Genomic DNA, 144,179 nt, shown 5'->3' on the forward strand with positions numbered 1-144,179 from the left:
TATTTATTATGTGTACTGTTATATTAGTGTTTTAATAAAGCACCTGATGTAAGCCAAAGACACAACAGTGGCGACGAGGATGGGATCCTCTTGCGTAAGGAGGATCCCTAGAAGAACCCGCGGTCGCCATCGCGATCGAGAGCGTCGGTTGGAGCCGGCGCCATCGCGATGGTACGGGTCCCCGCGACAGTGGGACTCCGTTCGACAAGGACCGCTGCCGCCGCCGCCGTTAAGACCATGGCCCCGGCTGTCGTTCCGCGATGGGGACAGAAGGGACAGCCGCACACACACACTCGGCGATGTTTGATTCGCCGGGCTGCAGGCCAAGGGAGCGCCGGCAATAGAAAGGTCGAAGCCTGATTGCCGGGCCATCTGCGGTGACGCTAGGTGTCGTCGGGCTGCAGCCCAAGGAGCGCCGGCAGTGTAAGAGGCGAATTGTCTTTCTGCCTAGCTGCCGGGCCATCATTGGTGACGCGAGAGGTCACTGAGTTGCTGCCGCTGTGTTCGACGGATAGGGGGCGAGATGCCATGCCCCGCTGCAGCCGTCGTGTTGGACGGAGAGGAGGGCGAGGTTCCATGCCGCCCCGCTGCAGCCGTTGTAGACCAGTGAGAGGGGGCGAGGTTTCATGCCGCCCCGTTGCAGCAGTAGTGTCAACGGAGAGGGGGCGAGGTCCCATGCCGCCCCGCTGCTGCCGTTGTGTTTGACGGAGAGGAGGGCGAGGTTCCATGCCGCCCCGCTGCAGCCGTCGTAGACCAGTGAGAGGGGGCGAGGTTTCATGCCGCCCCGCTACTGCTGTTGCGTTCAACGGAGAGGGGGCGAGGTTCCATGCCGCCCCGCTGCTGCCGTTATGTTCGACGGAGAGGGGGCGAGGTCCAATGCCGCCCCGCTGCTGCTGTAGTGTCAACGAAGAGGGGGGGCGAGGTCCCATGCCGCCCCGCTGCTGCCGTTGTTTTCGTCGGAGAGGGGAAGGTCGTATTCCGTCCCCAGTTGCAGCACCGACGTGTTGTTCCCGACGCTAAAGGCGAAATGTGTGCCGTCCTTGCTGCAGAAATTGTACTAACGCTACAGGATGTCATAACGGGCTGCTGGGAAATGCTCTTCAGCGGGATGGGGCTTGCAGGACAAACCGGTCGCCGCCGGAGAGATCGCCAGCAGCAGCGTATCAGCGTGCGGAACGAGTTGTTGGGTAATGCTCTCCTGCCGGATGAGGCTAGCGGGACATTACGGTCGCCGCCGTAATCGCCGTTCCTGCAACGTCGTAGCAGCGTTGCGGTAGCCGGGTAGCGGGGTCGCAGCTTAGGAGCAGCATTTGCGCAAAAATGCCCCAGGACAAGGATCTATGGCCGGAGGGTGTCACCACACCGATATTCCCGCAATGGAATATGCGCGTGTCGGTTCGACCCCCTCCGGATAAGTAAAAGGGGGAGATGTTGTGGGCAGCCGTGCCGACCCCTGGACTTGCCGTGGTAGTTGTGCTACCACGGGTCAATGTCCAGGGGACGACAGTGTGTCACGCACACTGTCGTACGCACACTAAGCGCGGGCCGCTTAGTGTGTGTTGTGCGCTCGGACAAGCAGGTGTTGCGAGCAGCCGGTCGAGCAGGGCTCCCGGCAGGGCACGGTACGGCTGGCGCGCGGCCGAGTATTTTATTGTGTATTGTGCTTGTCAGTATTATTTATTATGTGTACTGTTATATTAGTGTTATAATAAAGTACCTGATGTAAGCCACAGACACAACACAAAACTTAGCCATCCTTGAATGGTAGATATAAACGTCCTTAAATGCTTGACAGATGTATCTCATGATTCTCATTCTCTCATGAGCGTCGAACGGATTTCGTCGTTCGAAGCCAGTACTCGCCCCGCAAGAGTTGGTTGCACACAATGTCACCAGGCATGTAATGGTCGCACCAACTGTTTGATGCTCGCCTCTGATCTTCGCAGTAGAGCTCGTGACGCTGAGATGATTTTGTTTCAGCCAGAATTTGTCATGACTATGTCAGTGAAATTTTGCAAAATTGATCACAGCAAAAAAAAAGTCGTGATATAGCGAATGACCAAGCGATGGTCGCAAACATGTCATGAGCATGTATTAGTCACACCAATCGTTCTGAGTATCACCTCTGATTATCACAATTGAGAACGTGACGCTGATATGGATTTTATTTCAGTCAGATTTTTTTATGACATTGATAGTGACATTTTACAGCACTGGCGAGGGGTATGAGGCGGAGCAAAGTGGGTAGAAAGGAGGTGTCGTCATGTAGAACAATTGGGCATCGAGGCTTTAGAAAAAAGCACAAAACCAGGATCGACGGCAGTTGTCAAATGCGACGAATGGTGCTGGTAATTTGATAGGATAAATGAATTGGTTTTGTTTAATAAACATTTGTTTAGCAATAAAAAAATGTATTTTGCATCCACACTCCATAAATCGGCATTTTACACGTTATAATGCAGCTGCTGCCTGTAAACAAATATCGACGGCTGTTGTCAAACTGAATCAAAATGGAAACATGCCAAACGCTAAGAAGACACCTCCTCTATATTCCACCTTGAGGCGGATCTAGGGACGGGTAGCTCGACGAGCTGCTTGACAAATTTGCCGTCAATTGAGAAATTGATAAATTGACAATTTTAGAAAAAGAAGGCATGTGAAAATTCTCCGAACGCCATGATTTCTTCCGTCGCTTTGCACAGCGGGTTTGAGGCTAGAATAATCTATACTGAAAATTGCAGGCTACCCTACCAGCCAAAATCGAAATAAAAAGACAACGGTTCCCAATGTCTATTAATTGACAGCTCATGTCTCGTCCAATTGTTGTCTTTCTAGTGTCTAAAAAGATTTATTAGACTTTTTATATAATAGTCGTCTAAAAAGTGTCTAATAAGCCTTATAAGACTTATTGTCATAAACCTGTCTCATAATTGTCTAATAGTTGTTATTAGATGATATATCCCAACAAGTGTCCAAATTCAGCCTTTAAGCAATTTTGTTAGAAGGATTGCCCATCTACATGGATGAAATTGTCTAACTTGATGAAGAGTAACATTTAAGAAAGAAGCGGAATATTACGCCAAGTATTCAAAGACTCTGCTAAACACACAGCAACACATGAATATGTGGACGTTTAATTGTTCGGCCGCATTTCCGTCGCGCTCCGTGATTTTTCAGTAATTTTCTTGTGTTTTCTGCGTCGCATCGCATTGTTGCCTATTCTACGGACTATTAAACTGTTCAACATCATCGTTTCGTCTTGGCGAATTGTTTAGTTGCATCACAACTGTGGTTTTCTGCTGTTTTTTCCTGCTCGGCTTAGCAGTGTTGTGCTGTGTTTACGCGTGATTTCGCGATGGCGGCTATTTGCTTCTCGTGTGCTTCAAACTGCATCCACGCCTCACAATCGGAACTCTGATCCTCGACCAGCTACTGGTAGAAAGCGGAGGCGCATAATCGAAGATTCGGCATCTCCTGGTGTAAACAGAATTGTAAACAGTCGCGGTAACATCCTTTGTGCCGCGTCATCGCCAAACGCATACACCAACACCACGATTGCCATCCAGCCGGCACCTACACAACCGCATGAACTGGTGGGAACCGATCCGTTATCATCACCGCTTCAAGCTGCACCTCGTGAGCCATCCACAGATAGGATCTGGATCCGCCTATCCCGCTTATCAACGGCCGTCACTGTGGAACAAGTGGTCGCATCTGTAAAGCGTCGCTTAGCCACCGATGACGTTATAGCGTATTGTCTGCTGAGAAGAGGGGTTAGTGTGGACAGCATGAATTGGCTTCCATTCAAAGTGAGGGTCCCGGCTATCCTTCGAGATGCGGCACTCACACCATCCACCTGGCCCGTCGGTATCGGTGTACGTGAGTTTTTTCAATCCCGTCAACACGACCACCAAACATCATCTCCTATAGCCACCCACCGCTTTACAACACGCACACCAGCTACTAGTACTGATCACCGCTACACCACACGCACACCAGCTACTAGTACTGATCACCGCTACACCACACGCACACCAACAACGACTCACCGTTTAGCCGCACGCACGTCTACTCCACCTGGTCCTGAAACAACATCATCACAACAGTGTCACCCCCCGGTGAATGGTACCTTGGAAGCACCCAACTCAACACTTGTTTCTGGACCGCCCCAAAACCACCGTGCTTCATCTCCGCACCTACACCAGTCTACAATCGATCGCTTTTTTTCTCAACTAGACGAAGTTCCGCTCCCACGCAACAAACACGCCAAGCCTCATGCTCTGACAACGCAGCTCAATTGACTTACCGTATACCCGCTTTATCCAACCGCCACAATGACAACGCTACCGCTGAGTATTTAAGCTGCTATTATCAAAACGTTAGAGGTTTGCGTACTAAAACAAAAGAATTTCACTTAGCTGTATCGGAGGCTGACTTCGATCTCATCGCCCTCACGGAAACTTGGTTTGTTGACAACATTCCATCTGCTCTTCTCTTCAACAACAACTTTTCTGTTTACCGCTGTGATCGCTCTCTCAGCGGCTCTAGCTCTCGCGGTGGTGGTGTTTTGCTAGCCGTTTCTAACGCATACGAGTCGATAGAATTACCTTCCCGTGATCGTTCTCTCGAGTATATTTGTGTGCGCGTCGCCTGCAATAACGCACATCTGTACGTCATGGTAGTATACATTCCACCGCAGCTTAGCTCCGAGATATCGACTCTTCGCTCTCTACATGATTGTATCAGCAGCTTCACTCTCACACTGAAGCCTTCGGATCTGCTGTTTGTTATTGGCGATTTCAATCAGCCTAGCATAAGCTGGTCCACAGCTGATCCTTCGTCCTCGCCAGCATACTCATCAATCACGCACTATGAACCAACTGCGCGCTCACTGGCCAACAACACCTTTGTGGATGGATTTAAATTTAACGGATTAGTGCAACTTAATCACATCAATAATTCGCACGGACGCATGCTTGACCTGCTCTACGCTAACAATGCTGCAGCTAAATTGTGTTCGCCTGTCTTTCCAAGTGTTGTTCCGCTTGTACCTCTTGACTCCTACCATCCGGCGTTTGACTTCAATATACGTATTAACTCGTCGACCCGACGCAAATCGACGACTCGACAAAACTCGACGACAACCGCATTTTATCGTTATAACTTTGCTAAAGCTGACTATGTGAAACTGAACGACATGATATCAATGTTTAACAATAGCTTTCATTGTTCCAATTTTATTTCACTTGACGAAGCAGTATGTTCATTCTCGTCCTTTATGCTGCAAGCCTTTGTTGTATGCGTCCCAGTTCAGCGTCCTAAACCTAACCCCCCCTGGGCGGACCGCACACTCAAACGACTCAAACGTGTAAAAAGAGCTGCTTATCGTCACTACCAAACGCGCCGCTGCCAAAGATCTCGCTCGATCTACTTTGACACGCACTCTTTATACTGCAGCTATAACAGGTTTCGATATGGCAGATATTTGAGTAAAATTCAACGTAACCTCTGCAGGTGGCCTGACTCGTTTTGGCGCTTCTACAACAGCAAAACAAAATCCACGCATACACCGAAATCCATTACATACAAAGGAGCAACAAGTGCCAACACTAATGAAATGTGCAATCTCTTCGCGGATCGCTTCGCAGATTGCTTTTCACCGGCCATGAATGATACCGATACCATTGATGCAGCTCTCGTCAACACTCCGGCTGGCGCAATTAACATGAGCACTCCTTTCATCGACAGTGAGATCGTATTATCAGCCCTAACGCAACTAAAGCCTTCTTTAGTTTCTACAGCCTAAAGCCGCAACTAAAGGTTGAATTTGTAACCTATTGCACTAGTCAAATTGATGCCGGAGCTCAAGTCGATGCAATTTATACAGATCTGAAAGCAGCATTCGACTCTCTTCCGCACGCAATTCTTCTCGCTAAACTCGATAAGCTAGGATTTCCCAGCTCGCTCGTACAGTGGCTTAAGTCTTACCTAATTAATCGCACATACATCGTGAAAATTGATAAGCACATGTCCAAAGAAATAGTCAGCAGCTCGTGTGTGCCACAAGGAAGCAATATTGGCCCGCTTCTCTTCATCTTGTTCATCAACGATGTTACCCTCGCTCTACCTCCCGACAGTATCAGTCTGTTTGCCGACGATGCAAAAATTTTTGCGCCTATTCACAACACAGGTGATTGTGCTGCAAGACTGCATCGAAATTTTCTGTTCGTGGTGCAAGCGTAATGGATTGACTATCTGCATCGAGAAATGCTACTGTGTGTCTTTTAGTCGATGCAGGAGCCCAGTCACTGGTACCTACTTCATAGATGGCACTGCAATTAATCGACAAAATCATGCCAAAGACCTGGGCGTTCTGCTTGACTCTAGTTTGAACTTCAAACAGCATATTGATGACGTTGTAGCTATTGGAAATCAATTACTTGGCGTGGTTATCCGGACAACTAATGAATTCCGCAACCCCATGTGCATCAAAGCTGTCTACAACTGTATCGTTCGTTTGGTTCTGGAATATTCGTGCGTAGTCTGGAGCCCAAGCACCGCTTCTTCAATTGCTCGACTTGAGGCGATTCAACGTAAACTCACGCGATATGCCCTACGCCTACTTCCCTGGCAGGATCGCAATAATCTTCCTCCGTATGCTGCGCGGTGCCGTCTTCTAGGCCTTGAACCTCTTTCGGTCAGAAGATGCAATGCACAGTGTTCTTTCATCGCTGGATTGCTAAATGGCTCTATCGACTCATCGCCTTTGTTGCATCGAGTCGATATCTATGCACCATCCCGAACACTTAGGTCTAGAGAAACTCTACGGCTCGCTCAACCCCGTTCCAGCGCTGGTCGGTCTGACCCTATGTTCCGCATGTCGGCTGTCTTCAACACTGTCTCGGATTGCTTCGACTTCGACATCTCAACTCAGTGCTTCAAGGAACATCTCCGGCTTTTGCCATGGCCGCAGTGAATTGCGCTGCAAATCATGTTTTGTTATGTTTTTTTTTAATGAACTGTTACATCTTAATTAGGCCATAGGGCCCGTTGAAGATTAATAAATAAATAATAATAATAATAATATTGTTTAAGAAAACAATATCAGTTCTGATTATTATTGGCATATTCAATGAGCATTCACAACACAAACCATTTGTATGTATAAAAACATTTGTATCACAATTATCACAATCACAAACCTGAAGCATTTTATCTGTTTTTAGCGTTCCAGTGGGAATAATTCTCTTTATCCCTCACTACAGATGTACGAGTTTTCATCATCACATCATCTGTTAGGAAAAAGCAGTGCTATAGATGAGTCCAACCCGGACGTATAAACGAAGTGAAGTGAAATGACAGCTAAGGAAAGTGACAGTTGAATTGACAGGGAAACGGTAGCACGCGCTTCAAGCAGTGGCGAGAGAAGCGAGCAGCAGGTGACACCGTTTTAAAGTTGAATCGGGTTTTGTGATTGCTATTTTATTTGGATTTATTTGTATTTGTCTTTAGGAGAATAAATAGTTAAAACTAAAACTTTCGCCTTGTGGCTGTTCGCTCACGCACTCAAAACTGCGTTTACATTAAAAAGCCTTTAAAACGGTTCCAAAGGTGAAATGGGCCCAAAAAGGAACGATCACTGCCAGGCTTGCGGTGATCAGCGGGATGATCCGGATTTTGTTGCATGTGACGAGTGCAATTTATGGTGGCATTTTTCGTGCGCCGGATTGACGGAACCCGCGGAAGCTGTGGAACAGCGGAAATGGTTGTGCGTGGCTTGCCAAGCTAAGGAACGGTCCGGCTTGACTCAGAGGACGCCGGTCAAGCACGCAGAACAAATAGAAGCTGCTAATGCTAACCTCAATCTGGAGGAGGTTACGCAAAACGTGGCTGAGAAACATAACCTCAAACTGGTTGAGGTTATGCAACAAGCGGCAGAAACACCCATGCCTTCTTCAAGTGGGACAAGCTACAACGCGGTGAGCAAACCTAACCTCACTCCTGCTAAGGTATCCGACAGTGTGGCTAATCGGATAACCATTATGAAGCGGCGGCAGAAGGCGGAGAGGAAACGGATGGAGCTCGAGTTGCAGCTGAAGTTTGTGAAGGAGGAGGAGGACTTGTTGTCCGAGGAGTTGGGTGTGAATGCGATTTTGGGAGCATCGACTGTGAAACCGTCCCGGCCGAATGGAGAATCGATGCGAGGTTCGCAGCGGGATGAGCGTTGTCCCGCCCCGCAACTGGAAAGTGTTCATCGAAACGTGCCTACCGAATTATCCGAGTTTTCAGGGGACCCGGCGGAATGGCCCGTGTTCATTGCGCACTACGACTACACAACGGAGAAATGTGGTTTTTCCAACTGGGAAAACATGATACGGCATCATAAGACGCTCAAAGGTCCTGCGCTAGAAGTTGTGCGAAGCCGTCTAGTGCTACCGGAGGTGGTGACACAAGTGATTGCGACGCTGCGATCGCGCTATGGTCGGCCGGAATATCGCATTTCAGCGCTGATTGAGAAAGTGCGTCGGATGCCTGCACCTTGCAGGGAGAAGCCCGATACTGTTGTGGCGTTCGGCGAGGCAGTGCGTAGCATGGTAGATCACATGCGGGCTGCTGGTCTACGGGCACACTTGACCAACCCGTTGCTGCTGTAAGAGATCGTGGAAAGGTTGCCGACGAGCGAGCAGTACAGTACACCGCACGTGGAAAACCAGGGAGCGACCACATCGGGAACAAGAGCCATCCAGGTAGGACAATCTTGTTTTGTGTGTAGCAAACGGGGACACCTTGTGAGCAAATGCTTCGCGTTTGGAGCAATGGCGCCCGCCATGCAATTGACAGCGATTTGCGAGGGCCCGCGAAGGCTCGCACGCCATACAAGTTCACCGCCCCAGAGCCCTCGCATGAAAGAGCTTGCGAGCCTAGGCAGTTTTTTCGCCCCTAGTTTTAGCAGTTATAATTATAGCACCTCTAGAGTAGGTATAACAGTGCAATTTGTAGCATACTAAACACCTGGATTTTTACAAAATTATTTGAAAAAATCCACAAAAATTGAAATAGTGATCTTTTCGCCAAATAACACCACAAAAAAATAATTTATGAATAAAAAATTAATATTATTTAAAATATCATAAGATCTCGAGCAGATGATACTACTCACAACCCTCGCAATGTTTGACGGGCGGTGAAGGACCGCTGGCGGAAGGCCCGTGCACTTTCTTTATGTTTTAGCTGTCTGGAGCGGCACAACTGGCGGACGTGCCAAAACAGAGCGGTTTGCAGCATTGGTGGGTGCACGCGCCGACATCATGCGTTGCTACACGGCGCTGAGGAGTCTCGCGAGTTCGGCAGCGAGCAGAATAATATAGAAAGCCGTGAAGGAGGAATCGATGGTGGTGTCATTGCGGAGAGTAACCATCACCAATACGTGTCATCATCATCGAAGGCGATGTTTCGAATAGTACCTGTTACCGTGTATGGACCGGCTGCTACGGTGACGACGTTTGCGTTTTTGGATGAAGGTTCGTCCATGACGCTGGTGGATGACGATTTGGCGGAACAATTAGGCGTTGAGGGCAAGGTGGAGCCACTTTGCATCCGTTGGACAGGCAACACTACAAGGGTCGAGGCTGGATCCAGACGTGTAAACCTGAAGGTGGGACCTGTTGGTTCTACAAAGCGGAACCCAAGCTGCTTATTGGGTTAGACAATTTGCGGTTGGCGGTCCCTCTCAGGAGGGAGGCGTTGCTGATCCAATCGCAGTAAAGACATGCCTTGGATGGTGTATCTACGGAAAACTGGCGAATCTGGAGTGTGAACGGTTGTTGCATATTTGTGAGTGCATCGACCAAGGCAACATTCACGAGACAATTCGGGATTATTTTGACATGCAGTTGATCGGTGTTGCACACGACGTCGAACAGGATTCAGATGAGCAGCGTGCGAAACAGATTCTGGACGCTACCACGGGACGAATCGAGAAGCGATTCGAATCGGGATTACTGTGTAGGAAAGATGACATCGAGCTACCTCCTAGCATCGACATGGCGCGTCGTAGGTTCAATTGTTTGGAGAGGAGGATGGAGCGAGATGGACATCTTAAGGAACAAGTACATCGACAAGTTCGAGATTTGTTGAGCAAGCAGTATGTTCACAAGGCTACAGTGCGTGAGCTGGAGGAGGCTGACCAGCGACGCGTATGGTACCTACCAATAGGGGTGGTTACCAACCCAAATAAACCTGGAAATGTTCGGCTGATTTGGGACGCAGCAGCTAAGGCGCATGGAACATCGTTGAACGACATGCTGCTGAAGGAACCAGACGAGTTGAGCTCGTTACTTGGCGTACTCTTCCGATTTCGTCTGTACGCAGTGGCGGCGTGTGCAGACGTGAAGGAGATGTTTTTGCAGATTATGATACGAAAGGATGACAAACACGCGCAGCGTTTCTTGTGGCGTTACGAACCAACGGACGAGTTGGAAACCTACATCGTGAATGTCGTATCGTTCGGGTCTGCGTGTTCTCCCGCAACAGCGCAGTATGTCTAGAACCGAAACGCACGAGAGCACATGGAACAATTCCCACGAGCGGTGGAGGGAATTATCGAAAGCACTTACGTAGATGACTTTCTGGACAGCTTCGAGACGGAAGAAGAAGCATGTCAGATATCCCATGACGTAAGGGAGATTTTTAGGAACGGCGGATTCGAGTTGAGGAATTGGACCTCAAACAGTATGGAATTGATGAGATGTCTAGGCGAAGCAAATGGCGACATCAAATGTGTATCATCCATGGGAGATGAGGCGGAACGAGTATTAGGAATGCGATGGAACCCTGCATCTGACGAGCTCGGATTTTGCACTAGGGCGTGCACGGCGGTATCTGACCTCTTGATTGCAGAGAGGATTCCATCGAAAAGAGAGGTATTGCGGTGTGCGATCCTGATACAAGATCTTTGGCGAACTGGCACGCAGTGGGACGAAGAGATTAACGACACGCAGTTGAAACATTGGCGTAGATGGATTGATCTGCTTCCGGCAATAGCAGACCTACGCATTCCGCGCAGTTACTTTGCGGTAGCAACGAAGAAGATGTACTAGAATGGCGAATGGCATTTGTTTGTCGATGCAAGTCAGCACGCTTATGCATGCGTCTTATATCTGAAGATATTTGACGATGCTGGAGAACCTTAGCGTACACTCATCGGTGGGAAAGCTAAGGTGGCGCCACTGAAGCCACTTATTATTCCGAAGCTTGAGCTTCAGGCTTGCGTGTTGGGAGCGAGATTTTTACGCTACACGCAGGAGCATCATCCGATTAATGTGAGACGACGAGTGCTTTGGTCGGACAACACAGTTGCGTTGTCGTGGATAAGGTCGGATCCAAGAAACTACAAACCCTTCGTGGCTCATAGGGTGGTCGAAATACTGGAGAGCACATCGGCTGACGAGTGGAGATGGGTGCCTACTGACCACAACCCGGCAGACGAGGCCACGAAGTGGAAGGGAAAGCCCAATTTCGACTTTGGTGGCAACTGGTTTCAAGGGCCAGAGTTCTTACTCCATGGGGAGGATGATTGGCCATCACAGAGGATCAATAGCGACAACCCGTCAGAAGAAATACGGCAGGTAAATCTTCACGTGGAGGACTCTAACACCGGACTATTACCTATCCGGTATGAACGTTTCAGCTGATTGGAGAGGCTACAAAGGATGATTGGTTGGATTGTCAGTATGTGGGCAATCTGAGACGAAAGTATCGTGGCGAACCTATTTTAGGAGGAGTTCTACGACAAGAAGAACTCTATGAAGCGGATAACATTCTGTGGAAGCAGACACAAATCGAGTACTATCCGGAAGAAGTTCGCATTCTGAGTTTGGACGATAACGATGGAAAACCTGGAGGAAAAACGGTATCGAAGCAAAGGCGTATTGCGAATGCGAGGGAGGATAGGTGCAGCGGCGGATGTTCCTTATTCTGCTAAGTATCCCGTTATACTGCCGAGGGATTCCCGACTGGCTGAGTTGATGGTAGAGCGGTATCATCGATTGTATCGTCATGCGAACAACGAAACAGTGACGAATGAGTTGCAGCAGCCAGTGTTACCTACGAACTATAGGGATAGCTTGAAGGGAAATTGGAAGTTAGCGCAGCATATGCTCGACGGAATATGGAGACGGTGGATTAAGGAATATTTACCGGTGATCTCGCGGCAGAGTAAGTGGTTTGAAAACGTGCGGGAGATTAGGGAAGGAGATTTGGTACTGGTAGTGGATGGAATAATCCGGAACCAGTGGAAGAAAGGATTAGTTGAGCGAATTATGGCACGACCTGATGGTCATATAAGGCAAGCGTGGGTACGCACCAATACAGCAGCAGTTAGGAGGCCAGTAGCTAAGCTAGCACTGCTCGAGATAGCAACTTTGTGTGACCAAATGTGGTTGATCACGGGCGGGGGAATGTTAGGAAAAGGCAGTGCTATAGATGAGTCCAACCCGGACGTATAAACGAAGTGAAGTGAAATGACAGCTAAGGAAAGTGACAGTTGAAATGACAGGGAAACGGTAGCACGCGCTTCAAGCAGTGGCGAGAGAAGCGAGCAGCAGGTGACACCGTTTAAAAGTTGAATCGGGTTTTGTGATTGCTATTTTATTTGGATTTATTTGTATTTGTCTTCAGGAGAATAAATAGTTAAAAGTTAAAATTAAAAAAAAACTTTCGCCTTGTGGCTGTTCGCTCTCGCACTCAAAACTGTGTTTACATCATCTATTAACAATTTTTGCTGGTAGGGTGGATTTCTGTGCGGTTTTGTATGGAGTGTTTAAATGATTTCAGCCTCCAACTGTCAAACTCCCCAATAATAATAAAAATAATTACTGAATAGCTTCCAATAAAAAAACTGAAGCATATCAAGGCTGGTATCACTGAATCCGTTCGTAGCGGGAACGTACGGCGCTCACATGAAATTCTAGGGATGGCAACACATTTCTTTAGCCCAGTTCTACAACGCCGCGGTAAAAACTCTAGCAACGCGGTAAAAACTCTAGACGCTAGACGCTAGTCGCTAGACCATCGTTAGGATCGCTAGTACGTTAGGAAAATGAGTGTCGGGACGTACTCCGCCGCTACGAACGGATACAATAATCGGGGCGACTATGGGCTTCGAACGACGAGATCCGTTCGCCGCGGTTGTCAGAAGGCGCTCACTTGGCGCTCAGTTTTAAAATAACGTACCATTGAGAGACCGTAAGAGGCGCGCGAAAGAATGAGTTCTACCTGCAGGGGTCGAACGTTCCCGTTTGTATGGGGAGAAATCCGCGAGGTTTTGCGCAGCGGATTTGGAACGAATGTTGTTTTCAATGTAACGTTTTGCTTCAAATTTTGCTTTAAATGATTGAAGTGAATTGAACTTAGAGGTACGTAACATTTTGAAAATGTTTTGTGATCTATTTCCAATAAAAAAAGTTTTCATCAGTTTTGAAAATTTATATAAAAAACATAAAATATATCGGAATAAAAATATACATACAATTATCTATAATAAAAAGTTATATAAATATATAATTACGTTATGCACGTCAAGCCTGACATATAAACGTGTCACAACGATACGGGATCAACAGACGTCAGCATCTAAGACGGTTAACAAGACGTTAGAAGGTTACGTGCGACCTTGCAACTCTAGAAAGGTCCTCTTTTGATATCTGGTGCTCGATAAATAAAGTCCTTAAATTTCAACTTGTAATTGGCGAAGCCGTTCGGAACAGTTCAGCGAAGTGGTTACATGGTTTGGTGATAAAAGTGGTAGTGGCCGATTAATAAAAGTCACAAAAGGAACCCGCCTCCGGCATCCCCGGCATTTAGGTATTTCCGTCGTGTGTGTTGTGGTTCCCCCTGCCTCGCCTGTTTCAGTACCACGCGTATCCTGGCATACGCTTCCCTGTACGACAGATTTGACGAAAGAATTGTCATTAACCTTCTTGACGCTGCAAGACAATACAATGGAAAAGATTGTTCAGCAGCTGGTTTCAATGCAAACTACCTTGCAAAATCTTTCTGATCGTCAAAATGCGATCGAAAAAGTGCTCAGCCAAAACCACGTGGAAGAAACAAAAGGCCCATTGTCTTCTGTTGACACGTCACACACCAATCGAGCAAATGATTTTGTTTTTCATTCCTGACCCAATCAAAGAGCTACCATCCTACGATGGTAATAAGAAACAACTTTTAGGATGGATATCGAAAGTTGAAACCACTTTGAACATTTTTAGACCAATAGTAACCGGCGAAATATTTAATCTCTATGAAGTGTCCGTTAGCAGCAAATTAATAGGAAAGGCCAACGACGTTTTGTGCCAAGAAGGTAACCCTCATAAATTTGAAGCAATAAAGGAAATTTTGTTGAGTGCTTTCGGTGATAGGCAGGAAATTTCAACGTATAAATGCCAATTGTGGCAGTTGAAACTAACTACAACGATGTCGATCCACAAATATTTCAATATTCACAAAGAAATAGTGGAAAAAATAAAAAATATTGCAAAGCAAAACCCACTTTACCAAAATAATTGGGAAGCTATAAATTGCTTCATCATGGAAGATGCTTTGGCCGCTTTCATAGCAGGGCTTAGCCAAGATTATTACGGCCACGTACAAGCCGCAAGCCTAAAAGACGTTGAGGATGTCTACAGATTTGTGTGCAAACTGCAAACAAAAAAAGACTACACTACAAATCGTGATATAAGCCAAAAACCAAACAGCTACACAAAAAGATTAGATCAGTGACACAACGAACACTCATACATAGGTAGCCAAACGAGGAATAGTAAATACCACCAAGCAGAAACGTCCGAACCCATGGATGCTTCCACTACTAGAAGCAAATTAACCCTTAATAACTCAATCAATAATCAAGAAGTGCTCGATACCGAAAATAGCGAAAATTTTTGTTTCACTTCGGGGCCGAAGTTTCCGGATTAGAAAAAAATAAACACAATTTTCTACCCTTTTTGAGAATTAAGGATAATTGTCGAAACAATATTCTAAATATACTAATAGATTCAGGGGCTAATAAAAACCTTTTGCGACCTGGAATATTGCAACAAATCCAGAAATGCGATAATACTTGTATAAAAAACATGTATGGCAATATAAGAGTGATGTCGAAAGGCAAATCAAAACTGTTAGGTCCACACTTGCCACAAATTGAACTTTATGAAGCCAATTTTCATAAATTTTTCGATGGCCTTATTGGCACTGAAACATTTTCATCGCTTGAATCAATTTTGAATTATAAGGATGAAACAATAACAATAGCAAATCAGACAATAAAGTTTCATAAATATCCTATAAAACACGGATCAAAAGAGTTTAACATCTTGAATGCATCAAAAATCGAAACTATTTCATCTATTAAAGATCTACTTAGAATTGATCATTTGAGCATACAAGAAACAGAAATGCTAATAAGCACTATAATGAAATATGCAAGAATAATTCCTAGGGACAACGAAAAGCAATCCGCTGCAACAGAAGTGAAACACAAAATAAACACGAAATGTGACAGGCCTATATACACAAAAACATACAGATACCCGATTGCGCACAAAAAAATAGTAAAAGATCAAATCGAAGAAATGTTGCAACATGGTATAATTATTCATTCAAAATCCCCATGGAATGCCCCCATATGGGTAGTCCCAAAAAAGAAAGACGCATCTGGAAAAGAAAGTTTTCGAATAGTTATCGACTACAGGAAACTTAACGAAGTCACTGTCGAAGATAGGTACCCTATCCCGCAAATCGAGGATATTTTAGAAAATTTGGATAGAGCCGAATACTTTTCCACATTGGACTTGAAGAGCGGTTTCCACCAAATTGAGATGGATTCCGAATCGAGGGAAAAAACTGCATTCAGTACCGAGTCCGGACATTATGAGTTCTTACGCATGCCGTTTGGACTCAAAAATGCTCCTTCGACATTTCAAAGAGCAATGAATTCTATCTTATCGGATTTAATTGGTCAAAAATGTTACGTCTATCTCGATGACGTTATTGTTTTTGGTATCGACATAAAAAAACCATATCTCTAACCTTAACGAGGTAGTTGAACGATTAGAAAAGGCAAATTTAAAAGTTCAAATTAATAAATACGAGTTTCTAAAACGCGAATGTGAGTTCCTTGGTCACATCGTAACGAAAGATGGCATTAAACCAAATCCTGACAAAATAAAGGAAATATTAAATTGGACTTTGCCGATCAACGAAAAACAAATAAAACAATACTTAGGATTATTAGGGTACTATAGAAAATTTATTAAAGATTTCGCTAGGATAACTAGGCCTATGACAAAGTATTTAAAACAAAATGTTTCACTAAACACAACAGATCCCGAATACATAGAGGCGTTCGAAAAATCTAAAACTATCCTTACAATGGATCCTATACTTGTGTACCCGGATTTCCAAAAACCATTCACGCTAACTACAGATGCATCTAACTACGCTTTAGGTGCAGTCCTATCCCAAACTTTAAACTCAAGAGATCATCATATCGCGTTTGCCTCTCGAACCTTGAACCATGCAGAAATAAATTATTCAGCTACAGAAAAAGAGGCTCTTGCCATCATATGGGCGGTTGAAAAGTTTAGGCCATACCTATTTGGTCATAAATTTACGCTAGTAACCGATCACAAACCTCTTATTTTCATAAAAAATAGCATAAAAAACTCGAAAATTATTCGATGGAGGCTAACATTAGAAAACTATGACTATGACGTCCAATACAGGAAAAACTAATGTTGTTGCCGATGCTCTAAGCAGAAAAATAGAAGCTAATAACAACGAGATCTGTTCAAATGAAGACTCAGTAGTAAATAATGCATCCGATACCAGCACAGTTCATTCAGCTGAAAGTTCGCAAGACTTTTTCGTACACTTCACAGAACGTCCCATAAATTACTATAGAAACCAAATTATTTTCCGGGAAGCGCAAAACGAAGAAATTATTAGAGAAACCCCTTTTCACAATCATAGTATAACTATTATTGCTAAAGAATCATTTAGTACTGCCGAAATCTTGGCATTTCTAGAAGAGTATCACAACGTAAAACAGAGCGCAATCCATGCTAAAGAAACCCTATTTCAAACTATACAAAATGCATGTAGGACATGTTCGTTCGATACACCCTCCCATATCGTAATTACGCCCACTATAGTTGAAGACGTAACGATAGATGAAAAGCAATATACACTCATCAGACAAGAACACGAACGTGCACATAGAGGAATACAAGAAATAGGAAACCAACTCAAAAGAGCATATTACTTCCCAAATATGAACACTAAAATACGGAAATTTATAAACGCATGTAAAATTTGCGCCAAATATAAATACGATAGGAAGCCTTACAACATCAAAATTTCTCCAAGACCTATTACACAAAAGCCGTTCGAACGCGTTCATATGGATATCTTCGGAATGGATAAGCATTATTTCTTATCACTAGTTTGTTCGTTCTCTAAACACCTTCAACTGGTGAAAATAGATTCTAGGAATACAATCGACATCCAATCAGGTCTCACTCATTACATCTCTACATTCGAAATCCTTAAAAAAATTGTGTGTGATCATGAATGTTCCTTTAGGAGCCTGCAACTACGAGGGTTTTTGAATAACTTAGGTATCGAACTTGAATTTGCATCGAGTTCAGAATCAAATGGACAAGTGGAAAAGACTCACAGTACAGTGATGGAAATATTTAATACCAACAAACACAAGTTCCTCCAGCTCACTACACAAGAAATCATGAAAATAACAGTATCACTTTACAATAACAGTATCCACTCCGCCACAAAATTTACACCTAACGAAATAATCTTCAACAAATCCGACAATACCAATCCGAGAACTATCCAAGAACAATCTAGTAAAATTTACGATAAAGTAATAGATAGCCTAAACAATAGCAAAATAAAAATGCAAAAGTATAATGATACAAAGGAAAGTCCCCCGAAAATCGAAATTGGCGAAGAAATTCTCGTAAAAAAGGGGGAACGAAAAAAACTAGACCCTAGATTCCAAGAAACAAGTTGCATGCAGGAAAATGAACGAACTATAACGATAGGAAAGGGCGTGAAGAGAAATAAAAATAAACTAAAGCGAGCTAGCTAAACAAACTATTTCCATTTAGCTCAAATCGCAAACTTAGATAGAAAAGATTAAATTTAGTGAATTTCATACGAAGGGCGTTAATAGGGTAGATATTAAGGTTATAGGTTAAGTAGTAGGGTCTGCGGATATTATAATTAGATAGGTGCGGACTTTAATCGATTACCCAAAAGTAACCTACTTCATAGCAGACGCGGCTCTCCTCATGTGAGAACTAAGTAACCTCGCGACTCATGAAGTGACGAACGAGGGCGTTCGTCTTTTTTGCCCCGGAGGAATTACGTTATGCACGTCAAGCCTGACGTATAAACGTGTCACAACGATACGGGATCAACAGACGTCAGCATCTAAGACGGTTAACAAGACGTTAGAAGGTTACGTGCGACCTTGCAACTCTAGAAAGGTCCTCTTTTGATATCTGGTGCTCGATAAATAATATATATATATATATATATATATATATATATATATATATATATATATATATATATATATATATATATATATATATATGTATACACATATATATCATATAAAATTATATTATATATTTTTATATTATTTATATTATTCACAAAAAGTGTTCAAAGCACACTAACTGTGTAATAACACAGTAACACAGTAAGTGTAAGTACAGTGTGCGTACACACACACATATATATATATATATATATATATATATATATATATATATATATATATATATATATATATATATATATATATATATATATATATATATATATATATATATATATATATATATATATATATATTATTTATCGAGCACCAGATATCAAAAGAGGACCTTTCTAGAGTTGCAAGGTCGCACGTAACCTTCTAACGTCTTGTTAACCGTCTTAGATGCTGACGTCTGTTGATCCCGTATCGTTGTGACACGTTTATACGTCAGGCTTGACGTGCATAACGTAATTCCTCCGGGGCAAAAAAGACGAACGCCCTCGTTCGTCACTTCATGAGTCGCAGAGAGGTTACTTAGTTCTCACATGAGGAGAGCCGCGTCTGCTATGAAGTAGGTTACTTTTGGGTAATCGATTAAAGTCCGCACCTATCTAATTATAATATCCGCAGACCCTACTACTTAACCTATAACCTTAATATCTACCCTATTAACGCCCTTCGTATGAAATTCACTAAATTTAATCTTTTCTATCTAAGTTTGCGATTTGAGCTAAATGGAAATAGTTTGTTTAGCTAGCTCGCTTTAGTTTATTTTTATTTCTCTTCACGCCCTTTCCTATCGTTATAGTTCGTTCATTTTCCTGCATGCAACTTGTTTCTTGGAATCTAGGGTCTAGTTTTTTTCGTTCCCCCTTTTTTACGAGAATTTCTTCGCCAATTTCGATTTTCGGGGGACTTTCCTTTGTATCATTATACTTTTGCATTTTTATTTTGCTATTGTTTAGGCTATCTATTACTTTATCGTAAATTTTACTAGATTGTTCTTGGATAGTTCTCGGATTGGTATTGTCGGATTTGTTGAAGATTATTTCGTTAGGTGTAAATTTTGTGGCGGAGTGGATACTGTTATTGTAAAGTGATACTGTTATTTTCATGATTTCTTGTGTAGTGAGCTGGGGGAACTTGTGTTTGTTGGTATTAAATATTTCCATCACTGTACTGTGAGTCTTTTCCACTTGTCCATTTGATTCTGAACTCGATGCAAATTCAAGTTCGATACCTAAGTTATCCAAAAACCCTCGTAGTTGCAGGCTCCTAAAGGAACATTCATGATCACACACAATTTTTTTAAGGATTTCGAATGTAGAGATGTAATGAGTGAGACCTGATTGGATGTCGATTGTATTCCTAGAATCTATTTTCACCAGTTGAAGGTGTTTAGAGAACGAACAAACTAGTGATAAGAAATAATGCTTATCCATTCCGAAGATATCCATATGAACGCGTTCGAACGGCTTTTGTGTAATAGGTCTTGGAGAAATTTTGATGTTGTAAGGCTTCCTATCGTATTTATATTTGGCGCAAATTTTACATGCGTTTATAAATTTCCGTATTTTAGTGTTCATATTTGGGAAGTAATATGCTCTTTTGAGTTGGTTTCCTATTTCTTGTATTCCTCTATGTGCACGTTCGTGTTTGTTGGAAATTGAATTAAATTGAATTGTAGTTAGTTTAGAAAATTGGAATAATTGAAAGTGCAAGTTGCTAATTTCGCAGATAATTTAAAGAAATACTTTCTTTGGTGGCCGGAATGTTGGAAATTGAATTAAATTGAATTGTAGTTAGTTTAGAAAATTGGAATAATTGAAATTGCAAGTTTTCATGAATTGTGTCAAATGGTGAAATGTTTCAATTGAATTAGATCAGTTACGGATTAGGATGAAATGAACTATGAATGAACTATGTAAATAAAAATGACAAGTGAATAAACAGTAGCAAATTGATTGGCGCAAAGGACACAACGGCTTATCCATTCTTTTCGGTTTTCGGTAATCCGTATATCACAACCAGCTTTTTTTAGTGATAATTTATCACATTTAATGGTCCTTCGAACCGGATTGTGATTACGGATTTTCTATTCATCGCTCTGCATCAAGAGCTCGGGAATTCGCTCTGCATCAAGAGCAGCAAGTGAGCTGATTCATCGTCGTTTACCGCCATCGCAAATCGCCCTGCATCAGGGGCAACGGCCAACGATCGATCGCCATCGCATTTTCAAAGTTCGCGCCACGTAAATTTGTTTCGGTTCGGTTTCTCGTAACGTGAGTGTGAGTGGAAATGGATAAGAAGATAAAAGCCTTCCAACTAAAGAAAAGGATCGCAGTGGAAAACATCAGTGCCCTCGAACGGTTCCGTGAAAGCTTTTCCGGCGATGACGCCAAGCAAATCCCGGAGGCGTCAGCAGACTTGGACAGGCATAAGGACGAGTTTTTCATCGCGATAGCCAAGCTTGAAGAGCTCGACGACAGTAATGAGGCCATCGAATTGTGCATCAAAGAAAGAATCGAGATAGAAGGACGGTGCAGGAAGCTTAAATCTTTCTTTCGGGAAAATTTACGCAAGGAAGAAGTGTCGCTAAACGAAACGACAGGTTTGGCTTCGTCAACGTTCGCATTTGGTCGGCCAAACACCCCACACTTACGCCTTCCAAAGATCGAGCTGCCAACCTTCGATGGGGATCATACGAAATGGCTTTCGTTCCGCGATCGCTTCATAGCGATGATCGACGCTTCATCCGAGCTTCCATCGATAGCAAAGCTCGAATACTTGCTATCATCATTGAAGGGAGAAGCGGCGCTTCCTTTCGAACACACTGCATTAACAGACGATAACTATTCAGTTACGTGGGCACAGCTTCTAAAACGCTATGATAATTCTCGGTTACTCGTGCGGGAATATTATCGCAAGTTGCATTATCTTCCCGCTGTACATGTAGAGTGTGTGGACAAGCTGACAAACCTAGTGGACGAATTTTCGCGATATGTGAACGGTTTTGTGAAGCTGAAGGAGCCAGTGGATTCATGGGACACGCCACTCTCAAACATGCTTCTTATGAAGCTCGACCGTGCGACACTTTTGGCGTGGGAAAAACATTCAGTGCATTTCAAAAGGGACAAATATAGTGATGTGATACAATTTGTGGAAGACCGTATACAAATCCTTAAATCTACAAACAATTTCGCGAGTGAATCTGGTGAACGTTCGAGTAAGGTGGCCGGCTCCAATCGTCCTCCACAAGCACGTAGATCGATCGCAAATGTAGCATCTTCGCGGTCGACACCAACGGTTACATCAAGTTCCAAGTGTCTCCTGCAGTGTGCTGATAGCCATCTTCTACGTAGCTGTCCGGTGTTCAATGGCAAGGATGTGCATCAACGTCGTGAGTTTGTTTCCTCAAAGCATCTGTGCTGGAATTGTCTGGGTGATTCTCATCAGGTGAAGGCATGCAAATCGGACTATACATGTCGTATATGTCATCAGCGTCATCATACACTATTGCATGCACCCGTTCATACGCCTAGCTCAACGGTCGCGATGGCTATTCAAAACAATGATGGTATGGTGTTTTTGGAAACGGCTCTGCTATACATCGTTGACGGATACGGAAAGAGACATGAAGCAAGAGCACTTCTCGACTCGGGTTCTATGTCGAACTTTGTCTCTAACACGCTTGCTCGGAAGCTTCTCGGGACGACTCGCAACAAGGTCAACGTGTCCGTCGCAGGTATCGGAAATGCGTCACAGCTGATGAAAGGTTCGATCGTTGCAACCGTCGAATCGAGGATCAACACTCATGCATCTCAGCTGGAGTTGCTCATCTTAGACTCTCCCTTTATGCACATACCAACGACTCCAATTGATGCATCATCATGGGAAATGCCGAGCTTGCCGCTTGCTGACCCTTCGTTCTATGTACCTGGCAAGATCGACATCATCATCGGTGGAGATACATACTGGGAGCTTCATTCCGGTAAAAAACGTTCCCTCGGCGAAGGGAAACCATGGCTTGTGGAGACTGCTTTCGGCTGGGTTGTCGCAGGAAATGCATCGTTTGGTGGTTCTCATGGTTCGCAGCTATGCCACTTATCTACCAACGTCACGCCTTCACTGGAATCGATAATGGAACGCTTTTGGAAGATCGAAACAGTCGCTGAGGATCTGATACTATCAGCGGAAGAGAATGCCTGCGAGAAGCATTTCGTAGCCACTACAACCAGAGATGCATCTGGCAGGTATGTTGTATCTTTGCCACAAAGCTCTAATCCTTGTGTCGTTTTAGGATCGTCAAAGTCAATTGCTGATCGTCGACTCTTAGCTGTTGAGCGACGTTTAAAGGCTGATCCTAAAATGAAGGAAGAATACATTAAATTTATGAAAGAGTATGAGCGTCTGGGTCATATGAAACGGCTTACCGAACCGGTCGACGATTTATGCGAGCACTACTACCTGCCACATCATGCGGTGACAAAGGAGACGAGCACAACTACTAAGGTGCGAGTTGTATTTGATGCATCTTGCAAAACCTCGTCAGGGTACTCATTGAACGATAAGCTATTGGTGGGACCGGTAATCCAAGACGACCTCTTCTCAATCATCGTTCGTTTTCGATCACGTGCAATTGCGCTATCTGCCGACGTGGAAAAGATGTACCGCCAGATTCTCCACGATGAGCGAGACCATCAGTACCTCCGTATACGTTACAGGGAAGATCCGTCAGAACCAATCCAAACCTTCCAATTACTAACAGTAACATACGGCACCGCATCCGCACCATTCTTGGCAACGAGGACATTGAAGCAAATAGCTCATGATCACCATACTCAGTACCCACTGGCAGTAAATGCAGTACTTCGTGATTTTTATGTGGATGATCTATTATCGGGAACAGAGGAAATCTCAGATGCAATCGAAAGCACTCCAGGGCGTCCCATCAGATGATTTGGCAGTTCTACCAACACAAGAGTTGCATGATCCTCAAGTTGTGTCAACACTGGGACTTGTTTGGGAACCAGCAGTAGATATGTTTCAGTTTCGGATTGATCTGCCACCCACTGCAACCGTCTTAACAAAGAGGCTGACATTATCGTACATTGCCAAAATCTTCGATCCGCTTGGATGCTTCGCAAAACGCATATGGTGCGTGTTGCTACGTCAGAGCAGAAGCTCATTCAGGGGTCTCGGTGCAACTTATGGCTGCTAAATCAAAGGTTGTGTCGTTGACAAACACCAACTCAATCGCTAGGCTTGAGCTCTGTGCAGCGAAATTAGCAACGCAACTATTCCGGAAGATCAGCCAATCACTCCCCGGTACATATGATGCATTTGGTTGGACAGATTCAATGACCGTGTTATACTGGTTGCAATCTTCACCACGACGCTGGAAGCCCTTTGTGTCGAACAGAGTGGCGCAAATTCAAGCTGAAACGGGAATTAAATGCTGGTATCATGTTCCTGGCGTGGACAATCCAGCAGACGATGTATCGCGTGGTCTTCTTCCGGACAAATTGGAATCATGTCATCGGTGGTGGCATGGGCCACGTTGGCTTAGTGGCATGGAAGACGACTGGCCAAAAAGAGAACCTGCAAGAGAAGAAGGTGAATTAACGGAAGAGGAACGAGTAGTAAAATTACCAGTTGCTGCAGTAGCCACCGTCAACAACTTTAACAGCAGATTATTTTCACGGTTTTCTACTTACCTAAAACTTCGTCGAACTGCTGCATACTGTTTACGGTTCATTCAATGTTTGACGGCAAAGAAATCATCGGAAAGGCTTACAACGAATGGCACAATTCAGGATCTCATTGCTTCAGTTCCGCCACTTACAAGCTATGATTTAGATCATTCCGAGTTATGGTTGTGTCACTTAGCCCAGCAGGATTCGTTTGCAGAGGATCGACACCATATCGCAAATGGTAAGGAGCTATCACGTAGCTCGAAGCTAAAATGGTTATCGCCATTTATCGACCAAGCAGGAATCATGCGTGTTGGGGGTCGACTTAGCAATGCAAATTTACCCGATTCAACCAAGCACCCAATCATACTGTCTTCGAAGCATCAGCTGTCCACGCTATTGGCAGAGGCATACCATCAGAAGTACTTGCACTCCGGACCAGAACATTTACTATCCATCCTTCGTCAGCGGTTTTGGATAATCGGTGGACGCAATCTTACGAAGGCTGTTTATCATCGGTGCCACAGATGCTTCAAGGCCAAACCCACGCTGGTGAAACAAGCCGTAGCCGATCTTCCTGTTTCAAGGGTTTCACCAACAAGGCCGTTTTCGGTTACTGGCATCGACTACTGTGGACCGGTTTACCTAAAATCACCTGTACGTAATCGAAGTCCGACGAAAGCATACATCGCTATTTTCGTGTGCTTTGCAACTAGAGCTGTCCACATCGAATTAGTGAGTGACCTCACTACAACAGCTTTTCTGGCAGCATTACGGCGTTTCGTGGCTCGCAGAGGGAAGGTTGCTGAGCTGCATTCTGATAACGCTACCACCTTCAAGGGAGCTGCACACGAGCTACATCGCCTCTATGAAATGTTCAAGTGCAGCGAACAGGAGCGTAGCGAGGTGTTTAACTGGTGCAGCAACAACGAAATCAAGTGGAAATTCATTCCACCTAGGGCACCCCACTTCGGTGGTTTGTGGGAGGCGGCAGTACGGTCAGCGAAACAACATCTCATCCGCACGCTAGGTAGCACGAGCCTTACTCAGGAAGGAATGGTCACATTGTTAGCTGAGGTTGAACTGTGCATGAATTCTCGACCTTTAGTTCCACTATCGAGTGATCCTTCAGATACGGAACCGCTAACCCCAGGACATTTTTTAGTTGGGTCAAACATGTTGTCACTACCGCGAGTTGATAGAAGCCAGGTTCCAGCGAATAGGTTGAAGGAGTTCGACTTAGTGCAAAAACATTTACAATCCATTTGGTCGCGTTGGTATCCGGAATACCTACAACAGCTTCAGGCCCGCGCAAAACATTCCATGGCTCAACCGGTACAGCTAAAAGAGGGACAACTGGTAATAATCAAGGAAGATAATGTGCCACCTACCTTATGGCCTATGGGAAGGATCACAAAGTTACACCCAGGAAAGGAAGGTATCGTTAGAGTTGTAACACTATACACAGCAGCAGGAAAACAGATTGTTCGAGCCACAGCTAGAATTGCGATACTTCCTAATCTCGATTCGTGCAACGAATGAAATGATAGGCGAAATAACACGAGGATACAAATGTAAACAATCACACCGCACATACACACGACACTATTCACTCAGTGACAGATCAACACATGCACAACATTTACTGATCAGGAGAATTTAGGCAGAACTACTTCCTTTTTCTTATTGCTTTACAATCTAATTTCGCAGATAATTTAAAGAAATACTTTCTTTGGTGGCCGGAATGTTGGAAATTGAATTAAATTGAATTGTAGTTAGTTTAGAAAATTGGAATAATTGAAATTGCAAGTTTTCATGAATTGTGTCAAATGGTGAAATGTTTCAATTGAATTAGATCAGTTACGGATTAGGATGAAATGAACTATGAATGAACTATGTAAATAAAAATGACAAGTGAATAAACAGTAGCAAATTGATTGGCGCAAAGGACACAACGGCTTATCCATTCTTTTCGGTTTTCGGTAATCCGTATATCACAACCAGCTTTTTTTAGTGATAATTTATCACAGTGTTCTTGTTTGATGAGTGTATATTGCTTTTCATCTATCGTTACGTCTTCAACTATAGTGGGCGTAATTACGAAATGGGAGGGTGTATCGAACGAACATGTCCTACATGCATTTTGTATAGTTTGAAATAGGGTTTCTTTAGCATGGATTGCGCTCTGTTTTACGTTGTGATACTCTTCTAGAAATGCCAAGATTTCGGCAGTACTAAATGATTCTTTAGCAATAATAGTTATACTATGATTGTGAAAAGGGGTTTCTCTAATAATTTCTTCGTTTTGCGCTTCCCGGAAAATAATTTGGTTTCTATAGTAATTTATGGGACGTTCTGTGAAGTGTACGAAAAAGTCTTGCGAACTTTCAGCTGAATGAACTGTGCTGGTATCGGATGCATTATTTACTACTGAGTCTTCATTTGAACAGATCTCGTTGTTATTAGCTTCTATTTTTCTGCTTAGAGCATCGGCAACAACATTAGTTTTTCCTGTATTGGACGTCATAGTCATAGTTTTCTAATGTTAGCCTCCATCGAATAATTTTCGAGTTTTTTATGCTATTTTTTATGAAAATAAGAGGTTTGTGATCGGTTACTAGCGTAAATTTATGACCAAATAGGTATGGCCTAAACTTTTCAACCGCCCATATGATGGCAAGAGCCTCTTTTTCTGTAGCTGAATAATTTATTTCTGCATGGTTCAAGGTTCGAGAGGCAAACGCGATATGATGATCTCTTGAGTTTAAAGTTTGGGATAGGACTGCACCTAAAGCGTAGTTAGATGCATCTGTAGTTAGCGTGAATGGTTTTTGGAAATCCGGGTACACAAGTATAGGATCCATTGTAAGGATAGTTTTAGATTTTTCGAACGCCTCTATGTATTCGGGATCTGTTGTGTTTAGTGAAACATTTTGTTTTAAATACTTGTCATAGGCCTAGTTATCCTAGCGAATATATATATATATATATGTATATATATATATATATATATATATATATATATATATATATATATATATATATATATATATATATATATATATATATATATATATATATATATATATATATATATATATATATATATATATATATATATATATATATATATATATATATATATATATATATATATATATATATATATATATATATATATATATATACATAGATATTTGAATATTTATGTTAAGGTCAAATTTAATTTTGTTACACTGCTTTTAAAATTTAAAATTTGTTACACTGCTGAAAACTTTATAGAAAAATATCGCCAAACATTTTCACCATGTACATAACGTTTATAACTCTTGAAAATAAAATCAATCAGTTTTTTTATACTTTTTTATAAAGTAAATCCAATCCTGTCGTCGCTCCTTAATTTGAAATAACTTAAATTCAAATTTAAAGAAAGTGAGTAAAGCTACCTTATAATTCATAACAAATCATCCAATAATGATGTAACGAATGAAATCCAATACCAACGGCCAAAAAAATCAAAATTCAAAACTTAACCATCCTTGAATCGTAGATATAAACGTCTTTAAATGCTTGACAGTTGTATCTCATGATTCTCATTCTCTCATGAGCGTCGAACGGATTTCGTCGTTCGAAGCCGGTACTCGCCCCGAATACCAGCCTGAGTGTTGGATGCATTACAAAGCGGGGCACTCAAGTACGCTCTCCGCGAGAGCGATCTCTCGTCGACTGATGAGCACGAGTGCCCACCGTCCCGGTACCGATGGAGATCGATCTCTCGAGAGGTCGAGAAAGAGATAGATTAGGAAAAGGGGCATTCAAGTCCACGACACGTTCGGAACAACAGCTCGCTATACTCCCGCGTATCAATGGAAGGTCGCAAATACACGACGCGCGTTTCCGCGGGCGCGTATAACAGTTCCGCAGATATCCAGCATCTCTGCGTTTCCGCGGCGCGGAAACGCGCGTCGTGTATTAGCAGCCTAATACTCGTAATAGGAATAAATAATATAATATAATAAATATAACCCAAAACTAATAAAATTTGTTGTGTTGAGAGATGATCCTTACTTTTACCATATTTTCTAAACAAAACGAAATTTACACTTTCAGCCATTCTTAAGATTGTAAAAACCCATTGTAGCATATCTGCTATGCAGAACGTATTATAATACACACTATCAGCTATAGACACATTATAATACACTTCGGAAAGCCATATCACAGCACTGTAACACATTCATATAACACTTAGCAAATCAAATCATACCATAACAACACCCCGGAAGAGTTATTGCCACACCGTTCATATAAAAACAAGTGAGACACACTTATTGAAAACACCTGAAACGCGCCTAATAAGCAAATCAAGGGTTACTGCAGTAAAGTAGACAAACAGAGAACGCATAGCAACTTATCGCTAAAACGTAGTATAGGCACACACCGAAGAACAACTCACACCAATTCAATTTTAAATTGTTACCAATAACAATAACATTTAATTAGGACAAAAACACATTCCATAACCAAGTGTATGAACCCCATAACATCTTATGAGTATAAATAATGGACCATAATAATGGTATTATGGACCGTCCCCCCTCGTAGCAAGGACTATCCGGCTACGTGGTAATGAATTAAATCTCGAAAGCCTGTATAGGCCGGCATGTCCGCGTAGGACGTAACGCCAAATAGAAGAAGAGTACGAATAAACCAATTCAGATTCGTTCGGACTGTCAAGATAGGACTATGCCCATCCAACATCTATCGACTTTTTATTTAAAGAGTTCAGTTATGTCCCCTTCCCAAGGTAATGCTTATAAACTCCAACGTTTCCAGTAAGGGATCGCCTGGACGATCGAGTGGCGATAAATCCGCTTCGAACAAAGTGTTGTGCTATCTCGATACATATAAGCGAAGACACTGACCTACCGCGATAATCGACGTCCAGTTGTGACGTGTACGTACATACTACACACTGAACCCTGAATTTCTGAAAAGTTTGGAGACCTTTTAATTAGTTTATCAAAAATTAATATATTTCTCAACGTTATTTTCTTTGCTTGTTTCCACAGGCATCGAGTAGCAAAATAAAACAAAACATTTATACTTCGTGCCTACATAAATCGTCTAACTGACTTTTTTTCATTTTCTCGCTTTCTGGGAGAATGGTGTATTTATGGAAGTTTTTAAATCTCTCCAATTTCGAACGGGATCTTACAAATTTATCCTTTGCTTTATATATTTTTAATTTTTAAGATGGATATTAAGAGGTGTACATCACTATTATTCCATTAGCATGTATAGTCAATCATGCACTTTAAAAACAGCTTGTTGTTGTTTAATAGTCTTCCAGGTCGAAACAATCATTATCCAATTCATCCAGCTGCATGCTTTGAAAGTCTACCTTATAACGAAGTATTCCTGTAAAAAAATAACAAGCAAATTACACCTTATCAATAAACAATTGACCTTTTAATCTTGTTTGGAAAGAATATAAAAAATATAAATCTAAACAATTAAACTCAATACTTTTTTAACACTCACTATTGGTATACAATAAAAATATAAAATAAAATTATAAAATTTGAACATAAACCTGTAAATATTTGTACATCATGCAAATGCAAAATTCAAATCATACTGGAAGCAACATAAATGATGTTTGTGCACGGCTGCCTGCTTTTCAAACAATAATATCTCAAAATGTAGTTTGGTGTTATCAGCACGTTAATGAGCTATGTTCATTGTCATTTTCTAGTAGTTCTAGTCATTTTGTAATAGGTTAGCACACAACTCACCAGAGGACAGGTTTGACTAACCAGTATAGTAAGCGGCAAAGGTTTAAGTTACCTAAACAACTTAACACAGGCGAAGGAGACCCAAGAGGTTCAAAAATATAAAAACAATAACAACTTCTTCGTGCAGGGTTTAGAAAATTACAATTTTAAATAAGACATTGCAAAACCATTATAGTCACTCAACATAACTATTCGTAACTCCCAATAATAATTATTCCTCGTCCCCTTGCTTTTCCTTATAAGTATCGAATCTATGTTCCAATCAATCCCCCAAAACATTACTCACTCCCTTTAATATACGCAGATGACATATAATCCCAAGTTCCTCAGACCCTTCCCCATACGAAACAAGACTCAAGCTACAAAAAGAAATTGTCAAATTTAACCAATGGTGCAGATCAATTGGCTTTTAAGTGGATCCAGATAAATGCAAAATTTTACACACCTGCAAACATACCCACTTCAAACCACACAAAAAGAGCACTATAGAAAAACAAATAATTCCAAACGTAAACAAATCCAAAGTGCAAGGAGAAATTATTAGTACCAAGCTAACATTCAATGCACATCATTTCAACTTTCTCAGAGCTTCTACTAAATCCCACATAAGTCTTGTTTAAAGGTTAGGCTTCCGAAAATATAAAACATCTCGTACGATCATGCTTCGCTTGATCAAATGCTGGCTGTCACCATAACTGCTGTACAACAGTCAGTAATATTTAACAAAAGAATTGCTCCCATCTACCATTCAGCTGCATACGCTACAGGTTCGTTTATAACTAGCGCTATCAATTTTCTGCTGTGCGAAAGCGGTCAACTTCCATTCACATACATCATAAGTAGAATCAGCTTACCACTGTCTCGAAAAGGGGTTTGATGGTAAATCCTTTCTTGAAGGAGCATACTCAGAATACAATAACATTACAAATCTCCAATTGCCTAATATTTTAAAAATTCCTCGGTTATCAGACCGAACATGCAACCAAAACTCTCCAAAAAAAGACTAGACCATTCAAAAACTCTCGAGAGCAATCCCTACACAAGCATATCAACTCGAAATAGACCATATAAATCTAAACTACTCTAATTAATACAAAATAATCACAGACGGTTCCATTAATTCCAAGCATGCTAGTTGTGGGATATACTCCAATAATACAAAATGCGCTATAAAACTGTGATCATGGAGTTTTAGTTTTAATGGAGTTACCTCCATTTTCTCAGCTGATGCCATTGCAATAAACACAATAGCCGAAGAGGACTGTATTGAATACAAATCAAACATATTTTTTACTGATAGTGCAAGCATTCTGGCAGCGTTGGAACATGGACGTACAAAAGACCCACATATTATTTCAATAGAAGAAATCTGCAATAGGTCCAATATTACATTATGCTGGATTCCAAGCAATATACAAATCTCAGGAAACGTATGAGCTGACAAACTTGGGTCAAGTAGCACTTTTCACTAAGTGGTGCTGTGGTACCACGCACAATCTACTGTGCTGGGCGTGCGTGGTACCACACTTAATGCGTGGTCGCACAGTAGCTGTATTCCCGCACAGTTTTTGTGCGCGCACACAGCTACTGTGCGACCGCACAGTTACTGTGTTATCGCACAGTTACTGTGTTACCGCACAGTTACTGTGTTACCGCACAGTTACTGTGTTACCGCACACTGTACTTACACTTACTGTGTTACTGTGTTATCACACAGTTAGTGTGCTTTGAACACTTTTTGTGCTCCGCACACTTTTTGTGCTACGCACAGTTATTGTGCTCCGCACAGCTATTGAGCGCGCACAGATACACCGCGCTCTCGCATCAATCGAACCAGAAATTATACGAACGTCACACGAGGCGTAAACTGGATTTAAGCCATACAACTCTATAATCTGTTGACGGGAAGTTTATACTCTACCATACAAATCAAGCGTGAACTTTTTGAGTTTACGCTTCGTGTCCCGTTGGTATAACCCGCAAATCAGAGTCGAACAAACGTGAGGATTTCCCGTCAAACATCCCCGACAAACAAAACAAACATCGTCTCGAACCGATCAAATTCCAAACAAATGTGGTGTCTTGTTCGATCGGTGTCAGAGCGCGGTGTAATTGTGCGCAAACAATAACTGCGGAGCATCAAAATTGTGCGCAGTGTGACATCACAATTTTATAAAATGTACAATTGTGCTCGCACATTGTACTGGTCTGTGTCTGCGTGGTGGCACAGTGTTACTTGACCTATCACTACTTGCAAACTATGGTAGAACCTCGAACTTATACATATATAAAAATATACATATAAAATCCAGTCGAGATAAAATAACAAAATGCAAAAACGATCTTGGCAAAAACATGGTAAAAAGAATTATCTAACAAATTACATTCCATCAACTTAACGATCAAGCCATGGCCAGATCTTTATAACAATAAATATCAACAAGTACTATCAAGACAGGGTATTGATCATACCAAACTAACTCACTGTCAAATAATATGATAAGAATCCCCATCACTCTGCAAATACTTCGGAACACACATCTCAGTCCAACAAATACTAACAGAGTGCAACGGATACAAAAAGTTAAGGGAATCCTGTAATGTGAACATTAATATTGATGAAACTCTATCCGAGAACCACAAATAATTTAAAAAAATAATAACCCTTTAAAAAAATAACCTAATTTAACAATTATAAAAAAACAAAGGTACAGCATGATCAAGTTGTAGTTTTAGTAGGTTAGCACACAACTCACCAGAGGACAGGTTTGACTAACCAGTATAGTAAGCGGCAAAGGTTTAAGTTACCTAAACAACTTAACACAGGCGAAGGAGACCCAAGAGGTTCAAAAATATAAAAACAATAACAACTTCTTCATACAGGGTTTAGAAAATTACAATTTTAAACCATCTTGAAAGAATCAGAAAATTCGACCAGGAGGGAGTTTATTTTGCATTTAACCCATGTGGAAATCAGTACAACTTGCTCTAAGAACTTTAAAATTTAAAAACTGCCTATTTCTACATCCTCGTTGCTCGAGGACTACCTATACTTGAAGCACTCGGTAAAATGTAAAAAATCGTTAGTGAAAAAGTATAAAGTTGTTATAGTGGTTTGCAAGAATATAGGGAAATTTGTCAAGCTCTCAGGAGCATGGTTCAGAACAGCTGCGGATTTTTGCAACCAGCTATTATCAAGCGCTCGGTTATAGCGCTGCAAAAATATAGCTTATATTTTTTGAAAAGATCTACGAGAAAACATCATGAAAGTCGAGCGATGACGACACTTGTTTTTGAATGCTTATTAAGAAATAGTAATTATTTAATATTAAAGGTTCTCATAAAAAGTTTCAAAATGATACCGAAGCAGTTTTCTAAAAAAAAAAAAAACATTATTTTAGGTTGTATAGAGATGGGTACCACACAAAAATATGATGAACTAAATGAATCCTACCGCGGAATCACAATCAAACATGAAAAATCAATAATAGTAACTGAAATATTTTAAGATCGCTAGAATTGAACAGCAACAAAATATGCAGCACACATTGAACAATGACTTAAACACCCCTGAATCATCAATTATCCATCCTGGCCATTTCTTTCTTCCCTAGTTAGTAAAACTTGGTCGAAAGGCGAAATTTGGTGCAAGTGTGCCACCTTAAGAATTTCTTGTTATAACTCATTAGAACTTGTTTATCAAAAGTCGATATAATCTCTTAGTCATTTTACATTGGTTTCCAAATCGCTTTCGAAACATTTTTTGTACTCAGCAAATTTTGCTTCAATAATATATACCAAAGTTTGCTTCAATAATATTTTTACTGAAAGCTGTTCAGTAATAAATAGTTTTGCTGAATTTGAGTATTAACATTAATATTAATGTCATGTTTTACTGATTTTCGGTCTATCAATTTACTGAGAGCATTTTCGGTAATGCAATTTTTTGCATTACCATGACGCTAGCTACCTTCTAGAAAATTTAAATGTATACGCCCCTGAAAGAGCCCTTCGGGCACTTGACACATAACGTGTTAAAAACTCACGGCTTTTGGTATATATAATTGAAGAAAAATTTGCAGAGTACAAAGAACTGTTCATGTAAAAACTGTTAAAATTACTACAACAATTTATTTTGATTTGTGTCTAAGAAGGCTTGTTGTTCCGCAGATAGATATTTCTTGCTAGATTTTTTCAAAAATAAGCCAGGTTCATCATAATTGTATTTGAAATATTATGTCGATTAATTCATTGCCAATAAATCTACAATCTACTTGCAGATCGCATATGTACCATTATTGAAGTCATCCAAGTGAAAGCTATAAGTGTTGTAGAGTACAAGATAGGTTGCCGGCCACTGGGAACGAAGTGATGAGTGCCGCTCGGGTGGAGGGCATAGCATCGTGGGTGCAAGGAAGAGAGCGTTCGGGGCTCTCTCCTACGAACCGTGACGGAGTACGGACGTTGCTGGTATTTGCGAAGATATAGTAATTGTAATTGTACGGATAGGAAAAAATAAACAGTAAAAGTACAACGATACAACATTGGCGACGAGAGTTAGAAGAACCTGTGCAAACGTCGAAAGTGAAAACGCACAATGAATACCAGTGGTGCAGGGAACCAGCATACGAACAATGGTGAGGGGGAGAGGCCACCGCACAGCGGCCATCGCGGTGACACGGGAAGCGTCGATCCAACGGATTCTGGCCCCGGCTGGATTCACGAGCTGTTTCGTCAACAGCACAAGATGATGCTGGAGCAGCAACAAGCATTTATGAAGCAGCAGGAAAAGCTGATAGGCGAGATTTGGCAGACAGCGCAGCTTAAGCAGACCGTGAATGGGTCAGAGCAGCTTAGCGATGTGCTGGAGGGCCAGGTGAAAGATTTTCACTTTGATCCGGAGAGTACGACGTTCGCCGGATGGTTCTCGCGTTATGAGGATCTGTTCGAGAGGGACGCCAGTAAGCTGGAGGATGACGCGAAGGTGCGGCTGCTGCTGAGGAAGCTAGGGCAATCAGAGCATGAGCGGTACACCAGCTACGTACTGCCACGTAAGCCGAAAGACTTCAAATTTGCGGAAACTGTAAGTACGCTGAAATCGCTGTTTGGTTCTCGTGACTCAGAGGTCAGCAAGCGGTTTAAGTGCTTGCAGTTGCAGAAAAGTGGCTTGGAAGATACGTGACGTTCGGTTGCCGCGTAAATAAGAGTGTCGTTGAAGCAGAGCTTGCGGGGCTGACAGAGGAGCAGTTTAAATGTTTTTTGTTTGTGTGCGGGCTGAAGGACGACAGAGACGCCGATGTAAGGTTGCGGTTGCTCAGCAGAATAGAGGACAACGAAGTTACCACACTAACGCAGTTAGTCGAAATGTGCCAAAAGATGGTGACATTGAAAAAGGACGCCGTGATGATAGAGAGCGAGAAACAAATAAACGTCGTGACTGACGGGAAGTATAATCGAAACGGTCCAAAGTGGCAAATGAACCGCGGTAACGGAGCAACGCAACGTGATATGCAACCGGCTAAGTCCACTACAAAATGTTGGCTTTGTGGTGAGGGGCACTATGCTCAAAAGTGCACGTATAGAAATTACAAGTGCAGGCAGTGTCAAAAATATGGTCATAACGAAGGGCACTGTGGGGCAGCGGCACGTTTTATCGCATCGAAAACCCACAGCAAAGTGAGAACAGTCCTCGTGAACATGGTCAACAGTAAGGGCAAAGGTCACGTGAACGTGATATTGAATGGTGAGCCAATAAAAATGATGGTGGACACGGGCGCTGATATTTCGATTATATCAATCGAGCAATGGAGGACCATAGGACAGCCTCCATTGTGCCCGCCATCCGTGAAGGCAAAAACGGCTTCGGGTAGCCAACTGAAAATCCTAGGAGAATTTTGTGCTCATGTGGCTTTGAAGCAGCAAGTTAAACGATGTACGATGAGAGTCACTGAGGAGCCGCTGATGTTACTAGGTGCTGACTTTGAAGGATTATTTAGGGATTTTGAAGGATTATTTTCCCACGAGTTGGGGCACTGCATGAAAGCAAAAGTGAGGATGGAGCTGAAAAATGATGCAGCCCCCGTATTTCGTCCAAAGCGTCCTGTTTCATATGCGATGCGCCCCGCTGTAGACGAGGAGCTAGACCGGCTGGAAAAAGAAGGTATAATAACCCGTGTTAATTTTTCAGCTTGGGCTGCGCCTATAGTAGTAGTGCGCAAGGCGAGTGGAAGCATTCGTATATGTGGCGACTACTCAACGGGGTTGAATGATGCACTCCAGCCTCACCAGTATCCGATCCCGCTGCCGGAGGATATATTTTCAACTTTGGCAAATTCGGCCATGTTTAGCCAGATAGACCTCACCGATGCGTTCCTACAGGTTGAAGTGGAACAAGTGTGCAGAGAGCTGCTAACGGTTAACACACACAGAGGGTTATATGCTTATAACCGACATCCGCCTGGGGTGAAGGTCGCACCAGGAGCCTTCCAGCAGTTAATGGAGACCATGCTAGCTGGGTTAAAGGATGTGGCGGTGTACCTAGATGACATCGTGATTGGCGGAACGGATGAACACACCCACATGGAAAACCTTCGCGCGGTGCTCGCGAAGTTGCAGGAATATGGGTTCAAAATAAGGCCTGAAAAGTGTAACTTTTTCCAAAAGCAAATTAAATATCTTGGTCATATTTTAGATCGTGATGGACAACGCCCGGATCCTGCCACGATTGAAGCGATTGTGAAGATGCCTTCCCCGAAGAATCCTGCTGAAGTACGCTCATTCCTAGGAGCGATAAACTATTATGGGAAGTTTGTGCCGCAAATGAGGAATCTTCGTTACCCGCTTGATGAGCTATTAAAAAAAGATGGGCAATGGTATTGGAGTCCAGAATGTCAGATTGCGTTTGACACGTTTAAGCGGTTGTTAAGCTCAGACCTCCTTCTGACTTATTATGACCCAAAGAAACCGATAATAGTGGCAGCTGATGCGTCGTCAGTGAGAGTAGGAGCCACTATTACACACAGAATGCCAGATGGCACGATAAAAATAGTTCAGCATGCATCACGCGCTCTTACTAAAACTGAAACAAACTATAGTCAGCCAGATCGTGAAGGATTAGCAATAATTTATGCGGTGACTAAGTTTCATCGAATGATCTTTGGGCGACGTTTCACGCTCCAAACGGATCATGCACCCTTGCTGCGTATTTTTGGCTCGCGCACTGGAATACCAGTGTATACCGCGAATAGATTGCAACGCTGGGCGTTGACGCTGCTGCTGTATGATTTCAGCATTAAATACGTATCTACGGAGAAATTTGGTAATGCTGACCTGTTGTCGCGCTTGATTGCAAATCATGAGAAAACGGATGCAGAATATGTTATTGCTAGCATCGAAACAGAGAGGGATTTGCAAGCCATGATTGGCTGCGTAACGCAAATAATGCCATTGATATTAGAAGAAGTACTGAACGAAACCAACTAAGACCCGGTATTAAGAAATGTTAGAGATTATGTGGTCAAAGGATGGCCTAGTAAGAAAGTAGAGAACCAAGAGTTGCGAAATTTCCAAAGCAGGAGTGAATCCCTGTGCATCGTAAACGGATGTTTACTTTTTGGTGAGCGGTTGGTAATACCAGGGCCACAGAGAGAAAGATGTTTACAACAACTACATTACGGCCATCCTGGTATGGATAAGACGAAAGCGCTGGCAAGTAGCTAAGTATATTGGCCCGGAATAGATCGAGAGATAGAGTGAAAAGTTAGAAGGTGCCATCGGTGTGCAGTGGTTGCAAGGTCACCAGCGCATAGCACACCCATCTCGTGGCCAGAATCGACTGCTCCGTGGCCGCGAATACATGTTGATTATGCTGGCCCTATCGATGGAATGTATTATTTGCTAGTCATCAATTCTTATTCTCAAAGGCCGGAGATAGTGGCAACAGCAACGATTTCAGCAAGAGCAACAATTAGGATTTTACGTGAAATTTTTAGCCGTTTTGGAATGCCTAATGTTTAGTCATAGTCATAGTTTTCTAATGTTAGCCTCCATCGAATAATTTTCGAGTTTTTTATGCTATTTTTTATGAAAATAAGAGGTTTGTGATCGGTTACTAGCGTAAATTTATGACCAAATAGGTATGGCCTAAACTTTTCAACCGCCCATATGATGGCAAGAGCCTCTTTTTCTGTAGCTGAATAATTTATTTCTGCATGGTTCAAGGTTCGAGAGGCAAACGCGATATGATGATCTCTTGAGTTTAAAGTTTGGGATAGGACTGCACCTAAAGCGTAGTTAGATGCATCTGTAGTTAGCGTGAATGGTTTTTGGAAATCCGGGTACACAAGTATAGGATCCATTGTAAGGATAGTTTTAGATTTTTCGAACGCCTCTATGTATTCGGGATCTGTTGTGTTTAGTGAAACATTTTGTTTTAAATACTTGTCATAGGCCTAGTTATCCTAGCGAATATATATATATATATATATATGTATATATATATATATATATATATATATATATATATATATATATATATATATATATATATATATATATATATATATATATATATATATATATATATATATATATATATATATATATATATATATATATATATATATATATATATATATATATATATATATATATATATATATATATATATATATATATATATATATATATATATATACATAGATATTTGAATATTTATGTTAAGGTCAAATTTAATTTTGTTACACTGCTTTTAAAATTTAAAATTTGTTACACTGCTGAAAACTTTATAGAAAAATATCGCCAAACATTTTCACCATGTAAATAACGTTTATAACTCTTGAAAATAAAATCAATCAGTATTTTTATACTTTTTTATAAAGTAAATCCAATCCTGTCGTCGCTCCTTAATTTGAAATAACTTAAATTCAAATTTAAAGAAAGTGAGTAAAGCTACCTTATAATTCATAACAAATCATCCAATAATGATGTAACGAATGAAATCCAATACCAACGGCCAAAAAAATCAAAATTCAAAACTTAACCATCCTTGAATCGTAGATATAAACGTCTTTAAATGCTTGACAGTTGTATCTCATGATTCTCATTCTCTCATGAGCGTCGAACGGATTTCGTCGTTCGAAGCCGGTACTCGCCCCGAATACCAGCCTGAGTGTTGGATGCATTACAAAGCGGGGCACTCAAGTACGCTCTCCGCGAGAGCGATCTCTCGTCGACTGATGAGCACGAGTGCCCACCGTCCCGGTACCGATGGAGATCGATCTCTCGAGAGGTCGAGAAAGAGATAGATTAGGAAAAGGGGCATTCAAGTCCACGACACGTTCGGAACAACAGCTCGCTATACTCCCGCGCATCAATGGAAGGTCGCAAATACACGACGCGCGTTTCCGCGGGCGCGTATAACAGTTCCGCAGATATCCAGCATCTCTGCGTTTCCGCGGCGCGGAAACGCGCGTCGTGTATTAGCAGCCTAATACTCGTAATAGGAATAAATAATATAATATAATAAATATAACCCAAAACTAATAAAATTTGTTGTGTTGAGAGATGATCCTTACTTTTACCATATTTTCTAAACAAAACGAAATTTACACTTTCAGCCATTCTTAAGATTGTAAAAACCCATTGTAGCATATCTGCTATGCAGAACGTATTATAATACACACTATCAGCTATAGACACATTATAATACACTTCGGAAAGCCATATCACAGCACTGTAACACATTCATATAACACTTAGCAAATCAAATCATACCATAACAACACCCCGGAAGAGTTATTGCCACACCGTTCATATAAAAACAAGTGAGACACACTTATTGAAAACACCTGAAACGCGCCTAATAAGCAAATCAAGGGTTACTGCAGTAAAGTAGACAAACAGAGAACGCATAGCAACTTATCGCTAAAACGTAGTATAGGCACACACCGAAGAACAACTCACACCAATTCAATTTTAAATTGTTACCAATAACAATAACATTTAATTAGGACAAAAACACATTCCATAACCAAGTGTATGAACCCCATAACATCTTATGAGTATAAATAATGGACCATAATAATGGTATTATGGACCGTCCCCCCTCGTAGCAAGGACTATCCGGCTACGTGGTAATGAATTAAATCTCGAAAGCCTGTATAGGCCGGCATGTCCGCGTAGGACGTAACGCCAAATAGAAGAAGAGTACGAATAAACCAATTCAGATTCGTTCGGACTGTCAAGATAGGACTATGCCCATCCAACATCTATCGACTTTTTATTTAAAGAGTTCAGTTATGTCCCCTTCCCAAGGTAATGCTTATAAACTCCAACGTTTCCAGTAAGGGATCGCCTGGACGATCGAGTGGCGATAAATCCGCTTCGAACAAAGTGTTGTGCTATCTCGATACATATAAGCGAAGACACTGACCTACCGCGATAATCGACGTCCAGTTGTGACGTGTACGTACATACTACACACTGAACCCTGAATTTCTGAAAAGTTTGGAGACCTTTTAATTAGTTTATCAAAAATTAATATATTTCTCAACGTTATTTTCTTTGCTTGTTTCCACAGGCATCGAGTAGCAAAATAAAACAAAACATTTATACTTCGTGCCTACATAAATCGTCTAACTGACTTTTTTTCATTTTCTCGCTTTCTGGGAGAATGGTGTATTTATGGAAGTTTTTAAATCTCTCCAATTTCGAACGGGATCTTACAAATTTATCCTTTGCTTTATATATTTTTAATTTTTAAGATGGATATTAAGAGGTGTACATCACTATTATTCCATTAGCATGTATAGTCAATCATGCACTTTAAAAACAGCTTGTTGTTGTTTAATAGTCTTCCAGGTCGAAACAATCATTATCCAATTCATCCAGCTGCATGCTTTGAAAGTCTACCTTATAACGAAGTATTCCTGTAAAAAAATAACAAGCAAATTACACCTTATCAATAAACAATTGACCTTTTAATCTTGTTTGGAAAGAATATAAAAAATATAAATCTAAACAATTAAACTCAATACTTTTTTAACACTCACTATTGGTATACAATAAAAATATAAAATAAAATTATAAAATTTGAACATAAACCTGTAAATATTTGTACATCATGCAAATGCAAAATTCAAATCATACTGGAAGCAACATAAATGATGTTTGTGCACGGCTGCCTGCTTTTCAAACAATAATATCTCAAAATGTAGTTTGGTGTTATCAGCACGTTAATGAGCTATGTTCATTGTCATTTTCTAGTAGTTCTAGTCATTTTGTAATAGGTTAGCACACAACTCACCAGAGGACAGGTTTGACTAACCAGTATAGTAAGCGGCAAAGGTTTAAGTTACCTAAACAACTTAACACAGGCGAAGGAGACCCAAGAGGTTCAAAAATATAAAAACAATAACAACTTCTTCGTGCAGGGTTTAGAAAATTACAATTTTAAATAAGACATTGCAAAACCATTATAGTCACTCAACATAACTATTCGTAACTCCCAATAATAATTATTCCTCGTCCCCTTGCTTTTCCTTATAAGTATCGAATCTATGTTCCAATCAATCCCCCAAAACATTACTCACTCCCTTTAATATACGCAGATGACATATAATCCCAAGTTCCTCAGACCCTTCCCCATACGAAACAAGACTCAAGCTACAAAAAGAAATTGTCAAATTTAACCAATGGTGCAGATCAATTGGCTTTTAAGTGGATCCAGATAAATGCAAAATTTTACACACCTGCAAACATACCCACTTCAAACCACACAAAAAGAGCACTATAGAAAAACAAATAATTCCAAACGTAAACAAATCCAAAGTGCAAGGAGAAATTATTAGTACCAAGCTAACATTCAATGCACATCATTTCAACTTTCTCAGAGCTTCTACTAAATCCCACATAAGTCTTGTTTAAAGGTTAGGCTTCCGAAAATATAAAACATCTCGTACGATCATGCTTCGCTTGATCAAATGCTGGCTGTCACCATAACTGCTGTACAACAGTCAGTAATATTTAACAAAAGAATTGCTCCCATCTACCATTCAGCTGCATACGCTACAGGTTCGTTTATAACTAGCGCTATCAATTTTCTACTGTGCGAAAGCGGTCAACTTCCATTCACATACATCATAAGTAGAATCAGCTTACCACTGTCTCGAAAAGGGGTTTGATGGTAAATCCTTTCTTGAAGGAGCATACTCAGAATACAATAACATTACAAATCTCCAATTGCCTAATATTTTAAAAATTCCTCGGTTATCAGACCGAACATGCAACCAAAACTCTCCAAAAAAAGACTAGACCATTCAAAAACTCTCGAGAGCAATCCCTACACAAGCATATCAACTCGAAATAGACCATATAAATCTAAACTACTCTAATTAATACAAAATAATCACAGACGGTTCCATTAATTCCAAGCATGCTAGTTGTGGGATATACTCCAATAATACAAAATGCGCTATAAAACTGTGATCATGGAGTTTTAGTTTTAATGGAGTTACCTCCATTTTCTCAGCTGATGCCATTGCAATAAACACAATAGCCGAAGAGGACTGTATTGAATACAAATCAAACATATTTTTTACTGATAGTGCAAGCATTCTGGCAGCGTTGGAACATGGACGTACAAAAGACCCACATATTATTTCAATAGAAGAAATCTGCAATAGGTCCAATATTACATTATGCTGGATTCCAAGCAATATACAAATCTCAGGAAACGTATGAGCTGACAAACTTGGGTCAAGTAGCACTTTTCACTAAGTGGTGCTGTGGTACCACGCACAATCTACTGTGCTGGGCGTGCGTGGTACCACACTTAATGCGTGGTCGCACAGTAGCTGTATTCCCGCACAGTTTTTGTGCGCGCACACAGCTACTGTGCGACCGCACAGTTACTGTGTTATCGCACAGTTACTGTGTTACCGCACAGTTACTGTGTTACCGCACAGTTACTGTGTTACCGCACACTGTACTTACACTTACTGTGTTACTGTGTTATCACACAGTTAGTGTGCTTTGAACACTTTTTGTGCTCCGCACACTTTTTGTGCTACGCACAGTTATTGTGCTCCGCACAGCTATTGAGCGCGCACAGATACACCGCGCTCTCGCATCAATCGAACCAGAAATTATACGAACGTCACACGAGGCGTAAACTGGATTTAAGCCATACAACTCTATAATCTGTTGACGGGAAGTTTATACTCTACCATACAAATCAAGCGTGAACTTTTTGAGTTTACGCTTCGTGTCCCGTTGGTATAACCCGCAAATCAGAGTCGAACAAACGTGAGGATTTCCCGTCAAACATCCCCGACAAACAAAACAAACATCGTCTCGAACCGATCAAATTCCAAACAAATGTGGTGTCTTGTTCGATCGGTGTCAGAGCGCGGTGTAATTGTGCGCAAACAATAACTGCGGAGCATCAAAATTGTGCGCAGTGTGACATCACAATTTTATAAAATGTACAATTGTGCTCGCACATTGTACTGGTCTGTGTCTGCGTGGTGGCACAGTGTTACTTGACCTATCACTACTTGCAAACTATGGTAGAACCTCGAACTTATACATATATAAAAATATACATATAAAATCCAGTCGAGATAAAATAACAAAATGCAAAAACGATCTTGGCAAAAACATGGTAAAAAGAATTATCTAACAAATTACATTCCATCAACTTAACGATCAAGCCATGGCCAGATCTTTATAACAATAAATATCAACAAGTACTATCAAGACAGGGTATTGATCATACCAAACTAACTCACTGTCAAATAATATGATAAGAATCCCCATCACTCTGCAAATACTTCGGAACACACATCTCAGTCCAACAAATACTAACAGAGTGCAACGGATACAAAAAGTTAAGGGAATCCTGTAATGTGAACATTAATATTGATGAAACTCTATCCGAGAACCACAAATAATTTAAAAAAATAATAACCCTTTAAAAAAATAACCTAATTTAACAATTATAAAAAAACAAAGGTACAGCATGATCAAGTTGTAGTTTTAGTAGGTTAGCACACAACTCACCAGAGGACAGGTTTGACTAACCAGTATAGTAAGCGGCAAAGGTTTAAGTTACCTAAACAACTTAACACAGGCGAAGGAGACCCAAGAGGTTCAAAAATATAAAAACAATAACAACTTCTTCATACAGGGTTTAGAAAATTACAATTTTAAACCATCTTGAAAGAATCAGAAAATTCGACCAGGAGGGAGTTTATTTTGCATTTAACCCATGTGGAAATCAGTACAACTTGCTCTAAGAACTTTAAAATTTAAAAACTGCCTATTTCTACATCCTCGTTGCTCGAGGACTACCTATACTTGAAGCACTCGGTAAAATGTAAAAAATCGTTAGTGAAAAAGTATAAAGTTGTTATAGTGGTTTGCAAGAATATAGGGAAATTTGTCAAGCTCTCAGGAGCATGGTTCAGAACAGCTGCGGATTTTTGCAACCAGCTATTATCAAGCGCTCGGTTATAGCGCTGCAAAAATATAGCTTATATTTTTTGAAAAGATCTACGAGAAAACATCATGAAAGTCGAGCGATGACGACACTTGTTTTTGAATGCTTATTAAGAAATAGTAATTATTTAATATTAAAGGTTCTCATAAAAAGTTTCAAAATGATACCGAAGCAGTTTTCTAAAAAAAAAAAAAACATTATTTTAGGTTGTATAGAGATGGGTACCACACAAAAATATGATGAACTAAATGAATCCTACCGCGGAATCACAATCAAACATGAAAAATCAATAATAGTAACTGAAATATTTTAAGATCGCTAGAATTGAACAGCAACAAAATATGCAGCACACATTGAACAATGACTTAAACACCCCTGAATCATCAATTATCCATCCTGGCCATTTCTTTCTTCCCTAGTTAGTAAAACTTGGTCGAAAGGCGAAATTTGGTGCAAGTGTGCCACCTTAAGAATTTCTTGTTATAACTCATTAGAACTTGTTTATCAAAAGTCGATATAATCTCTTAGTCATTTTACATTGGTTTCCAAATCGCTTTCGAAACATTTTTTGTACTCAGCAAATTTTGCTTCAATAATATATACCAAAGTTTGCTTCAATAATATTTTTACTGAAAGCTGTTCAGTAATAAATAGTTTTGCTGAATTTGAGTATTAACATTAATATTAATGTCATGTTTTACTGATTTTCGGTCTATCAATTTACTGAGAGCATTTTCGGTAATGCAATTTTTTGCATTACCATGACGCTAGCTACCTTCTAGAAAATTTAAATGTATACGCCCCTGAAAGAGCCCTTCGGGCACTTGACACATAACGTGTTAAAAACTCACGGCTTTTGGTATATATAATTGAAGAAAAATTTGCAGAGTACAAAGAACTGTTCATGTAAAAACTGTTAAAATTACTACAACAATTTATTTTGATTTGTGTCTAAGAAGGCTTGTTGTTCCGCAGATAGATATTTCTTGCTAGATTTTTTCAAAAATAAGCCAGGTTCATCATAATTGTATTTGAAATATTATGTCGATTAATTCATTGCCAATAAATCTACAATCTACTTGCAGATCGCATATGTACCATTATTGAAGTCATCCAAGTGAAAGCTATAAGTGTTGTAGAGTACAAGATAGGTTGCCGGCCACTGGGAACGAAGTGATGAGTGCCGCTCGGGTGGAGGGCATAGCATCGTGGGTGCAAGGAAGAGAGCGTTCGGGGCTCTCTCCTACGAACCGTGACGGAGTACGGACGTTGCTGGTATTTGCGAAGATATAGTAATTGTAATTGTACGGATAGGAAAAAATAAACAGTAAAAGTACAACGATACAACATTGGCGACGAGAGTTAGAAGAACCTGTGCAAACGTCGAAAGTGAAAACGCACAATGAATACCAGTGGTGCAGGGAACCAGCATACGAACAATGGTGAGGGGGAGAGGCCACCGCACAGCGGCCATCGCGGTGACACGGGAAGCGTCGATCCAACGGATTCTGGCCCCGGCTGGATTCACGAGCTGTTTCGTCAACAGCACAAGATGATGCTGGAGCAGCAACAAGCATTTATGAAGCAGCAGGAAAAGCTGATAGGCGAGATTTGGCAGACAGCGCAGCTTAAGCAGACCGTGAATGGGTCAGAGCAGCTTAGCGATGTGCTGGAGGGCCAGGTGAAAGATTTTCACTTTGATCCGGAGAGTACGACGTTCGCCGGATGGTTCTCGCGTTATGAGGATCTGTTCGAGAGGGACGCCAGTAAGCTGGAGGATGACGCGAAGGTGCGGCTGCTGCTGAGGAAGCTAGGGCAATCAGAGCATGAGCGGTACACCAGCTACGTACTGCCACGTAAGCCGAAAGACTTCAAATTTGCGGAAACTGTAAGTACGCTGAAATCGCTGTTTGGTTCTCGTGACTCAGAGGTCAGCAAGCGGTTTAAGTGCTTGCAGTTGCAGAAAAGTGGCTTGGAAGATACGTGACGTTCGGTTGCCGCGTAAATAAGAGTGTCGTTGAAGCAGAGCTTGCGGGGCTGACAGAGGAGCAGTTTAAATGTTTTTTGTTTGTGTGCGGGCTGAAGGACGACAGAGACGCCGATGTAAGGTTGCGGTTGCTCAGCAGAATAGAGGACAACGAAGTTACCACACTAACGCAGTTAGTCGAAATGTGCCAAAAGATGGTGACATTGAAAAAGGACGCCGTGATGATAGAGAGCGAGAAACAAATAAACGTCGTGACTGACGGGAAGTATAATCGAAACGGTCCAAAGTGGCAAATGAACCGCGGTAACGGAGCAACGCAACGTGATATGCAACCGGCTAAGTCCACTACAAAATGTTGGCTTTGTGGTGAGGGGCACTATGCTCAAAAGTGCACGTATAGAAATTACAAGTGCAGGCAGTGTCAAAAATATGGTCATAACGAAGGGCACTGTGGGGCAGCGGCACGTTTTATCGCATCGAAAACCCACAGCAAAGTGAGAACAGTCCTCGTGAACATGGTCAACAGTAAGGGCAAAGGTCACGTGAACGTGATATTGAATGGTGAGCCAATAAAAATGATGGTGGACACGGGCGCTGATATTTCGATTATATCAATCGAGCAATGGAGGACCATAGGACAGCCTCCATTGTGCCCGCCATCCGTGAAGGCAAAAACGGCTTCGGGTAGCCAACTGAAAATCCTAGGAGAATTTTGTGCTCATGTGGCTTTGAAGCAGCAAGTTAAACGATGTACGATGAGAGTCACTGAGGAGCCGCTGATGTTACTAGGTGCTGACTTTGAAGGATTATTTAGGGATTTTGAAGGATTATTTTCCCACGAGTTGGGGCACTGCATGAAAGCAAAAGTGAGGATGGAGCTGAAAAATGATGCAGCCCCCGTATTTCGTCCAAAGCGTCCTGTTTCATATGCGATGCGCCCCGCTGTAGACGAGGAGCTAGACCGGCTGGAAAAAGAAGGTATAATAACCCGTGTTAATTTTTCAGCTTGGGCTGCGCCTATAGTAGTAGTGCGCAAGGCGAGTGGAAGCATTCGTATATGTGGCGACTACTCAACGGGGTTGAATGATGCACTCCAGCCTCACCAGTATCCGATCCCGCTGCCGGAGGATATATTTTCAACTTTGGCAAATTCGGCCATGTTTAGCCAGATAGACCTCACCGATGCGTTCCTACAGGTTGAAGTGGAACAAGTGTGCAGAGAGCTGCTAACGGTTAACACACACAGAGGGTTATATGCTTATAACCGACATCCGCCTGGGGTGAAGGTCGCACCAGGAGCCTTCCAGCAGTTAATGGAGACCATGCTAGCTGGGTTAAAGGATGTGGCGGTGTACCTAGATGACATCGTGATTGGCGGAACGGATGAACACACCCACATGGAAAACCTTCGCGCGGTGCTCGCGAAGTTGCAGGAATATGGGTTCAAAATAAGGCCTGAAAAGTGTAACTTTTTCCAAAAGCAAATTAAATATCTTGGTCATATTTTAGATCGTGATGGACAACGCCCGGATCCTGCCACGATTGAAGCGATTGTGAAGATGCCTTCCCCGAAGAATCCTGCTGAAGTACGCTCATTCCTAGGAGCGATAAACTATTATGGGAAGTTTGTGCCGCAAATGAGGAATCTTCGTTACCCGCTTGATGAGCTATTAAAAAAAGATGGGCAATGGTATTGGAGTCCAGAATGTCAGATTGCGTTTGACACGTTTAAGCGGTTGTTAAGCTCAGACCTCCTTCTGACTTATTATGACCCAAAGAAACCGATAATAGTGGCAGCTGATGCGTCGTCAGTGAGAGTAGGAGCCACTATTACACACAGAATGCCAGATGGCACGATAAAAATAGTTCAGCATGCATCACGCGCTCTTACTAAAACTGAAACAAACTATAGTCAGCCAGATCGTGAAGGATTAGCAATAATTTATGCGGTGACTAAGTTTCATCGAATGATCTTTGGGCGACGTTTCACGCTCCAAACGGATCATGCACCCTTGCTGCGTATTTTTGGCTCGCGCACTGGAATACCAGTGTATACCGCGAATAGATTGCAACGCTGGGCGTTGACGCTGCTGCTGTATGATTTCAGCATTAAATACGTATCTACGGAGAAATTTGGTAATGCTGACCTGTTGTCGCGCTTGATTGCAAATCATGAGAAAACGGATGCAGAATATGTTATTGCTAGCATCGAAACAGAGAGGGATTTGCAAGCCATGATTGGCTGCGTAACGCAAATAATGCCATTGATATTAGAAGAAGTACTGAACGAAACCAACTAAGACCCGGTATTAAGAAATGTTAGAGATTATGTGGTCAAAGGATGGCCTAGTAAGAAAGTAGAGAACCAAGAGTTGCGAAATTTCCAAAGCAGGAGTGAATCCCTGTGCATCGTAAACGGATGTTTACTTTTTGGTGAGCGGTTGGTAATACCAGGGCCACAGAGAGAAAGATGTTTACAACAACTACATTACGGCCATCCTGGTATGGATAAGACGAAAGCGCTGGCAAGTAGCTAAGTATATTGGCCCGGAATAGATCGAGAGATAGAGTGAAAAGTTAGAAGGTGCCATCGGTGTGCAGTGGTTGCTAGTCATCAATTCTTATTCTCAAAGGCCGGAGATAGTGGCAACAGCAACGATTTCAGCAAGAGCAACAATTAGGATTTTACGTGAAATTTTTAGCCGTTTTGGAATGCCTAATGTTTTAGTAAGCGACAACGGGTCGCAGTTTGTAAGCACGGAGTTTGAGCTATTTTGTACATTAAACGGCATTGAGCATTTGCGGACAGCCCCCTTCCATCCGCAATCCAACGGGCAAGCGGAAAGATTTGTGGATACATTTAAACGGGCACTTAAGAAAATGGAGGGGGTAGGTGGTACAGTGCAAGAAGCAATAGATATTTTCTTAATGACGCATACCGCATAAGCTTTTGGAACGGAATCAATCGCCAGCAGAAGTGATGATAGGGCGTAAAATGCGTACATGCATGGAGCTTTTGCGACCGTCTATGGATTTGGGCACAGACGTTAAACATAGAATACGATTAAGAAAATATGAATGTAATGATCTCGTTTACGCAAAACAGTATTTTAGAAACAAATGGAAATGGGTATCCGGAACAGTCAGGAAGCGTTTAGACTCGGTTATGTACGAGATTGTTACCACAGAAATTAGACATTTACGATCCCACATTAATCAGTTGCGTTCTCGAGTGAGTGATAAACAATCAAGTCCGTTTAACGTTGATGAGTCACGTTCGTACCGTATGTTAGACGTGTTGTTGGATGCTTGGGGTATGAACTCGAATCAATCGGGAGCTAGCAGGCAGGGAAACGCTGAAATGAACACGGATATAGCTAGGGCACAATATACGGAATCGCCATCGTTGGCTATATCGTCATCACCCCCATCATCCTCATCGTCTTCACCGCTACTGTAGTCGTCAGCGGTGCAATCCGAGAGTCCCTCGTCATCGTCCTCAGAAGAGCTAAGATCGGCAACATCTACGGGGTTCGCTACAGCAGATAGCGGTTCATCAACGCCGTTACGGCCTCTACGACGTTCTACGAGGATTCGTAAACCGCCTCAGTGGATTGAGCAATACCGCCGGTACTAAATAGGGGGAGATGTTGTAGAGTACAAGATAGGTTGCCGGCCCCTGGGAACGAAGTGATGAGTACCGCTCGGGTGGAGGGCATAGCATCGTGGGTGCAAGGAAGAGAGCGTTCGGGGAATTATTACGACACTTCTCCTCCTAGCAATAGTTTTTTATAAAGCGATTACTTAGTACTGTAGGTGACCACGAACTGAGATGTAAACAAACTCCAGCTAGCGTACAATATTCGCTGACGATTTGATGAATTTATTGTTTTCAGTGGCTTTGACTTGAACGAATAAATTACTCTTTTTTCATTTATGTTCATCTAAATACAGGGATTTCGAGGATTATGTAGACATGTTCAGCGAGTTGTAGTTTTGTTCAGGCATATAATACACTCTTTCAGCAAGACGTAAAATTGTTCGGAAGTACAGTCAGAATTCAATAGTTGAACGCTTTTTAGTTGGCATGCTGTTTAGTTGAACGCTCGATAGTTGGATGACAGTTCAATTAAAAACCATGAGTTTTATGGGAAAACCGAATTTTGAAAATTTCACAAAAATCTCATGGCTTGCCGAGAAAAAATCATAAATTTTTGCTATGGAAAAACGTGCCAACTAAAAAGCACATATTCAATAGTAGGCATCGAATCGAAATTCAACCAGAGAGTTCAGACTGTATGCGTTGACATGTTCGGTTATACTGTAGATCTGTCACTTTCGTAACCCATGGACGAAGCTTGGATCATTCTCATCAGTAGGTGAAGTAACGGTTTTCGAAAAAATATGCTGGTTTCAACTAATTTATGCATTAAAAAGCTTGGGGAATGATTATTTGCTACTTTTAGGACATTTAAAAATAAAAAGTTAAACGCTGCGGCACAGTAAAACGGCACGAATAAATTACTCTTTTTTCATTTATGTTCATCTAAATACAGGGATTTCGAAGATTATGTAGACATGTTCAGCGAGTTGTAGTTTTGTTCAGGCATATAATACACTCTTTCAGCAAGACGTAAAATTGTTCGGAAGTACAGTCAGAATTCAATAGTTGAACGCTTTTTAGTTGGCATGCTGTTTAGTTGGACGCTCGATAGTTGGATGACAGTTCAATTAAAAACCATGAGTTTTATGGGAAAACCGAATTTTGAAAATTTCACAAAAATCTCATGGCTTGCCGAGAAAAAATCATAAATTTTTGCTATGGAAAAACGTGCCAACTAAAAAGCACATATTCAATAGTAGGCATCGAATCGAAATTCAACCAGAGAGTTCAGACTGTATGCGTTGACATGTTCGGTTATACTGTAGATCTGTCACTTTCGTAACCCATGGACGAAGCTTGGATCATTCTCATCAGTAGGTGAAGTAACGGTTTTCGAAAAAATATGCTGGTTTCAACTAATTTATGCATTAAAAAGCTTGGGGAATGATTATTTGCTACTTTTAGGACATTTAAAAATAAAAAGTTAAACGCTGCGGCACACGGTGTAAACAAAACAATTGACAACACTACAGTATTGCCGAACAAGTCAACGAATACTTCCTAACAATACTTTATCTGAACAAAACTACAACTCGCTGAACATATCGATATACTCCTCGAAAATCTTGTAATAGCAATTTGCGAGATAGTAAAGCAATAGCAAACGTGGTCAAATAAATATTGTGAGAAAAATGGACATTTGTGATGACTCCGGATGTTTCATGATTTGACGTTTGTGTTTTTAACTAAGAAACACTTCAGTGAGCGAACCTCCGTTTAAAAGCACTCCAGTTAGAGATCATCTACTGCAGTGCTCTCCAACCTTTTTAAGATCGCGGACCACTTGGCTTTGAAAATAGATTTGCCGCGGCCCATATATTTTAAAGACATACATTTTGTATGCTTAGTTGAAAGTTTTTGATCAAAAATGTGTTTGAATCTTATTCTAGAGATGCCTGATGAAAATGTAACATTGATTGTGGGGAAAAAATTGCATGATATGTATAGTAATAAAAATTTCTATTTAAAAAATCTGTTACATCAACATCTGTTAACGCCATGGACCACAAGTGGTCCGCGGAACACAGGTTGGAGACCACTGTTCTACTAGATCAAAGCTCTTATTGGCCTGAGCGATAATTAGAATCAAAGAAATGATCCATGTTTATCGCTCATGATCTTGCTTTCACATCCGCACCGAAAAGCGTACCAGAAACACAAATGAGTTTACTCATTATGCGACATTTTGCTGGTTATGAGTGGTATTTGTTTATCATTTAGATTTCCTGGTTATGCGAAAAACTCGTTATGAGGAGTAGTAGTAAACTACCTTCGAGAACTAGGAGACCTCATTGCCAGAACCTTTGAAGGCATTTCAAACTTGAAAGCATTGTGGATGATGTGGGCTAAGAACAGTGCATCAAAATGTCGTGAACATCATGCGATGGTGACTACCGAAAACAAAGACCATCACGCTTTTTGGTGATAATCATTACTGATAATCATTAAAAGCGCTTCATGATATGCCGAAAATGACATTTGAGTGCTTGGGCCAAGCCTGATACTCTGACTGACAAAGCTGAGCTGAATGAAATTATCAACAAAACTCATGTGATCCGACGCTATCAAACAGCTTAGCTTATGTGATCGGACGGGTGATATTTTTTCAACGAATTTTTGGTCAATCACTAGGTCGTGATATTTTGTCTGGCGGTGATGATCGCGATGGTCATGACACTCTTGCGAGTAGTCCCATGCAACGAAATCAGAATGCCCTGGCTTTGTCTGCTTCGTTGGGCAGAAGAAGAAAGCATGTTGATTGTCTTAATTGGAATAGTCCGAAGAGGTCTGGAATTGCCGGGGCAGTCTGGAGTCTTCCCGAGTCGTCCGGGTTTGTTTGGAGTTAGCTGGTATCAGAATCGGAATTACAAGCTTTTTGCAGAATTCGTTGATCCCGACTCACTTATCAAACTTTATCCCGATTGGTCTACCCGTTCTCGAGATATGCAAATATAAAATTCCTTAACGCCATCCAAATTTATATTTTTGTCTCCGCTCTGGTCCGGACACTACCGGCCGAGATAGTACACCGAGTTTTACTATTTTTAGTTTTTTTACTAAAATATACCTAATTTTCGTATTATTCGATCGATTTGCTGATACGCCCCTTCATTAGAAAATAATTTTCTCTACGCTCGCTGTAAAACGTTGATATAAGATTATCAAAGTCAATATAAAAAAATACGAAACATATTATTCTTTACTCTATTGAATCTATTACCTTGTCATGATTGTGTCAGAGATATTTTGCAGAACTTCTTCTTCTTCTTTGGCACAACAACCGCTGTCGGTCAAGGCCTGCCAGTACCCACTAGTGAAGTGAGCTTGGCTTTCAATGACTTATTGTTACCATAACAGGATAGTCAGTCCTACGTATGGGGGCACGGTCTATACGGGGCTTGAACCCATGACGGGCATGTTGTTAAGTCGTACGAGTTGACGACTGTACCACCAGACCGGGTTTGCAGAACTACTCACAGTAAAAAAAAAAAGTCATAACTAAGCGACTGACTGAGCGTTGGTTGTTAAAATGTCCCCAAGCATGTATTGGTCACATCAACTGTTTGAGTGTCACCTCTGATCATCACAATTCAGTATGTGATGCTGATATGGATTTTGTTTCAGCTAGATTTTTTTTTACTACTGACAGTGACATTTTGCAGCACTGGCTAAGAATAACCCTGTATCAACGAGTAGGAATCCTCTTTCACGAATTAGCTAGCTGTTTATTTTGCGCTCAAGGTGTTGGTTGACTTTTCGGCAAATCCTTGCTTATCATGACAAGGTGGTCTAAAGGAAGTTTAGCTACTTCAGGCCGAATATTTTCACCTGAGGAAAATCAGCTGTTGCTATGTCAAAAACAAGTGGAATACAGATGGAAGAACATAAGCTTCGTCATATTTTGAATGGTATGTATTAAGTCATGTTTTGCATCGAATTGCATTTAAACAAAATCAGCTTTCTCATTCCGCTCATTCACACTTTGACTGCCACTCACTATCACGTTTAGTATCATATACAAAGCTGGAGTTGAATTAAATCCTAGAGATTAATTATGTTTCGTTCATCGTGCTAATGTAAATTTTTAGAACGCAAGTTTATCGATTTCGATTCTGGGGTGTTTGACACAGAAGGAATCATAACGAAATATAATGTATAGGTTATTATCTCATTTCCGCAAAATCCACGTAAATGAATAGTAGAACCGCGCGAAATCGGCACCAAACGAAAATTCCGCGCGAAAATCAAAATCCGCGCTACCTGAGCTTATATTATATAGATTAGGATATTGCTATCCAAATGTAAAAAAATATTGAAATTTACTACAGTAAGAAACAAATTAGATAGAGAATGTGAAGCAAAACGAGTAGCAAAAAACAACATAATAATACTTTTTTTGTAAAAAAAATACCATATACCATAATCACCATAACGCATGCGCTAAAAACTGTATGATTAAAAAAAAACAGCAATTGCAATCCATTCACATTGTAATGATCACAATGATTCACATGATTAATACACTACAAGCTAATAAATGAAAAAATAAAATATGTTTTGAGATTTAAAAAAACTACCTTAGCTCAAATGGCAGTAATATAATATTTTTGATATTGAACCATCAATTATGAGTTAAACCGCGTAGCAAGAACTGAATGGCACAAATGTATAGACATATTACTAAGCTTTAAAGCCAATATAAGGCATCGATCACCAAATTGATCGATACGTTAAAAAAATATAAGATAAATAAATAAAGGACATCCTTTTGTAATTCTTCGTAGTGCAATTATGATGAGCATATAGTGTATGCTTGTAATAAATAGACTATGAATGATAAACAAATTAATAATCATCCAAATCAACATCATCCAATGGTTCATCTGCTTGTAAGGATTGGAAATCCACTTTATAACGGAGAATTCCTGAGTAAAATCGATAAAAATAGTGAAACGAACAAACATAAATTTTGAGTATAAATCCATAATTATACGAAACCCGAGTGAAAGCGTTGGAAAAGGGAAGAGAAGATTATGTAGCAATAAGTTAGCAATAATATATGTATACATATATGTGTATATGTGTATATATATATATATATGTATATATATATATATATATATATATATATATATATATATATATATATATATATATATATATATATATATATATATATATATATATATATATATATATATATATATATATATATATATATATATATATATATATATATATAAGTATGTGCATTTTCTTTTAAAGAAACACGTTATTACGTACCTCCTATTCCTCCGAAACCACGTACAAATTGACTACCTTCTTGTGATTTATCCGTAATAATTTCCAACGTAGCCCCAAAACATTTATAGTTGTTCGCTAACCATTCAAGCAGAGGTTGCGATTCGACTAATTCCATCTCAACGCCACTCTAAAACCAAAATAAACATTAATTAAATAACATGTATTTATATTTCAATGTAGTAAAGACATGTTGTAACCTCTTTATCAGTGAAATGAGATTTGTCCTTTTCTTGCTCGGGTGTTAAGTGTAATACTGTCGTAGACGTTGCGCTAGCATGATTCTTTAAAACGTAACGCTGAATATCCAGATTTTCCCAGCATATAAGTGTTTCTACAGATCCTAACTCCAGGGCCTTAAGAGTATCTTCCACACCAAAGCAGTATTTACCAGTATCCTACGACGATTGTCGACGACAATGCATTACTAGACATCAAAATTGTGTTAAAGATTTAATCTTACCTGAGATATTTCATCAAAATATCTACCAATAAGTTTTTTTTCTTGAATAAATTTAACATTTTGTAAAGACTCAGCTGCTAGCTCAATTGCCTGATTAAAACCATTCTCTCCTCCATAAGACACATCAACAAGTTTTATAACTTTTGATTGCAATCTCTGCAAAGAATAATAAAAAAAAACTTTGGTTTCACACAAAAAGGAAAAAAAATTGATATACTTACTGGATCGAACATATCAGACTGGCTAAGCTCAGTTTTAAAGTCTGCACTACCGGCCAAAATCAATCCGGCAATGTTGGGTTTATCATTGGTAATGAACAGTTGTGTTGCAACCTCAGCTACTTTTCGTACGTAATTGTGACGTTTTTCCATTCGCAATCTTGCAAAACGCAACGCCGACTGTCCACCACGCCCATGCTTTTTCGGTAGGTCGACTGTAAATTTATGAAGCACCTCACGAGTGTTTCCCTGCAATAATGAATCCGGTGTTTCTTTCAATTGCTCAAATGCTAATTTACTTATTAACAACATTTATAAAAACGATTTACCTGCAGCGTGCCAAACAGAGCTCCATTACCATCCATAACAATAAAGCCGAACTTATTGTCATCGGCCAGAAGTGCAGTTAGTGCTTCAGTGTGAAATTTGTTGTCACATAAATAAAGGGAGGTATTGATTGGTTTGAACGGTTCAAAATCGATGTTAACCTTTTTTTCCTTTCCCTCTTCAGTCACGATTGTACCACAGTAAATGACTAATCCATTTGGAGGCACTTTGGTGTATAGTTTTAATCTGTGTTGAACAGACGTAATTGCGCCGAGAACAGATAGACGGTTTACACGGGATTTAATATTTGATGCGGTTCCAAACTCATCGGCAAGCATCTTGCTTACGCGACTGATTTGATCCTTAGGAGGTATGATTAAAGAAATCATACTCGTTCCATTACTGCAATAACAAAAGGACCGCTTGTTACGAAACAGGCCAAATAATAGCTTCGATTGTTAGATTTTCCTTACCCTCTGGCCATTTCCAAGCTTTTAATGAGCTTTTTGATCTTCCAAATCTCCACATTGCGATCGGCCGATGTTTCATCGAAAGACATGTTGCTGGATGTCTTTTGTACAGCTAAACCTGTTCGAGACTATTTGTAGAAATTTTGTTCACACTAAATGATTTACGACTTATGAATAAATATGATCACGATATGTTGGAGCTTCTAATGTTACGATGCAGATCTTATTGCAGATCTCTAATCAAAATCTTTAAATACCACAAGTTTCTGGGAATTGTTTCTAGGGTTGTCTAAGGAACTGAACTTTTATTTAGAGGCTTTTAATTTTGCTTTGAAAAAGATAAAACACAAACGAAATAAAAATCTTTATGCTCGCCGTATAAGAAAACGTCATTCGTGGCACAAATGACGTAAAATTAAATTTGAAATTTCTTCACACAGTCTTGCTGTATTCTTTAATTCCATCCTTGCTTGATTGTACTTTTCCCATTTTCTGGCAGCTACTGTCATGTCGTTTTAACATACATTACCAACGTATTGGTGAACTGTCAAATCTGCTTAACTACAATTAATCTCACTGGCACCATGCATGTTTAACTTGCTCGCATGTTCACCATAATTGATGAATGATAAAAAAAAAAATCAATCTTAACAAGACACACACTCACTGCACTTGATCATTGTAACTAATCAATAATAGTTTCAATAACATATGGTCTACAGTTGGAAGTTGTAAGCTCTGACTGCCAATGTGGAAGCGTAAACTAAATAGCAGTGCAATGCTCTTAACATCTTGTTTCTCTCTAATAGGGTTGATTTTCTAGATCTAGTATGTATTATCATATCCGTTTACGACTATTTGTGATTGCCACATGGACAAAGATGTCTTCATATAAGAGGAAGGAACAGCAAAGGAAATGAACAAAAGAAACAATTCGCACAACCACTGATAACAGTGTGTAATATACGATTCACTTACGAAGAGGATTTGCTACAAAATTATCGCGAAGGACACGAAGGAGGAAATCGCGTGCTAAATATTGATAATTTAGTTGTAGACGACGATACAGGTTACTTTCACATGTGGTTGGCGAAGAAACTCGTGTGTTCTGCCTATAGGAGTGTGTTTGAGGAACGGGGCAAACCTAGGTGCTTGAAGCAGATTAGGTGGTGGAATACCAAAATACATAAAGCAAATACGGTGGTCAAAAACACCTTTGAGAGGACCAAGGTGTATGAATATGACAAGATGAAAGCGGTGCTCTGGCACCAATCGAACACGTCATCCAACTCGAACGAACCAAAGTGCTATATAGAGGAGGTGTTTTCTTATACAAATTTTAGTGCTAAACAAATGTTTATTAAAGAAAACAATTCATTTATCATATCCAAATACCAGCAACATTCGTCGCATATTACACAACTGCCGTCGATCCTGGTTTTGTACTTTTTTTCTAATGCCTCGATGCCCAATTGTTCTACATGACGACACCTCTTTGCTAACCACTTTGCCGTGCATCTCGGGGACCGCCTGTATTGCGGATTCCTGTGGAAAAAAGTTAACACTACTGGTTCGAGGGTTGAAAAATATCGCCACTGAGTTTTGCATACAAGTGTTGGTTAGCCCTGTCACTAGCAACCAAAAAAAAACATCATATTCCAGGCAACCGGGCTACCCCGGTAGCCAGCGACTTTGGAGGCTTATAACTTTTGAATGCGTGATCCAATATTGATGCAATATTCTGTTGAAAAATAAACAAACTAATGCAGTTTCTATAACTGTGCATAGATTGGTTCAACTCAGTACCGATATTTAGTTATAGTTTTTCAAAGTTGAAAGGATTTTTTTTGAAAATATTTACAAAATGTCAAAAGTTTTGTTTTCAGTACTTTACAAAATTTTCACAGCAAAATGGCTCCAAAAGTTTTGAGAACTGTATGTTACACGTATTGTATAAATTTTTCAGAACTTTTCTATGAGCGATCAAAAAGATTAAGGAATTTTGATTTGAATAAAAACCGTTACAACACACCGCCCAAATAGCCAGCTCGTACTTTATAGCTGATTTAGGGCTGTTTAACGAAAAATCGTTCCGATGTCGTACTTTGTGGCTGATTAAGAGATAGACGGTACTTTGCGGAACTATGGAGCTTTTTAACAGGCACATGGTACTCTTTGGAACTTTGCGGCTGATTAGCACTATGCGTAGGGTTCATGATGGAACTTGAAGGCTTGTTAAGAAAGGGTACTGAACTTGGTGGAACTTTATAGCTTTTTAATGCATGACATCGGTTCAAGGTGGCTCTTGTCAAAGTGTCAAAGACGGACGCCGGCAATAATCTCATTGCTGCTGCACAAGTTAGATTCGTTACTTGAAGAATGAATATTGAGTGAAGCGATTGTGAATTATCAGTAGATTGTGTAAAAATTTGTGTAATTTATCAATACAAAAGATTTAAAAATATACATATGTGTTTAAACCAAACAAATTTTGTTTTTTATTTCATCGATGACGCTTGCTTGAAAATAAAACACAAAGAAAAATAATCCCTGGCATCGTGGCATAAGGAAGCTGCTTAGGCGCTGTTTGAAAGACCCACATAGAACTTTGATGCTGTTTATCTACTGCAAAAGGCGAATTAGAACAGCGATCTTTAGCGTGCCAAAATGAGCTGCTTAAGCAATTCTGGCTATTTGGGCGGACATAATAATTTTATAAAATGCACATCTGCGACCGATGCAAAACTTGATAAAATGGATTCTATTGGTAAGTTATGTTGATTATACATTGTAAAGACACTGAACTAAAACTATGTGTGTGAAGTTTGTTTGATGTTGGGGTTTTTCTACCAGCAAGAGTTATAATGTAACGGTTTTTATTCAAATCAAAACTCCTTTATCTTTTTTATGGCTTTTTGCAGTTACAGAAACTGCATTAGTTTGTTTAATTTTCATCATAATATTGCATCAATATTGGATTACGCATTCAAAAGTTATAAGCTACCAAAGTTGCTGGCTACCCGGGTAGCCCGGTAGTGCCTGGAATAGGGGTATTGAAAATTTTAATTCTTAAAAACAGTTTAATTACTCTAAAAAAATCTACGAAAAATTCCAGAGCGTTTCTACATACACCGAGAATGTAGCTGAGAAAGTAACTGACAGCATGCTTTGACAGCGACTGACAGCATTTTCGGTTAGAGAATTCTCCTCAGCATGCAAAGAACGATGGAGCTGAGAAAAATTGAATTGGCAGTTTGTAGCGATCGATCAATTATAGTTTGCATTTTTGCCGTCTTATAATTGTAGAAATATTATTAAAAAGTAAAAGAAACTTTTTTGATTTCATTTTAGCGATTAAAATGGATTTTTTCAACATCATTGGAGAAACGTTACATCCCTTAAAATATTCCCAAGCAGCATTTTTACTACAGTTTTGTCATCCAGGCGACCGACCAGTGTACATTATTTGAATAAAAAATATTTTAAATTGAGATGAAAAAAAAGTTAATTGCTGTAAGATGAACCGATTTCAAGGAGATTTAATTTTTAAATAACAATTAAATAACAGGTTTAATATTTTTCATTGTTGCATTATGATTAATGAAAAAAAGTCTGAAAGAAGGAAGCTCATGAACACCCCAAAAGCTTTCAATCGGAGTAACATTTTCGATGATTAGAAAATATAAAATATTAAAATATTTTTAATTAAATTATATATATGAAATATAACTATTACCTTTTCAATCTATGTTTCTGGCCATTTTGAATAAAAATTACTTTAGATGCAAGGGCTCTTTTTAAAATGAGGTTAATGAAGTTAATAAATACTTGTAAGTATTTCATTAAACTACGTTATCAATAACTGGGTAAATAAAAAAATAATCATTTTTTTATTATTTACATCTTTTATTTTTAAGATTGTTAAAATTATAATTCTTGAAGTTGTGACAACTTTTCTAATTATCAACAAAGCTTTTCTAACTATCATATAAAAGTAAACAATAATAAGACATGATTATCTCTTAATTTGCTCATCCAAGGCGGTTAAAACAAACGTTCAAAAATGTGCTTGGGTTTGTGATTAACAGGCGTTACGCGTAACGCTAGCGTAACGTAGAGGGCTGAGCATTACTTTTACCGAATTATGGTAACGGGATTAGAAACAGACAACACTTGAAAACTACAATATCAACAAAGAACTAGATGAGGATTAACTGAACTATGTAATTAATTATAGCATGTACAAATGAACTCAAACAGACAAGTGAATAAACATTAGCAAAGTGAAAGTTCAACCGTCTACACGTTATTTTCTTATTCCCAAAATATCACAAGTTTTCCTCCAATTTCACACCCGGTGTAATTTTCTACATGCAGCTTTCCTGAAAATTTGAGGTTATAATTAAAACAGAAGATATGATCAATTTACCATCCAGAAATGCAAACTCCCATACAAAATGTATGACCTACCCGGGTAGGTGGTCATAAAGATGAGGGTGTACTTTTGGTCTTAGGCTGGAAATAGACGAATCGAGATCGTCGTGGTACCGCGAAAATCGCGTATGACTTGAGCTGTCAATTCTGTTATAAAATCTGACAGATAGGCGAGATAATTGCGGTTCGTGTATGGAACCATCCGAGGTCTGGTGACGATTGAATGTGCCAAAAAGAAATAATGTTTATCAATTTTCGAATCAAGTTGGTTATTTCACATAGTTTATGCAAAATAAAATACAAAACTCTTTTCCCTACACGTTTTTTCAAACGAATTCACCAGAAAAAGTGAAAACAATCGGTTCGCGCTACCGCGAAAATCTCAGGAATACCGAAGTTGGGTATCTCTGCGAAACAGAAGGCGCGATCGGAGGCGCGGAAGATTTGACAGCCCAACTGTTCTACAACTGTTATAAACAAGGCGCGAATTTCGCGGTACCGCGACGATCTCGGTTCGTCTATTTCTAGCCTTAGAAACGAAGGTTAAATGGTTGCGTTCTCATCAGTGCTCCTGCCGAAATCTGCCAATATAATCTGGCCACACTGGCCCGCAGGGCAAAAGCTCGCTCGAAAGGTCAATAACCGTCGCAAAACGTCAAAAACGACCGTCGCCAGCGCCTCGAAATCGTTGCGAGTTTCGCTCGCTGGCGACGTCGGTTTGCAGTACTTGTGACGTCGGTTTTGACGTTTTGCGATGGTTTTGCGACGGTGGCCGCCAAAAAGCTCGCCTGACTCAGGGATAATGTATTTTGAAGGTTGATTTTTATCGCTTTTGCTGGGCGACATTGTGGGGGACATTGTCACTCTCTGCATACAAATTTCATTACTCCGCACCCAAGGATAATGTATTTAGAAGGTTGATTTTTATCGCTTTTGCTGGGCGACATTGTGGGGGACATCTGTCACTCTCTGCATACAAATTTCATTATCCCGCACCAGCCCTTCACGATTTTTATACTGGAGCCCAAGGTGGATTTAAAAATATCAGGTGGTGGACTCTAGTGCATTTTGACAATTCGTCACTTGACGTAAGGTCCCCAGGATTCAAACTTTGTTTACATTTATTAAATTTGTTCAAATAATTTATCTACCCCATTTTTTCGATTAAATTTTCTTCAAAAATATATTTTGGACTTTGCGAGTTCTTATTAAACATTAAAACATGGATTAAAGTGTGTTATTTTGTGTTATTCCGTGAATTTATTTTATAATTAATTGTGTTTTCGACATTTTTTATGATAAAAACTAAGAAATCATTATTTTTTTTCAATTTTCACATTGATTCCTTATTATCTACGAGCCGCATGGACAATTTACGTGAGATTAGAACTTATACTCACATGATTTTAAATTTCGTGCATAAACAAATCATCAAATCTTTTGTTAATATATCTAATTTTTTCGATAAAATCAATAGACACACAAAAATACACATAATAACAAAGAAATCTGTTCTATTTCCCATGTAACCAAGATACCGAAAACGCCACCAATTTCTTGTACTAAAAATCCAGTTCCATCAAACAAAGCTAAAAAACTATCAGTTTGGTGGGTTAAGCCACACGGCCACAGAAGCAGCCACTTCAATGTTGTTGAAGTTAGTTTTTTATGCACGGGCAATTTATTTGCTCAACATGTTTCACCTGTAATAAAATGTTATTTAATTGTGCAAAGGAAGCATTTAAACGTGTGTGTTTAAGTTGGTTTGTTGTAAAACATTCATGTGTAATATGTGTATATGTGTGTTTGTTTACTTGCGATCGAACTCTTCCATTTCGCTGGTCAGTCCATAGTTTATAGACTAATAATATTGCGGAAGTTTAAGTGCAGTGATGTAAGTGAATGAATGTAATCAATCGAAGAGTTAAAATCCTGTTCAGCATATTGACCTTAGCCAACCCTTGAAGCATTTTTGGAAAAGGTGGGTTAAGGGTGGGCAAGATAAATACATCGGATCGGAACTGGCAGCTCCGATTGTTCTAAAATTTGGTGGGTTAACGACTGAATCGACCACCACAAACCCACGTGGGTTTGAAGTGGTTTTACAGTGGGTTAAGGACAATTTGGTTATTTGGGTTGCTAAGCTTTGTGTGCGGAAACCAATGGTTAACGGTTCTAAAATGACGTAAAGTCCCTCAACTATGGCGACCCCCCAAAGGCCCTAATCCACCACCTGATATTTTTAATCCACCTTGTATCGGACGATGCCATAAATCCGTTAATGCCAACTGTCAAATCTCATACAAAATCGGCCCGCTGTGATCCGACACGGCCCGGCCCGACGCAAATCTCTTGTCTGCGGTCTTACGTTTTATGGCATCGTCCGATGCCGTCCGGTACGTGTAGCTTGGCCGTACCGAACGACATCGGACGATGCCATAACGGCCAAGCTACCCCAACTGACATTTTAAAGCACGAATAATCGGGAATTCGAGCAAATTCCCTTAAACTGGAGCCTTAAACTTCCCTTAAACTGCACTAGTTTAAGGGAATTTAGAAAAAGTACTTTAAAATCAACTGTGATGCGGCTTTTTCGTTACTTTCTTCTAGATTCGCTCGGAAATGATGTCCGAGCCAGTTGATGACCAACTGTCCTATCGTTATAGTTGGTCATGTACCCATTATATATTTTAAAAATACCCATTTTTTATACAATAACTGTAATATGTTTGATGATTGTTACGGTCGCCATGTGGTATGTTCTGAGATAGTCACGGTATGTTCGATTTTGGGACGGTTGTCATGTAGTAACTTTGAACTCGCGTTGGTCAGGGTGGCCTTCGTCATCGTTTGCCGAATTAAGTAGAACTGAGGTGGATACTGCTTCGAAGCGGACGTTCGACACTTGATCGTCCAGGCGATCATAGAAACCTTTAGGAGGTTTCCCTTACTGGAAACGTTGGAGTTTAGAGGCCTTACCTTGGGCAGGGGGACATATCTAAACTCTTTAAATGAGAACTCGATAGATGTAGGATGGGCATAGTCCTATCCTGACAGTCCGAACGAATCTGACTTGCCATGATCGGAGTTGGTTTTATTTATACTCAAATGAAGTTAAGGGTTTCTCACATTTGGTTCCGGGTTGTATGTTGGAAAGTTATTGTTTTCACTAAGCTAGTTACGTTTGTCTTTTGTTGACAAGAACGATGGTTCTTGTCACTAAGTTCTTGTTTTGGGTTTAATGCTTCTACTGTTCCTGCTTTGGGTTATAATGCATAAACTGTTCCTGCTTATGTTGTACGTTTCGGTTGGTTCTGTTAAGTGTGTCACAATTGTTTTTATATGAACGGTGTGGCCTGAGCTCTTCCGGGTGTGTATGGTATGATCTGATTTACTGAATGTGTTATAATGAATGTGTTACAATGATGTGACTTGGCTTTCCAAAGTGTGTTACTATGTGTCTATGGCTGATAGTGTGTATTACAATATGTTCTGTATAGCAGATATGCTACACCTCCCCCCTTTAATAGAATAACGTAAATAATGAAATTGTTTGAAGTTATTCTTTTCATTTAATTATACTGATTTTTTTTGCTATCCTTTTTTTTTGGTTTAGTAATAAAATCATTTCTTATCTCTTAAGGTGGGTAATATTTTATGTAAATAGATCTATTGTTTAGAGATAAAGAATTGGGAATATTTAATTTTCCTATAAAATATTTAGATTTTCCTATAATTTGTTTGTTAGGTTCACATCTAGAGTTTTCTGCTTTTATAGATATTATGACTTTTAGCATGGAGATAACATTATGAAATTTTACTAGGAGCTCTTTTAGATACTTTTCGTAAGCAATAGTTCTTCTTGGTTCTTTTACGTTTACATCACATAATGTGGAATAATTTATTTTTCTAGCCTTTTTATCTTGGCAATATAATTCATTGTTTGATTCATTCATATAATTCTTCTTTGATTTGATGCTACGTTTTCTTCTCTTTAGATGTTTTAGCTCGGTTGTATGATTTTTATTACAAGAAATCTCATCATTTATTTCTATTTTGTCTAGCAGTAATAAACTATCTGTCACTTGTGCTTCAACAATATTTTTCTCATTGTCATTACTTGTTGTAATCATTTGTATATGTTGTTTGTTTTCATGTTTATAATCATGTTTAGTATCATTTTCATATTCTTTTGTTAAGTTATTATTTTCTTTAATTATTCTTTCAGAGTCGTCTCTTGACTTATTCATATCATTAATTGTTTCATCATTCAATGCATTTCTTCTTGTTGATTTATCTTCAAGTTTTCTGTTTAAATAGTTCGTTTTGCTTTTAATATTTTTATAATCTTTTTGAGTTCGATCGTTCATTTGAATAGTATCTGTATAGTCTTCGTAATTTTGATTATTGAATTGTGTATGATTGTTTTGTTCTGTTCTTACATAACAGCATTGGATTTTATTGGAATTGTTCTGACTACTGTTTTTATAGTTGTATTCGCGATTATTGTATCCTTGGTTAATTTGACTCATACTACTACAATCGCTTAACTGATGGTGGCGTTTATAGAAACTGAAATTGTTATTATTTCTATAACTGAATTTGTTGGATGGTGTTTTAGTTGTTATTGATTGATTAAAATTTGGGTAAATTTGATAATTAACTTGGGTATCTTTGTGTTGAAAATCTCTATTGTTGTTTATTTTGTTGTTCTGTCCATATCTTACGGGTGGGAACCTGGGTCGGTTTTGTGTCTGAAATCTATTATTATTTTGGAATTTGTTGAAATTATTCCTTCCTTGGTAGTTGTTTCCATACTCTCTATTGTTCCTGTTAGCGTTTGCATATAGGATCTTTATACGATCATTATTTCCCTTTTTCATTCTGTCTTCTAGCTCCAACTCTACTGCTCGCTCTATTGCTTCATGCAAGGTTTCGAATTTACTCGATCTCATTATAATTTTGGTCTCGAAATTTTTGAGTCCATAACTCAATGCACTGATTCCTGATTTAGTTGCCTTTTTTCTTGCTACTTCTGGCGCTATCTCTTCTGCAATGTATGCTTCTTCTAGTTGTTGCGTTAATTTTTCAATAACGCTTCCAAAATCTTCTATCCTTCCAATCTGTTTAGTATTGTCCATTTTCAATACTAAGATCTCTGGTGTTACCTTTATGCTGCACCTGTCTTGTAATTTGCTAATTATATCTTTGATTGAGGTTGGGTTTTCCCCTACGACAATTCGCGCTTTTCCTGTAAGACGTCGTAGTACCAGTTCTATTATTGTTTCTTTATTTTCCGGATTTACTATTTTCTTTAGTACGTTTAAATTTGACACCATACTTTTCAAATCCTTCTCATTACCATCATACTTTGATATGAGAGAAGTGGTGATTTTAATTAATTCCATAATGTCAGCCATTTTGTCTGGTTTAGTTTCTATTGTTAGTCAAATTGCCTGAAGAGGCAGAGCCTACATTTGTTCAGCTGTTTCACCTGATCATAATTTATGTCTGATTCTTCTATTTTCTCTAACAATTTTTGCATCGTTCAATTTGTTATTGTTAGTATTGTCACAGTATATAGACAATTTAAGTAAATTCCTAGCCTGTTTTTGCTTCTTTATGCAGTCTGATCAGTAAAATTTCGTATTTACGGTACCTTTTTTTAAATACATAGCATGTATCTTTGTTGTTGCTGCTCATGATGCCTCGTTACCGTTACCGGTGCTTGGTGTTTAATCGATGCTTGGTGTTTACTCGATGTCTGATAAGAATTTCTACGATGTCATCAGTCGTCACTCGACGTCTTGTCGAGGTTGGGACCCTATGTCCATTCGCGCATGCCAATCCATATTGGGCAGTGAACTCGCCTTGTCTTCTCGTCTTCCACGTTGGAAACGGTTGTTCCATTCAATCACACTGGTTACATCTCGTGGACTGTATTCTCGCCATTCATTCTATCACCTTTCCGATGAACATCACTTCTACATAGGTATTGCTTATGGTTTCACTGCACTGCTTCTCATTACTCATGACATCATTATTTCCGTTTACTTTAGTTTTGGGGTCGATGCGATGTTCCTCACTTCAAGGTAACTCTAGTTTGCAAACTGATCGCTTAAGGGTTTATTCATAATGTTATTGCATTTTTGCACGTTGAGGATGGTTGTCACAACCCTTTTTTTTGCATAATTGCTTTATATCACACTTTTTTCGCCCTTTAAACGGTTCATCACTTATATTTTCGATGAGTTGTCATTTTGTACACCACACTGTATTTGCTTTTGGTCGCTCATTCATAGCGATTGTTTTTTTTATATGGGTCACTTGTGCCAGTTGCGTTGTTCAATGCAAATTTGCACATTTGACACTTTTTTCCGTCGTATACCGGTTATGGTCAAAAATGCACTTTTTTTTACACTATTTGATGCGTTAGCACGACACTGCTGTACGTTACCGTTGTACGTATCACAAATAATTTGTTTATACTTCTGCCCGTCGATTGCAGATTAAGGTCACGGTCGCCATGTAATATGTTTGATGATTGTTACGGTCGCCATGTGGTATGTTCTGAGATAGTCACGGTATGTTCGATTTTGGGACGGTTGCCATGTAGTAACTTTGAACTCGCGTTGGTCAGGGTGGCCTTCGTCATCGTTTGCCGAATTAAGTAGAACTGAGGTGGATACTGCTTCGAAGCGGACGTTCGACACTTGATCGTCCAGGCGATCATAGAAACCTTTAGGAGGTTTCCCTTACTGGAAACGTTGGAGTTTAGAGGCCTTACCTTGGGCAGGGGGACATATCTAAACTCTTTAAATGAGAACTCGATAGATGTAGGATGGGCATAGTCCTATCCTGACAGTCCGAACGAATCTGACTTGCCATGATCGGAGTTGGTTTTATTTATACTCAACTTAACTTAAACTGGACTAGTTTAAGGGAATTTAGAAAAAGTACTTTAAAATCAACTGTGATGCGGCTTTTTCTTTACTTTCTTCTAGATTCGCTCGGAAATGATGTTTCCTATCGTTATAGTTGGTCATGTACCCATTGTATACTTTAAAAATACCCCTTTTTTATAGAATAACGTCAGACAAAATTAGTTTTTGTTTTCCATAAAAAAACCATAGCTATGAAGAAAAATGAGCTCGACGGCATCGCCCATTGATAGAGAAACGTCTAATTTACCAACACACCAAGTCTTGGCGCTTGCAATATACTTGATCACACACAAATTCACAATTTTAAGCGTATCGAGTACTAATCGAGCAGATATGGGAAAACAATTTCGAGCAAATGTCACTTGGGTTGGGACACGTACCGGCCAAGCTACACGTACCGGACGACATCGGACGATGCCATAAAACGTAAGACCGCAGACAAGAGATTTGCGTCGGGCCGGGCCGTGTCGGATCACAGCGGGCCGATTTTGTATGGGATTTGACAGTTGGCATTAACGAATTTATGGCATCGTCCGATGTCGTCCGGTTCGTGTAGTTTGGCCGTGACGCCAAGTGTCAAATCTCATATATATATAAGAAATATATATATATATATATATATATATATATATATATATATATATATATAAGAAATATATATATATATATATATATATATATATATATATATATATATATATATATATATATATATATATATATATATATATATATATATATATATATATATATATATATATATATATATATATATATATATATATATATATATATATATATATATATATATATATATATATATATATATATATATATATATATATATATATATATATATATATATATATATATATATATATATATATATATATATATATATATATATATATATATATATATAAGAATGCATGAGTCGTTTGCCGTCTGCTAAACGAAGTCTTTCTATATTCCGTTTAGGTAGAGAACTTGAGTCGTTTAGAAGCCGTTTAGTGGTCGTTTAGTATATATATAGTAATAATCGTCGTTTATATATATATAGTAATTCATCAAAGTACTGACCCCACCGCGAGAGGACCTCTGGCTGGTTACTGATCAGATCTCCATCCTTGTTGCGACAGCAGGTAACCTTAGGTACAACGTTGTATCGGTGACCTGCTATCGCTAGGTAAAACTTTCGTGTCGGTCCGTACGCCTCTCTGGTTTGCTCGAGTTCCCGCATGTTTTGCTCTTCCAAAGCATGCTTCTTGGAGCGGTGAACTCGTTTCTCTTCGCGTCTGAGCCGTGAGTATTCCTCTGTGCATGCCCGCGTTCTATGCCGTTGCTGCATTGCTCGGTATGCAGTATTCTAACGTTCGGTCACTTGTCTGCATTCATCATCAACATAACTAAATACAATTAAAAAAAGAATAAAACAAGGAATTCAAAAATAACTTCAATTAAAGTAAAGATCAAAAACGAAAAGAATGTACAGATAGTTTGTATTATGTGATAACATTTAATAGAATAAAACAAAATTAGATGTGGTGCTGACTGACATAAGGCTCTTTTGATGCAGAAAAAAATTCAATAGGCAAATTTTGTTAGAGTCTTGTTAATAAGAAATCTTGTTGATAACTTAAAAGAAAGTAATGTAATGCGAACGAAAATCGGGCAATAATTTCTACTGTTAAAAATAATTACATAAAATCGTTAGTCATGCATTTATACAAACAAACGGGATTTGTTTGCAAACCAAATGCTAATACATCACGACTGAATTGTGATTCAATCGAAATTCACATGATGATAGATAGATTAGAAGACTTGATTATAAACTATGGATCTAGCTATTGGAGATTGAAAAATAATCAATTTGTTGATTTCATTAATCGTTATTGTGTTTATCCAACAAGATGTAGTATTTTAAGAATGCAGTTGCTGTGGAGGTTTGTGGTAATGATAGAGTATTTCAAAAATATTAGAGGGAATCATTGCTCTTCCTATGCTTATGATACAATACCAAAATTGATAACAGGATACAAGTTCAAAAAACATTGGCCCGAAGGGTTTACACGCTATAATAGCAATCCAGATAGATTGTCCAGATCTCCAGATCGACCAATTCCAAATTCAACCCATTCTAAATGGAGCTAGGCTAATTGCTATGATAGCTGCTAGGATGAAAGGACGTCCAATTTGACAGCAAACTGACCGATTTTGGTACCTGATTTAGAGCAAATTAGCGATAAGTTCGGTTAAGGTCTTGAAGTAGGGTCGAATAAGGTCAACGCAAACAGCTGATATAAATTAGGCTCCATCGAGGATAGTAGCGAAAGCAATTAGAAGAAGACAGGCATATTATTGGTCAAATGGGCAAAATTATCTACGCGAGCGAAGGTTAAAGTAATCGAAATGAAGTCACTAACACATTGATACACACGGACAACACAGAGTAACAGGCTGATTACGAAAATTATTAAAATGGGATAGGAAATTAATTTTTAAATGCTTAACAATAAAAAAAAAGAGATCATAATGACTACTTAAGGTAGTTGCAATCTTACATCGCAAAAAAAGGGAAATGAAAATTCATTACGGACAAAATGAAACATAAGGTTAAAAAAAGAAAGAAGAAAATTTAAGAGCATATACAATAACATGTTTGATATTTTTGCCACACCTTACCGTACGTGTAGATAGCAAAAGTTGGTGCAGGAAAAATCATTCCTCCATGGATTAAAAAGTAACTGACAAACATTTTGGAAGAGTCCTAGGTCAGTAGATTATACGTGAGATAAAAAAAAATTCAAGTTTGTACAACCAGCCCGTAAGACCAGCTAAGATGATATCTGAAAGATAATGTCCATAATAATGTAATGAAAGATTATGTAATGTTTATTGATCATGGTTGTGAGACTGACAAAAGCTAATATGCATCGGAATGAATTAGGAAAATAGGGAAGAGCAAAGTTAACAAGAAGTATAGATACAAAAGATAGTTCGAAGAAGCGACGTATTGTAGGAATTGTGATAAATAGAAGAAGTAAATAAGACAAGAATCGAACATTACTGTAAATATGTAGAATATATGTTATTTATGTCAAATAGGCTTTGGAATGTTGAAATAAGTAAGCGTTGGAGTGGGAATCTACTTTGCAAAAAAAAAAAAGTCTGACATGAGTCATCGATGAGGAGAGTTATAAATGTAGATGTGTTTGAAGTGTTAAGAATGAAGTCAAGCAAAGAAAGCGAGAAGGAAGATGACAGGGAATTTATAGGAGCAATGCAGAAGCAAGTGACACCGAGTAGAATTGAACCAACGAAGGATGTTGAAGCGGTTGAGCGCAGATCTCAAAGAAAAATCAGCTGTAGTTACAGTTACATATATATATATAGTTATGTACACATGCGCTACGCGCTATGATACAGGTGCTGAGTAAGAAAACGGTCGCAAGCGAGCCATCGATGTTACTGCACGCGCGGAGTCAGGTTCCAACGGGAACTCCACTGGAAGCAGGTTCCCACGACCAGGTATGGTGTCGTATGTTCAGACGGACCGAGGCAACATGATCATCATAAACGTGGACGACAACGTGACCGGCAAACCTGGCAGCACCGAAAACACCAGCCTAGCTAAATACCACTGAATCCAGAAGTTAGCTTTAGTCTTAGTTTAGCAGTTCGCAAATAAAGATCCCCAGTAATATTTTTTTTAAACTTACTCCGGGCTATCGTAAACATAATTGGCGCAGTCGGCTAGGCCCAATTCACGTTCAGTGACAAGTGTTCAAGTACAGTGCAGTGAAATAACGGAAATAAATCTGTGTATCGCCCGGACTTTGCTCCATCGCCCGATCCGTGGTTGACTCGTGACGATCGCGTGAATTTCATTATTTCATAAAGTGTAAGAACAAGTGCACAAACGGTTGGTTTCAACTATTTAGAATTGGAAGAGAACATTCGAACAAAAGCTAGCGGCAAGACTCCCCAGCCAGCGTTACTGGGTAAACTAATCAACGCAGGACAATCGCTGACCCAACCCGTGGACAACGAGTGACCAAAGAAGAAAAGGAAGGACAATCGCTGACCCAATCCGTGGACAACGAGCGACCAAGGAAGAAAAGGAAGGACAATCGCTGACCCAACCCGTGGACAACGAGCGACTGAAGAAAAAAAAGGAAGGACAAAGCAAAGGACAGGTAACGGAAAACCCTAATTTCCCGACACGTGGATAAAAAAGGTGAGTTACATCCTAAAGCATAAGTTCCCCCACTCTTATAATAAAAAGGCGGTAGGCAACAAACAATTTTTATCATTGAATGCCAAAATGTACCCCTTTCCCAAAAGTTCGTTCTTTGAAATTCACTAGGGACAAGAAAATACCAGTGAAAATGGAACAAAATATACACGCATTGATTGAATCTATGCGCTTGTTAGAGGAACGCGTTAACACACTCCAAGCGGAAAATGATAGTTTACAACGCTTCCAACAACAACAACAGCCAACGACCTCGAGTCGCAGTGCTGACTATTTTCGTATCCCGGATCCAATTAGGGTCATTCCCGGATTCGACGGAAACAAAAAACAGTTAATCGGTTGGTTAACAACAGTTAAAAAAACACTAGACCTCTTCAAAAACAATGTGGCACCAGAAATATTCAGTGTCTACGAACAGACCGTAATTAATAAGATAGAGGGCAAAGCACGTGACACTATTTGTGTGAACGGAAACCCTACTACTTTTGATGAAGTCGCAGATATTTTGCAGAACGTTTATGGCGATCGAAACAACATCGCAACGTATCAAACACAACTGTGGAACCTAAAACAAAACGAATCTTTGAGCCTTCACTATAGAAAAACAAAAGAAATTTTGATCAATATGAAATCAGTAGCAAGACAGAATACGGTATACGCTTCACATTGGGAGGCAATTAACCTGTTTTTAGAACAAGAATGCCTCGCTGCGTTCATAAATGGTCTGAGCAAAACATATTTTGGATATGCTCAAACCGCACAACCAGAAGACTTGGAATCAGCTTACGCCTTTCTATGCAGATTCCAAAACGCCGAAAGAACTAAATCAAACACCAATAATGGGTTCGAAAAACATCCTAGTGTCGACAAAAATGTAAAAAGGGATAATAAATTTTCACAACCTAAACACCTTGAAAATAGACCATTCAATAACATGAAACCATCTTCAGATCGTACAAAAATTGTTCCCATGGACGTCGATCAATCCTTACGGTCCAATATGAGAAACAAAATTTTCTCGCATACAGCCGAAGAAGATGACGGAAAAACAATATCAGAAGAATCCGATTCAGACGAAGAAACCGATAATGAAGAAGATGTAAATTTTCAAATTACTGCAAACTTAAGCCCGCCGAGTTAAACGCAATTAACGGACTACCCTTTTACACAACAAAATTAAATGGCTCAAACATCAAACTTTTAGTAGACAGCGGAGCGAACAAAAACTTTCTAAATCCAGAATTAGTTCCACTAACTCAAAGAGTGAAATGCAAAACAATCACCATAAAAAATAAAAATGGTAAGTTCAAATTACAAGAATGCACATTCATAACCATTCTAGATAAAAAATTAAAATTTTACCTTTTCAAATGTCATAATTATTTTGACGGAATACTCGGATACGAATCACTCTCCGATATGGAAACACTAATTGATACAAAAAATCATAAACTTATTCTACCCGATCGTACAATCGACTTAGAAATAAGAACATTAGAACCCCCTTCAATTACATTAAATGCTAATAATTCTCAAATTATAAAGCTTCCTGTTTCTCAAACAAAAGGAAACATTTTTCTTCCAAAAGACATTCAAATAAAAGATGCAATAATTCCTTCAGGCGTTTATAAAGCAAAACAAGGATATGCTAAAGTTCTTGCCAGGAATTACGGCGACACATTAACATTTCATTGGACTAAACCAGCAAAAACATATGAATTGCACAAAATGATCGAAATAAATCACATGAGCACACACCCATATAATGATCATCCGCAAAATTACATAGCAAATCTCGAAAATTTAATTCGCACCGATCATTCAAACAAAGAAGAAAAACATAAACTTTTCGAAATTCTTAAACAAAATCTAGGCATCATCCATCAAGAAAAAGAAAAACTTTCATGCACCACCGCTATTAGACATCGAATAAAAACTAAAGACGATATACCCATTCACACAAAGACTTATAGATACCCCAATATTCATATAGCAGAAGTGAATAGGCAAATCGAAGAAATGATTGCTGACGGTATTATCCAACATTACATAGCAAATCTCGATAATTTAATTCGCACCGATCATTCAAACAAAGAAGAAAAATATAAACTTTTCGAAATTCTTAAACAAAATCTAGGCATCATCCATCAAGAAAAAGAAAAACTTTCATGCACCACCGCTATTAGACATCGAATAAAAACTAAAGACGATATACCCATTCACACAAAAACTTATAGATACCCCAATATTCATATAGCAGAAGTGAATAGGCAAATCGAAGAAATGATTGCTGACGGTATTATCCAACATTCTATATCCCCATGGACATCCCCAATCTGGATAGTCCCTAAAAATCAGATGCAAGTGGAAAGGAGAAATGGCGCATCGTGGTTGACTATAGAAAATTGAATGAAAAAACGATACCCTATTCCCAATATAGAAGAAATTTTGGACAAGTTAGGTAGAAGCATGTACTTCACTACACTTGATTTAAAATCCGGCTTTCATCAAATTGAAGTTGATAAAAAGGATAGACCAAAAACAGCTTTAAGCACAGAAAAAGGACACTTCGAGTTTATACGAATGCCCTTTGGCTTGAAAAACGCACCTGCTACTTTTCAACGAGCCATGGATAATATTTTAGGTGACCTTGTAGGAAGAAACTGTCTTGTATATCTAGATGATATTATTATTTTTGATAAATCACTCCAACAACATTTGGACAATTTGAATAAAGTGTTGAAAAAGTTTATTGAATCAAATTTAAAGGTTCAATTAGACAAATGTGAATTTTTAAGAAAAGAGTGTGAATTCTTAGGACACATCGTAACTCAAGATGGCACCAAACCCAATCCAAACAAAATAGAAAAAATATTGCATTGGCCCATACCAAAAACAACAACCCACATTAAAGGCTTCTTAGGAATCCTTGGTTATTACAGAAAATTCATAAAAGATTTTTCAAAACTGACCAAACCCCTCACAAAATGTCTTAAGAAAGGTTCTAAAATAACACATAATGATGAATTTATAAATTGTTTCAACGATTGTAAACAAATGCTCACTACTGATCCAATTTTAAAATATCCTGATTTTAGCAGAAAATTCATTTTAGAAACAGACGCAAGTGATTTCGCCCTTGGCGCTGTACTTTCACAAAAATTCGAAGATAGTAAGGAACACCCAATCGCTTACGCTTCTAGAACGCTTAACGAAACAGAGTGCAACTATTCAGCTACCGAAAAAGAGCTACTCGCCATTGTTTGGGCAACCAAGCATTTCCTACCGTACATTTTCGGAACAGTTTTTGAAATAAGAACTGACCACAAACCTCTTGTTTGGCTAAGACAGAAAAATGATTTAAATAGAAGACTTCTTCATTGGAAACTGGCCTTGGAAGAATTCGAATTTGAAATTAAGTATAAAAAAGGTACTCTTAATGGAAATGCAAATGCACTATCCCGCATAACGGAAAACACTGCTTTAACATCCGAATTAAATGCAAATACTGCCTCTAACAATACTGACACTATGACGCAACACTCAGCAGATACTAATGATGACGAATTCATCCCAGCAACTGAAAAACCACTAAATGAATTTAGAAATCAAATAATACTAGAAGAAAATAATAATGATTCTCGAGAAGCAATTACACTTTTCGGAAATTATCATAGAATAACAATAAAAACACCCCTTTTTGGACCAGCTATGTTGATCAACATAATCAAAGAATATGCATCTCCCAAATGTGTTACTGGCATTTGTTGCAGCGAAAAAATCTTACAAAACTTACAAATTATCTACAAAAACTATTTCTCTCGCGCAAAATCGATCAAACTATTTTGGACAAAAACAATTTTAGAAGATGTAACTGATGAAATTGACCAAGATTTGATTATTGAACGACAACATAATGCAAACCATAGAGGAATTATTGAGACCAAACTACATATTGCTAGAAAATATTATTTTCCAAACATGAAAACTAAAATTACTAAATTTATTAACATTTGCAAAATATGTCAAAAAGCTAAATATGAAAGACGCCCATATAAACAAAAATATCAAATTACTGCCACTCCTAAAAAACTTTTAGAAATCGTTCATATGGACATCTTTATAATTAGTGATAAACATTTTCTAACCCTTTGCGATAAGTTCTCAAGACTAACCATGGCGATTCCTTTACAATCAAGAAACGCTATACATATACTAAAAGCACTAACTCAATTCTTCGCTAACGTTGGAAGACCTTGTTTGCTTGTGATGGACCAAGAATGTTCGTTTAAATCCACCACAATCAAACAATTTCTTGAAGAAAATAATATAGAATCTCATTATACAAGTGTTGGTCAATCCTCTTCAAATGGAACAATTGAAATTGTCCATAGAACAATAAGAGAATTGCACAACATAATCTCACTACGAGATTCTACAAAAAATTTATCAACTACTTCAAAAATTAATTTGGCAGTCTCAATTTACAATGATTCTATACACTCTCAAGCAAACATATCCCCTAAAGTACTATTTTCGGCTTCAAAAACGAAGATCCTATCCCTGAGAACCTTCAAGAAAGAATTAAACAAAAAGAGGAACTTTATAGAGTGTATGCCACAAAACAAAAAGAAAAAAATCCAAATACATAGAAAAATTAAACAAAACACGAGAAGAACCAGAACTATTCAAAGACAATGACACGATCTTCGAAAGGAAAAGAAATAATTTAAAACACGAAGAAAGGTATCATGAAACGAAAGTTTTCGATAACCCAGTAACAAATATTTTAGACCGAAATGGAAGAAAAATTCATAAATCAAAATTGAAAAGGAAACGAAAAACCTAACATACCATTTAAATTCTTTCTCATCCTTACAGAAATCACAGCTGAATGTTATAAAAACTAAAAATGAAATTTGGAATGATTCTTTTCCTCATAATAGTTTTGACTAATTCAAAACTTATAACAGCAACAATTTACAGAGAAATTCCTAGAGAAGATAGAATAGTCGCAATAAAAATAGGAACGGCCAAAATAAAAATTGGATATCATAGAGTAATACATACAATAAATCTGGAAAAAATAGAAACTAACCTTAACTATATTCAGAATTTAGCCAATAATATTAGCCTAACCAACCATCTTAAGGACACCTTAGACTATAAAATCCTATCAGCTTATAAGAAATTAGGAAATATAAGACCTAGAAAACAAAAGAGAGGCATAATAAATGGTTTAGGAACAATTATAAAAATAATCGCAGGAAATCCAGATCAAGAAGATTTGAACATAATTAACAGCAACCTAGAACATTTAGAACATTCAGAAAACAAAATCATATCCAACATTAACGCTCAAGTTAGAATTAGTTCCGAAATAGAAAAATCAGTGAACAAAATTACACAAACTCTTAAAAAAATCGAAAATCAAATGAATAATCAGATAAAAGTCGAAAAAACTGAAATAGAACAAGTAAATCTTATCCTGAACATTGATAACATTGTACAACTGCTAGAAGACATAGAAAAACAGATTAGCTTTGCTCGTTCTAAAATAATAAACAAAAATATTCTATCGTCAAACGAAACGGAATATATATGGCAAACATTAAAAGATCAGAAAATATTTCTAAACTTTAAAGAGGAAATTTCACAATATGTTTCATGCATAATTACAGCAATAGGTAAAAAAATATTTCTAGTAGTAAAAATACCGATAGTAGAGCGAAAAGATTATGACCTCTTACGAATAGAAACTCTAAACGTAAACAACACCCGAGTAGAGACGGATGTAAAATTTGTAGCCAAACATAAAAACACTATTTTCAATGTTAACGAGGAGTGCACGATTTGCAACAACCCACAACCGCTAAACGACAAGTGTATCTCAAATATCATCAGAAATCATCCATCTAAATGTACCACCACCACGAGCTCCGAGCATACTATAATACGAGAAATGAAACCAAGAGTCATTCTAATCGATACCACCCTTGGAGTGCCAGTCATTGATTCATGTTCAAACAGCCAAATAATAGCAGTACCCACACTAATTGAAAACGGCAATTGCACCGTAAAAATCTTAAATAGCTCATTTACTGCGCATATTGATGTGTTAGACCAAGAAGACTACTTCCTACCCTTAACTGGCAGCAAAACAGAAATAACTCTTAACAAGCCAAGTATACAAGATCTGCACACAATGCATATTAGTAACATACATCAACTCCATACAATAACACTCCGCTTACGCACGCATACAATTGCAGGAGGGATATTAATTGTTGTTCTAACAGGCTTTCTTATAACTGCATTTTGCATCTACAAACACAAAACCAAACATGCAGAGAAGAAAATGTCTACCGAAGCTATTCACAACATCATCCCACTGCAAACGTCGGTAAGTCGATCGAGGACGCTCGACGTTTAAGGAGGGAGGAGTTATGTACACATGCGCTACGCGCTATGATACAGGTGCTGAGTAAGAAAACGGTCGCAAGCGAGCCATCGATGTTACTCCACGCGCGGAGTCAGCTTCCAACGGGAACTCCACTGGAAGCAGGTTCCCACGACCAGGTGTGGTGTCGTATGTTCAGACGGACCGAGGCAACATGATCATCATAAACGTGACCGGCAAACCTGGCAGCACCGAAAACACCAGCCTTGCGAATCCAGAAGTTAGCTTTAGTCTTAGTTTAGCAGTTCGCAAATAAAGATCTCCAGTAATATTTTTAAAGATATCCAGTAAAACCGTACTCCGGGCTATCGTAAACATAATTATATATATATATATATATATATATATATATATATATATATATATATATATATATATATATATATATAGATATATATATAGAAATATAGTTTCTATTTTTTCCAGATTTATTGTATGTATTACTCTATGATATCCAATTTTTATTTTGGCCGTTCCTATTTTTATTGCAACTATTCTATCTTCTCTAGGAATTTCTCTGTAAATTGTTGCTGTTATAAGTTTTGAATTAGTCAAAACTATTATGAGGAAAAGAATCATTCCAAATTTCATTTTTAGTTTTTATAACATTCAGCTGTGATTTCTGTAAGGATGAGAAAGAATTTAAATGGTATGTTAGGTTTTTCGTTTCCTTTTCAATTTTGATTTATGAATTTTTCTTCCATTTCGGTCTAAAATATTTGTTACTAGGTTATCGAAAACTTTCGTTTCATGATACCTTTCTTCGTGTTTTAAATTATTTCTTTTCCTTTCGAAGATCGTGTCATTGTCTTTGAATAGTTCTGGTTCTTCTCGTGTTTTGTTTAATTTTTCTATGTATTTGGATTTTTTTCTTTTTGTTTTGTGGCATACACTCTATAAAGTTCCTCTTTTTGTTTAATTCTTTCTTGAAGGTTCTCAGGGATAGGATCTTCGTTTTTGAAGCCGAAAATAGTACTTTAGGGGATATGTTTGCTTGAGAGTGTATAGAATCATTGTAAATTGAGACTGCCAAATTAATTTTTGAAGTAGTTGATAATTTTTTTGTAGAATCTCGTAGTGAGATTATGTTGTGCAATTCTCTTATTGTTCTATGGCAAATTTCAATTGTTCCATTTGAAGAGGATTGACCAACACTTGTATAATGAGATTCTATATTATTTTCTTCAAGAAATTGTTTGATTGTGGTGGATTTAAACGAACATTCTTGGTCCATCACAAGCAAACAAGGTCTTCCAACGTTAGCGAAGAATTGAGTTAGTGCTTTTAGTATATGTATAGCGTTTCTTGATTGTAAAGGAATCGCCATGGTTAGTCTTGAGAACTTATCGCAAAGGGTTAGAAAATGTTTATCACTAATTATAAAAGTGTCCATATGAACGATTTCCAAAGGTTTTTTAGGAGTGGCAGTAATTTGATATTTTTGTTTATATGGGCGTCTTTCATATTTAGCTTTTTGACATATTTTGCAAATGTTAATAAATTTAGTAATTTTAGTTTTCATGTTTGGAAAATAATATTTTCTAGAGATATGTAGTTTGGTCTCAATAATTCCTCTATGGTTTGCATTATGTTGTCGTTCAATAATCAAATCCTGGTCAATTTCATCAGTTACATCTTCTAAAATTGTTTTTGTCCAAAATAGTTTGATCGATTTTGCGCGAGAGAAATAGTTTTTGTAGATAATTTGTAAGTTTTGTAAGATTTTTTCGCTGCAACAAATGCCAGTAACACCGAAAACACCAGCCTAGCGAATCCAGAAGTTAGCTTTATTCTTAGTTTAGCAGTTCGCAAATAAAGATCTCCAGTAATATTTTTAAAGATATCCAGTAAAAACGAACTCCTATATATAAATATATATATATATATATATATATATATATATATATATATATATATATATATATATATATATATATATATATATATATATATATATATATATATATATATATATATATATATATATATATATATATATATATATATATATATATATATATATATGTAACTCTCGCGGTGGGCTCAGTACTTTAATGAATTACTCAATGAACAGTTTAGCGAACAGCTAGAAGCGCCACTAGCAGATAGTGTCATGCTACTGCCACCTAGCATTGAAGAAACACGAAAGGCTATCCGTCGGCTGAAAAATAACAAGGCACCCGGAACCGACGGAATTGCAGCTGAACTGGTCAAGAATGGAGGAGCACGACTAGAAAACGAGATTCATCAAATTGTTACTGAAGTGTGGGTTAGCGAATCGATGCCTTGTGACTTGAATCTCGGCATCATCTACCCCATATACAAGAAGGGAGATAGGTTGGACTGCAACAATACAGGGGTATTACGGTGTTGAATACCGCCTATAAAATATTCTCCCTGATCCTTCAGGATCGCCTTGTCCCGCACGTCGAAGAGATAGTCGGAAACTATCAAAGAGGATTCCGAAGCGGAAAATCAACCACTGATCAGATGTGTTATATTCATATTCATATTCATATTCATATTCATATTTATTTGTCTACCTTTTGGTTACACAAATACTTAAATAATACTTATTACCTATGTTCCTAACCTAACAAAAATTTGAGAAAAAATTTTTTTTTTAGAAAATTAGAGTCTAAAATTTAAAAATTAAAAATTAAGGCAGCACGAGATTATGGAGGGTTCTGATGCGGGATCGGAAAGAGGATAAGGGAAGGTTGAAATCAAACATAGAATATACACAGTTAAATCGACGAATTGCACGAAGAAGGGGGTCATTACGGCCCACTGCAGTTCGGCGGGAAGGGATCACTAGGGGAGGGCGGTTTCGAAGAACACGGTTAGGGGCGTAGAAAGGGATAGAAGAAAGCAAACCTGGTGAACGATCGCTGCACCCGCTCGATACGTTCCACGTGGGTTCGAGCTGTAGGGGACCAGACTACTGAGCAGTACTCCAAAATCGATCTGACCAGAGAGCAGAACAGAGTCTTCAGGCACATTGGGTCGGAGAAATCGCACGCAATTTTCTTTAGGAGACCCAATGTTTTCCGCGCCTGATTGACAACTGAGTCAATGTGGTGGCTGAAGGTGAGGCCTCTGTCAAGCAAGACACCGAGGTCTTTTACGACACAAACACGATTGACTTGTACAGAATTTAGGACGTACGAGTAAGTGATTGGAGACTGCGAACGACTAAACGAAATGACGTTACACTTATCAGGACATAATGTGAGGGAATTACTAGTACACCAAGACGAAAAACGATCAAGAATATTTTGTAGGGAAATGCAATCACTAGGAGACGAAACTGGGAGAAAGATTTTGAGGTCGTCTGCGTAGCAGAGGAAACACTCAGGAGGGAGGGTGGTACGGACATCATTAATAAAAATTATGAACAGCAAAGGACTTAGAACACTACCTTGCGGTACGCCTGCACTACATGAAAAGGGAGTCGAAAACATATCATTAAATTTAACACTATAGGAACGATCACCGGTCAAGCCGGTCTCGTGGTACAGTCGTCAATTCGTACGACTTAACAACATTCCCGTCATGGGTTCAATCCCCAAATAGACCGCGCCGCCATACGTAGGACTGATTATCCTGCTATGGGGGGGAATCAATTAGTCACTGAAAGCCAAGCCCACAAGTGGGTACAGGCAGGCCTTGACCGACATCGGTTGTTGAGCCAAAAGAAGAAGAAGAAGGAACGATCACATAGAAAAGAACGTAACCAAGATACAAAAAGATTATTGACGTCAAGTTGTGAAATTTTATTTAGAAGTAAGATCAAATACGATTTAGAATACGATCAAATGCAGATTTGAAGTCAGTATAAATATTATCAACTTGTTTAACTGACTCTAACTGGGATGATACGAAAGAGGTGAAGGACATAAGGTTAGTTGTTGTAGAACGGTTAGGAAAAAAGCCATGTTGCTGAGGGATAATAGTAGAAGAGGTGAGTTTAAACACATAGGTATGGATAATATGCTCAAATACCTTGGTTATTGCGCATTGTATTGAGATGCCACGATAATTGGAAATGACAGACGGGTTACCTTTTTTGTGAATGGGAACTAGCCATGCTCGCTTCCACAATAAAGGGAATGAAGACGAGGACAAAGATAGGTTAAACAATTTTACCAATAGAGGGACGAATAGAAAAGGTGACTTTTTTAAAACCGAGGCTGGTATTCCATCCGGTCCAGGGGAGAAGGATGGCTTAAGTTTTTTAAGAGCTTCAGAGACTGTATTAACATTGACAATACCCTCAGCCCATGCGACGGAGTTTAAACCAGGCCATATGCCCTCAGACTCTGTCAAAGGTTGACTCTCCGGTCTAGACAGACCATTGGCGAAATGCTCAGCGAATAGGGAACAGGTGTCAGCAGCATTGTCCGTAGTGACCGAACCGAGTGACATGGAAGTAGGAAGGGAAGAGGGATTACGACGCTTGTTGGCATAAGACCAAAAAAGTTTAGGATTACGGTATAACATGCATTGAAGCCTTCCAAGATACAACCTATAACTGGCCCGATTATAAATACGAAAAGCAGAAGCGGCATATTTGAAAACTCTACGATTATACTCAGAAGGAGTTGAACCGAGTTTTTTGAGGGCACGTGTCCTATCCGCCTTTAATGACCGCAATGTAGCATCGTACCAAGGAAGGCGAGAGGAGGGTTTAGAACGAGGACAACATAAAGGGAGAGCTGCCTTAACAATATTACTAAATTGCTCCACCGCTACGTCCACAGTGGAGGGAGAATCGGTTCTAATTTCTAAAAAAATCCAATCAGAGTTGGTTATGATACCCCTAAATTTTTCTAAGTTCATTTTCCGAAAATTCAACTCAGATTTGTTATCTCTAACATTATTACCATTATGCGGTAAAGGAACATTTACTACGAATTCCAAAGGTGGGTGATAATGATCTAATTTAACAATAGGGTCAATACTACAAGAAACTGGTGAACATGAATATGTCACTAACTCATTAACAAAAACTAAATCTAGTTGCCTCCGAATGATATTTACGACCCCTGAAAGTTGACGCAGATTGAATTCAGCTAATCCGTCTATAAAGTAGGATGAGGCAGGGTTAACGGCAAGCGGTGCGAAATAATCCTCATTTTGAGACCACGATAGTCCAGGTTGATTGAAATCACCGCATAAGACAAACAAATCCCTATCTTTCATGCGAGATTGTATTAATGTAATTGTCTAACGTGTCAGTATTTGAGCTGAGGTTTGGAGGTAAATACACACCACCAACAAAGAGTGAGTGACCGTTCAGTTTAATTTGAATCCATAAAAGTTCTAACGAGCATTGGGATACTTCAATGTGCAGCGACAAGAGCTTAGCGGAACAGGCAATGAGTACACCACCGCCGCGAGAGCAGGTACTGTTAGCGCTTGAACGATCACAACGATAGACGGTATACTTTCGGTCACAGAAGAGGGATGAAGGAATCGAATCGTCCAGCCATGCCTCAGTTAGTATTATGACATCATAACTCGCAACTTCGAGAGAGATGCGAAGATCCGAAAGTTTAGTTTTGAGACCGCGAATGTTTTGATAGTAAAATTTTAACGGAGATTTAGAGTGCGAGTGTGAAAGTAGTGTTGCTATTGCTGCTGTGATGATCGAGGAGGTGACGTCGAGATTATTTATTATTCTTGCACAGTCTGATGACAGCTCCACAGTACGCTTGCAACATTCCCCTAATCGATTGCACAACTCCCCGAAGTGATTGCAAACATCCACAGCTTGCATGCAATATTCCCCTACCGGTTTGCAACATTCCCCTAAGTGATTGAACTATTCCCTTATATGATTGAAAACCCTGTAATGCTTTCTCCTTATAATCCGGCGACAAACCGACTTTAAACGAAGAGAAAGTCAGAGTGCGGACATCGCGGTTAAGTGGCACCAGCTTAAAAACGGTGACATCCTCGATGCCGATTTGCTCCTTGACGAAAGTCTCCACTTCTAAGATTGTGGCTGTCGGGCGGCAGCGCGACAGGTACAACCAGAATTTAGGCGTTTCTGGTGGTAGGAGCAATGTGGCATGAGCTGAAGTGGCAATGGGTGCGGTGCCATTTAGAAGCGGGGAGGTGGCGACAACGGACGGCCGAGAACGGTCCATTAAACGACGTTTTGCCGGGTTGCTAAGTTCGGTGGCTGGTGTTGACGAAAGAACTGGTGCTTTGGATGTCGATGTCTTGCGTTGAGTGGTGAGTGCCGCCGTTAGCTCAGCAATCATCACTGAGTGTCCGTTGCGGCGATTCTCCGAACAATTGTGGCAAAGCCACAGAATTTGAGAATCTTCTTTGATGAGATCCTTGACTGCGGCACTACTCACACCAAGACACGAACGATGAGCCCATCGCTTGCAGAAGCCGTCGCAAGTGTAAGTAAGTTCCTCGGATGACGAAGCACGGGCGCAGGTCAAACAGTGATCAGCCATGACGATTCAATAGGCTCACCGCGCCAAGGAGTATACACTTTATATCGATCTTCACCATGCGGCAGATCTTGGAGAAGATGGCTGAATACAGAAACGACACATACCATATGTTCGCGCCCAAACGGTTCGCTCCGACAGTGAACCAGTTGCAGCGCGTGTAAAACACGCAGCAGAAGAAAGAGAGAGAAGTTCTAGAATTCTTAACGTTCACGTTTTGCATTATTCTCGTGCGCGATCGAATTAATTCTCTCACACCCACACATATGAATTTCTTACGATTCTCTCCCATGCGCGAACGGTTAAAAGCGCGAGCCAGCGCTGAGAGAGTTGTTGTTGGTTTAGAACTTGCGAAACAGACAGACGTGCAAATAAACACAACCAGATCAGTTTTGGTACTCCGAGTGTATCAATTCCTCGTGTTAGGCAGAAAGAAAATCGGTCTTCTTCCAGGCTGAAGCTAGTGGGCTTCAGCTCTTTTTTCACCGGTTGTTCTCCGCGAGGTGGAGGCCTTACAACCCTCCACTGTTTTCTGCTTTTCCCACGTTGGGGCAGCGCAGTCCCCAACATTTTGGTCCAATCGTACCGCATCATTGTGATACCAGCTTACAGTCCCCGGTGTCAAGGCGTTCCACTGGAAAACAGAGAGACCAGTGGAAGCGACCATCTTGTCCATTCTGGTCAACCAGGCGACCAGCAAGGTGGAACCACCGATCGCGCAAATCAGTACAATCGGCCATCCGTCGGTCGAACCCAACGCGTGTCCGTGTTTCGCGTGTGTGTGTGCGCGGAGCACTCCCCACGAGAGGAACGCGTTAAGTGTTTCGTGGTCAGTGCGGAACATTCCCGAAAAAACCGTGCCACTGTTTCATGAAGTGACAAAGCTTCAGTTCAGAAGCAATTCCTTCTAAAGTGCAGGTGCCAAATTTGTGTGTGTGTGTGTGTCCATGCACAAAACAAGTTATTCTCAAGCGCGCGAGACTTGAGCTTCGTGTGTGTGCGCACGCGCGAGGAAAAGTTCGCGAATTCGTGCTTGTGCGTCCAAACGCAAGCAATTCCCTCAAGAAGTGCCCGTGCTTCGGGTGTCTGTGTGCATAAAACGGTCCCTACCTGAGGGACGCGTCCTAGTGTTTCGTGTGAGAGTGTGTGCGCGAAACATTTCCGTCCTAAGCAAACGTGGCTTTCTTCGTGTGTGCGAACGCGAAAAGAAGTACGCATATCCGTGTTTTGTGTGAAAGCCGGTGCGCGAAACATTTCTTTCCAAGGTGCGTGTAGTTTTGTTTGTGTGTGCGAGCGCAAAGCAAAATACGCGCATCCGAATTCGTGTGAAATTTGTTCGCGAAACATTTTTCTAAAGCGCGTAGCTCTTTCGTGTGTCTGATCGCGATAAGTGCGCGTTCCGTTGTTTGTGCATGTGTGTGTGCGCAAGACAATTTCATCCAAGCAGTGCATGTGCCTGAACTCCGTGCATCCGAGCGCGAGAATTATTCCTCTGTCTGGCGCGTGGCTTTTGTCTCGTGTGCGTTTGTGTGTGTGCGCGAGAAGAAGCGCGCGTAGCGAAGTCGTGCGTCCGAGCGCGATAACAATTCCCCTGCCTGACGCGTTGCCTTTGTCTCGTGTATGTGTGTGTAAACGTGTTGCGAGAAGTGCGCGTAGTAGTGTTTCGTTCCTGTGTGTTCGAGACATTTCCACAAAGGTGCGAGTTCCTCGTATTTTGCGTATGATCCCAGACTCGTGCGCACGCTGTTGTTTCATGCTTTGTGAGTGTGTGTAAGCGTTAGCGTGGCTTAAACAACGCTACCTAAGTGCCTTGAATCCAATTTCTGTTGAATTTCGCAAACCCGCTGTCGGCAGAAACAAGCGTAAGCGTGGCTTAAACAACGCTAAAAACTCAAGTGATTCCTTGAACTTTTCCGTGAATTTGAATACCGTGTTCGGTGCAAGTGTGAACAAGCGTGAGCGTGGCTTTGACAACGCTTTCCGGGTAAAAGTGTAAATAGCTTCATCGAAAGGTATACGTACCAAGATGGGTGGCCTGGATCACACTCCGAAGAGATCCAAGGATGAAGCTACCAACGCTAAGGTGCTGATTCACCAGCGTGGCCAAATCAAGCGCAGAGTTACTCTCATCAACAACACACTCGAGGAAGCCAAAGAAGACCCAACAAAGGTATCTCAAACGCAGCTAAAGGTGTTTGCAAAAAAGCTCGATATTCATTACCAAGAATACTCCGCCGTGCATCGTGAAATCTTGGAATCGATTCCGTCATCAAAACTCGATGAGCAAGATGAGATGCTAACAGCATTCGATGTTCTACACACCGAAGCCATGAACACAATCGAGCAGCTATCTGAAGCGCGGTCGCAGCCTATGGCCCCAGCAGATAGCACTGTTACGCAGCAATTCATCGTGCAACAACAACCATTGTGTTGTTTACCAACAGCGGTTCTAGTTTGACAGATGCGTTGTGGTGAAGTGAGAGAGAGGGACAGGTAGCACAGGCGAAACAAACACGGGCGAAATAGAGAGAGTAGGAATGGTTCATCCCGAAGGAGCTTCGCGTGCAACGGATGAACCTGCGCAGATTAAGTGGAATGACCGCAATCGGGTTTGCGTGAAGTTTTAAAACGGGCACGAAGACGAAAATCGACCTCTTTCTACCATCGCGCCAAGAGAAGAAAATTCAGTGAATTTTTAATACAGTTTAATGAAATTAAGTGAATTAAGAAAACTGATGTTTCAACTTTAAATTCGCGAAAGAAAGAGCTTTGTTGCTGGACGCAACAATTTAAAAAATCACTACTTACGTTTCACGAGTCCTGGTAAGACGCGAACCCGCAGCGCCTTAGCGAAGCCGCAATATCAGTGACGTGAAGCAAGAAGGAAACCTCACGGCTTGGAAAATGGAGGATAAGCAGTGTGGTGTGTGCAATGGTGCAAGTACGGAAAATGCAGTGGAGTGCGATCGATGCGAAGGAATGTTTCATCTTGCGTGCGTGAACGAAGATGAAACCGTGTACAGTAGGGATTGGTCATGCCATCTGTGCATTCCTGAATCACCGCCCCCCGCTTCATCTACCCTTCATCGTGCGACGCCCGTAGTAGCGACCCAACCAGCCCCGGTAGCAGTGGATACGAACATAGTGAATCTGGAACCATCCACCAGAGCAAGATCGACGGAAGTGATCACGCCCGTATCGAATCCTCCGAATGATCCATCAAAAGCAAGACCCACTCAAACTGCTGATTCTCCATTGGACAATCTTAGCAGAACCTTCCAACGTTTCTTGGAAGAAGCACGCGAGCCACGCAGGCAAGAGCCTGACGTGATACAACGGCTCGAATCCGTGCTAAACACCTTTGTTCAACGGATGAATCAAGAACAAAATCCGCAAGGATCACGCCGGGACAATCTCGGATCTACGGCGTCTTGTTCGAGTGATACAACCTTGAACATTAATCAGAGTCAGATACTAGCTAGACATTCCGTCAACGCCTAGCTACCGACGTTCGCCGGTAACCCAGAGGAGTGGTCCGTGTTCGAAAACGCGTTTTATGAGACGACGGAACTATGTGGTTTCTCTGACGGAGAAAATATTATAAGGCTGCAACAAGCATTAAAAGGAGAAGCGTTTAAAACAGTCCAGGGGAGACTCAGGAAAGCAGCTAACCTCAAAGAAGTCATGCAAGAGCTCAAATCATCGTTCGGACGTCCAGAAGTAGTTGTGAAAACGTTGTTGAGCCAGATTCGACGACAGGTACCCCCGAGAGCAGAAAAGTTGGAGACGCTTGTGCAGTTCGCCGTATCCGTGGACGAAATGTATGCTGCTGTGAGAAACAACGAGGTCGAGGAGCGTTATGGACCCGTGTTCGGATTTCAAACAAACCGACCTCTTTGTTTGAAATGGACTGGAGGACAACATCGCACTGAACGAGATTCAAAACAGGTGAGCGTAAATATAGTAGGAATATCCAGTGGTGCTCAGACCTTTGAAGCCTCTAATGTACGAACGGTGAAAAGTCTTTGGTTGCCCTCGCAACGCGTTAAAATGGATCGTTTACGAACAAAATATCAGCATTTAGCATCCATTCCATTAGCATCATATGCTTCTGTACCTCCACGCATTCTCATAGGAATGAATAACTATCATCTCACTGTTCCATTAAAGACGATAGAAGGAAAAACAAATGAACCCGTCGCAACAAAGACGAGGCTAGGATGGATAGTTTCGGGTTGCGATTCGTCGTCAACGTCTAACAACAGCAACATTTCATCGAGCACATATTTGTGATTGTGCAGAAATAGAAACCAAAATTGATCAAGCTCTAAAAGGTAGTTTTGCGCTCGAAGAACCCACATGTAAAGGTGGCATAAACACTCTTTCAAATGATGAGGAACGGGCGAGTGTATTGCTGCGTAAACACACCTCACTACAAGGTGAGAGGTATGTCACTGGATTGTTGTGGCGCCATGATGACGTAAAACTGCCAAACAATCGAGCAATGGCTCTCAAACGCTTGGAATGTTTAGAACGCCGCATGGCAAAAGATGAGCAACTTCGAGAAATGATGGACCGAGTGCTGAAAGACCATGTTGAAAAGGGATATATTAGAAAATTATCAAATGAAGAGCATAAATTTAAGCATCCTAGAAAGTGGTATCTACCAATCTTTCCTGTATTTAACCCCAATAAACCAAATAAGGTTAGAGTAGTATGGGATGCAGCTGCAACAGTGAACGGAATTTCGCTTAATTCCATGTTATTGACTGGGCCAGACCTTCTTTCACCACTACCGACTGTCCTAAGTCGGTTTAGAGAATATCGTGTTGCTATTGCCGCTGACATTCAAGAAATGTACCATCAGGTCATGATTAAAGCAGAGGATCTGATTAGCCAAAGATTCCTATGGCGAACGGACCGGTCGCAAGTTGAGCCCGACGAATATGTGATGCTGAGGATGACCTTTGGGTCAGCCTGTTCACCAACTTCCGCCCAATTTGTAAAGAATGTAAACGCGGACCGTTTCGCGGCCCGCTATCCTCTAGCCGTCGAATGTATTAAGCGTCATCACTACGTCGACGATATGCTTGCCAGTATAGAGAGTGTGACCGAGGCAACGAAGCTAGCACAAGATGTGAAATTTATTCACTTACAAGGAGGATTCAAGCTTCACAATTGGATGTCGAATTATGGCCAAGAATTAGATGGCGTTGGTAGTAGCAACAGCCGGGAGAAGGATATGAACCTCGATCCAACAGCTTTTACCCAGAAGGTCTTGGGAATGTGGTGGAACGCAAACGAAGATACGTTCCAATTCAAAGTGCCGTTAAAGGATGTAGATGTTCTACAAGGGATCGTGATACCAACCAAACGGCAAGTACTGAGCACGCTTATGACAATCTACGATCCGTTAGGCTTGATAGCAGGCTTTTTACTGTTCCTCAAAGTCTTATTGCAAGAAGTTTGGCGTTCTGGAATTGGGTGGGACGATCAAATACCCAATTCTCTGCAAGACAAATGGAAGGAGTGGTTAACTTGCATACCCCATCTGCAATCTATCAAGATTCCGCGATGTTACCGCACGTCCATCAGCTTAGAGAACTGCACGACACAGCTTCATATTTTTGTAGACGCCGGGAGAGACGGTTTCGCAGCCGTGGCGTACTTCCGATTCGAATCCGAAGATCAACGGGAAGTTGTGTAGATCGGCGCAAAAACTCGAGTAGCTCCGTTAAAATATACATCGATTCCCCGATTAGAGCTGCAAGCTGCAGTATTGGGAATTAGACTGATGGCAGGTATTCATCAATCACACCGGATAAAGATCCATAGACGCTTCTTGTGGACCGATTCAAAAGACGTTTTGTGTTGGCTCAACTCGGATCATCGAAATTATAGCATCTACGTAGCTCATCGAGTAGGCGAAATATTAGAAAACTCGTCAGTAAAGGAATGGCAGTGGGTGCCGACTAAAAACAACGTAGCCGACGAAGGTACAAAATGGTCCAACCTTAACCGACACTGCACGACCGGAATGTGGTTTAAAGGACCAGCGTTCCTACAGCAACCGGAAAACGAGTGGCAAGTGCAAAGCTTCAGACCTTTAACTACTGAGGAAGAGTTACGCCAGACGGTTTCATATCATCGTGAATTATCCCCAGTAATTATCTTTGACAGATTTTCTGATTGGAAACGCCTGCATCGAGCCATCGCCTACATGTGGAGGTACATCAATAATTATCGTCTGCCAAAAATGTCTCGATATTTTGGACCCCTTACGCACCTCGAGCTACAACAAGCTGAGCAATCGATCATCAAGGAAGCGCAACGATTAGAGTTTCCAGAAGAATATCAGCTGCTTCTGCATGACAAATCAGGTACAAAGGGATCTAAAATGATTAACAAGAAAAGTTCTCTTTATAGACGTAGTGCATACATGGACGATGACGGTATCTTACGAGTACGAGGAAGAATCGATGCTTGTCGTTACGCAAGCCATGACATGAAGAGGCCAATTATTCTTCCCAATAAATCCTGGCTCACCGATCTGATTGTAACGGAGTACCACTGGAAATATAAACATCAAAATCATTAAACCGTAATGAATGAAGTGCAGCAAAAGTTCGATATTCCTGGCCTACGAAGCGCGTGCCACAGAGTGCGAAACAATTGCTTTAGATGTAGCCTTTGTAAAGCTTACCCTAAACCTCCAGTGATGAATGAGTTGCCGTTAGCTCGAGTGTCGCCGTACGCCAGACCGTTCTCCTACACAGGGATAGATTACTTCGGACCTTTTTTGGTCGCTGTTGGACGGAGACAGGAAAAGCGCTGGGGTGTGCTGTTCACGTGTCTAACAATACGGGCCATACACATAGAGGTGGCTCATAGCTTGAACACCAGCGCTTGCATCATCGCTATTCGCAATTTTATCGCACGTAGAGGGACTCCGATTGAAATCAGAACTGATCGTGGGACTAATTTCGTTGGCGCTGATCGTGAGTTGAAAGATGCGGCGAAGCAGATAAACACCGAGGAGCTGATAGATGAAATGTACCTCCCCGATACGACGTGGATATTCAACCCCCCCGGAGCACCACATTTCGGTGGTGCATGGGAGAGATTAATCCAATCAGTTAAACGCACCCTCTCCGGCATGCAATTTACCAAAACACCGACAGATACCGTTTTCGCCAATTGGTTAATTGAAGTAGAGAACATTATCAACTCTCGCCCACTAACACATGTATCGGTTGATAGTGAGGAAGAAGCCGTGTTAACGCCAAACCATTTTCTCTTGGGTTCATCTTCTGGAATAAAACCATTAACATCTCTTGATGATTCTTCCGCAGCCCTCAGGAACAACTGGAAGACGTCACAACTGTACGCAGATCAATTTTGGAAAAAATGGTTAGCTTCTTATCTGCCTATGCTCACCCGTCGCAGCAAATGGTTTGAGACCCAGCCGCCATTGCAATTAGGAGACCTCGTGCTGATTGTCGATGATGCCCTACCAAGAGGATGCTGGCCTAAGGGAAGAATCGTACAGCTCGTACCTTCGAAGGACGGAACAACTCGGCGTGTGCACGTACAGCTTGCGAACAAAAAGATTATAGAGCGACCGGTAGTAAAAATCGCTGTAATAAACGTAGAACCGCACGAAAGAGTTTAACGCAGTCAAACACCGGGGCCAGTGTTGTTTACCAACAGCGGTTCTAGTTTGACAGATGCGTTGTGGGGAAGTGAGAGAGAGGGACAGGTAGCACAGGCGAAACAAACACGGGCGAAATAGAGAGAGTAGGAATGGTTCATCCCGAAGGAGCTTCGCGTGCAACGGATGAACCTGCGCAAATTAAGTGGAATGACCGCAATCGGGTTTGCGTGAAGTTTTAAAACGGGCACGAAGACGAAAATCGACCTCTTTCTACCATCGCGCCAAGAGAAGAAAGTTCAGTGAATTTTTAATACAGTTTAATGAAATTAAGTGAATTAAGAAAACTGATGTTTCAACTTTAAATTCGCGAAAGAAAGAGCTTTGTTGCTGGACGCAACACATTGCGAGCGCCTATTCCCAGTTTCGACGGAAGGGTGGAGAACTGGCCCAAGTTCCAGACGATGTTTGAGGACATTGTTGCTAAGGGCAGTGACTCCGATACCATGAAGCTGCATCATCTCGATAAGGCTTTGGTTGGAGATGCTTCTGGTTGGATCACAGTGAAGATGATCCAGGACAACAACTTCGAGCAAACGTGGAAACAGCTTAAGTCCCAGTTCGAGAACCCCCGAGTCATTGTTGACACACATCTCGCTGGTCTCCTGGACTTAAAACCTGTCCTGAAAGGAAACCACAAAGAGCTGTTGGAACTCGTGAAGACAGTTCAACGGCACGTTGGAGGTTTGGAGTATCAGGACATCAAGGTCGACAAATTATCTGGGTTGTTGTTAACAAAAATCATCACTTCACGGCTGGACGAACAAACTGTTCGGCTGTGGGAACGAACGCAGGAACATGGAAAGTTGCCCGACTTTAACCAAACGCTAAAGTTCCTGCAAGGCGAATGTCAGGTTCTAGAACGGTTCCAGAGTCGGCCCCAAGCAACTTCCGTGAACCAAGGAAGCTCTAAACCATCATGTTCGAAATCCACAAGCCAGAGAGCACATGCTGCAGCACCTACCACAACTAGCCAGCTCTGCCTCTTTTGCAACAGGGCACATCGTCATCACGAGTGTCCCACATTTAAACAATTCACAGTAGCACAACGCAACGCCAAGGTGAAGGAGTTGAAACTGTGTTACAACTGCCTTCGACCCGGTCACCGTTCCAACAACTGTTCGTCCAACAGAACGTGCATTAAATGTCAGCGGAAACACCACACATTACTACATGAGGAACCACCACAACTGCCGAATACCCAAGCACAGATGGCAAGCCCCATCCAATCCATGCAGTTTGAGCAGCAGGCTCAAGCATCGAATCATCCAACGTCAAACGCCGCCATTCCATACAGCCGACCGTTGGAACAAAGGACGGCCATGCTTATGACAGCTCTCGTGAACCTGAGAGACGAATCCAGCAGGACGATCCCCTGTCGTGCGCTGTTGAATTGCGGCTCACAGGTGAGCTTCGTCTCGAAGGCGATGGCCGATCCTCACCCCGCGTATCCCCACACTTGTGCCGATTACTGGAGTCGGTACAGTTAAGACGTGTGCCCGGGAAAAAGTCGTCGTGAACATCGAATCTCGATATTCAACCTTCTCAACAATCGCCGAGTGCCTCGTGATTCCCAAGGTCACAGGAATCATCCCCACAAGCCAGCTGAACGTGTCGAAATGGCCATTACCGCCCGATATCTTTCTTGCCGATCCTGAATTTCATACACCTGGTCAAATCGACATGTTACTGGGTGTGTCACATTTCATGCGTCTTCTCAAGTCAAACAGAATGCAGCTACGAGAAGATTTGCCTGACCTGCAAGAGATTCATCTCGGATGGGTCGTTGCTGGAGACGTCGAGGACGAGTCGACCAATCAGCAGAGCTTCATCGCTACCACCACTACGCTTTCCGAGACCATGAATAAATTTTGGGAAGTTGAAGACATCGGAGATAAAGATGAAACGACCGAGCATGAAGAATGCGAAAAGATTTTTCTTGCTATCCACCGACGTGACAATGATGGAAGATACATTGTCGCCCTACCATTTCGTGAGTATCCACCTGTACTAACTAACAATCGAGAGCTTGCTTTGCGTCGTTTTCTCTCTTTAGAACGGCGAATGAAGAAGGATCATTCCCTGAAGTACTCCAAGTTCATCGATGACTACGAAGCTCTTGGTCATTGCCATGAAGTCAAGGAGGAATCCGACGAACCGAACAAGGCTCGCTACTACCTACCTCACCATGCTGTCCTACGTCCATCGAGCTCCAGTACGAAGCTGCGAGTGGTTTTCGACGCAACCGCCAAGGCTACAACATCCGATGTAGCTCTCAACCAAGCCCTAATGGTGGGTTCAACTGTGCAGAACGACATCTTTGTCATCCTCGTCCGTTTCCGGAAACACTTTGTTGTGTTCACAGCTGATATATCGAAGATGTATCGGCAGATCAAGGTCATTTCCGACCACTCGTGTTTTCAACGCATCTTCTGGCGTGCTGATCCAGCACTTCCTCTTCGCGTCTTAGAGTTGACAACCGTCACTTATGGAACAGCATGCGCGCCTTTCCTTGCGATTCGGTGCTTACTGCAGTTGAGCATCGACGAAGCGTCATCGTATCCGAAGGCAGTCAACATCATCCGAGACGACTGTTACGTTGACGACAACCTATCCGGAGCCAGCACTGTAGCTGAAGCAATTGAGTGTCAAACCCAGCTCCTAGGGTTACTCAATTCCGCTGGGTTCCCAGTTCACAAGTGGAGTTCGAACTCTCCAGAGCTCCTGAAACACGTCCCCGAAGCTGACCGTGAGGAACTAGTAACTCTCGGCGACGAAACTGAAGGTGTCTTGAAGACACTCGGATTGACATGGAATCCACATCGAGACGAATTTGCATTCGTCGTTGACCAGTTCATGCAACTTTCCAATCCACCAACCAAGCGATCCGTTCTTTCCGAGATAAGCAAACTATTTTGACCGGATTGGCTTGCTCTCGCCAGTCATTATCATTGCGAAGCTTATTTTGCAGAAGATTTGGTTGGCTGGACTTCCATGGGACACCAGCCTAGAAGGAGAACAGCTGCAAGAGTGGCTGCAGTTTCGTACATCCCTGAAGAACGTGAATGGCATCAGAATACCGAGGTGTGTGGTGTTTCCTTACCACATTGCTGTTGAAGTGCACGGTTTTTCTGATGCATCCAAAAGAGCCTACGGAGCAGCGTTGTATCTTCGCTGCATCTTTCCTGATGGAACTGCAAGTCTTCGTTTGCTTTGCAGCAAATCGAAGGTTGCACCAGTGAAACCAATAACCATTCCGCGCATGGAATTGCTAGGAGCCCATCTTCTCGCAAGACTGATCTCCAAGGTTGCTGGGTCCATCGATCTTCACCTCCGCAACATCATACTCTGGACTGACAACCAAATTGTCCTTGCTTGGCTGAAGAAACCACTTGCAAACCTGCAAGTGTTTGTGCGAAATCGAAGTGAAAAAAATTGCAACCTTACCGAACCGCTGGACGTACAATGGAAGTACATTTCAACGAAGGAAAATCCAGCTGACATCGTGTCTCGAGGTCTTCTGCCAGAAACCTTGAAGACAACCACTCTCTGGTGGATGGGTCCGATGTTCCTCCAGAGAGCCGATTACAACGTAGAAATTCCGGAAGATCTTCCTGACGAAATCGTTCCTGAATTGAGAGCAAACATTCGCCCTGGAATGATCGTGTTAGTTGAGGAAAGAGATTTGCCTTCGCAGACCTGGAAGCTGGGCAAAATCGTGAACATCTACCCGGGACCAGACAACCTCGTACGAGCTGTGGACGTAAAAATCGCCGGAGCGATTTATCGACGAGCCGTATCCCGAATTTCCATCTTGCCGATCGAAGACAACTGCAAACGTGATTGCAGTGCTTCAGAGGATTCTTCTCAGCCCGGGGGTGCATGTTCGCGCCCAAACGGTTCGCTCCGACAGTGAACCAGTTGCAGCGCGTGTAAAACACGCAGCAGAAGAAAGAGAGAGAAGTCCTAGAATTCTTAACGTTAACGTTTTGCATTATTCTCGTGCGCGATCGAATTAATTCTCTCACACCCATACATATGAATTTCTTACGATTCTCTCCCATGCGCGAACGGTTAAAAGCGCGACCCAAGCTCCCGACCACGCTGGTTTTCGTTGGACTTTTCGGGGATAATTCGTTAACGAATTATCCCCGAAAACGTCAACGAAATACAGACCTTGTTCGGGGATAATGAACACACCTTGAGCAAAATGAACTCTTGAGTCTCATGAACCCAACCCGAAAAAATGAACATTTTTCGGGGATGCATAACGTTTTTCGGCGATAATCGGGAACAGGTAGATGTATGTATGATAAGGTGTGATATGGTTAAATACATGCAAAAAAGTATATATCAATCGTGAATGTTTCTTGTTTTTCTTATCACTCATGGTCTTTATTATCATGACACTTTTTCCCATTCCTCGCACCTCTCTCTTACTCGTACAACATTCGGAAGAACACGCGCGCGATACAGATGTGTATGTGTGTGGACTTGTCAAGCCAAGCAAGTGATTTTTTTGTGTTGATGTCTATTGTGTGCTATCCTGTAAAGGTAAGTATAAATGGGATTAGAAGTTGCTATCGTGTGCTGCAAAGTGTATATTTACCTATGATGAAGCCGTACCCTACGGACAACGAGCGGGTAATTTTTATCATGGTGTGCGTAAAAACCTAGAGTTAAGCCGATGGAAGATTTCCTAGGCTTAAAAAAGGGGGCGGGAACGGGTACCGCGGTTCTCTCCCGCTCCCATATAAAATACCCGGTGCGCTCTCTCAATGCTCGCGCCCATGCGCGAACATCCTTTCGTGTGCTTGTGTTTGTTTCTTTCGTGTTGCGCTGTGTGCGTTTCTTTCGTTCAGCGATCGCTCACACTTGCTGCGTATTTTTTTGTTATGTAAAGCTAAACAAAAAACAAACACGCGTAGATCTTTTTTTCATCACTTTATTGAAACATTTATATTTTAACTTTACACGATTTCACACATTTACGTAAGTTGATACACAATATTTGACTAAAATAAAATTGATCGCTCCATCGATGCAAACGTTGAAATGGTCGAATATCTGTGTACATCCTTTTGTACACGTTGATTACTGTAAAAAGGTACGAAATGAAGCTGCGCGATGTACATAACATGCATTACGAAACATTCGCGCAGCTTCATTTGAATTCGCACAACACTTGAACACTTGAACACTTTACAAAATCATAACATCAATCGTCCAGGACTTAGGCTGACGCACGTGCGGCCGCTCGCTGTCGATCCTTGAGCTGTACTGACGATTTCGTGTGGTAGCAAGAACGAGAGCACACAGAACTTTCGGTACAGCAGTGCAAGCGAGACACCGACATCAGCACAGCGCTGCGAGCAGATCAAACTGAGCGAGCTGGCCGAAAATGAACACACACCCCTACAAACAACGAGCGGGATATTTTATCATGGTGTGTGTAAAAACCTAGAGTTAAGCGGAGAATCGGTGTAAAATACACGGAGGCGAGAGCGCGTTTTGGTTTCGACACAGTTTTGGCACTAACACAGTTACACATGTGGAAATGTGTGCGTTCATTTTCGGCCAGCTCGCTCAGTTTGATCTGCTCGCTGCGCCGTGCTGATGTCGGTGTCTCGCTTGCACTGCTGCACCGAAAGTTCCTCTGTGTGCTCTCATTCTTGCTACCACACGAAATCGTCAGTACAGCTCAAGGATCGGCAGCGAGCGGCCGCACGTGCGTCAGCTTAAGTCCTGGACGATTGGTGTTATGATTTTGTAAAGTGTTCTAGTATTCAAGTGTTGTGCGAATTGAAATGAAGCTGCGCGAATGATTCGTAATGCATGTTATGTACATCGCGCAGCTTCATTTCGTACCTTTTTTATGTTTATAACAGGATCTACGCAGATATTCGGCCACTTCAACGTTTGCATCGATGGAGCGATTGATTTTATTTTAGTTTGATATTGTGTATGTAAATGTGTGAAATCGTGTAAAGTTATGTTAATGTTTCAATAAAGTGATGAAAAAAAATCTACGCGTGTTTGTTTTTTTTTTGTTTAGCTTTAGATAACAAAAAAATACGCAGCAAGTGTGAGCGATCGCTGAACGAAAGAAACGCACACAGCGCAACACGAAAGAAACAAACACAAGCACACGAAAGGATGCTCGCGCATGGGCGCGAGCATTGAGAGAGCGCACCGGGTATTTTATATGGGAGCAGGAGAGAACCGCGGTACCCGTTCCCGCCCCCTTTTTTAAGCCTAGGAAATCTTCCATCGGCTTAACTCTAGGTTTTTACGCGCACCATGATAAAAATTACCCGCTCGTTGTCGGTAGGGGTATGCGTTACCATTAGCGCTATATTCCTTGCTCCGCTGCATGAGGTTGTAGTTCAGTTTTAACATGATCAGTGCTACGGCGTTCCTATGGGACCGACATTATATGAGAAGCGGTGGTTGCTTCATCAATTCAATAGGTAGTTCTAAGAATAAGGCGAATAGTTTTCACCGCTTATTGCACAGCTCTTTTCGAATTGAGGATACTGTCAGAACATGGAAAACCACATCGTTGTGCCTGTGATAACAGAGTATATTATTTAACGTGATCGTAGATGTTTCTAAGTCTTTAAGATTTTTTCGATTTGGCATAACAAATGTTGTCGGTCATGCCCTGATTGTATTACTAGTGGGCTGGACTTTCAGTGAGTTATTGATTACCTATAGTTGAATAGTCAGACATGCGTATTGAGACACGGTCCATTCGGGACTCGAACCCATGACGGGCATGATGTTATGATGGGCATGGATAAAAATATTATTATTAATAACAATATTAAACATTAGTTACTCCTTCTTTTATTTACAGATTATAAAGCAAAAAATGTCGCAAGAAAACAATGAATCAACTATATATGAAGATATAGAATGGCTTTTATCAGGTAAGTAAACGAAACAGATTTGCTTTTTTTACAAGCAATAAAAAAAATTATTTGATTTTAGAAACCGAGTCGTTTGGATCAGAAAATGATACCCGTTCGGGTAAGTATTTTGATTTAATATTCTGATTTTGTATTGGTTTACATTATTTTGAATCAGCCTTTATTTGCATTCCAGATACAGAAAATATCAATATAAAGCAATGCGTTCCTCTTCAATCTTTGAACCATCCATCGAAAATAACGGTTCTAGAAATTCAACCTATTCCATCGATGACGAAACCTGTTCCATCTATTTCACTTCACTCCAGTCCAGCTAAACAACCTCTAGATAAAGGTAAATGAAAAACTGCGTTTGTAGAAGCAAAGCAAATTAATTTGAAGTCATTTTGAAATAACAGATTGCTACACACAAACTTTTTCAAAAAATGTGCTATTTGCCGAAGAGAGTTCTACTTCCAGTAGTGGTAAGTTAAAAAAATCAAAAGTGGTTTCCAACCTTTCCAATAATATCGAGCTATTATATTATAGGCTATGACAAACGAACGTTTATAAGTGTAGCAACCAACACGGAAGACAAAGAAAATAATGTGACTGAACTCATAACCAAAATCGATGGCATTGAAAAGAGATTAGACAATCTGGAAGATAATATGAATCGTAAATTGGACCATGTTTTGAGAGCAACTGCGCGACAGTCTGTTATATTAGAAGATTTGGTCAAAGTAAGTCGTCCTATGGAAGGTTTACTTCCAAGGACCGATTTCACGTTTGTGGCGATGAAATCAGAAGAAGAATTGCAAAATTTGGAAGAACTACTAGAAATTGATGCTGATTATAGATTAAAACTCATCAGATGGTTGCAACTTCAGATATCTCGTGAAGATATTCCGAATCGTATTCACGATTTAATTGATTTACTCTTTTCTAAACCATTTTTTGCAACACTCAATTGGACAGGAATTAGTAAAAAACAAGGCATTACAAAAATAGGGTTAAGTAAATTTAAATATGTAATAGATTTATTTGTAGAAATAGCATGTAATCGAAATTTAGTTGTAGATAGAAAATATGTGGCAACAGTTTTAAGTAAAAAATTAAGTCATGCATCTGATAGAATACACCTAGACGATAGCAAAAGAACTTCATGCCATACATCAAGATTATTTAAGTAGTTTGTACAGCGTGTGTACATAAATGAACGTTGTTAGGTATTGTAGAATGGATTTCTGATCTTTATTGAATTCATACAAGAAGAATTACAACTATTACATTGTGTAAAAATCATTACATAGTGAACATAAAAAATGTCTTTTTCTCTTTTTTAATATCAGTAATAATAAGTGTAATAATATCAGCAATATGACTAAGCCGGACGGTCAGAAAAGTGCAATGATATAAAAAAAGCAATAATAAAAAAAATATATGATGGCATATTTTGTTACCCCATCTTTCGTTTCATTCCTCAAGTGTATGAAGTAATGGAACAAAAATAATTTCATTTTTTTTAGATGTTGGTACAGCTACTAGTTTACACTTTATGTGTTCAATAGAAACATCCTTGCATGACTTGGTTAAGGTAGTGCTGCATCCTTTGGAAATATTTAACACGCTTGATTCAAATGGATCATCAAAAGCTAAGCCCTTGAGTTTCACCTCCCGCCCACTTAAATTGTTAGCATCATTTACATCTTCAAATTTGAAAATGCGGTCATCCTTTGTCAAAAACCAGCTATTCTTAAATGTGTTTTGCATGACAAAGTCTTCATGGATGAAAACTGTTATGGTATTTCCTCGTTTACTAACACGGGGAAATCTTGTTTTTGGCGTTTTTTTGGCCACATGAAATTCATCGAGTTCAGTTAATCGATTGATGGCTTGCTGTAATTCTTTCCACCCACTTCGCAATAATTTTTTTAAATGATATAGATGGTTTTCGAAGGGGTATGTGGAAATAGAAGGCAACGGCCCTAATTTTTGTACCTCTTCATATACATGTTGCAGATTGTGAACGTTGCTACCAATATACTTTTCGTGGTATACTTTTCCATAATCTGCAACAAACTTGTCAAGCAATTGACCTGCCAATTGCCACTTATCTTTGTACACGTTGGATGAAAGTAACGTGACTGCACAAAATAACAGCATATAATGCTTATAAACGTCGTCTGGTAGATGAGGTTTTAGAACTACAAAACCAACATAGTTGAGAAATGTTGCACTCTCAGAACCTTTCCAATAGTGAGCATATTTTAAAGGCCGTATTTTGCGGTGAATTTCAGAAGGTAGTGGTATTTGCTGCAAAGCTGCACAAATTTGGTCAATTTGCACATCGGTCAGACGTTTTCTTCCTAACGATCCATTCCGCCAACCTAGGACTAACCGTTTGTGGACACCTAGATCAATCAAGTGCAGTTTGTCGGCAACAATTATGTCTTCGATAATATCAAATTCGTCCAGTTTCAATAGTGGTGTCACTGCCTTGCAGTGGTTAGAATATGCATTACTCCTGAATGCTTTGTCTGTTCTTTTAGGTGCATGTAAACCAGGAAAAGTCATTGACTTATAAAACTTTCCAGGTGCCGTGCATTTCAGACAGCCTTCATATCCGTTGTGACCAATGACACCTAAGAGAAAAAAGATATAAATTAAAAATAAATGAGTATTGAATGTTGAACATTTTCAAACATATTACAAAAAATAATGTTACCTTTTATGAAGGCCCTTGCCGGTGTATCTGCAACGATGGCTCGCAGCTTTACCTTCACACGAGAACCATGTATGGTAAGGCCATTCTTGATTAGTTCATTTAATTCCTCTACCATAGGATTAAGATATTCATCAATATTTTGTGGTTTTTTCGTACCACAAAAGATGGCTGCTGTCATGACTGGAGCTTGGGGCAGCTCATGCACTTTGAACAGAATAGGCCAGAATTGCATGTTACTATTGTTGTGCAAGGGCAACCCATCAATCGACACAGTTAACGATAATAGGCTGGAAGAACATTCTGCATCTCTGCAGCAATACCAGAAAGGCAATTGATCTTTAAAATATATTGTTACTAAAAGGGAAACAAATGCGTCACTTGATTTGTCTACATACCGAAAATAGTTCAATAAACATTTTTTGAACCCATTGTACCAAAAGTGACCGCCGCTGATCTCGGTGATCTTATTTACCGATTGATTCCGTTCTATCTTTAATAAAGTTTTTGCTGTGGCTGGCACTCTCACGTTGCTTCTTTTGAATAGCTTCAGAATCATGTTGATTGAACGATAAGTAGCATTAGTTGATAAGGCCCAGTATCTGATTCCATCTATGATAGGTATATTTTCTGCAGATTTGAAATTTTCGGGTTCATCGTCGTCATCATCGAAGTCATCATCTATGAAATAATCCTGCACGTCCGCAATCTCTTCTTGAAAAGCTTCACTTTGCATTGGTTTATCCGATTCCAATGTTTGCTCCAAATCGGCCTCGATTGATTCATATTCATCATGTAAAAAGTGCTCTGGGTTCAACACTACAAATATAATATAAACAGCCAATTACTCGGTTAAATCTTATATATTAATTTGTACTTGTTTACCTGTTTTAATTGAAGATGAATCTTGTGCATCTTTTTCCATCGTATCCAATTTCATGTGTTTATTCGCCCGCCGATACAAATTTCCACTCTCACGAGCCCGTTTTATACCCGACATTTGATTTAAATTTTTCTAGAAGAACTATTACCAACTTTATAAAGATTAACACTTCATAAACAGTAGATTTTGTACAGACAATCACAATGAGTTTAGGTTATGAAGATTGGTTTGTATGACAAGCTAAAGATGGTTGCTAGATCTCCTTGGTAGAGTGAAAGAGATACACAACACCTGTGAAATGAACAATCGTTCGATGATGCATCTGTCAACACATACTACCTTATGAACAGCAGAGTTGCAAGTGTGTATGAAAATTCATCCATTGGATCGAGCGAGCTGGGCTATATAATAGAAAGAGATGGCATAATTTTGTGTTCATTATCCCCGAAAATTCTCGCTTGGGGAGCCAGCGCTGAGAGAGTTGTTGTTGGTTTAGAACTTGCGAAACAGACAGACGTGCAAATAAACACAACCAGATCAGTTTTGGTACTCCGAGTGTATCAATTCCTCGTGTTAGGCAGAAAGAAAATCGGTCTTCTTCCAGGCTGAAGCTAGTGGGCTTCAGCTCTTTTTTCACCGGTTGTTCTCCGCGAGGTGGAGGCCTTACAACCCTCCACTGTTTTCTGCTTTTCCCACGTTGGAACAGCGCAGTCCCCAACACCATATCTTCATAGACTTTAAAACCGCGTATGATAGCATAGCCAGGGTAAAACTGTACGACGCCATGAACTTATTTGGAATCCCGGCCAAACTGATAAGGCTAGTTAGAATGACTATGACCAACGTCACATGCCAGGTGAGGGTGGATGGAAAACTCTCGGGACCTTTTGCTACCACCAAAGGTCTGCGCCAGGGAGACGGGCTTGCCTGTCTCCTATTCAAACTGGCACTAGAGAAGGCCATCCGCGACTCGAGGGTGGAGACTACGGGAACCATCTTCTATAAGTCAACCCAGATCCTGGCATACGCTGATGATATAGACATCATTGGTCTGCGGCTCTCCTATGTAGCAGAAGCCTACCAAGGGATCGAGCAGGTGGCAGAGAACCTCGGATTGCAGATAAACGAGGCAAAGACTAAACTGAAGGTGGCAACATCAGCGGACCTACCAATAAATAATCCGAATCTACGTAGGCGTGATGTACAGATAGGTGAACGCACTTTTGAAGTCGTCCCAGAATTCACCTATCTTGGGTCAAAGGTGCACCTATTCGTTTTTTTTGTTTACTGTATCGTGTCTCTCAATTGTATTTTTCCTCTAAATCTTGACCTAAATCAATTTTATTTTCTCTCTCTCTCTCTCTCTCTCTCTCTCTCTCTCTCTCTCTCTCTCTCTCTGTCTCTCTCTGTCTCTCTCTCTCTCTGTCTCTCTATCTCTATCTATCTCTCTCTCTCTTTCTCTGTCTCTCTCTATCGCCTTTTTTATGTGCAACTGTGCACTTCACATAACAGCCGGAATTGCATTCTTCTTACCGCACATAATCACATTCAAGATGTCACGAGTTTCTCGCGCTTCCAGCCACTCTTTAGTTTGTTTTTATATTAATCTAAGTTGTCTTTTATGTGACAACTTGGCTTGCCAGATTAATCTCTTTTTCCAGCACTATACTTTCCTTTCCATTTCTTTTCATCTTCTTTTGTCGTCAGCGTATGCTGCATAATATCAATTTTCCTATTTTAATATGGCAATTCTTCTGATTTGTTTTTTATGTTATGGAACCATACCGGTCTAACATTAGTTTTATTGCGGCACTTCGAAATTCCTCGGTCTTGCCTTTGGTGCTACATACTGGATATCCATACTGGATCATACTGGACTCACATTCTCATTACAATATGGCACTACAGATTTCTCTGGACTTGCCTTTTGTGCTACGGAATCATACCGGACTCACATTAGTTTCAATACGGCACTACGACATTTATCGGTCTTACCTATTGCGCTACGGAATCATACCGGACTTACATTCTTATTACAATATAGCACCGAGGATTTCTCTGGTCTTGCCTTTTGTGCTACGGAATCATACCGGCCTAACATTAACTTTAACATGGCACTTCGAATTTTTCGGACTTGCCTTTTGTGCTACGGAATCATACCGGGCTCACATTCTCATTATAATATGGCACTACAGATTTCTCCGGACTTGCCCTTTTGTGCTACGGAATCACACCGGACTCACATTAACTTTAATATGGCACTTCGAATCTTTCGGACTTGCCTGTTTACTATGGAAAAACTGCGCTATGGATTTGTAACCAGACTCGCATTTTATTTGTTTCGGATTGCTGTTCGCTAAGGTCTTCGACCGGACTCGCATCTCCTTTTACGACTGTTTGCTTTTATAAACTATTTTTATTTGCACTGCGGTCTTTAACCAGACTTGCATGCTTCGTAATGTTTCAGTTTTCATCAAAACCAGTGCGCTACGGGTTTTTAACCGGACTCGCATCTTTTTTAACAATTAAAAATTTTTCAACATCTTTCTGTTTACAAACACTGTGCGCTAGAGGTTTTCAGCCGGATTCACATTCTTTTTTATAATCATTATTAAAATTATTTCGATATGTACTACGGTCTTCAACCGGACTTGCATGCTTCTTGATGTCTTTTTTTTTCAAAAACACTATGCACTACGGGTCTCCAACCGGACTCGCATATTCTTTTAAAATTATATTTATTCAAAGTCTCTTTTTATTACAAACACTACTTTGCGCTGCGGAGTTTCAACCGGACACGCATTCTCTTTTTTTTTTAAATCAATAGTATTATTTTGGGTATGCACTACGGTCTTCAACCGGACTTGCATTCTTCTCGATTTTTCATGTTCTTTCTTATTTTTTTTAGTTTGCCAAACTGCGCTGTAGATTTCAAACTAAACTCTCATTCTCTTTTCCCGGTCAGCAAAGTTAATCGTGCTTTCTCGCTCTAACATATTAAAATGTTTTTTGAGTTCTGTTAGTAAGCGTCAGTTTTGTTGATTGGGTACGCAACATGGCTGTCATTTATACTCGCGCCTTTTCCACGTTTGGGACAAAGCTTCGGGATTTTGCCGAACTCACCTTTTTGCCTTTCTTTCGTAAAACGCTACGCGCTACAACTTTTTCCAGACTCACTCTTTCCATCATCTCTTATCTGCACGTTTTACACACCACCAACAAAGAAATCGTACCGGCTGCGCCAATTGTAGAGTTCTGGTTCGGTGTAATATTTATTCGCCCATCTTCGGCGGTGGTTCAATAATAACTGTCAACCTATTCTCCCTACTTGTATATGCTGTCCCTCTCTGTCACTGCTATTGCATTCTACATATAAAAACACAAAAATGGGTAATAAAGGAGTCATAGAATGTATATTTGGAGATATATAACCCCAGTTTTCTGTTTTTAGATTATATGCCATTTTGTGTTTTGGTACTGTATGCTTTTATTTAACAAAATAACTTTAGTAAACTAACACATTAAAAATTGTACACATATAAAAAGACGATACGCGGTAGAAAACACGTCCTGCTACGACGGCACCCGAAATGGAAGAGAGCCGATCTCTCTTGCTTTGCCGCCGCGCGAAGTACCGACGAACCCTTCGGCTACGTCGGATGCTGTCGGTTACCAGACAACACCGAGTACCTGTGGCTGCGTACTGCGCCCAGCGTAAGACCGCGCTTGCACAACATGCCAGACAAAAAAAGAGGAAGAAGGTATGTATACAAATACAGTATGAATTTTTCGATGACGAAAAACCACCGCTTGATTACGCTGACAACGTATTGTATGTTGATCATCTGGAAGCGATTGAGATCGATCTAGACGGGGGAAAAGACGGCAACGTGTACGATTGCGAGGTTTTGCGAGCCACGATTGGTTTACAATCACGAAAATGTGGTACAGCACGGTTTCATCGCTAATCGTTTCCCATGATATGTTCTCAAGCAACTTCATTAGGGCTTGTGGCATCTACTCCAGCGAACCGATATAGCCACGTCTGTGTTGTTGGTACTTGCGACCCGTCATATCACCATGGTCGCGTATAATTTTTTGTTTGTCCTCCACCGGCATGTATTTCATTAGCGCAGAATCAAACTGTTGGCAGGACAGCCCACTGTGCGGTGTGAACCCCTTCGGCTAGCAGTGCGTCCACCTGCATTTCTATACGCATCTCGGGGTGACAAGTGACAGCTGCCGGATGCCGGGGGCACATGGGATAAAGAAGTATTGTACAAGAGACGCATGAGATAAGGTAGTGAAATAAAGCACAAGAAAACGTAACAGTGGCGACGAGGCGGTAGAAGTTTGCAAAAAACCAGCGAAAATTTTCCCGGGACCGTGTGTTACCATCGGCAATGGAAGGTGCTCAAGAAAAAGATTCTGCAGCAGGCGGAGGAGAGTCATCAAAGAATGTGTCGGAAGCGATACTGAAAATTCTCGCCAACCAGCAGAGCCTCATGTCTTCTATGGCACAACAGCTTCAATTGACGAATCAATCCATACAAAAGTTCACACATGTGGAGGTTGTACTTGACTCATTATCAAGTAATATGTCAGAGTTTGTCTACGACAAAGAAAACGGATACACTTTCGACGCCTGGTATTCCCGTTACAGCGAACTTTTCGATCGGGATGCTTGCAACCTTGACAACGCGGGAAAAGTGAGGTTACTTTTACGCAAACTGAGCCCACAAGATCACGAGCGGTACAATAGTTTCATATTGCCAAAACTAGCTCGCGAATTCACATTCGAACAAACAGTGCAAAAGCTAAAATCCCTGTTTGGCGCTACCATCTCTACGTTTCGCCGCAGATACAATTGTCTTCAAATGACAAAAGATGACGTAGATGATTATCTTTCATATTCCTGTAAAGTGAACAAATCCTGTGTTGATTTTAAACTTTCCAAGTTAACTGAGGAACAGTTTAAATGCTTGATCTACGTATGTGGACTTAAGTCAAGCAGCGATGCAGAGATTCGTATGAGGCTGATCAACAAACTGAACGAAGCACAGGACATCACGCTCCAACAAATCGTCGAACAGTGCAACAGTCTCGTTAACCTCAAACAGGACACTGTGCTTGTAGAGCAACCATCGTCAGTGCAGTACGTTGCTAACAAAGGTTCATCACAGCAACAACGTCATCCCAGCGGAGGAAACAAACAGCAGGATCATCCTCGTACTCCTTGCTGGTCTTGCGGTGCAATGCACTTCCACAAAGATTGTCCGAGTCGAAACCACAAATGCAAAGATTGTGGTAAAATTGGACATTCCGAGGGATACTGCGCCTGTTTCACATCAATGGCGACCACCAGTGCTCCAGCGCAGAAGGCACCGTGGAAGAAGCAGTACAAGCGGAAGCAACATCAGGGACAGACATCGAAAATAGTGACAGTCAACCATGTCACGCAAAGAAGGAAGTTCGTCTCCGTTCATCTCAACAACATTCCTCATCGACTGCAAATTGACACCGGATCGGACATCACCATCATCTCACATCAGGCATGGAAGCGTATCGGTTCTCCGGCAGTCAAAGCAGCCACTTGCAATGCTAGGACAGCGTCGGGCGATCCGTTGCAATTAGCGGCGGAGCTGGAGTGCAGCATCACCATCAATAACGTTACGAAACAGGGTAAGTGTTTTGTAACTGATCCGAATGTCAATCTTAACGTTTTAGGGATTGATATGATGGACCTTTTTGGACTGTGGAACGAGCCAATCACAGCGTTCTGCAACCAGATCTGCACCACGAAGACGACAAACATAGCAGAACTACGGTCTCGTTATCCAGACGTCTTCAACGACAAAATGGGGTTGTACAACAAGGCAGCAGTACAACTTACGTTAAAGGGCACGCCTACACCAGTATTTCGTGCAAAGAGACCCGTTGCGTACATGATGGAAGCTGTTGTTGAAGATGAGCTGCATCGTCTGGAAAGTCTTGGCATCATCAAAAAAGTGGACTTTTCTGACTGGGCGGCACCCATCGTCGTGGTACGAAAACCGAACGGCACCGTTCGTATTTGTGCGGATTTCTCGACGGGGTTGAACAACGTGCTGGAGTCGAATAATTATCCTTTACCACTGCCAGAGGATATCTTCGTGAAAATGGCTAACTGCGTCATTTTCAGCCACATTGATTTGTCGGACGCCTACCTACAAGTACCCGTAGACGAAGCAAGCCAACCATTCCTAACCATCAACACCCACAAGGGACTGTTTCAATTCACACGATTGTCACCCGGCATCAAATCAGCGCCAGGGGCATTTCAAAAGTTGATGGACACGATGCTCGCTGGGCTCAATAGCACCACAGGGTACCTGGACGACATATTAGTAGGTGGACGAAACGAAGATGAGCATCAGCAAAACTTACATCTCGTGCTAAACCGTTTGCGAGATTACGGATTTACCGTACGCATTGAAAAATGTAATTTCAATATGCGCCAAGTCAAATATCTGGGACAAATCCTTGATGCACAAGGAATCCGGCCAGATCCAGATAAAATAGCACCAATTGTGAGCATGCCACCGCCGCACGACATTCCAACGCTGCGATCATACCTTGGAGCCATAAATTATTATGGCAAATATGTCCAAGAAATGCGCACACTCCGTCAGCCCATGGATCAACTTTTGAAGGCAGGTATTAAATTTCATTGGTCCACAGCATGCCAAAGATCATTCGATCGTTTTCGAGAAATTTTACAATCTCCATTACTGCTAACGCATTACAATCCAAAAATGGAGATAATAGTATCTGCAGACGCTTCAAACGTAGGATTGGGTGCTCGCATTGCTCACAAGTTTCCTGATGGATCAATAAAAGCCATTTACCATGTGTCGCGTAGCTTAACATCAGCTGAAAGTAACTATATCCAAATTGAAAAAGAGGCGCTGGCTTTGATATTTGCGGTTACACGCTTTCACAGAATGATTTATGGGCGTCGATTCATTCTGGAAACAGATCACAAACCTTTATTGGCTATTTTTGGTGCAAAGAAGGGTATACCAACGTATACAGCAAATCGTTTACAACGATGGGCATTAACTCTTCTGCTCTACGATTTTTCGATTAACTATATCTCTACAGATAGTTTTGGTCACGCCGACGTATTATCACGTCTTATCAATCGACATGTGCGGCCAGATGAAGAGATGGTCATAGCTAATCTCACTTTCGAAAAAAGTATTCGGAGTATCTTGAACGAATCACTGCAAGCAGTCCCATTGTCGTTCAAGACAATTCAAAATACAACCAAAAATGATGATACCTTACAACAAATCATCAAGTTCATTAAGGAAGGGTGGCCACCTAAAACCATCATAAACGATCCTAAAATCCTACAATTTTATCAACGACGAGATGGACTGTCTGTCGTAGCAGATTGTATTATGTATGGAGAGAGATTGGTCGTGCCTCCCAGTTCCAGGGAAAGTGTCCTCAAGCAGCTACACAAGGGACACCCTGGTATCGAACGCATGCGCTCGATCGCACGGCAGTATGTGTACTGGCCAAACGTCGATGAAGACGTTGCACATATCGTAAAATCGTGTATCGAATGTTCTAGTGTTGCGAAAACAGATAGAAAAACAACTCTTGAATCCTGGCCAGTTCCGGAAAAAGCATGGCAAAGGCTACATCTCGATTATGCAGGGCCGGTTAACGGTTACTACTATCTGATTCTGGTTGACGCATACTCTAAGTGGCCAGAAGTGATGCGCACTAAAGACATCACCACAACCGCAACATTGCGCATGCTCCGCAATATTTTCGCAAGACACGGACAACCTGAAACATTGGTCACTGATAATGGTACACAATTTACCAGTAATATGTTCGAAACATTTTGTGAGCACTATAGTATTGTGCATTTGAAGACTGCTCCCTTTCATCCGCAGTCAAACGGACTAGCAGAAAGATTCGTCGACACATTCAAGAGAGCCCTTAAAAAAATTACAGCAGGGGGGGAAACGTTAGAAGAAGCAATCGACACCTTTCTGCTGTGCTATCGTTCAACACCATGTCGTAGTTCACCGGAAGGAAAATCACCAGCTGAGCACATTTATAAAAGACCAATACGAACAGCTCTCGAATTATTACGTCCACCCTCTTCATCGCACAAAGTCCATGATAACAAACAAGAAAAGCAGTTCAATCTCAAACACGGAGCAAAGAAGCGGCATTACTCCCCTCAGGACTTAGTGTGGGCTAAAGTGTACCATAACAACAAATGGAGTTGGGCTCATGGGCAAGTTATTGAGCAAATTGGTAGTGTGCTGTACAATGTATGGTTGTCATCTACGAGGAAGCTCATTCGATCGCATTGTAATCAGCTACGAAGTCGACATGAAGCAGAAGTTTCCCAGCAAGAGCAACTAGCAACTACAGACGTTCAGATACCGCTGGCGATACTCCTCGATAATTGTGGTCTTAACGATGAAGTAGAAAGTGAAACCACAACATCCACAACACTCCCATCAGAAATGTTGGCAGACCTGGCACCACCACGTCAACGAAGCCGTGTTGGGTCAACACGTAACAACAATCAACCACCGGTACCTACACGTCAATCATCCAGACAACGCGTACCACCAACCAGATACGACGCGTATCATCTTTACTAAAAAAAGGGAGGTGTTGGCAGGACAGCCCACTGTGCGGTGTGAACCCCTTCGGCTAGCAGTGCGTCCACCTGCATTTCTATACGCATCTCGGGGTGACAAGTGACAGCTGCCGGATGCCGGGGGCACATGGGATAAAGAAGTATTGTACAAGAGACGCATGAGATAAGGTAGTGAAATAAAGCACAAGAAAACGTAACACAAACAATTTTGATTTTTCCACATGCACGCCGGCAAGAGCGATTACCACTACCTTACTCCAGCTACACTCATTGGTCACAGTGGCTTTCGAACACCTTTTGAGGAAAATTAGCATTTTACTGGTATAAGCCTAACTTAAACTTTGCGAAAACTTTTCATCACTGCCTAGTTTGATCCTGCAATGGATCTACCAGGCGAACATATACTTCATTAAAAATTTCCTTACTAGAAGAGCTTAGGTCTTACCTTGGCAAATGGGCCTTGCCTTAAGATACGTGATGGTTTTATTTATGCTCATTGAGGGTTGTATGTTTCAAAGTTATCATTTTTATCTTGTTATCTTTTGTTAGCATGAATGTTGACTTTTGTAACTCTTGTAGGTTATACTGTTTAAACTGCTCCTGCATTGGCGTGCTTTGTATAAATAGTTTCAACTGTTAAATGTTTGATTATCTTTACCTACGCTGCGCTTTTATTGTGTTTGAGAAATGATTTCTTATTTATGCAGATATGCTACAATACTTTCCAATGCGTCGTAAAATACAATCATAACTGAACCAACATTTTCTTGCAAAAATATTTTCTTTTCAGAACATCCATATGAGTGAGGAAATTACTCTTGTGTTTGTAGACCTTGTGTTCCGGCATGAAGCCATTTGGAACCGGAAACACAAGGATTACAAAGATATTAATCGTCGGAACGACGATTGGTGCAGCATAGCTGACCAAGTGGGATTGCCAGTCAATGTGTTGAAGGACAAGTGGGCATCACTCCAGTCTACATATAGAAAGTGCCGATCAACATACAACAAGAGTCTGGTAACTGGTTCTGGTATGAACTATCAGAAAGTAACTTAGCATAGCTATAAAAACTTATTTTATTATTTTATTATTTATAGGAGCTGATGAAGTTGACAACCCCACTTGGTTTGCCTATAGTGCGATGCGGTTTCTCGATGGAACAACCGATTGTGGTAAAACGTTGAATACCGTAAGTAAATATATACTTTTGGTCCGCGTTGGTTGAACTTTGATATCATCTCAATAATTTTATTTGTGTTTTTATATGGAAAAAGCACAAGTTTAATAGTTGACATGCAATCTAAGTTCTATCAGCGAGTTCAAACTATTTATGTTTTATTTTATGTCCATGGTTATATTATTCTATAAGCTCTTCACATAATTTTAAACGAACGCATTACCGATAGTATAAGGTAAAAAAGATAATAAAACTAATAATATTGTTTTCCACAAATTTTACAAATGTATTCAAGCGCATTGTATGCTACAAGCTATCCGAAATTAGAAAAACTATTAAATATTTAGCGCTTTCTTTTGATTTACTGATTGTTTATTTGAAAGAGAGGTGAACGAGATGAGTTGCGAGATAAGACTTACATTTATTACTGTACAAATTCAACTTATATATTATATGGTAGTAGTGCAATAATCCTTACTTTATGTAAGCAGAGTAAGTTCGTAGTATTAGTGTCCGGCAAGGATTTGTAAGGTTGTCACAAATATAAATTTATCAATTTGATTTATTTCATTAATTTCCTATTTTCAATTATTTACTAAATAATTTGCCATATGCATCCGAATTTCCATCATATTGAAATTGGGCCGTGATCTATTTGCATTAAATCTAAGCATATTTGGATTGTCGTCTTGTCTATATATAAATTGGTTGGCATCTTGACTCCTAGTATTTTCATCCCGTCGTATAAAATTATGCAAATATATAGTGGCCATTATCACCTTTTTGGCGTTTTCCTCGCTAAGCTCGATAGGCTTTCTCAACACCCGAAACCTCCCACTATGGATTCCGTAGGCCATTTCAACAGGACGCCTGGCAATCGAGTGTCGCATATTAAAAATGCGCTGGACTGATCCTCTTTCCGTTAAACCACTGAACGGTCTAAGGCAGTAATGCGTCAACGGAAAAGCCTTATCTCCTAAAAACATATACGGTACAAGGATGCGGGATGCTTGGTATAACGGTGCAGGGCTTGGAATACCACACTCGTTTCTTTCTAGTTTTTTGTTGAGTACAGAATTTCTAAAGACTCCTCCGTCTGATATTCTACCTTTAGAGCCAACATCTGCATATATAAAATTACTGTTAGAATCTACCACACCTAAAAATACAACACTAAAAAACCTTCTATAGTTAAAATAGTCAGTTCCGCTATGCGGTGGAGCTTTTATCATAACATGTTTGCCGTCAATCGCCCCGAGTGTATGGGGAAAATTCAACTTTTCTTCAAAGCCCTGCACAATTTTCATCCATTCGTCCGAATTGGTGGGTAACTGTGAAAAGAAGAAGAGATAGATTTTTTTTAATCAGGAACAAAAATATCATATTCTTATTTAGATATTATTATTTATATTATTATACATATTATTCGTTCAGCTAACACACCTAGAAATAGAGGTATTGGACGAGGCTATTACCCCATTTCCTGCTCCACCGTCACCGCTGCCATCACCGTCCTACAGTGCCTTGCCGCTTCCAGAACCGTACGATGGTGGGTCGCCGGTTGCTGAACCGTCCCGTGGTAGGTCCAACTACTCGGGACCGTACGATGGTAGGTCGCCGGTAGCTGGACCGTCCCGTGCTAGGACGAACTACTCGGGACCGTACGATGGTGGGTCGCCGGTAGCTGGACCGTCCCGTGGTAGGACGAACTACTCGGGACCGTACGATGGTGGGTCGCCGGTAGCTAGACCGTCCCGTGGAAGTCTTCGACAGCGACCTCCTGCTTAGCACGAGGCGCAGGCGTGCGCAGCATTCTCGCTGGCTAGATTAAGTGAAGCGAGACCTGAGGGAGATCGGGTGTCTGCATGGATGGGAGGCTGCAGCCAGGGACCGAGGATCCTGGAGAATTGTTGTTGACGTGCCATGTCACGTCGACTTGCTCTATCGTGAGCAGGCCAACAAGAGAGAGACAGAGAGAGTGAACGAGAGATAGTAAGGAGAGAGATAGAGAGATAGGGAGAGAGAGAGAGAGAGAGAGGAAGAGAGAGAGAGAGAGAGAGAGAGAGAGAGAGAGAGAGAGAGAGAGAGGGTGGGGAGGTGAGTATAGAAGATCATTAAGTAGAAAAGTTGGAAGCCACAAAATAATCTGTGAAATGATGAAATGTAAATGTGATAAAAATGTGATATGGAATAAATGAGATATATGTTAACATGTTAATGCAAAGCACAAGCACGCAGTATATGCATGTTTCAGCTGCCACTTAGCATATACATTCATTCTGTGATGTTAACACCAAAAAATAGCGAAAATAAAACTATAATTCTGTTATGCATCCTAACTGATATTCTTCTTCATTATTTACTTAATAAATGTAAATAGTCTATGCATATCTTATACAATAATGGATTCATTACCAGGGACTTAATTGAATAGTTCTATCTTGCGGGACTCGATTAATTTGAGGCTTGAATCCATAAGGCTTATTTTAGGGTTCTTTTATGGTATACTATTGATCTAGAAAATAAAACTCAGTAGAATCAGTAGAAAACTGATATGCTACAGTAGGTGACTTAGGTAGGAGGAGATTAAAAATGTAAAAAGTTGCACCAGATGAAAATAACAGCTTCACACGATTTTCGCAACAATCAGGTTAAAGAACCAGGGAAAGCCAATCAAAATACTTTTTTGGATTTAATTATACCATCACCGTCATATTATAACCAAACACAAAAAGAGTAGGACGCAATCAGGATGCAAGAGGAAGTGTTTAAGGCTAACTGATAGTCAATTGTTGAAAGCGATATGCAGAAAAGAAATCATCAGGTTACCTACAGACCATGGATCTAATGAAAGACTTAGCGAAGAAACATTATATAAACATAGGACAAATTAATTCAACGGATCAGCGGAAAGGAAATAGTAATATTTACAGTTAACTGAACTATAGGCGAGCTACAAATTAATAGCTGCTATCATTGAATCCGTCCGTAGCGGTAGTGTACATCCCAAGACTCATATTATTTTTTTAGTGTTTTTTTACGGTCTAGATGGTTGTTAAATTTATTTACCGCGGCGTTGTATGATAAAGCACATGAAATGTGTTGCCATCTGTTGGTCTAGGCGTGTTACTATGCTCATCACTGTCACCGTTGGCGATGAGACTTTTTCCACCCATTATTAACTAACATTACTAAGCCTATTAACGCAACTGTACACGGATACGGTGGACGAATACCCTAGACCAGGGGTCACCAAACTACGGCCCGCGGGCCGCATGCGGCCCTCAAACGCCTTTAATGCGGCCGGCGAGGACTGGGTTAAGGTTAAATTAAATAGCTTTCTTTTCTAACAGATTATTTTCTTTACTTCTGAAATTTGAAAATCAAGATTCAATAAAAGAAAGCTGCAGAAATTTGATATATTTCAATAATATTTTCTTATTAAAACGAGATTTAAACTTCCACTCATTCTAAAGGTAGCGTCAAAATGGCCCTCAACAAGATTGATTGTGAAGCAATGCGGCTCGCGAACTGAAAAGTTTGGAGACCCCTGCCCTAGACCATTATAGCTGGCAATGGAAAGCAACTAATCTAGAAAATAAGATGATGCTCTTTTGTTTCTTACCTTCACATAGTTTCTTAAAACTTCAACAAGGCAATCACATACTTGAGGTACGAATTTAGAAATCGCTTGGGCAGAAATCTAAAAACAAATATAGGTTAATGAGTTATTTTGAAACGTTTGAAAACTTAAAAAAATATTCTTACCCGAAAAGCGTATTCAAGCGACTTGTATTGGTCTCCCGTAGCCAAATATCGTAATGTCACAATTAGCATGTCCCTTGGTGACAAACTCGGGCGCATATTGGTATCCATTTTTTTAATTTTTGGCGTAATTTGCTCAAGCAGATAGTTAAAATCATTTCTGGATAACCTCATAAAATTTATAATGGTGGTATCCAATTCTTCCTCCATAATGGTGTTAACCAACCGACTAGCTTAATAGTTTCTTTCCAGAAGAATGGGGCGCGCCCACTCTCTGGTTTGTGGAGGTTGTCGAAGAGACACCATATGTAACCTAATGAAAGTGGACCACGCATTTGTAAGCCGCAAGGTGGCCACTTTTTGTTCACGGTTCATAACGCTGTAATTTTTCTCAATGAAATTAGAAGTAGCAACACAACAAACTCAAACCAAACACAGCACTCTTTTCAAACAGTGTAAATAAACACATCGACATGGGTTGACATTTTATTGACACATATACAGGTTGACATAATTGACACTTGAGTTATACGCGTTTGAACGCGGGCGCGGAAAACGCGCGTCGTGTATTTGCGGCCTGACATAACTCCTCCGGTGGTAGATTGAAGTTCGTCCTCGAAGTTCTCGCTGGGTTGTGTCTTCTTGACTTTGCGCGATCTTCTGATGCCCGCTGCGCAAAGCGATCGAAAACTTCTCAAGCTCAAACTGCAATCGAACCCGCTGCGCAAAGCGACGGAAGAAATCATGGCGTTCGGAGAATTTTATCATGCCATCTTTTTCCCTCCAACGGCAAATTTGTCGAGCTCGTCGAGCTACCCGTCCCTAGCTCCGCCTCAAACCCCTCGCCTGAGCGCGTTGTCGAAGGTTTGGATGTGTTACCGCGAGGCCACATGGGGTGAAATATACAGCGAAATGAACTATTTGACAGGCGAAATATCTGACGGATAAAGCATCACAGCAACCAGCTGATGTGCAACGTAAACAAATAACGTCCACAAAATCGTATTCATCGTATCCATTAAATAATTTCAATATAGAGTACTTCGTCAATTTTGAGTCAACAGTTCATAATTTCTTCCAATCAGTGAATGTTCTGCTTACGAAGATATTATTTTTAAGTGAGTTTCGAAAGCGAATGTTGTGTCATCCCCAACACTTTAGCTGGACCTGTCATATATTTCACCTGTCAAATAGTTCATTTCAGTGTATATTTCACCTCATGTAGCCGCGCGGTTAGTGCGTCAGACGGCCAATCGCTGTCAGTCGTCGTCCGTGCTTTTTCCCTCCATAGCGCTATCTCTTTCTTGCGCGTGGACAATGCTCATGAGTTGCTGTGGCGCTTAAAAAACCGTTTATACACATTGCTGCGATGAAGTTGCCATGGGACCCCTACGATCATCGGTCACAGGCCCTAAAATTGTTGTCGCCATGGGGGGAGGGGAGGTGCAAATGGTTCTCCAGCCACGGAGCCCCAACGACCATCTTTCCGGGGGCCATTGTCGCTAATACTCTATCCACTTGTAAACATACGGCATACTACAGACAAGAGATCTTCGGCGACCGCCTAGTCCGCTACCGTTTGGTCCACCGCTGGTTCATGACGGTGTTTTTTTGTAGTGGAGGTGCATCTTTCCTCCTGCCTGTAGCGTATGCATCTGGAAGGAGACAATTTGGCAGTATGCAAGTTACCCGCTGGATAGGAACCGTTCGCCGTAGCAAGAACTGACTATCCGGCTACGTGGTTCTCTAGCCCTGAAAAAGCCGGCATGACCGCGTAGGCCATTACGCCAATAATAATAATAATAATAATAAGAAGAAGAACTTAGCATAGCAGTCCACACTCGGGGAAGGTTTTTGTTTTGATTTTGGTGCTGCCGGGTCTACTGCTGTGGAGCGACAAATGCACGGAATGCACTCGACTCGACTCACGTCTTTATTACAACAGAGTTCATTATCTCTATCGCCGATATAATAGATCCTGTCACCGAAGTTATTTGAAAGAAACTGCACGTTCCCTCTGCAAGTACCCTAGGCGCTTTTGGAGTTATATGGACAAAAAACGAAAATCTGCTGGGCTACCAAGCTTTATAGGTTACGACGGTGACAGTGCCTGTTCCCTGCCAGAAATGTGTAAATTATTTGCATTGCGCTTCAAGGACAACTTTGCTTCTCAAACTACTGGTCCAGAAGATGTGGCCGATGCTCTCTCTAACACACCTGTTGGTGCACTGCTCCCTATGCTACCAGTCATCACTGTCGATACGATCACCTCTGCCATCAAACGTGTCAAATCCTCATATACCCCTGGCCCAGATGGTATACCGGCCGTTATCCTAAAGTGGTGTGCTTCTGCGCTTGCTCCCTCGCTGATGAAGATTTTTAAGGAGTCCCTGAGATGTGGAACCTTTCCTGCCACTTGGAAATCTTCCTGGACGACACCAATCTACAAGAAGGGCTGTAAGAATGATGCTGTAAACTATCGTGGCATAACCTCACTCAGCGTGTGTGCAAAGGTGTTCGAAATGCTAATCTACGAGCCATTGTTGGCCTCGGCCTGCAACTATATTAGTGTGAATCAACATAGTTTTGTACCCAGGCGATCTACAACGACTAATCTACTAGAATTTGTTAGCAAATGCCATAAATCTATCGATAACGGTTTACAACTAGATGCTATTTATACGGATATCAAGGCAGCATTCGACAGTGTATCGCACTCCATCTTGCCAGCGAAACTCGACTTACTTGGTCTCCCAAACCCTATGATAATGTGGCTTAGATCGTACCTTACAGATCGTCAATATTCTGTGAAGTTAGGCCCGTACATGTCAAGTCCAGTGCATGCATCTTCTGGAGTCCCGCAGGGCAGCAACCTGGGTCCTTTTCTGTTCCTTCTTTTCATCAACGACGCGACATTGATCCTTCCGGCTGATAATCATCTACTGTACGCAGATGACGCGAAAATTTTTCGTGTTATTCGTGAACCAGAAGACCACGCCCGACTGCAAACTTCCTTGCATGAGTTCCAGTGTTGGTGCGTAATGCTTTATCCCTATGCACACATAAATGTGAAGTCATCACTTTCAGTCGTTCTCGCTGCCCATCATTGTATGAATATGCGCTTGAGGGACAGTCCTTGGTGCGAAAACTATGTGTTAAGGATCTAGGTGTTTTGCTTGATACAAAACTATCATTTAAGGATCAGCTGGATCATGTAGTAGCCACCAGCAATAGAATGCTAGGACTAGTTATCAATATGACTCGCGAGCTTAATGATATACCTTGCACCAAGGCTCTCTATTGTTCACTTATCCGGTCGTTAATGGAATATGCAAATATCGTATGGTGGCCAACTGCAGCGCGTCCGTTAGCTCGATTGGAATCAATCCAGCGCAAAATTTCACGATTTGCACTTCGCTCATGGAACCAAAGGCTCGATTACCGGACTAGGTGTTTACTACTCGGGCTACCCACCCTAAGTGAGCGTATACGAAAAGCCAAGTTGTCGTTCATCACGGGACTTCTCGACGGCCGTATTGACTCTCCGTCACTACTGGCTGCCATCAACCTGTACGTTCCGGCCAGGCCGCTCCGGACTCGGGCAATGTTGGCTCTCGACGACCGTAGAACGCAATTTGGCTCCTCTGACCCGTTCCTACTCATGTGCCGTGCTTTCAACGCAGTCAGCGACGCTTTTGAGCCGAGGATTTCGCCAACTGAGTTTAATGATCGTGTTTCTGTGTTAAAGTTGGTTCCATAGTGCACATTTTTATGTTCTATGTTATTGTAATCCATTGTAAAGAACTCATTGTAAAACATTGCAAAAATGGTTCGAGAGGGCATTATTGTCCATCGATAGACAAATAAACATAAACATAAACATAAACATAGACTAAAACATGAACCTACCGATCCGAACCCATTCCAAGGCATTGCCGGTCAATCGGCGTCATGATAACTACTCCAAACCAACAAGCCATCGGATTCTGGACGGACAGGTGCAGCACCATACGCGCACCGTAATAAACAAATCCAGAATCCTCTTTTGTATGAATTCAATTCAAAATGTTGTTTCCACTTGCGTCCGCTAGCTGAATTAGAAAGAAATGTGCAATATATCACATGCATGTTTGCTTCGATCGCGTGTTGTAGAAATTTGCAACCTAATATTGACGGTTTCTTTAACAACGCACTAGTGATAAATAAAAGACTCGCGTTAATCTCGCTCCTTGCCTTAATCCGGCAAAAGTAGTTTTTTTACTCTAGCGCACACGCGCGTTAAAAAAATCCCGTGCTCTTTCTCCCGATTATTGATCGCAACTCGCCACTTCTTCTTGCGGTGCCACTCGCTCTCATTCGCTCAATATTCGGGAGCGGCTTAAACCTGCCTGATCGTGGTGGTCTAGTTCGGCTGTCACAACTGCTTTGGCAACATGTGTCTTTTTGATACCCCCAACAGCAGAGCCGGTCGCAAAGATGGTGGTGCCAATCCAATGGTTGTGTTGTCGCTCAGGTAGCGAGATCGAAAATGCATGGACTTTGTAGCCGCAGCGGATGAAAATGTACGCATTAGAATCAAACAGTTTTGGGGTTTCCACACGCACGAACACACGCACACACACACACGCAAGCACACATGCATGTACGCATGCACGCGAGCACGCACGCACTCACGCACAAACACACACACACGCACGCATGCACGTACGCGTGCACGCACCCGCGAAAGCGCGAACGCAAGCACGCACCCGCGAAAGCGCGAACGCAAGCACGCACCCACGAAAGCGCGAACGCAAGCACGCACCCACGAAAGCGCGAACGCCAACACGCACCCCCCACCAGAACCCCCCCCCCCCCCACACCCCGCATGATCGATTCAGGCTACCTCATCGGTAGAACAGCTGGTTCAGCTATCCTGTTGTGCATCCTCATCCAAAGCGCCAGGCGGGGTGAGGGATCGCGACATGATAGAGTGAACGGTCACTTTCCCCGCGCTGTGGGTGTGCGTATGTGTATAGAGACCCGAAAACTCGAGACAGATTTCGGCATATTAAAAAATAAATTTTATTGCCACTATACACTGTGCTACATGATGCTTACAAGGTCGTTGAAGTATCTAACATGTTCAAATTAAAAAAATATTAGATTAGTGTTAGACGTTCACCTACGCTTGTTTTAAATAGGCTTCGTCACCCTCGATTGGCACGGGCATCGAATGGTCTCATCAGCAGCGGCACGAAATAAAATAAACTATCTATACACCGATAACACTTTGAATCCCAATCCAGCTTCTCCCACAGCGTCTCAAAGTCACACACAAATTAATAAATGCTAACACCCACCAATAACAATACACAACCGCAATGCACATATGAGTATCAACGCATACACCGCAACAGCCAATCAGCTGGCGGCGGAAGGCACGGGCTTGAAGCCACCGGGCTGTGGTGCTTCGCGAAGGGGTGCAAAGAAAGGCGGTAAGTTCCCCAATCCACGAAACACATCACACTGCATACCAGGGCCGCGCTGATGCTCGCGAATCGCGACGACGACGGCTACAAGAACTTGAACGTGAGATAGCGATGCTGCGGAATGAAGAGGACGATAGTGGCGCGCAATCACTGCGGGATGCAGAAGACGAGAATGGCGGGGCGGCCATCGCGGAGCATCCTAATTACGGTGGCAATGTGGGGACGCATTACCCGGAGTTTGCGGAGTGGGTGAAAGGTTTCGAAAAATCCTTGCGTCGTACCTACCAAGCGGAAAACGCAACATCGCAAGGCCAAGCTCCAGGGGGTAACGATCTCGGTCATCGCACCATTGCAGTCCCGGCACAACACACACAACCGAACACCGCGATTACATCGTCCTATGCTGCACTACCGTCGCACACGATGCATCAGAGCTACGAAACACAACCGACGCACTCGACGCAACAGATACGTAACTCAGCCGACTTACGCAACGCCGATAACGCACGCATCTCAGCCGATTCACGCGACACAAACGCTTTCTCACGCTACACATTCTCACCCGGCTTACACCACACAGACACAAGCGATATACACTGCACATTCACGCCCGATTCATATGATACCGCCACAACACGAGTATGTCCAACCACTCTTCAACACCAGCGCGCTAAGTCAGAGCCAAATAGCGGCCCGTCAACCAGTGCCCCGCGACTTTCCGATATTCTCCGGTGAACCAGAAGCGTGGTCACTATTCATAGCCACATACAACTGCACTAATGCTGCATGCGCCTACACTGATGACGAGAATATCGGTCGTCTACAGTATGCGTTGAGAGGAGCGGCGCTCGAGGCGGTTGGCCACCTTTTGTCCTTTCCGGCTGGGTTGAAGGAGGCGATGGCGACCCTAAAGGCACGCTTCGGTAGACCGGATCTGATTGTGGAATCCATGACCGATAAGATAAGGAAGATGGCGCCGCCGAAGGTTGACAAGTTGTCCACAGTGGTGGAATTCGGTTATGCGGTTGGTAGGAGCGATGACGGCGTCCGGGTTACGCGGATATATGTACGACGTGGCGCTACTTAAGGAGCTGGTCAGGAAACTACCGCCGGTCTTATGCATAGACTGAGCAAGAACGAGGAGGCATCTTGAGGAAGTGACACTGGTGGAGTTTGGTCGGTGGGTGTGCGATTTGGCGGAGGATCTGTGCGGTGTGATCGACGTGATACCCGGGACAGGCGATGCTGACCTTTACCGCCGACAACCAGAATCGCATCACAATCGTAGTCAGCCACAGCGGTTTCAGACCCATCGTGCCCCGCCAGCGCCTGTTGATCGACGGCCGCCGGTTGGAACTGGACGCGTTCATCCGGCCTACTGCAACACAACGGTGCTCGGTAACACTCCTTCGACGATAAACGCCACTGACTCGCTACCTGTTTGTACCCTGTGCGGCGGGGACTGTCCAGCTCTCTCCCAAAGCGAACGGTTCCGAAGAACAACGGTTGCTGCCCGTAGGGCGTTTGTAAATGAACGCAGGATATGCCGAAAATGCCTTCGTTATCATGGAGGTGGATGCAGCGTAAAAATGCCGTGCTTAGTGAATGGATGCAACGGGCAACACCACGAGTTACACCACCTGGATGACCAGACATCAGCCAGCCCCAATCAGCGCGATCTTCCAAATGGTACAGGTAAGGTCGTTGAGGATGGTGCTGTTACATTATTAAAATACATACCCGTTACGCTGCACGGTCCCAGTGGGCGAGTAGATACGTTCGCTTTTTTAGATGACGGCTCTACATCCACGTTCATGGAGCATGAGCTACTTAAGGAGCTGGAAGTTAGCGGAACACCGCACCCGCTATGTCTACAATGGACAGGAGGAGTGACGAGAGAAGAAAAAGAATCGGTAAGGCTATCAGTGCGCATATCGGGTCGCGGCAAGTCACATGCGATACACGAGCTAGTTGCAGTACACACGGTCAAAGAGCTTGCCCTTCCGGCACAATCTCTCAACGTAACACAACTGACAGCCCAATATACTCATCTGAGAGACCTTCAATTCGAGCCCTACGCTCACGCCGTACCCCGCATCCTCATAGGCATCGATAATTGCCGCATAACACGAGCCCTAAAAAGCGTGGATGGAAGGTGTAATGAACCGGTCGCTTCGAAAACCCGGCTAGGGTGGGTTGTCTACGGGCCTTGCTCGGCTGCGAGAGTAAAGCCGAGTTTCACAGGCAGCTCGATTCAAAAATGTTCATGTAGTTTCGCGCCAGACGAACTTCTAAATGCCGCTGTGAAGCAATATTTTAATCTGGAGTCGATCGGCATTGACAAATCAGTATGGCCGCTGCGGTCTAAGGATGACGAAAGGGCGTTGACCATACTTGAGCGAGAGATGAAGTTCGACGGGCAGCGATACGAGACGGGACTTTTATGGCGGTACGACTGCGTAAATCTGCCTTGCAACAAAGCCATGGCGCTAAAGCGGTACGCTTGTCTGAAACAGAAGATGTTGAAAGATCCGATATTAGCTGATGTGGTAAAAGAAAAAAATGGAAGAGTATATGGCAAAAGGGTATATACGGCGCTTGAGCAACGAAGAAATGTCTAAAAAGCATGCAAACGACTGGTATCTCCCCATCTTCCCGGTGACCAATCCAAATAAGCCCGGCAAGATACGCATGGTGTTCGACGCTGCGGCCAAGGTGAACGGTGTTTCCCTCAACTCGCTTCTGCTAGCCGGACCGGATTTGCTGGCTGGACTGCTTGCCGTTCTGCTTAAATTCAGAGAGTTCCGTGTTGGCGTTGTCGGAGATATCCGTGAGATGTTTCACCGCGTAGGAATAAAGAAGGAAGATCAACGCAGCCAAATGATCCTTTGGGACGAAAGTAATCGCGGTGATCCTGACGTTTATGTAGTCACTGTGATGACGTTTGGAGCAGCCTGCTCGCCGACGAGCGCGCAGTTCGTTAAGAACCGAAATGCAGAACGGTACAGGAAGGATTTTCCACGGGCGGTGGATTGCATCAAAGAAGAGCACTATGTCGAAGATATGCTCGCCAGTGTGGAAACAGAAGAGGAGGCATTCGAGCTCGCTGACACGGTTCGCTATATACACGCGAAGGGTGGTTTCGAGATTCGGAATTGGGCGTCTAATTCACGCGAGGTGATAACCATACTGCAAGCAGCACCAGCCGACGGGAAGGACATCCAGATGGGAAATGATCCCCCTACCGAGAAGGTGTTGGGGATGTGGTGGAATACCGCGTCGGACACATTCACGTTTCGATTATCCCCAAAATATGATGAGGACTTGTTAGCTGGACGCAGGCGGGCGACGAAACGCGAAATCCTGAGAACGCAGATGAGTCTATACGACCCGATGGAACTCGTGGGTCGCTTTATAATGTATCTTAAAGTCCTACTACAAGAGATATGGCGAGGCGGATTCAGCTGGGACAAAGAACTGGACGGTGGAATAGCAGACAAATGGACTACTTGGCTACGAGTGCTTCCTGCGGTACAGAACGTGACAGTACCAAGATGCTATCGACATGTTTGCACGACGAACGCGAAAAGAGAACTGCACGTGTTTTGCGACGCCAGTGAGAACGGAATGGCTGCGGTAGCCTACCTGCGATTTGAGGAAGGCGACCATATAGAATGTGCTCTGGTAGCCCAATTGACATTTTCGAGCACGAATTACCGGTAATTCGAGCAAATTCCCTTAAACTGGAGCCTTAAACTTCCCTTAAACTGCACCAGTTTAAGGGAATTTGGAAAAAGTCCAGTAAAATCAACTGTGATGCGGTTTTTTCGTTGATTTCTTCTAGATTCGAGCGGAAATGAGCGGTTTCTTATCGTTATAGTAGGTCATGAAGCAATTTTATACTGAAATAATATCGATTTTTATAAAATAACCTCACACAAAATTTGCTTTTGTTGTTCATCAAATACCAAAGCTATGAATGTAAAATGAGCTCGTCAGCATCATCCATCGATAGAAGAAAGTCTAATTTACGAACACACCAAATCTTAGCGCTTTCAACACACTTGATCACACACAAATCCACAATTTCAGGCGTATCGAGTACTAATCGAGCAGATATGGAAAAACAATTTCGAGCAAATGTCACTTGGGAGGTTTCAAAACGCGTGTTGCCCCACTAAAGTTTCTGTCCATTCCCAGACTGGAACTCCAAGCCGCAGTCATAGGAGCACGGTTAGCGGACACCATTCGTCGAAGTCATCGGCTGGAGGTTAGTCGCACCATCTTCTGGACGGACTCACGTAACGTACTGATCTGGCTACATTCCGATCACAGGCGTTACAACCAGTTCGTAGCGTTTCGAGTAGGCGAGCTGCTCGAAAGCACCGATCCGGAACAATGGCGCTGGACACCGACGAAGATGAACGTCGCGGACGACGGGACGAAATGGACTAAGTTGCCGGACCTGTCGGCACAAGGGCGCTGGTTTCGTGGCCCTTCATTCCTTTGGGAATCAGAGGATGCGTGGCCTGCACATATTGACGCAAAAAGAGACACACCAGAGGAGCTTCGGAAGAACGTACATCACCATCGAGTCGTGGAATCACTCGTTGTACATGAACGGTTTTCGAAATGGAACCGGATGTTACGAGCTGTAGCGTTCGTTATCCGCTTCGTGGCCAATATTCGACGCCGCATACCTAAAGAAACTGGCCCACTAACACAGGAAGAGCTAGCGGAAGCCGAACGCGTGTTAATTCGGCAAATACAAGGCAAGGCATATGACAGTGAAATCACCAGTCTACGAAAACAGGCCAAACAGAAACACCCGTGGAAAAAAGGTATCGCGCAAAGCAGCAGCATCTACAAACTTACGCCTATCCTGGACGACCAGGGGATACTGAGAGTGGGAGGCCGGTTGGTAGAAGACACAGACATCAACGAACACTCACGGAACCCGATCATCCTACCTCGGCAAGACTACGGAACTGACCTAATTCAAAACTATCACGAGCGCTACAAGCACGGCAACCACAACACCGTGTTAAGCGAATTGAGGGCGCGGTACCATATTCCGAAGCTACTGGGAGAGTATAGACGCGTTAGGAAAGGCTGTCAGAGGTGTAAAATCAACAACGCGAAGCCAGAACCACCACAAATGGGTAACTTACCGCCACAACGTGTCGCAATTGCTCAGGGTGCCTTTTCGTTCACAGGTATCGACTATTTCGGCCCGTTTTTAGTGGTCGTCGGTCGAAGAGAAGAGAAACGATGGGGTGGCCTAGCTACCTGCTTGACGTCGAGAGCTGTCCATCTCGAGGTACACTGGTGGACATAAAAATAGGAACTTTTTTCTGTGACCGAAAAACATAGTTCTTGTCGGAAATATTTGGTAGCCCTGAAAAGGAATGTTTAAGTGGTTGTTGGGAGGTGGTGTTGCGATGTTCCACAGAGCGGAAACATATTCTAACGGTCAATGTGTTGACCGTTATTCGCAATCACTTCCTCACAGCGTAGGGCCATATCGCCGATGAGGTTACGGCATTCGCTTCTGTCTATGCGTTTCCACATAGCCTTGCAGCGTCTCCATAGCGAATCGGCAGAACGTGCATGCTTGTTCTTAAGCTGACGCTTGAGAGTTGACCACAGATTCTCAATCGGGTTGAGGTCTGGACTCAACGCAGGCCACGGTAGAACTTGCACATCCTCGTTTGCCAAAAAACATTTAACTAATCGCGATGTATGCTTTGAGTCGTTATCGTGCTGAAAGATGTAATGCTCTTCGTCTCCGAATTTTTGTCGGGCGTGTGGCAACATCTTACGACGTAGTATGTTTCTATACCCTTCCGAGTTCAGTGTCCCTTTGATACGGAACAAAGGACCCGGGCCGTGCCAGGAGAAGCAACCCCACACCATTACGTGGCCGCCTCCGTGCTTTAGGGTTTTTATAGTATTTTTTGGATGATACGCCTGTTTAGGAAGGCGCCAGACGTATTTAGTGCCGTCCGAACCATCCAGATTGATTCTGGACTCATCCGAAAAAATTATTTTGCTCCACCAAAAGATGGATGCAGCTAAATGCTCTTCGGCAAACCGAATGCGCGCTTCTACGTGGTGCGGCATTAGCTTACGAACCTTTCGTGGTTTCCGGGCACAGAACCCACCGGCGTGTAAACGGCGCGACACCGTTTTCGCCGAAACTTGCAATCTAAGCTCCTGCTTAATACGATTGCAAGTTTTGAAAGGGTCCGCTCTGATTATCTCAACCATCTGTGCGTCAACATCAGCCGTTGTTTTTCGCGGACGACCTGTGGATTTACCCGTAGCCTCGCTACGAATGGCGTTGTCCACAAACGTCCGCGAACGGCCGAACGCTTTGCAGATGGTTTTGATAGGCACGTTCTCACGATACAAACCCTGAATATGTTTCCGCTCCTCTGGAGTGCAGTGCTTTCCGCGACCCATGATGAACTTGTGGAATTTTCAAATCGCAAACTTTCACCTTTACCATTGAATGAAGAATGAAGCGCAACACGGTTTGGATCTCTTTTTATACTACCGAAAAACGCTGCCGTTACTCAAAACTCAGATAAGTAGCGCACTACAAATGCGAGTATAAAAGGCAAAGCCTCTCTAAACCATACTAACAACAACAACAACTGTTGGCGATGACACACCTATTGCACGCAAAAAAACACACAACAATTTTTTTTTCCTATCTTTTTGTCCACCGGTGTAGCAGCTTCCCTCACCACGGCGTCGTGCATATTGGCGATTCGACGGTTCATCGCCAGACGCGGTATGCCTCTGGAAATTATCAGCTATAGAGGTACCAACTTCGTCGGAGCCTCGCGCGAGCTGAGAGAAGCGTTGGAGGAGGTTGATCACGACGCTCTGATGACGGAGTTTTGTGGACCTAAAATGAAGTGGACCTTCAACCCGCCTGGAGCACCTCATTTCAGCGGCTGCTGGGAGCGTTTGGTACGTTCCGTAAAGAAGGTGCTTAATCAGAGTATCTTCCCCAGACGACCTACGGATGAAATACTGCTGTCAACATTCACGGAAATAAAGCTCATCATAAATTCACGACCACTCACCTACGTGCCCCTGGACGACGAAATGGCTCAGCCTCTAACACCGAACCACCTGCTTCTCGGAAGCTCCGATGGAAGCAAACCACCGACGGTTTATTGCGATAGTCCCGTTGCCATTAGATCGTCGTGGAGAATGGCACAGCATGCTGCGGATTTGTTTTGGACCAAATGGGTAGCAGAGTACTTACCTACACTTACCCGCCGGACCAAGTGGTTCGAGCCGGTGCTGCCAATCGAAGTAGGGGATTTAGTCGTAGTGGCAGACAACAATCTTCCCAGAAATTGTTGGCCCAAGGGACGAATTGTGGCATTAAGTCCTGGTAGTGACGGACAAGTAAGGCAAGCCACCGTGGAAACGATCAATGGAACATACCTTAGGCCTGCGCACAAATTGGCAGTTTTAGACGTTTCACCTTAGGGTAAAACCGCGTGGTTACGGAACGCATTGAGGTGACAGTAAACAAAAAACACACACACGCATACACAAACAAAAAAAACACCTGACAGGTGATAGGAAGTTAAGCCACGGTTGATAGAGTCGTAGGTTACGGTCGCGGAAAGAGAGGTTGCATCACGGTTAAGCGGGTTGACGGTTTGTGTTAACGGGCTACAAAGTTTAAGCGGGTTACACGTTCAGCGTTTACGGGCTATTGACTAAAACAACCATCTCAACCGTAGCAAACTGGGGGGACAATGTTGGAAACTCGTGAGTGCCCAACAATCTGCCAGGTCACAGCGCGAGAGAGGAATTAGAAAGATGAAGAAAGAGTGAGAGGGAAGTCAAGCGAGCGAGAGGAAAGATAGGGAAAACGATAAGTTTGGCGATAAAAGGGCAGGATGCGCCTGTCATCGCCCTTTTAGTTGAAACGGAAACCTGTAACAGTGGACTATTTTTTTTATTTCACCATCAGCACAATAAAAGCACAATAAGTGTTATCTAAAAAAATCCACACCGTTTTCAACAATTGACATTGGCATTTTTGCGATTGGCTCTGCTGTTGGGGGTATTAAAAAAACACACGATCTAAACAAAAGTGCGTGTGACATGTTACACATTTATTTCTAATTCAGCTAGCGGGCGCAAGTGGAAACAACATTTTGAACTGAATCCATACAAAAGAGGATTCTGGATTTGTTATTACGGTGCGCGTATGGTGCTGCACATTTCCGTCCAGAATCTGGTGGCTTGTTGGTTTGGAGTAGTTATCATGACGCCGATTGACCGGCAATGCCTTGGAATGGGTTCGGATCGGTAGGTTCATGTTTTGGTCGAGTGCATTCCGTGCATTTGTCGCGCCACAGCGGTAAACCCGGCAGCACCAAAGTCAAAACAAAAACCTTCCGCGAGTGTGGACTGCTATGCTAAGTTCTTCTTCTTCTTATTATTATTATTGGCGTAATGGCCCACGCGATCATGCCGGCCTGTTCAGGACTTGAGTACTACGTAGCCGGATAGTCACCTCTTGCTACGGCGGACGATTCATACGCGGTTAGAACCCACGACGTGCATGCAGATGTGCGGAATGATGGCGTTGCCGCGGGACCGCTCCTTGCATACAACTAGTTGCATACTACAGATAGTCTGTAGTATGTCGTAAGTCTACAAGTGGATAGAGTATTAGCGACAATGGCCCCCGGAAAGATGGTCGTTGGGGCTCCGTGGCTGGAGAATCATTTACACCTCCCCTCCCCCCATGGCGACAACAATTTTAGGGCCTGTGACTAATGATCGTAGGGGTCCCATGGCCACCCCCCTTCCCCCCCATCTGCCGGCAATTTAAGTATACCGTTCAATCTTCCAACAGCTGTGTGCCAGTACCCCCTGCTCCCGGTCATCAGTTACCATTAACAGGGGCCTCAATTCGTCTTTCCGCCTTTCATGAACACCTTCCTTTCTTTGACCGATGGATCATAACATTCCGGAAGAAAACACATTTGCCGAAAGTGTTGCACACCCACGCACGCTCACGCTCACGCGCAGATGGCTCAGGATATCCATGTAATCTACAGCATACGAAAGCAAAAGCTTAGGGTAACAAAGTTATGCTTAATGCTTAACACGTTCAGCACGATGACATGTCCCAGGAACTACCAGTGAACTTTCCAGGATGCTGGTTTCACAATCAGCTTGCGTTCTTGATGCTGGTGGAAAGTTGATGAAAATCAGCGCCGGGCTGAACGTGTCAGTGCGAATTAAGGTTCAGCGCGTTGCAGAGCAAACCCTCCAGCGTAAACTAGCGATTCCTTAGTCATTTTTATATTGAAGTGTTTGAACTCATTACGCTTTTTTGGTTTGATTTGTGAAAATGCAACTTCATCGCCGCAATGTTTGTTAACGACATTTTTAGGCGCCACAACAGCTCGCGAGCATTGACCACACGCGAGAAAGAGATGGCGCTATGGAGGGAAAAAGCACGGACGACGGCTGACAGCGATTGGCCGTCTGATGCACCAACACATCCAAACCTTCGACAGCGCGCTCAGGCGAGGTGTATGAGGTGGAGCCTGGGACGGATAGCTCGACGAGCTGCTCGACGAATTTGCCGTTGGAGAGAAAAGGAAGGCATGATACAATTCTCAGAACGCCATGATTTCTTCCGTCGCTTTGCGCAGCGGGATGTCAGCTCATTCGGCTGAAAGCGACGATGGTCAGTTTATACCTAACAGGTTGGCTGATAAGTGTTATATTTTCGTTTTCTTTCGAAGAACGCTAAAGAAACGTCAACGTGTTACTTCCTTTAAACCGATGTTGTTTGGAAAGTCCTTGTTTATTAATCTTTACTTTAAACGATTTGCTACCACTTTGTTCCACGACCTTTCTCAAGCGCGGGCCATATCTTTCTCCTCGATCGGCACTCACGCATCGTGCCGAGCGCGCGTTCGCTGACCTCCCGATAGATCGCACACACACTTCGATCTACGCCCGATGAGTGTCCTCGGTAGCGATCTACGGGATCATCAGGTTGGCCCATAACAATAAGTCCCCGGTCTGAGACATAGATGGCGCCGCTAGTATTAAATGCATATTATTTTTATATACAGTCTGTTCCCGAGTTACGCGGTTCTCGACATACGCGGATTCGGAGATACGCGGTTTTCTAAATTTGACAGATTAAATGTCAAATCAGTACAATTTGCGTCAAGTTCGGTATAAATTGCATTTCTGCTAACAAATTGAAACCGCTTTAAAACCAGAAATATAATACGAATTCTGGACGAATCATATCAAATAAATGATAAAGTATAGAAAAGTACTAAATTAAATACAGACAGGGGGAACAGACTGTAGTACCAACCTTCAAATGATTCGTGTAAAAATTTTACGTCTGTATGTCAATTAGTTTGTGAGACAGAGCGTCTTTTGTCAAGCAACTTTTGTTATTTTGTAGTTCCACCAAGACAACGCACCGTGCCACAAGTCATTGAGAACGATGGCAAAAATTCATGAATTGGGCTTCGAATTGCTTCCCCACCCACCGTATTCTCCAGATCTGGCCCCCAGCGACTTTTTCTTGTTCTCAGACCTCAAAAGGATGCTCGCAGGGAAAAAAATTGGCTGCAATGAAGAGGTGGTCGCCGAAACTGAGGCCTATTCTAAGGCAAAACCGAAGGAGTACTACCAAAATGCTATCAAAAAATTGGAAGGTCGTTATAATCGTTGTATCGCTCTTGAAGGGAACTATGTTGAAAAATGTGTTTTTCTTTGTTAGACCGGGGACTTATCAGCCAACCTGTTATGACCGAAGACGCTCTCGTGCATTGGACGAGAACGCACGTGTTTCTGCTCTGAGTAAAGGCGAACCTAAACGTGTGTGACAATACATTGCAAATGTGTGCGTAAATCGCTTAAAACGCTAGCACATGTGTAAACACAGTTTTGAGTGCGAGAGCGAACAGCCACAAGGCGAAAGTTTTCGTTTTAACTATTTATTCTTCTGAAGACAAATACAAATAAATCCAAATAAAATAGCAATCAACTTTAAAACGGTGTCACCTGCTGCTCGCTTCACTCGTTACTGGCTTGAAGCGCGTGCAACCGTTTCCCTGTCATTTCAACTGTCACTTTTCTTAGCTGTCATTTCACTTCATTTCGTGTATACGTCCGGGTTGGACTCATCTATAGCACTGCCTTTTCCTAACATTCCCCCGCCCGTGACCAACCACATTTGGTCACCCTAAGTTGCTATGTCGAGCAGTGCTAGCTTGGCTACTGGCCTCCTAACTGCTCCTGTATTGGTGCGTGCCCACGCTTGCCTTATATGACCATCAGGTCCTGCCATAATTCGCTCAACTATTCTTTTCTTCCGTATATTTTAGCCGGTCTCGTAGTACAGTCGTCAACTCGTACGACTTAACAACATGCCCGTCATGGGTTCGATCCCCAAATAGACCGTGCCGCCATACGTAGCATTGACTATCCTGCTATGGGGGGAAATCAATTAGTCACTGAAAGCCAAAGCCCATTAGTGGTACAGGCAGGCCTTGACCGACAACGGTTGTTGAGCCAAAGAAGAAGAAGAAGAAAAGAAATAAAGACGAATGCAAACAAAAGGATTAAGGAAAGTGGCAAAATAAAGTAACTTCTATTTTATTCAGTTCGATTGTAAATATGTATATATACATATAAATGCTCCCATGCAAATGATTCCATATGCATATATATCCATGTAAATACGCTCTCTTCTCTTTTCCAGCTATATTATTGAATATAGCATCAATGCTAGTATCATGATACTATACCTCTTCCCGTTCATCCTTATCACTGTTTCCTCTGTTTCCATAAACGACGTTAGCCTCTTTTGGCCTTTTCCATTGGTATTTTGTGTTTTCGCGCCCTTCGTAATCACGTTTTTTACATACTCTGGCAAAATGACCAATGGTTCCACACTTGTTACAGTGTGATTGTCGTGCAGTGCATTCTTTCGCATTTGCTTGATGTCGCCACGATCCACAACGTAAACAAGTATTTGTCCGAAAGGATGCTTCCCATTCTTTACGTACGTGAGCAATCTGTGCTTCTCTTTCATTACCCGCAGCATTTTTTCTCTTTTGCTCCGTTAATACCTCACGATTTATGGCATAATTGATTAATTCGTCAATATTCATATCATTTTCCATGCCTTTGTCTCGCACTCTTTCATCTTTTGCGCCGATGGTGATTTGATGGTATATTTCTTTTGGTGTGCGCGTTTCGAAATCGCATTTTGCTGCCTGCGTTCGAATTCTTAGTACGAATTGGTTAAAAATTTCTTCCTCCTTTTGTTTTAACGACCGAAATATTTCTAGTTCGATTCTTTCATTTCTTTTTCCCACAAAAAAGGTGTTAAGACTTTTCACCGCATTGTCGTACACAGGGGTAACTTTCGGTCGGAATGGTATTTCAACTCGCCGGAGTGCTTCTTCTTCTTCCTCACTGGGCGCTAAACTATAGAAAATTCGCTGCAGGCCCCTTCCTCCACAAGCTAGCATATACGTTAGTTTGGTTTTTTGTGATTTAATCGAATTAAGAGATAAAAATTTTTTTTTTACTCTTTCTGCATTCCACTGTCCCCACATCCACCTCCAAATGCCAAAACACACTTAGGTTTTGCTCTACATGCAAGCGAAAACTATATTTCCTTATCACCAATCTTAGCGTTCACACCAACGATCCGTTTTAATTTCACCCTTTTTTAATTAACTAAAAACAGTGGCCAATTGCTATTTAATATACTTACTGTTTCCAGGTTCTTCTTTTAACAGTTTGACCGCCGGCCTGACGTCACAGTTTTTGAGTGAGCACGTAGCGCATGGCAAGAGAGCGATGAGAGCGACAGTTTCTCGTGCCATTGTTATCACTCTTTTGTTTCATTGCGATAAGCGGCGTAGCACATGTCGTTCTCGTTCTCTCTTTGCTACCTCATTCGTTCTCAAGAGAATCACTGAGCGCCAGATGCAAAGCTGAACGGTGAGCAAAACCGTCATGCGAATTTATATGACACGGCGCTTAAAGTGTTAATATACCGGCTGCGCCAATTGTAGAATTCTCTGTTCGGTCTCTTTATTTCACTTCAGTGGTTACATGCGTAATGACGTCCGTTCGCTCGCACCGTTCGCTCGCTTCTGCCGTTCAACATCAGTTCCATCTCTCCTTCCGCTCTCATTTCTCCTCTCTCGTCTGCCTCAGTCTCTCATATCGCTCACGATCATTCTACACTGGGCATGTGTAAAATGAACGAGAATCGCACCGTTCGGACAGTTCGGTAAAGTGCACGAACGAACGAGGTTCTTAACAAAAAGAACGAGCAGGACTTTTGGAAGAAACTGACTACACCGAACGCGTTCGAACGTTCCGTTCAGTGTTCGACGGCACACATAAATGTGGCAATAAAACGTGCAAAATCATATTGCTTTCTCGCTCATTCTCGCACCGTGCGAACGGGTCGTCAGAGATCAAAATGTACCCTGTTGGCGTTGAAATCGTACCCATACAACTCAATTCCTCGAACGCCGTCGAATTTGTCCAGCAGTGTTCGATACGTGTGCTCCCAGTCCGCAAAAAGCCGAAGTTTTGTATGGGATCGTCCTGTACTCATATGTACCCACTTACGTACCCACTTGCAGTCGAAGTGGAAATGTGGTTTCACGCACACATAGGCACCTTCCACCCGAACGATCGCGTTCACACATACTATCACGCTCTGATTTCTTCTGCACCTCACGCATACCAATGTGTTTGCTCCACCCCCTTTTTGGATTGCTTATAGAAATGATGAGGCACACATGTTTACATTTGGTGTATGCACACATTCGCATGCAGTTTATTCCGCACTTTTTCTCTCCCTTCCTACACGTGCTTTGGCATACTCACACTGTGTAGACGGCAGAACGGTCTCCCCCTTCCAAATTTACCGTTCTTCCTCCTCTCGATCTTTTTTCTTCTTACCGCGTCCGGGGTACGATCAGAGCTGCGCGCTGGCTTTAGTTTTTCCTCCTCTCGTTCTTCCTTTCTCCTACCGCTTCCGGGGGCTGCGCGCGTTTCGACAGGTTCTTAGCGCAATCCAGTGCGTTGTTTTGTGGCTGAGTTGTGCTGAACGCTGTCAATAATAATAAAGCAATAATTAATGTATGTAGTACGTATTACTTTGGATAGTTTTGCGTATATGATGAGAGCAACACTTACCTTAATATTTTAAAACTGGAAAACAATTTCTTTCCGTCTCCCACTTTGAAGATTGTTGATGATGCCAACAGGTAGGCGTTGATGAATGATGCATGCACCTGTAACTTTGAAGACGATGAGCATTAGTTGAATTGGTACATTGAAGCACATATGAGATCAAGAAACTTACCTCAACAAGTTAGCTAGGATAAATCATTCCACAATGGAATAAGAAGCAACACTGCGCAAAACGTAAACAAGGAAGGTAGGGGACACAAGAAATCGCGCATCACTCCCGCACATCCTTCCACAACGAAAGTTCTGGACAGACTGAGGATACCTAACACCCGGATGAGTGCGATAGCAGAAAAAATTATGGTAGATCGAGAGAGATGGGTAGACTCGGTGTAGCGCAATCCGCTGGTAGATGCATGTGTGTGTGACCAACGAAAGACTTCAGACCCCGCTCCTCGCGTTTTTCACCCATCATTTTTCGTCACACGCACACACCTTTACACGCGTGGCGGTTTGTTGTCCAAAATCTAGAGAGAGAAGACAGGGCATCTCGCTTTGGCACACAGAAAAATCTCTGAAAAACTTCGGCTCTGCTACTTGGGCTGTTGGTGTGGAAATCGTATCTATACGACTGAATTCATCGAACGCGTTCGAACTGGCTCATTTGTGTTCGATCTGTGTTCTGTTGGTATGGAAATTATACCTATACAATTCAATAGATCGAGCCCGTTCAAACGGATTAGTCATTGTTTGGCTCATCATGTTGATCCATATTTAAATAATTTTGTTTTTTTAGAATCCTTGAGTGTGTATAAGGCATGGGGTACAATATATGCAGGAGACATTTTTGCTCGTATTAGTTTTTTACATGCTAGTTTTTGGTCGGTTTTGCGATGGATTGTGTTGACCAGACAGCCGAGTGTTTAATGTTTTTAAATGATTGGTTTCAACCGCAGAATGAGTACATCTTTGGCTACAGTATGCGTCTATGGTGGGTAAATGAAAAAGATAACGAGCGTTCTTTGTGAATAAAAACCTCATGAAACAAAGAACGAAAGAATCGTCGTTCGCGTTCGGTTCTTTTTGGTGAGCGAACTAGTTCGTTCGCGTTCGGTGAAAAGTTTTGTACTTTTAAAATGGTATGGATTTATTATCTACAATGTAATACAATATATAAATTAGTACACTTATACAACAATAACAAACGGGATTGAAATACGTCCGTCGTACGGGCCGGTCGGGAGCGAAGAGGCCGAAACTTGTCACTCTCTCGCTGATAGCGCGTATCATCGGGAGTGATCGGCTTATCCGTCAACCGATCGGCAATTGCGACACAGGGTGCTCCCAACAAAAAGAATCGTTTTGCCCATGCCTATTCTACACTCCTGAGTTCTTCTGGTACTCAACTCTACAATTACGTTTTCTTGTACTTTATTGCACTACCTGTTCTCACGCGTCTCTTGTACAATTCTCTTGAATCCATGTGCCTCCGGCATACGGCAGCTGTCACTTGTTATTCCTCGAGGTGCGTATAAGCGAAAGGCCACGGGAGTGACAAAATGCTGACAAATTTGTCAAAATGTGAGCTTTTGTCACTTTTTTGAGCTTTTGTCAAAAAATTTTGAGACCTGGAACCGCCAGGAAAAAAAGTTGACAAAAGTTGACAAAATTTGACGTTCGTGAAAAAACGTAAACAAACAGCTATTTGGCGCAGTTGTGACCCATTGTAATGATAATAATGCTAAAATGCATGATTCTAATTGATTTATGTACCTAGTTAGTGCTTCTTAAACAAAATATCGATGATATTCAGATGTTGGAGCTTTTTGTCGCTCTTTTGTATGTTTTTGGTGCGGCCACGAGAAAAGCTCTTTTTTGCAGTTGACAAGCAATTTTGACAAAGTTGAAAAATTTTTCAACATTTTTTCAGCTCCGTGGCCACGCGCTATATAGAAAAGCCGGTGGACGCACTGCTAGCCAAAGGGGTTCACACCGCACCGTGGGCTGTCCAGCCAACAGACATAACAATGCTCAAAGATGGTCACAAACAACATGCCCATCATGGGTTCAATCCCCAAATAGACCGCGCCGCCATACGTAGAACTGACTATCCTGCTATGGGGGGGAATCAATTAGTCACTGAAAGCCAAGCCCACAAGTGGGTACAGGCAGGCCTTGACCGACATCGGTTGTTGAGCCAAAGAAGAAAGAAGAAAATAAACACACCTTGGGTATTGGGTTAAATAACACCACTACTATGAAATAATCACCTCACAAATGTATGTTACAAGGCTTATACGCTTATACGTGTGTATATTCCTGGTTGTATCGGTCCCCGTAGGAATGTGCTTCACTAGTTCTTTATTCCTGCATCGATCCCATAAAGGAATGTGCGTTACGATTATATTCATCGACATCGATTCCCTTAAAGGAATGTGCATGAATCCGTCTGTCCGAGCATGCGCATCCTGCTTATAGGTGTGTGTATTCCTGTTTGCATAGATCCCCGTAGGAATGTGCTATACTAGTTATTCATATTTGCATCGATCCCATTTGCGTCACCCGGCATCCTGCTTACATGAGTGTATATTCCTAGTTGCATCGATCCCCGTAGGAATGTGCTTACTAGTTATTCATTCTTGCATCGATCCCCGAAGGGATGTGCTTCACTAGTTCTTTATTCTTGCATCGATCCCATAAAGGAATGTGCGATACGATTACTTTCATCGACATCGATTCCATTAAAGGAATGTGTGTGAATCCGTCTGTCCGTGCATGCGCATCCTGTTTATAGGTGTGTGTATTCATGTTTGCATCGATCCCCGAAGGAATGTGCTGTACTAGTTATTAATACTTACATCGTTCCCATGAAGGAATGTGCGTGAGTCTGCTCTTTTTAATCTATATCAATACTTATTATTCAATCCAAAATGCCAGAGCTACTCAACCGTGACGCACAGATTGATTCACTTTACCAATGCGTATGTCTTCCGCAATACTGATTCGTATCCCTCCTAACTGCGCCATTGTAGTGACCGGAGGAGGAAATACGCTTTTCGGATCTCATTAATACGCCACGCACTCAGTGTGTTCCAGCTCACAGTTCTAACTCAACTGACGATTTATTTTTCTTCATTTCTATTCCTTGTCCTTCTCTCACTGTTGATACAACTATCTATTTATCTCTTTTTTTTTCTCTCTCTCTCTCTCTCTTTCTCTCTCTCTCTCTCTCTCTCTCTCTCTCTCTCTCTCTCTCTCTCTCTCTCTCTTCCTCCTATATCTTATAATCCCTACACATGCATCCTCAGCCGATGAGCTATGGGCACGCTGCGAGGAAATGTGGAAACGCATACCTCCAGAAACCTGCCCGAAGCTCATCCGAGATATGGCTACTCGCTGCCAGGCAGTGAAAGAAAATAATGGTCAACACATTGACCGTTAGCATGTGTTTACGCTCTGTGGAACACCGCAACACCACCTCCCAACCACCACTTAAACAGCTCTTTTCAGGGCTACCAAAAAATTATGAAAAGAACTATGTCTTTCGGTCAGAAAAAAAAGTTCCTATTTTTATGTACACAGGTGTAGTAACAAAGAAATCTGTTCTATTTGCTATGCTTTGTATGCGAAAACTACTAGTTAACGGTTTTAAAATGACGTAAAGTCCCTCAACTATGGCGGTGAAGTGCTTAGGAGCAAATTGACATTTCACGACTTGACATAACAATATTGGTGGCATCGGTATTAAAATCGGTAACCGTATTAATACACGATGCGCAATCTCAGATTGCTCATATATTCGTTTTATCAAAACTTATGTCATTTCGTGTAGCCAAACCTGAGCTATAAACGTCATTTCCATACAATTTCAGATTGCGCCAAGATTGCGCATAAATTTTCAAGATTATATGTCTGAGATATATATATATATATATATATATATATATATATATATATATATATATATATATATATATATATATATATATATATATATATATATATATATATATATATATATATATATAGTAATAGATAGTGTGTTTATTATTATATGTTTACATATAAAACGTTCAATCCCACCTCACCATCATATAAACACCTTATTCAACTGACGTGTTGCACTGTCAGTTTGATAATAAACGCAGGCTCCTCAATAAAGTCATTCCGATCGTTAAAGAGAAAGGACACAATTTATAATTAATTATATATATATATAAAAAAATATATATAAAAAAAATCCACGTTTGGAAATTTTACGCGTTTACGCGAGTGCGTGTCGCAAGACAGTTGAGGCCGCGAAACACCTAGGAACGCGACCAACAGACGATACGTCGGACGGCGAGAGAATAGTTGAGGTGTACGTACACATTACACCAACATACGCAATTTCTCACTATGGAACACGAGCACGAATTGAAAGCACCTCCAGCGGTAGCACAAACGAACGAGTCTCAGCAACCTGAAACTGATTCACCTGATTCACTTCACTTCCGATCGTTCGCGCCGACTGGACAAGATTGGACGGTTAACTCGTCTTTGGAGATCGTTGACCGCGCAAGGTCATCGACCCCGAACGCACCATTAGGTGCAGGATTGTTGCTGAGGGGACCGCAGCAACGGTTGACTTCGGAAGTTCACGAAGCCCCTGCATCGCGGTACACACCGCTTGCAAATTCTACTGTGGCAGACCTGGGGCCTTTACATCGCTCATCCTCGGAAACCGTGCCACGGTTAGCGCACCTACCGACCACTGCGGACGTGCAACAACCAGCGCCATCGCAGGGAGGCGTTTCTGCAGGAACCGTGCCGCGGGCGGCGGACGGTGCATCTGGAGCGGCCATCGAGGACATGGAACTACCACCGCAAGTGCAGGACGGCGCTTCTGCGGGAACCGTACTGCGGACGGCGGTCGGCGCATCTGGAGCAGCTATTCCGAACGTTCATCAGCCGACGCCATCGCAAACCGGCACACCCGGGAGGACGATGGCGGACAAGCTTGCGGAGTCAAGCGAAACTGTTGCCGCCTTGGAACTTCGGATGCGAAATTTGACTCGACGAAAACTGGAGCTTGAGAGACGAGAGCTAGAGTTTGAAGAGCAGCTGATCTTGGCTGAATCGAAGAGGATCGGCGATGGCTTCATGAGCATGATTGACGACGAAAGTGAGTCAAACAAAATGGTTGATTGGTCGAGACGTGGGGATAGTGAGGGGCATAGTTCATACCATCCGAATGTGTCACCTGCTTCATCGCGTACTGTGCCTCCAGGAAACGCACAACAGGGAAATGATTCAGTGGTCAGTCAGCAGCGTCAGCCTAGAAGTGAAAAATATTTAAATATTGCTGATGGGGCGGTTGATACTTACCCGTTCCGTAACAGCATCGGAACCACGTTGATGAATGTCAACCAGAGTCAACTTCTGGCTCGAAAGGCAAGCTGCAAGGAGTTACCGTATTTTTCCGGCAAACCCGAGGAGTGGCCCATTTTTATCGTGAAAAGACTAATTATTAGTTTAAGTTAGAATCTAAGTTTTATTTAATTAATCCTTCGATCCGCACACCAAGACCGTCACCAGTTAAGAGAGCTGCAGTTTCTCTCCAGCTCGTTGATCACCCCGATATATTCTCCTCTTCGTCATCTTCGGCTTCGTTTATCCGATCGGTCGCTCTCGTTGTCGTTGTCCGCCTCCTTATCATCGGCCGCCGTATTCGTAGCCGCCGCATTAAAGCCGAAATCGTTGCGGCCAAGCCAAGGTCGCTACATGTCATTACGCTTTTTTTTGTTTTGTTTTGTTTTTTTTTTTTTGCTTGATGCTTGCCTTGCAAGAAAATTACCATTGGTGTTTCTGCTTCAAGCATTTTTCTCTTGCTTCACCTGGCAACCTTTCACTTTTACTTCCGTCACGATACTCGTGTTTCTGTTGTTTGGTAGTGCCGGTTGTATCTTCCAACGTAATATAATTCCCGAGTGCGCATCTAACATCTAACGTATTCTCTTCCAGCCGAGTGCCTCCTGCTCTTCATTTTCAACCGAGATGTATTACAGGCATTGCGACAATGCGATCATAATTTCTTACTCCGATGTTCATCGTCAACCTCGTTCTTCTTCAACTTCTTCCGATCAACCTCCTCCGTTCAACCTTCCTGTTACTCGTACTGCAGTTCAATTAGCTGATTAGCCCTTAATGTGCAAGATCATATTGTGAATTTACTATCTGGCAATATTGGTGTATTAGACTTATAGATTCACTTATTTCTTATTCTTCTTTTTTTTTTTTTTTTCGTTGTATCCTTAATGTATAATTAACAAAAATTGGGTTTTTTATAGATGTACATGAAAACCATAGAAAATTTTGGTATGTTTCTCGCGCATGTAATCCTTCGTGGTTTTCGTTTCGAACCAATCTTATTCTATTAGTGTTCATGTACGTCTATTTACAATCTAATCTTAATTCTAATTTTTCGATGCAAATCTTAATCCTAATTCATATTTAATAACTCCTAAACAATAATTCAACGCAGGACGTGGAAAGATCATCTGCATCCCTAACCTTTTTTTTTTTTTTCTATTCGTTAAATCGTTTGAGTCGATTATTATGTACTCTTTCGAGTTTTTTCCCATTCTTTATAACGCACGTTTGTGCACTTGGTATGTCAACCACTTCATACGGTCCCTTCCAAATACTTTGCAGTTTCTGGCCCGTGCCAGTAGCATTATTCCTCATCAATACTAATTCACCCCACATGGGCTTCCAATCGTTTGCTCCACGGTCATATAGTTGTTTTCGTTGTTCCTTTGATAGTTTTAAATTGTTTATGGCCAGTTCGTGCATGCCTTTCAATCTATCCTGTAGTTCTTCACAATAATCACCATAATTATGCTTATTGTCCGATTTATAAACTGAAGTCGGTAATCTCGCTTTTCTTCCAAACATTAATTCGAATGGTGTAAATCCAGTAGAATGATTTACCGTAGTGTTATACTCAAA

The 144,179-nt window shown here is 41.5% G+C and overlaps 6 protein-coding genes and 1 long non-coding RNA gene across 15 annotated transcripts; 4 read left to right on the top strand and 3 right to left on the bottom strand.

Moving 5' to 3' along the window:
* Window positions 1–21,995: 21,995 nt before the first annotated feature.
* LOC133393554 (uncharacterized) lies at window positions 21,996–23,733 on the top strand. The gene has a single exon (XM_061658995.1). It carries the CDS (start codon window positions 22,184–22,186, stop codon window positions 23,585–23,587), a length of 1,404 nt encoding a protein of 467 aa, XP_061514979.1. The 5' UTR covers window positions 21,996–22,183; the 3' UTR covers window positions 23,588–23,733.
* A 10,983-nt stretch (window positions 23,734–34,716) lies between these two features.
* LOC133393123 (uncharacterized) lies at window positions 34,717–35,301 on the top strand. Its single transcript, XM_061656583.1, has one exon. It carries the CDS (start codon window positions 34,717–34,719, stop codon window positions 35,299–35,301), a length of 585 nt encoding a protein of 194 aa, XP_061512567.1.
* A 5,425-nt stretch (window positions 35,302–40,726) lies between these two features.
* On the bottom strand, window positions 40,727–58,194 carry LOC1279737 (eukaryotic peptide chain release factor subunit 1). Of its 8 annotated transcripts, XR_009766185.1 has the most exons (9): window positions 58,028–58,192; window positions 57,053–57,167; window positions 56,582–56,981; window positions 56,256–56,501; window positions 56,035–56,190; window positions 55,772–55,969; window positions 55,554–55,701; window positions 54,848–55,195; window positions 40,917–41,047 (listed from the first exon to the last, which is right to left on the bottom strand). XR_009766185.1 is itself a non-coding variant. In XM_319502.4 (8 exons), exons 2-8 carry the CDS (start codon window positions 57,136–57,138, stop codon window positions 40,965–40,967), a joined length of 1,317 nt encoding a protein of 438 aa, XP_319502.1. In that variant the 5' UTR covers window positions 57,139–57,167; window positions 58,028–58,194; the 3' UTR covers window positions 40,727–40,964. The 8 variants fall into 8 exon arrangements, 7 of the variants coding, with proteins under 7 accessions (XP_319502.1, XP_061514611.1, XP_061514615.1 ...); XM_319502.4 differs by lacking the exon at window positions 54,848–55,195 and having other exon boundaries at window positions 40,727–41,047; window positions 58,028–58,194; XM_061658627.1 differs by lacking the exon at window positions 54,848–55,195 and having other exon boundaries at window positions 40,727–41,047; window positions 57,053–57,177; window positions 58,028–58,189.
* Window positions 46,789–50,555, top strand: LOC133393480 (uncharacterized protein K02A2.6-like). Its single transcript, XM_061658626.1, has one exon. The coding sequence runs from the start codon at window positions 46,789–46,791 to the stop codon at window positions 48,904–48,906; it is 2,118 nt and encodes a 705-aa protein (XP_061514610.1). The 3' UTR covers window positions 48,907–50,555.
* A 14,167-nt stretch (window positions 58,195–72,361) lies between the features above and the next one.
* Window positions 72,362–101,455, top strand: LOC133393340 (uncharacterized). Of its 2 annotated transcripts, XM_061657939.1 has the most exons (6): window positions 72,362–72,667; window positions 100,189–100,261; window positions 100,323–100,361; window positions 100,437–100,595; window positions 100,660–100,725; window positions 100,790–101,455. In XM_061657939.1, the coding sequence occupies exons 2-6, from the start codon at window positions 100,204–100,206 to the stop codon at window positions 101,431–101,433; spliced, it is 966 nt and encodes a 321-aa protein (XP_061513923.1). In that variant the 5' UTR covers window positions 72,362–72,667; window positions 100,189–100,203; the 3' UTR covers window positions 101,434–101,455. The 2 variants fall into 2 exon arrangements, with proteins under 2 accessions (XP_061513923.1, XP_061513924.1); XM_061657940.1 differs by lacking the exon at window positions 72,362–72,667 and having other exon boundaries at window positions 99,685–100,261.
* A 256-nt stretch (window positions 101,456–101,711) lies between these two features.
* Window positions 101,712–104,482, bottom strand: LOC133393339 (uncharacterized). The gene is made up of 4 exons (XM_061657937.1): window positions 103,851–104,482; window positions 103,364–103,784; window positions 102,969–103,276; window positions 101,712–102,885 (listed from the first exon to the last, which is right to left on the bottom strand). Exons 1-4 carry the CDS (start codon window positions 103,963–103,965, stop codon window positions 101,717–101,719), a joined length of 2,013 nt encoding a protein of 670 aa, XP_061513921.1. The 5' UTR covers window positions 103,966–104,482; the 3' UTR covers window positions 101,712–101,716.
* A 32,316-nt stretch (window positions 104,483–136,798) lies between these two features.
* Window positions 136,799–138,286, bottom strand: LOC133393664 (uncharacterized). The gene is made up of 3 exons (XR_009766316.1): window positions 137,365–138,286; window positions 137,196–137,299; window positions 136,799–137,109 (listed from the first exon to the last, which is right to left on the bottom strand). It is a non-coding gene; the product is annotated as an uncharacterized LOC133393664 (long non-coding RNA).
* Window positions 138,287–144,179: the final 5,893 nt, after the last annotated feature.

Source organism: Anopheles gambiae, chromosome 3 (assembly GCF_943734735.2).
Source record: "Anopheles gambiae chromosome 3, idAnoGambNW_F1_1, whole genome shotgun sequence".
Classification (NCBI taxonomy): Eukaryota; Metazoa; Arthropoda; class Insecta; order Diptera; family Culicidae; genus Anopheles; species Anopheles gambiae.

Coding starts and splice junctions, on each gene's coding strand:
- LOC1279737 (XM_319502.4), bottom strand. CDS start 57,138: ATGTCTTTCGATGAAACATCGGCCGATCGCAATGTGGAGATTTGGAAG. Junction 56,982..57,052: donor AGCTTGGAAATGGCCAGAGG/GTAAGGAAAATC, acceptor TTGTTATTGCAG/TAATGGAACGAGTATGATTT. Junction 55,970..56,034: donor ATTTTGATGAAATATCTCAG/GTAAGATTAAAT, acceptor CAATCGTCGTAG/GATACTGGTAAATACTGCTT.
- LOC133393123 (XM_061656583.1), top strand. CDS start 34,717: ATGAATACCAGTGGTGCAGGGAACCAGCATACGAACAATGGTGAGGGG.
- LOC133393480 (XM_061658626.1), top strand. CDS start 46,789: ATGTGCCAAAAGATGGTGACATTGAAAAAGGACGCCGTGATGATAGAG.
- LOC133393340 (XM_061657939.1), top strand. CDS start 100,204: ATGTCGCAAGAAAACAATGAATCAACTATATATGAAGATATAGAATGG. Junction 100,262..100,322: donor TATAGAATGGCTTTTATCAG/GTAAGTAAACGA, acceptor ATTTGATTTTAG/AAACCGAGTCGTTTGGATCA. Junction 100,596..100,659: donor TAAACAACCTCTAGATAAAG/GTAAATGAAAAA, acceptor TTGAAATAACAG/ATTGCTACACACAAACTTTT.
- LOC133393339 (XM_061657937.1), bottom strand. CDS start 103,965: ATGTCGGGTATAAAACGGGCTCGTGAGAGTGGAAATTTGTATCGGCGG. Junction 103,785..103,850: donor TTCATCTTCAATTAAAACAG/GTAAACAAGTAC, acceptor TTATATTTGTAG/TGTTGAACCCAGAGCACTTT. Junction 103,277..103,363: donor TGTTTATTGAACTATTTTCG/GTATGTAGACAA, acceptor GTATTGCTGCAG/AGATGCAGAATGTTCTTCCA.
- LOC133393554 (XM_061658995.1), top strand. CDS start 22,184: ATGGCTATTCAAAACAATGATGGTATGGTGTTTTTGGAAACGGCTCTG.